At 46.2% G+C, this 140,735-nt stretch overlaps 7 protein-coding genes across 9 annotated transcripts in view; 2 read left to right on the top strand and 5 right to left on the bottom strand.

Moving 5' to 3' along the window:
• Positions 1-7,232: 7,232 nt before the first annotated feature.
• CD248 (CD248 molecule) lies at positions 7,233-9,769 on the bottom strand. The gene has a single exon (XM_014069668.2). The coding sequence runs from the start codon at positions 9,738-9,740 to the stop codon at positions 7,680-7,682; it is 2,061 nt and encodes a 686-aa protein (XP_013925143.2). The 5' UTR covers positions 9,741-9,769; the 3' UTR covers positions 7,233-7,679.
• A 24,768-nt stretch (positions 9,770-34,537) lies between these two features.
• On the bottom strand, positions 34,538-44,992 carry CFL1 (cofilin 1). The gene is made up of 4 exons (XM_014071621.2): positions 44,811-44,992; positions 39,979-40,286; positions 38,153-38,229; positions 34,538-35,493 (listed from the first exon to the last, which is right to left on the bottom strand). The coding sequence occupies exons 1-4, from the start codon at positions 44,811-44,813 to the stop codon at positions 35,381-35,383; spliced, it is 501 nt and encodes a 166-aa protein (XP_013927096.2). The 5' UTR covers positions 44,814-44,992; the 3' UTR covers positions 34,538-35,380.
• Positions 44,993-58,466: 13,474 nt separating this feature from the next.
• On the top strand, positions 58,467-78,860 carry MUS81 (MUS81 structure-specific endonuclease subunit). The gene is made up of 16 exons (XM_087703447.1): positions 58,467-58,808; positions 60,384-60,555; positions 63,289-63,419; positions 63,618-63,716; positions 64,492-64,572; positions 65,555-65,643; positions 66,861-67,052; positions 68,473-68,577; positions 70,098-70,225; positions 70,349-70,461; positions 72,416-72,532; positions 72,728-72,823; positions 74,040-74,162; positions 75,289-75,392; positions 77,320-77,403; positions 78,504-78,860. The coding sequence occupies exons 1-16, from the start codon at positions 58,695-58,697 to the stop codon at positions 78,568-78,570; spliced, it is 1,815 nt and encodes a 604-aa protein (XP_087559573.1). The 5' UTR covers positions 58,467-58,694; the 3' UTR covers positions 78,571-78,860.
• A 5,584-nt stretch (positions 78,861-84,444) lies between these two features.
• On the bottom strand, positions 84,445-102,765 carry EFEMP2 (EGF-like fibulin extracellular matrix protein 2). Its single transcript, XM_087705294.1, has 11 exons — positions 102,635-102,765; positions 97,467-97,552; positions 96,416-96,464; positions 94,225-94,458; positions 93,067-93,189; positions 91,977-92,093; positions 91,223-91,342; positions 90,121-90,240; positions 87,431-87,557; positions 85,688-85,883; positions 84,445-84,641 (listed from the first exon to the last, which is right to left on the bottom strand). Exons 2-11 carry the CDS (start codon positions 97,542-97,544, stop codon positions 84,480-84,482), a joined length of 1,326 nt encoding a protein of 441 aa, XP_087561420.1. The 5' UTR covers positions 97,545-97,552; positions 102,635-102,765; the 3' UTR covers positions 84,445-84,479.
• A 2,666-nt stretch (positions 102,766-105,431) lies between these two features.
• On the bottom strand, positions 105,432-121,946 carry FIBP (FGF1 intracellular binding protein). 2 transcript variants are annotated; one of them, XM_087705292.1, is made up of 11 exons: positions 121,895-121,946; positions 120,366-120,514; positions 118,162-118,360; positions 114,692-114,818; positions 114,313-114,413; positions 112,752-112,885; positions 111,897-112,005; positions 110,392-110,455; positions 109,045-109,131; positions 107,258-107,355; positions 105,432-105,770 (listed from the first exon to the last, which is right to left on the bottom strand). In XM_087705292.1, exons 2-11 carry the CDS (start codon positions 120,448-120,450, stop codon positions 105,701-105,703), a joined length of 1,074 nt encoding a protein of 357 aa, XP_087561418.1. In that variant the 5' UTR covers positions 120,451-120,514; positions 121,895-121,946; the 3' UTR covers positions 105,432-105,700. The 2 variants fall into 2 exon arrangements, with proteins under 2 accessions (XP_087561418.1, XP_087561417.1); XM_087705291.1 differs by lacking the exon at positions 121,895-121,946 and having other exon boundaries at positions 120,366-120,878.
• Positions 121,947-128,827: 6,881 nt separating this feature from the next.
• CCDC85B (coiled-coil domain containing 85B) lies at positions 128,828-131,760 on the top strand. Its single transcript, XM_014060546.2, has one exon. It carries the CDS (start codon positions 128,958-128,960, stop codon positions 129,612-129,614), a length of 657 nt encoding a protein of 218 aa, XP_013916021.2. The 5' UTR covers positions 128,828-128,957; the 3' UTR covers positions 129,615-131,760.
• A 6,764-nt stretch (positions 131,761-138,524) lies between these two features.
• The window catches only part of FOSL1 (FOS like 1, AP-1 transcription factor subunit), an 11,931-nt gene continuing 9,720 nt past the window's right edge, over positions 138,525-140,735 (bottom strand). For both annotated transcript variants that reach the window (XM_087705290.1, XM_087705289.1), the window contains one exon: positions 138,525-139,417. In XM_087705290.1, coding sequence (XP_087561416.1) covers positions 138,923-139,417 — 495 coding nt within the window. In that variant the 3' untranslated portion in view covers positions 138,525-138,922. The remainder of the gene's footprint in view (positions 139,418-140,735) is intronic.

The following is a 140,735-nucleotide window of genomic DNA, read 5'->3' as shown; positions in this document are numbered from 1 at the left end:
CTATTTCTTATTCTATTCTATTTCTATTTCTATTCCTATTTCTATTTCTTATTCTATTTCTATTTCTTATTCTATTTCTATTTCTTATTCTATTTCTATTTCTATTTCTATTTCTATTTCTATTTCTATTTCTATTTCTATTCTATTTCTATTTCTTATTCTATTCTATTTCATTTGAACTTCCCTGAGGCTGGTGATTGGAGCTGTTTTCTACAAGGGGGGAGTCAGAGAGAGAAAGATAGGGGCCCTTTAACTCCATTTCAATCACATTGAATCATATATCTCTTCGATATAATATATTGATCTAATGTGATGGGGAGGGCGGGTGGGGGGGCCGCAGAGCCAGGGTGGGGAGGGGGCTGTATTTTCTCATCCAGCATATGGTCTCTTCCATCTGGTCTTTATTAAAAGTCTCCACGAAAGGCACATTCCAGGGTTTAACACTTGCCTTGCCAAGGATGGGCAAAAAAAAAACAACCCATCGCCCCCTTCCCTTTCCATGTTCCCCCTTTTATAAAAATTCCCCCCTTTTTAAATAATAATAATAATAATAATAATAATAATAATAATAATAATAATAGTAATAGGAATTCTATTATATAATATGCCAAATAATAATAATCCAGGAATAAAACCCACTCCTAGGGCGTCTTCTCTTCAATACCTCCTTCTCCCCCTCCACCGATCTGTGCCTCCCCCACTCAAATCTGGGAAGGAGTCCCACCCCCTCACCGAAAAAATGGGGGGGAGGCAAATTTTGTGATCAAATGGGGTGGTTTTTTTTTAAAGCCAGGGAGGGAACGGCGCAGGAATGCTGTGAATGAAAGCAATAAATGGGGTGGGTGGGATGAGAATGACGTGCCCCCTACTCTTAAAATTCTCTTTTGAAATTGGGGGGGCGGGGGACAGGATCAGGAGGATCTGGGAAAGAACCACCTACCACCACCCCCTCAAGCTCATGGCACCCCAAATAAAGTTTGTTTGTTTTTTCTCCATGGGGAGCCGGCCAATTTTTTTCCCCACGGATTTCCTGAGATCTCGCCCAGCCACGTGCAAAGGGTTAACAATTTTGGGATTTGAGGGTGGGGGGGAGTTAGAAGCCCCAGTGTGAATTTAGAAGTTTCCCTTCCCCCCCACACACACAACCCACCAGCCCAAGGGGGCTGGATTGAGCTGGGCAAAGGCAGGAAACACCGAAATTTAAGACAATTGTGACTTCTCCCCCCTCCCCATTCCTCCCCCCTCCCCCCTTACAGAGGTGCAAACACAGGCCAGATGTTGTAGAGTACTTAGAAAAGGGATTAGTTGGATAACCAGCATCAGGGATGTTTCTGGAGGCTGAAAACAGCAGGCATCCTGGCTGGGGGAAAAGCAGAAAATTTGTGGGCAGGAAAAGCACAGAAAATTCTGTGAGAGAAAGAGAGAGGGGGAAACAGAAAGAGGAGAGAGAGAGTGACAGTGAGAGAGAGATAGACAGAGAGAAGAGAGACAGACAGTGTGTGACAGTGAGAGAGAGAGAATGAGAGGGCTAAAGAGAAAGAGGGAAGGGAGACAGAAAGAGGAGAGAGAAAGTGACAGTGCGAGAGAGAAAGAGAGAGAGGGAGGAACAGATAGAAAGAGGAGAGAGTGACAGTGAGAGAGAGGGAATGAGAGGGCTAGAGAGAAATAGAGAGAATGAGAGAGCTAGAGACAGAGAGAGAAAGAGAGAGGGAGAAAAAAGAGACAGAAAGAGAATGAGTGTGAGAAAGAAAGAGAGAGAAATAGAGAGAGAGAGAGAGAGAATGAGAGGGCTAGAGAGAAAGAGACAGAAAGACAGAGAGAGGAGGAAAAGACTGTGTGACAGTGAGAGAGAGAGAGAGAGAGAGAGAGAGAGGGAGGGAGGAACAGACAGAAAGAGGAGAGAGTGACAGTGAGAGAGATAGAGAATGAGAGGGCTAGAGAGAAAAAGAGAGAAATAGAGAGAGAGAGAATGAGAGGGCTAGAGAAAGAGAGAAAGAGAGAGAGAGAAAAGAGACAGAAAGAGAATGAGTGTGAGAAAGGGAGAGAGAGAAAGAAATAGAGAGAAAGAGAAAGGGAGAAAAAAGAGACAGAGAAAAACAGAGAGAGAGAGAGAGAGAGGAGGAAGAGAGAGTGTGTGACAGCGAGATCGAGAGAGAAAGAGAATGAGAGGACTAGAGAGAAATAAAGAGAGAAATAGAGGGGGGAAGAGACAGAGAGAAAGACAGGGAGAGAGAGACAGAAAGAAAGAGAATGAGTGTGAGAAAGAGAGATAGAGAAAGATAGTTGGGGGGAGGGATAAAAAAGAGACACAGAGAGAAAGACAGAGAAACAGAGAGACAGAAAGAGAATGAGAATGTGAGAAAGAGGGGGAGAGAGAAAGAGAAAGAGGAGAGAGAGTGTGATAGAGAGAGGGAGGGAGAGACAGAAAGAAGAGAGAAAGAGAGTGACAGTGAGAGAGAAAGAGAGAATGAGAGGGCTAGAGAGAAATAGAGAGAGAGAAATAGAGAGGGGGGAGGGAGAAAAAAAGAGACAGCGAGAGAAAGACAGAGACAGAAAAACAGAAAGAAAGAGAATGAGTATGAGAGCGATAGAGATAGAAAGAAAGAGAGAGAGAGAGAGAGAGGGAAAGGGAGAAAAAAGAGACACAGAGAGAAAGACAGAGAGAGACAAAGAGAGAATGAGAGTGTGAGAAAGAGAGAGAGAGAGATAAAAAGAAAGAGAGAGAGGCTGTGTGTATATGAACGGGTATTTGTGTTTTGCAAATTTCCCTGCTACTCTCAAAGGATTCAACCTTTGCACGCCTTTGCACGCAACCACACCAGCAAAAAATCCTCCTGGTGAAACTTCTGTAGCTTCCCCCCACTTACAAGTTATAGGGAAGGGGGGGTCCTAAGCCCTGCCCCCCCCCAGCCCTGATTTTGAAGAGTGGCAGGCCCTATAAACATAAGGAATATTCAAACCACCGAAACAAAGCCGAAGGACCACTTAAAGGTCGTCCTGGGAGGAAGAAAGGAAGAAAAGATTTGGAAGGGGAGGTCTGTCCCCAGCTGGAAGGTTCTGGAAACCTCAGAAACTGCTAATTATCTTAAAATTAAAGGCTTGGCGAAGAGAGAGCCTTGCATTTTCGCCGCGCTCTTCCAATCCCCTCTGGGCCCATATTCCTTTATTGCTCAAACCGCAAACTTTCCACGATATCTCTCTGTATCTCTCTTCCTGTCCTGTTTCAAGTTCTTTTTCCATTAACCTGTTATTTGTCTCCCTGCTTTTACAGTGCAAAAAATAAAAACTCTTTGCACTGTAAACTGGAGGCTAAAACCTACGATGAACGGTTGCAGGAATTGGGCCTGGCTAGTCTAATGGAGAGAAGGACCAGGGGAGACAGGAGAGCATCTTCCAATATTTGAGGGGCTGCCCCAGAGAGGAGGAAGGGGGTCAAGCTATTCTCCAAAGCACCAGGCAAGGAAGAATGGATGGAAACGGACCGAGGAGAGATTCAACCTGGAAATAAGGAGGAATTTCCTGACAAGGAGAACCATCAACCCATGGAACAGAAGTTGCCTTCAGAAGTTGTGGGAGCTTCATCTCTGGAGGCTTTCAAGAAGAGACTGGGCTGCCCTCTGTCAGAAATGGTGTAGGGTCTCCTGCTTGGGCAGAGGGGTTGGACTAGATGACCTCCAAGGCCCCTTCCAATTCTGTTAATAGCAATAGCAATAGCAGTTAGACTTATATACCGCTTCATAGGGCTTTCAGCCCTCTCTAAGCGGTTTACAGAGTCAGCATATCGCCCCCAACAACAATCTGGGTCCTCATTTCACCCACCTCGGAAGGATGGAAGGCTGAGTCAACCCTGAGCCGGTGAGATTAGAACCGCTGAACTGCAGATAGCAGTCAGCTGAAGTGGCCTGCAGTATTGCACCCTAACCACTGCGCCACCTCGGCTTTAATCAGTTAAAGTGAACGTTATAATTCCTTGATAAGGGCACACCTAGAATCCTTCATCCAATTTTGGTCACCATACTAGAAAAAAGAGGTTGAAATTCTAGAAAGAGTGCAGAGAAGAGCAACCAGGATGATTAGGGGACTGGAGGCTAAAACATATGAAGAACGGTTGCAGGCACTGGGGATGTCTAGTTTAATGAAGAGAAGGACCAGGGGAGACAGGAGAGCATCTTCCAATATTTGAGGGGCTGCCACAGAGAGGAAGAGGGTCAAACTATTTCCCAAGACCAGACAAGGAAGAATGGATGGAAACTGACCAAGGAGAGATTCAACTTAGAAATAAGGAGGAATTTCCTGACAGGGAGAACAATCAACCCATGGAAGAGAAGTTGCCTTCAGAAGTTGTGGGAGCTTCATCACTGGAGGCTTTCAAGAAGAGACTGGACTGCCCTCTGTCAGAAATGGTGTAGTGTCTCCTGCTTGGGCGGGGGGGGAGGGGTTGGACTAGATGACCTACAAGGTCCTTTCCAACTCTGTTAATCTCTACTTGCAAACCAGGTTTAATAGCAGCAACTGTGAGAGGTTCTTGGAGTCTTAGTGGACAGCCAGCTAAATATGAGCCAGCAGCCAAAAAAATGCAACCCTAGAGGCATTAACAGAGGGATTCAATCAAGATCAAGTGAATTACTAATACAGCTCTATAAACCCTTAGTAAGGCCACACCTAGAGTATTGCATCCAGTTTTGGTCACACGCTATAAAAAAAGATGTTGAGACTCTTGAAAGAGGGCAGAGAAGAGCAATAAAGAAGATTAGGGGACTGGAGGATAAAACATAACGATGAACGGTTGCAGGAACTGGGAATGGCTAGTTTGATGAAAAGAAGGCCTAGGGGAGACATGGTAGCAGCCTTCCGATATCTCAGGGGCTGCCCCAAAGAAGAGGGAGTCAAGCTATTCTCCAAAACACCTGAAGGCCAGAGAAGGAACAATGGATGAGAAGAGGGAGAACCATCAACCCATAGAACAGAAGTTCCCTTCGGAAGTTGTGGGAGCTTCATCCCTGGAGGCCTTCAAGAAGAGACTGGACTGCCACCTGTTAGAAATGGTGTAGGGTCTCCTGCTTGGTGGGTGGGTTGGACTAGATGACCTCCAAGGTCCCTTTCATCTCTGTTAAAGAGATGCAATACAATCCAAGGGGGGAGAGAATCAAGATTACATGAAGCATTCATTCCATTTTATAATGCCTTGCATCCAATTTTGGTTACCATATAATAAAAAAAGATGTGGAGACTCTGGAAAGAGTGCAGAGAAGAGCAAGAAAGAGGATTAGGGGACTGGAGGCTAAAACATAGGAAGAACGGTTGCAGGAACTGGGAATGTCTAGTTTCATGAAAAGAAGGACCAGGGGAGACATGATAGCGGTCTTCCAATATTTGAGGGGCTGCCCCAAAGAAGAGGCAGCCCACCTATTCTTCAAAGGACTAGAAGGCAGGACAAAAAGCAATGGAAACTTGTCAAAGGAGACCACCAACTCAGAAAAAAATGAGAGATTTTCTGATAATTAGAATAATTAACCAGTGGAACAGCTTGCCACTAGAAGTTGTGGGTGCTCCCATCACTGGAGGTTTTTAAGAAGAGACTGGACAGCCACTTGTCTGAAATGGTCTAGGGTCTTCTGTCTGAGCAGGGGGTTGGACTAGAAGACCTCTAAAGTCCCTTCCATCTTTGTCCTTCCTTCCTTCCTTCCTTCCTTCCTTCCTTCCTTCCTTCCTTCCTTCCTTCCTTCCTTCCTTCCTTCCTTCCTTCCTTCCTTCCTTCCTTCCTTCCTTCCTTCCTTCCAAAAAAGAAGGTTTTTAAAAAGAGACCAGACCACCATTTGTCTGAAATGGTCCAGGGTCTCCTCTCCTTCCTGAGCAGGGGGCTGGACTAGAAGACCTCCAAGGTCCCTTCCAGCTCCAATGTCCTAATGTTTTGCTTCTTCTACATTCGGTGGAAACCCCGGTTTCTCTTCTGAAATTTTAGCTGCTTCGGGCTGATTTTTAGCATTCCTCTAGGTGGCTAGTCCTCATGAATCTCTCTCTCTTATTTTCTTTCCCAACCCGGTGGGAATTTTGAAGCCACGTTGCCTTTTTCATCCGAGTGGCACTGCCCTCTTTAAATGGGGGGAGGGGGCGGCGGCGAGGGGGTCGTGATACCTTGGAAAGGATGATGGGGGGGGGCACCCTTTAACCATTTCAAGCTTTAAAAAAAAGACAGCGGTGAAAATCCACTTAATTTTGTTCCTTCCCCTTTTCTCGCCCCCTCCCCCCAACCCATTTACCCACCTTTGGCGTTTCTTCCCCAGCGAGACAAATTTTTGTCCGTTTGACTGCCAGCCCGTTTTAGAAAATCCACTCCGTTTATTTGACACGCAAAAATCGCACGCAACACAATATTCAGGGTTTTTTTTGGGGGGGGGGTTTGCTGCGACCTTCCGCCCCACCAAGGAGACCACATCAGCGGTCATAGTCAATGATTATCCCCCCCTCCCTCCGCCCCTCACCGCAGATCCAGAGGGTTTCCTCTCCCCCCCCCGCCCCCCACTCCGTTTTTGCAAGTGGGGGGCAAGCTCCCCCTGCCTTCTGCGCAGCCCCCACCCTCCTCCAGCGGGCCAGGCTTGGGATGGCCGCAGGGAGCCCCTTCCCTCTATTTCCTGCACAAATTGAACTGGGCTGGGGGGGGGGGCGGGATGAAGAGATATTTTACAAAAAAGTTTTTAAAAGTTCGTAGTGGATCCGTGATGGGACCCCAAATGCAACAGAAGCTGGAGGGGGGGCAGGGAAAATCTGGTTTCTTCCGAAGCCGTGAGGACTAGAAACTTAACTCGCCAATGACTCCCGATGCAAAGGAAGCTGGGGAGTGGGAGTGGGGGAGAAATCCGGTTTCTTCCGAAGTCATGAGGACTAGAAACTTAACTCGCCAATAACTCCCGATGCAAAGGAAGCTGGGGGGGGGAGTGGGGGAGAAATCCGGTTTCTTCCGAAGTCATGAGGACTAGAAACTTAACTCGGCAATGACTCCCGATGCAAAGGAAGCTGCGGGGTGGGGGAGTAGGGGAGAAATCCGGTTTCTTCCCAAGCCATGAGGACTAGAAACAGCTCGCCAATGATTCCAGATGCAAAAGAAGATGTGGGGAGGGGAGGGAATCCGATTTCTTCCGAAGCCATGAGGACTAGACACTTAACTCCCCCTGGTTGGAGGAGGGGGCGGAAAGACCCCTGTCCCTGGCACACAAATTCGTCTCGGGTTTTAACTTTTATCCCCCCCCCCGCCCCCACGTTTGAGAAAGCACCAACTCCTCCCTCCCCACCCCCCAGGTCAGAAAAGTCGCTCCAGATCTCCAGCAGCACCGGGTCGCACGCCAGGGGGCGCCAAGTTGCGTTGGGAGGGGGCTTCCGCGGCCCCCACCCCCAAAAAAGTCTCTTTACTCCAGCAACCAAGTTCCGAGTCGGTTTGGGGGATCTCACCCCCAGCCTGGGAGGGGTGGAAGGGGTGGAAAGCCAGCCTTGGGCGCCCCTCCAGCTGGGTCTCTGCATCCTGGCAGGCTGGCATATCCCAGAGGTGGCAAAAGGGAGGGGTGGCATTTGCCCCGCGGGTGAGCAGAGGGCCCTCTATTTTTTTGGGTCCTTGTGCCCACCTCTGGCACCGGAGCAGGGCCATTCACCATCACCCCTCCTTCCCCGGTGCTGGGGCGCGTAGTTCACACACTGGTCCGGCAGGTGGCCGGTTGGCAAGGCCGGGAGGAGGAAGAGGAGGAGGTGGTGGGGGCGGTTTTCTCGGACGTGTTGATCACCCACCGGTAACACTGGGTGACGCTCCTGCTTTTGACCTGAGCTCCGCATCGGGTACAGTAGACGATGCCCAGCGCCAGCATGATCACCAGGAAGACGGAAATGGGCACCAGTAAAGCCACCAAAAGCCAGCGGTCATCCTTCCTCGGCCGTCCCTCCCCAGAGGCCGGGCTGGGGGCGGCAGAGGTGGGCAGGAGGGGCGCCCGGACTCCCCCAACGACGGGGTCCTCCGCCTTCTCATCCGAGGGAGGGGTGGTGAGGGGCTCCGCCGGCACCTCCGAGGTGGGCAGGAGGGTCCCCGTGACGCCCAGAGGCAGGGACCCCACCTCGGGCGTCGCAGGAGGAGGAGAAGGAGGATCGGAAGCCTGGGGGGTGGGATGGAGGACCTCGGGGTGCCCCGGCGAGGAGAAACTCTGCTCCAAGGGAGAAACGCGCGAGTCCCAGGCGCTGTCAAACTCGGGGGCGGCCGTCGCTGGCACCGGAGGAGGGAAAACCAGCCTGTCGGGCACCGACAAGAAAGACGCGGCGGAATCCGACGACGAGCCGGCCTCCCCGTCGCGGAAGAGCGAGAAACGGACGGGGGGCTCGCTGAGGTCGTCGGCTTCCCTGGTGGTGAAGCGGATGTGGAAAGGGTCGTGCCAGGCCTCGGGCGGGGTGGCATCGGGCCCGTCCAGGGCATCCACGGGGCTGCAGCTGATGCCGTCGGCTTCCAGGTCAAAGCCCTCGGTGCAGTAACACTCAAAGCCGCCCACGTAGTTCACGCACATCTGTTGGCACACGCCGGGGATCTGGCACTCGTCGGTGTCCACGCACTGCCCGGGTTCCTCCTCGGAGGGGCTGAAGCCCAGGTGGCACCGGCAGAGGAAGGAGCCCTCCGTGTTCTCACACTGGTGTTCGCAGGGGGCATCCAGGCACTCGTCCAAGTCCTCGCACTGGTGCCCGTCTGAAGCCAGCTCGTACCCAGCTGGGCACCGGCAGCTGTAGCCGTCCGTGCCATCCTCCTCCGCCACGCAGTCGAACTGGCAGGGCCGCCGTCGGCAGGGGTCGTTGGCGGCGCAGGAGTGGCCGTCGGGGAGCAGCAGGTAGCCGGCGTGGCACTCGCAGGCGTAGCCCGAGCCCTCGTCCAGGCACAGCTGCTGGCACCCGCCGTTGTCGCCCTCGCACCAGCTGGCCGCCGAAGCCGAGGAAGCCACCGCGCTGCCCCCCGACGGCCCTGCCCGGCACAGCGGCGGGCTCTTGGACCAGCCCACGCGCCCGTCCTCCTTCTGCATGCACAGCAAGGACAGCGAGGCGCCGCCGGGGCAGCCCACGGAGGCCACGGTCCCGAAGGGCACGAAGCGCGGGGGAGCCCCGACGGCGGCTGGAGCGGCCAGTCGGCCGAAGGGAGCCGCGTAGCTGATGCTGATGCCACCGCCGCCGTCCTCGCCGCCTTCCTCTTCCAGCCCGGCGCACATCCCACGGAAGGTGAAGCGGCAGAGGTAGCCGTCCACGGGCCCCGCGCAGGAGCCTTCCAGCCACTGGAAATCGCGGTCGTCCAAGGCCACGCAGCGCGGAGCGGCGCAGCCGGCGGCTCCCGGGCCCCCGACGGCTGCGCTGGCCCCGGCCCAGTTGCTGTAAGCCGTCTCCTGCTCGCCGGTGACCCAGCTGAAGCCGCGCAAGGGCCGCTGCGGGAAACACTGGCGAGGCTGGCGCTGGAGCCCGATCCAGAACAGACGGGGCGGTCCCGGCTGGCCTCGGCTGCCGGCTAGCAGCTGGCTGACTTGGGCCGCTTCTTCGGCTCGCTTCAGCGTGGCCAGGTTGCCCCCCAGCTCCCGGCAGGCGCGCCAGGCCTCCAGGAAGCTGCGCGGCTGCGGGTAGAGCGCGTAGCAGCCGTCGGGATCGCAGCTGGCTTCAGGATCGGGCTGCGCGGGCAGCGGGAAGAGAAGCAGCAGCAGCCCCGCCGGGCCAAGCGGCAGCCGTGGGGCTAACATGGTTGTGCTGCGCGGTGGGCCTCCGGCGCTCTGACAGACCCACCGCCCACCCGCCCCCATCCTCAAGCACCATTCCCGGCCTTCTTTTCCCCCCCCGCCTCGTCCGGGGGAGGAGGAGGCTTTCCCCCGATCCCCGCCTTCGGACCTTGTAGGGCGAGGATTTGGATTCCTGCCACGCAGGGAGGGAAGGAGGGAAGGGGGAGGAAGGGGGCAGCCAGCCGGCGGTGGAGGGAGGGGAAGGGAAAGGCAAAGCAGGCAGGAGAAGAGGGGAGGGTCCGCCCCCTCCCCCCACTCGGGGGTCGTGGGGGGGGGAGTGGAAGCGTCTGCCATGCCTTTTGTGGTCTAACCACTAGCCCGCATTGTCGTTGCTGGAGGAGGCTTCCATCCTCTAATCCCAGTCCGTGTCCGTGGGATGCCAGGAGAACTTTAGGAGATAAAGTGGGGTGGGGGCTGCCCCAAAGAAGAGGGGAGGGTCGAGCTATTCTCCAAAGCACCAGAGGGCCGGATGAGGAAAGCCACGGATGGACACGAACCGAGGAGAGAAGCAAGCTGGGAAGGAGGAGGAATTTCCTGACAGCGAGAAAAATTCATCTGCGGAACGGCTTGCCACTGGAAGTGGGGGGGGGGCTTTAGCGAAGGAGGTTTTTAAGAAGAGACTGGACAGTCACTTGTCTGAAATGGTATAGGGTCTCCTGCTTGAGCAGGGGGTTGGACTAGAACACCTCCAAGGTCCCTTCCAACTCTATTCTGATTGATTGGTCTGATTGATTGATTGATTGACTATGAGGACAATTAACCAGTGGAACAGCTTGCCTTCAAAAGTTGTGGGTGCTCCCATCACTGGAGGTTTTTAAGAAGAGACTGGACAGCCACTTGTCTGAAATGGTCTAGGGTCTCCTGCATGAGCAGGGGGTTGGACTAGAAGACCTCTAAAGTCCCTTCCATCTCTGTCCGTCCTTCCTTCCTTCCTTCCTTCCTTCCTTCCTTCCTTCCTTCCTTCTTTTCCAAAAAAGAAGGTTTTTTTTAAAAGTCTGAAATGGTCCAGGGTCTCCTCTCCTACCTGAGCAGGGGGTTGGACTAGAAGACCTCCAAGGCCCCTTCTGACTCTGTTATTCTGTGTGGAGTTTTCTATCCATCCACTTTAAAACATGCTGGCTGGGGAATTCTGGGAGTTAAAGTCCACCCATCTTAAAAAATGCTGGCTGGGGAATTCTGGGAGTTGAAGTCCACCCATCTTAAATCATGCTGACTGTGGGATTCTGGGAGTTGAAGTCCACCCATCTTAAAGCATTCTGACTGGGGAATTCTGGGAGTTGAAGTCCACCCATCTTAAAGCATTCTGACTGGGGAATTCTGGGAGTTGAAGTCCACCCATCATAAAAAATGCTGGCTTGGGAATTCTGGGAGTTGAAGTCCTCCCGCTTAAAGTTGTCAAAAGTTGAGAAATCTTTCAAATCTGACTTGGCGCAAAGCTGTGGTTGCATTTCATCCCGGCCAGAATTCCTCCGCTACAAGCTACCGGCCTCGTGCCAAGGATTCCACTTTGCAAATTCCAACCCGCTGTTCCTGGTCCTTTGGCTCGAGGCCTTCCTATGTCGCATTCGTGCCATGTCTAACATACCTGGGCTTTCGGCTGGTGGCTCACAGGGACCAGAAACAGTGCAGAAAAAAACCCAAGCGATCCATCTGAAGAGCAACCGATTCTTTTAGCGCACACACAAACAAACACACAAACACACACACACACACACACACACACACACACAGAGTGTGCTTTGACCCAGAGACCCCAATTTGGCTCAGCCCGTGGCATCTCCAACGCCTAGGTAAACGATGAAGCATTTCTCGCGTAGAACTCTGGTTCGGAGACACGTCTGTGCATTTTCTTTTGGCCGGGCCGGTGGGGGGGGGGGGGCGGGGATTGGTTTGGGTCTCTGCCGGACAGACAAGATTTGGCTGGGTTTTAAACCGCACCACACAATCGCGGGGGCCTTGAGAGCAGGATGGGTGGGCCGGCTGAAAGAGAGCAGAATGAAGCAACGAAACAGCTTCCCATTCTAAAACCAGCATCTTACATTTCAAGGCGAATAATCCAGGATGATGCCGGCCTGGGAAACTGGGACTCTGTTTTGGATCTCCGGGAGAAAATCTCGACCTATTTTATCGCCAAGTTTTCCTAAACTTTCCTTGTCTTGACAAGATGGTGCCTTTCCACCCCGTGCCACCCCCCCATCCTGCTTAATTATTATTTTGTTCGAATGCCAAGCGGGATAAGTGAAAAACATGGATTGAAAGAAATCGCACAGGAAATTTTCCATCTTGCTGGAGATAAAGTAGAAAAGCAGAGGTCCCCTTTGCAGGAAAATTATTATTATTTTAACATCATTGTAAAGTTGAGGGTTTTTGTTTTTTTCACAGCGTGACCGCTGCTGACTAGATGTAGCTCGGCTACTGAATTTAATCACCGTCTGTAAAATCAGTTGAATGGGATCAGCGGAATTGGGGAGGCGGGTTGTTGTGGCCTGCCAGCAGCCAATGAAGCTGGCAGCAGAGTCAGACAGTGAGGAGGGTTGGGGAGGAACCTGGGCCAGTCCTGGAGTCTGGGGAAGGCTCTGAGGAGGGCTCGGTGTCGGACGCAGAGAGGGGGCCAGGGCCGTATGCCAGTTATCAGCTGCCTTCAGAGTCAGACATCAGTGAGGCAGAAGAACAGCTGGAGCCTGTTCCCAGTGTGTGCATGCGCAGAGCAGCCAGAAGACAAGAAATCAGAGTCGACTTGGGAGTATAAAGCCACACCTTGGAGGTGATTGGTCCCTCCCATAGGAAACAAAAGAGGAGCGAATGGGGAGGGGGCTTTTGCAGTAAACAATCCGTCCCTTCGGTTGTTTCAAGAGTGGAAAGTTCTGTTTGTGACTATAAGAGACTCTGTGCCAAGTTTTTGCCTTGCGTTGTGTTTTTGTAAACTAATTATCTGGCAGCTTTCCGAGCGAGATAAGGTGCGTGTGGATAAACATTCCTCGGAAAGACTCTTTGCCAAGCCTTGCGGGCTGTGAATGAAAACAATTCACAATTGTGTAAATAAAAGAGGGTTTTGCCAGAACCAAGACTCTGCTTCTTGCTTTTTACGGAACCTGGGTCAGAACCTCGATGCCCTAAATTGCAAAGCGGAGAACCAAGATTTAAACGAACTCAACGGTGCTCTGTTAATTCATTTTCTTTTCCTTTTTTGAAAGAGAAGGACTGGGAGTGACTGGTTTACTGTAACGCGCTCTACATGGGGCTGCCCCCTGAAGAGTGTTCGAAGACTACAGTTGGTCCAGAACGCAGCCGCGTGAGCGATAAGGGGTGTATCTAGATACACGCATGTTACACCGATCCTCCGCGAGCTGCACTGGCTCCCCATTGGTCTCCGGACGCGCTTCAATGTGCTAGTCGTTACTTTTAAAGCCCTACATGGTTTAGTATCTGGCTACCTGAGAGACCGCCTCCTGCCACTCACCTCCCAAGATCGCACAGGCGGGGGGATATGTGAACCAAGCGAATTTCTTCCTGTTGGCGGGTGGGCTGGTGGAGACTGAGGGCAGATTTGTGGGAAGGGGGCTGCAAGTGCCTTGTTGACACACGGAGGAAATAAGTGGAATTCCTTTGCCGTGGGAAGCCCTGCTCCCTGCCCGTCTGGGCCCGTTCAAATGTGCGTTTTTGGAGAGCGCGGCTGGGCCCGAACCAATTGGTGGAAAAAAACCGGGCTCTGGTTCCAGGGAAAAAGATGCACGCAGACTTCGTTCTATCTCTGCCCAGCCGTTTTTCTTTGTTTGAGTGGCTTTGTGGCTTGGTTATATTTCGAACGCCCCGTGGCTGCTCCGTCCAGCAGATGGGCCTAGTTTATTTCTATTTATTTCTTTGTCAAATTTCTGGCAAAGCCGTTCCAAGTTTACAGTGGAGATGCTGGGCTGGCGTACCATTAAAACAATAAAACGCTCCAGAGGCTGCTGGAGGGCTGGAGAGAACAATAAATATGTACTCTCAAAGGCCCTCTCCTCTTTCCCAAAGGAGTGCACGCTCTCCCCCTCCCCCCCATCTTGGGATCTTGGGGGAAAGGGGGAAGAGCCAGGTCTCCAAAGGACAGTCTTCTGGAACAGCTGCCCTCCCACCTCCTCTGAGAGTTGACCAGGATAGGGGCCGTTGGAATCTTAGGGAGGATGGCAGATGTTGCCATCACAATAGGGCAGCATCTCCTGGATTCAGTCAATGGGATTGAAACATGCCGAATCTGTTCTTTCTTTCTTCTTCTTTCTTTCTTTCTTTCTTCTTTCTTTCTTCCTTCCTTCCTTCCTTTTTCTCTTTCTTTCCCTTTCTCTTCTTCTTCCTTTCTTTCTCTTTCTTTCTTTCCATTTCCATTTCTCTTCCTCTTTCTTTTTTTTTCTTCATTCTCTCTCTCTCTGTGTGTCCCTTCCTTCCTTTCTTTCTCTTCCTCTTTCTTTCTTTCTTTCTTTCTTTTTCTTTCTTTCTCTCTTCCTTTCTCTTTATTTCTTTCTCCTTCCTCCCTTTCTTTTTCTCTTTCTTTCCCTTTCTCTCCTTCCTCCTCCTTTCTTTCTTTCTTTCTTTTCTTTCTTTCTCTTTCTTTCCCTTTCTCTTCTTCCTCCTTTTTTCCTCTTTCTCTTTTGTTCTCTTTCCATTTCCATTTCTCTTCCTCTTCTTTTCTCTTTCTTTTTTCTTCTTCATTCTCTCTCTATCTTTCTCTCTCCCTTCCTTCCTTTCTTTTTTCCTCTTTCTTTTTTCTTTTTCTTTCTTTCTTTCTTTCTTTCTTTTCTTTCTCTCTTTCTTCCTTTTTTCCTTTCTCTTTCTTTCTCCTACCTCCCTTTTCCTTTCTTCCTTCTTCTTTCCTGTTCATTCGTTCATTCGTTCATTTGTTCATTCATTCATTCATTCATTCATTCATTCATATCCCACCTTTATTATTTTGACAAATAACACCAGGTAGGTGAACATATCCCATTTTCTCCCTCAACAACAACCCTGTGAGGTGGGCTAGCTGAGAGAGAGTGACTTGCCAAGGCTTACCCAGCTGGTGATTCTCCTGGTGATAGGCTCAAAGTCACCCAAGCCGGCTTTCATGCCTAAGGCGGGACTAGAACTCCCCCTCTCCTGGTGATAGGCTCGAAGTCACCCCGCCGGCTTTCATCTCTAAGGCAGGATTTGAACTCACCACCCTACTTCCAACACAGACAGATTTAATCAGCCTGCCGTTTCGTTCACTGCTCCTTCTGGAGCGTCTTTTGACCGTCTGCCATTTTAGGCTGCGCCTATCTTTAGCTAAACAAGCAGTTGGCTGTGAAAGTTGGTCGACACAGTGAGAACCTGTTCTTTTTCAGGAGGGAAAAGAAAGTTAAGTTTAAGGGACTTCAAAATGCACTTTCAGTCCCACTTTGGGGGCTGGGTTGGAAGAAGAACCTCTCTCTGTGTTGTGGCGAATTTCGGCTTGGTTTCCTGAGTGACGTGTCCCTCCATCCTAGAATTGACTGAGAAATAACTGCGCAGAGAGGCCCCACCCCACCCCCACCCCGGAATGCTTTGGACCACAAAGCCCATAAGCCTCTAATGAGGGATGGGGTTTGGAAGTCCAAAAAGATCGCCGGGATCGGCTGGTTGCGGTTTACTTTGGGGAGTCCCAAGGAAGAGGTGAATTGGTTTCGTTTCCTTTCCGTCTGCTGCGTTATTTATTTTTATTTCGTTTGTCAAACATGTACGAGATAACAGGTATAAGTATAAACATGGACATGAACAAAGGAATTAAATAAATGGGGACAGTAGGACAGGGACGGAAGGCACGCTGGTGCGCTTATTCACGGCCCCGTTTACGGACCTCTTAGGAACGGGGTGAGGGCCACGGTGGACAGTTTGAGGTTGAAGATGTGGGGGGGTTGAGGATGTAACAACGGAGTCAGGTAGAGCATTCCAGGCGTTGACCTCTCTGTTGCTGAAGTCGTGTTTTCTGCAATCGAGTTTGGAGCAGTTAACCTTGAGTTTGTATCGATTGTTTTCCCGTGTGTTATTGTGGTTGAAGCCGAAGAAGTCGTTGACAGGTAGGATGTTGTAGCAGATAATTTTGTGTACTACGCATAAGTCAGCAATAGCAATAGCAGTTAGACTTATATACCGCTTCCTAGGGCTTTCAGCCCTCTCGAAGCGGTTTACAGAGTCAGCATATCGCCCCCACAGTCTGGGTCCTCATTTTACCCACCTTGGAAGGATGGAAGGCTGAGTCAACCTTGAGCCGGTGAGATTTGAACCGCCGAACTGCAGATAACAGTCAGCTGAAGTGGCCTGCAGTACTGCACTCTAACCACTGCGCCACCTCGGCTAGGATAAGTGATAGAAACCAGGGAATAGCAATAGCAATAGCAGTTAGACTTATATACCGCTTCATAGGGCTTTCAGCCCTCTCGAAGCAGTTTACAGAGTCGGCATATCGCCCCCACAATCCGGGTCCTCATTTCACCCACCTCGGAAGGATGGAAGGCTGAGTCAACCCTGAGCCGGTGAGATTAGAACCGCTGAGCTGCAGATAACAGTCAGCTGAAGTGGCCTGCAGTACTGCAACCTTACCACTGCGCCACCTCGGCTCTCACACCGCAGGTGGCGTAGTTCCAGGTTGTCCAAGCCCAACATTTTGTTCCTGGTGGCATAAGGGATTCTGTGGTGAGCGGAGGAGTGGAGGACTCTTCTCGTGAAATACCTCTATTAATGTCCGATATACAGTGTGGATTCCAGGCAGACGAGCTGTATTCGAGGATTGGTCTGGCAAAGGTTTCGTATGCCCTAGTTAGCAATGGCAGTGTTACCGGAGAAGAAGCTTTGCAAAATTTGTTCCATAGATTTGTCTCCGTTGTTTTTAGCCGAAGTCAAAGTCCCAGGACCAAAATAGGAGGGGACAGGCTGTGGCCGAGGGGTGGGGTGGGGGTGGGGATCAATATTTCAAGATTATATTTGATATGGTTTGTTTGAGAAGAGAGTATTGGCAGCTCAGGGTTGAAATGAGGGGGTCCTTGGTGCTCTCTGAGCTTGGTGGTTTCTTGAAGACGTTTCATGACCCAAGTAGGTAATATCATCAGTTGTAGCAGGGAATGGGGTTAGAGGAGGATGAGGAGGATTGTGATGTCCTTTGTCCCCTCTGAGCTCTCCTGCTTGAGCAGGAGGGGTTGAACTAGAAGACCTCCAAGGTCCCTTGTGTTATTCTGTGTTCTGTGTTTCCTTGCAGAGATTTTATTACACCATCATCAATGCTAGAAACAAACCCCCTCTCCCTCCTAGCACTGATGTTGTTACCTAGTTTGGTCATGAAACGTCTGGAAGAAAACCACCAAGTGTGGAGCGCACCAAGGACCCCACAGTTCTTCCCTTTTTCTTTCTCTTTCCCTTTCCTTTTCCCTATCTCCTCCTCTTCCTCCTCCTCCTCCTCCACTCTACAAACCTTACCTCCTTCTAGCACTGATGAGGTTACCTAGTTGGGTCACGAAACGTCTGCAAGAAAACCACCAAGCCCCACGCTTCTTCTTTTCTTTCTTTCTTTCTTTCTTTCTTTCTTTCTTTCTTTCTTTCTTTCTTTCTTTCAATCTTTCTTTCCTTCCTTCCTTCCTTCCTTCTTCTTTCTTTCTTTCAATCTTTCTTTCTTTCAATCTTTCTTTCCTTCTTTCTTTTTCTTTCTTTCCCTTCCTTCCTTCTTCTTTCTTTCCTTCCTTTCTTCTTTCTTTCTTTCTTTCAATCTTTCTTTCTTTCCTTCCTTCCTTCTTCTTTCTTTCTTTCTTTCAATCTTTCTTTCTTTCAATCTTTCTTCTCTTCTTTCCTTCTTTCTTCTTTCCTTCCTTCCTTCCTTCCTTCCTTCCTTCCTTCTTTCTTTCTTTCTTTCTTTCTTCCTTCCTTCCTTCCTTCCTTCCTTCCTTCCTTCCTTCCTTCCTTCCTTCCTTCCTTCCTTCTTTCTTTCTTTCTTTCTTTCTTTCTTTCTTTCTTTCTTTCTTTCTTTCTTTCTTTCTTCCCTTTTGCCTTAGCTTTCCTCCCCAGGACCAAGTGTCTTTTAATTTCTTGGCTGCAGACCCTCCTCTGCAGTGATCTTGGAGCCCAGGAATATAAAATCTCTCACTACCTCCATTTCTTCCCCATCTCTTTACCAGGAATCGAGAGGGCCGGATGCCATGATCTTAGTTTTCTTAATGTCAACTTTGGCACTCTCCTCCTTCACCCGCATCAAGAGGCTCTTTAGTGCCTCTTCACTTTCTGCCACTCGAGTGGTATCGTCTGCATAGCTGAGGCCATTGATATTTCTCCGGCAATCTTAATTCCAACTTCTGATTCGTCTTATGAATCATAGCCCAGCTATATATCATCAGATCATCCTAATAAGGCAGACTCCTGCACCGCTGGGACAGGGTGGGAAGCGAAAGGGAAGAAACAGTTTGTCCTTTCAGATTTAGGGCTTCAAGTCGGGGCAAAGATCCGGCAAAGTTTCACCTCGGCGTATGTAGCGTGTGCGGGAACATCCATGAATAAGCAGAAAAGCATCGTAGAAGTCCCTTAGCGGCAAGCCAAACCGATGAGGTTATATGAATTTTTTTTTTTTTAAGTCCTGGAATGGAGAAACACATGAAGTTTTGTCTCTATTTTTCATCATCCGCAGAGTTTCGGATTTCACAGAACGCGGGACGGAGGAGACTGGGACCTTCCCCCGTCCAGTTTCCAGCATCCCGAAAGGAGGTTTAAAGTTTCACAAGTTGACGGAGAGGGGAGAGAAAAGAAGAAAGTTTTGGCTCTCCAAAAAAAAAGGGAGAAGGCGAGGAGGCCAAACGGATCAAGATAAGGGGGGGGGAGTTTTCCTGGCTGGTCCTTCAACTTCTTTTTAAATGATCTAAAATGAAGATAAATGTTAATATTAGTATGCAAAATAGTAGTGGCCAAAATTGTGGAAACCTTTTGGGAAAAGTATATTTTTGAGGTTGATGGCTAATAACAACACTTTTTTTGGAGTAGTACCATAAAATTGGGACGCGGTGGCTGAGCTTGTCAATCAGAAAAGTCGGCAGTTCGGCGGTTCGAATCCCTAGCGCTGCATAACAGAGTGAGCCCCCGTGACTTGTCCCAGCTTCTGCCAACCTAGCCGTTCGAAAGCACGTAAAAAATGCAAGTAAAAAAATAGGAACCACCTTTGGTGGGAAGGGAACAGCATTTTGTGTGCCTACGGCGTTGAGTCATGCCGGCCACATGACCACGGAGACGTCTTCGGACAGCGCTGGCTCTTCGGCTTTGAAACGGGGATGAGCACCGCCCCCTAGAATCGGGAACGACTCGCAAATATGTGTGAGGGGGAACCTTTACCTTTACCGTAAAATCATATAATCAATGGAAAGATAATTTAATCAAGAATGTAACACAACAACGTTTGTTCAATTATCTGTATTCTACGAAAAGTTATAGCCAAATAACCAGGAAAAGGAAGCACAATTTGCTTAGTTTGATCTCAGGTAGCTTTTTTTCATTTTCGCATTATAACAGCTGCAGAACTAAAAGACTTGGTTCACTCCATGGGAAGACACTGTAAGGCCATAATTCATGCTACCCAAGGTTACCTGTTCTGACTCCCTCCTCCGTCCAGTAATGAATGCCGAGACAAGCTTAACTGGAATGTACTTTAATAGCAAGAAACCAAAACCTTGGTGGCTGAAAGCCAAGCAGAACAAACAGATAAGGACCTTGGCAGCAATCCAGCCTGCCAAGCTAGTTACAAAAGTTCTCCAACTTTTAGTCAATGTGTTGACTTCTGCAAGAGGGGCGTGTGCACAAGCAGTCATTTTATAGTCTGGAGAGGAGCCTAATGACCACCAGCTGAGTGCAATTACCTCCTGTACTTGCGCAACTGTTCCTGACGCCTATTAGCTCTTCGATGGCGTACATCCAGGAACAACTCACTACTGGCGTCCGGATCACTCTCCCTTGTCTCCTCCCCACTGGTCCAAGGCTCAGGCGCCTCCTGGTGGCCAACCAGCTTCTCTGCGCCCTGCTCGGAGTCGGAACCCTGTCCAGGGTCCTCCACATCCTCCAGGGCCGACTCCTAGGGCCCCTCGCTGTCGGAGTCTGGTGGCAGCTCCAACGGCTTCTGCTGGGCCACAACAGTTACCCAACTAAGTATTAACTAACATGGTGATAATTGTTGTATATCTCATTTTTCTATGGTGATAATTTTATGTGTTTCACTTTTCTTCTTTATAACTGCTATTCTGATAGCAAATCCTTCGTAAAAGCTATTCTTCATTAAATTATCTTTCAAGAAAGCCAACTCACTTACTCTGGGGACAGTCCCTCTCTCTCCCAGCGAAGGACGGTCGTTGTGGGGGGAAACCGAAGTGTATTGGATGAGTTCGCTACCTTGAATTATTGGTAAAAACCATAAAGGCGGGATACCAATAAATAAACAAAGACATTTTCAGCCGGCCTTGGAGAGCAGGGGGAAAAAACCCTGAATCTGAGATGCACTGGGGGGAAGGCCTCACGCCGGAGTGCAAGTTTGCATGGTGAGGTCGTACGGATGGAGGCACGATAGTGAGAAGTTTACACTAAAGCTCGATTTTTAAAAATTATTTATTTGAGAAGCCCGGGGGGGGGGGGGGAGTGAGATTTTTGCACACTGTTCCAGAGGAAAGTGGAAGCTGGGTTTTCTTTTTTCCTCTTAGAAAAATAAACACACTTCATTCCTTGGGGATGGTGAGGGCTGAGAGTTGCACGCTCAAACCTGGGACGTTTCCCAGTTCCACCCTTGGAAAAAAAAAAGCTGCAGCAAGCCAGGTCACAGGGTGTGTGTGTGTGTGTGTGTGTACGTATATGTATACATATATGCATACGTATATTTATATGTATATGCATTCATGCATGCATTCATGCGTGAATGCATACATATATTCATGCATGCATACATACATGCATGCATACATACATACATGAGTGGAGGAGAAAGGGTTATTGCTAGAAATTGCCGAATTTTATTCCTGGATTTATTTTATTATTATATTTTAAAGTGGTTTAATGCGCCCTCTGGTGGCCCAGGAGGCAAATTGCAACTCACCTATTTTTGACCTATTTTATTTTGATTTTTTTGTTCTTGTATTTTTAAATTAAATGGTAATATGTCCTAGCTGTTCCCGACTCTAGGGGGTGGTGCTCATCTCTGTTTCAAAGCCAAAGAGCCAGCGCTGTCTGAAGACGTCTCTGTGGTCATGTGGCCGGCGTGACTCAACGCCAAAGGCGTATGGAACTCCGTTCCCTTCCCGCCAAAGGTGGTTCCTATTTTTCTACTTGCATTTTTATGTGCTTTCGAACTGCTAGGTTGGCAGAAGCTGGGAAAGGAACGGGAGCTCACTCCATTATGCGGCGCTAGGGATTTGAACCGCTAAACTGCCGACCTTTCTAATCGACAATTTCAGGGTCTTAGCCACTGAGCCACCGCATCCCTAAGACTGAACATATTCAGCCCCAAATTTGGATATATTTTTTTAGCCCAGCCACATCCATTCTGGATGAAGGTCCCTTCCAAATCTGTTAATCTGAACTGGGCCTGGCTAGTATAGGGAAGAGAAGGACCAGGGGAGACAGGAGAGCATCTTCCAATATTTGAGGGGCTGCCACAGAGAGGAGGAGGGGGACAAGCTATTTTTCAAAGCACCTGGACGCCAGAGAAGGAAGAATGGATGGAAACTGGAGACAAGGAGAGATTCAACCTGGAAATAAGGAGGAATTTCCTGACAGGGAGAACAATCAACCCATGGAACAGAAGTTGAACCTTCGGAAGTTGTGGGAGCTTCATCCCTGGAGGCTTTCAAGAAGAGACTGGATTGTCATCTGTCAGAAATGGTGTACGGTCTCCTGCTTGGGGGGGTGGTGTTGGACTAGATGACCTCCAAGGTCCCTTCCAACTCTGTCCATCTGTTTTCTGTTAATATCTGGGTGGGCGGCTGGCTGGGTGACTTTTATCCTGAAATTTATTGTTTCAGATGGCAATAAATAATGATAACCTTTGTAGGAACTGATTCTTATCTTAAGCTATGTGACCTGTAACATATGAACGCATCCCACAAGAAATACGATTCTGCCTTGTTGTTTTCCTGGACCAGTTCATCACGGGGGGCAACGTCTGCTGAGCTCTTCTCTTTCAGCTACCATTATGAAATCATTATACAGATAGTCCTCGACTTATGACCACAGTGGGGAGCAGAATTTCCGTGGCTAAGGCACCCGGTCATTAAGTAAGTCGCGCCCCCCCCTAATTTGCTACTCTCTTTACAGGGTTTTTTTAAGTAAAACCCTGAAGCTGTTGAGCGAAACCCACGGTCGTTAAGCAAATCCAGTTTCCCCCATCGGTGGAACCCATCTGGGAAGGGACAAATGGAGATCATGACACACACACCCCCGGGACGCAGCTGCCATCATAAACACAGGTAGTGTTTATTCAGTGACCCTTCAAAGATATAACGGCACAGAAACAAAAGGGACTTAGGACCATGTTTCACACTTACGACCATTGCAGTATCCTCACGGTCACGTGATCAAAATTCTAGCCATCTTAAAGCAGTCTGGCTGTGGAATTCTGGGAGTTGAAGACCACCCGTGTTTCTCAGGCTTAGCAACTCTAACGTTTGTGAATTCCCCAGCCAGCATGTTTTAAGATGGGTGGACTTCCCACTCCCAGAATTTCCCCTACAGATGCTTTAAGATGGGTGGACCTCAACTCCCAGAATGTCCCCAGCCAGCATGCTTTAAGATAGATGGACTTCCACTCCCAGAATCCTCCAGCCAGCCTGCTTTAAGATAGATGGACTTCCACTCCCAGAATTCCCCAGCCAGCCTGCTTTAAGATAGATGGACTTCAACTCCCAGAATTCTCCAGCCAGCTTGCTTTAAGATAGATGGACTTCCACTCCCAGAATTCCCAAGCCAGCTTGCTTTAAGATAGATGGGACTTCCACTCCCAGAATCCTCCAGCCAGCCTGCTTTAAGATAGATGGACTTCCACTCCCAGAATTCCCCAGCCAGCCTGCTTTAAGATAGATGGACTTCAACTCCCAGAATTCTCCAGCCAGCTTGCTTTAAGATAGATGGACTTCCACTCCCAGAATTCCCAGTCAGCCTGCTTTAAGACAGATGGACTTCCACTCCCAGAATCCTCCAGCCAGCTTGCTTTAAGATAGATGGACTTCCACTCCCAGAATTCCACAGTCAGCCTGCTTTAAGACAGATGGACTTCAACTCCCAGAATTCCCCAGTCAGCCTGCTTTAAGACAGATGGACTTCAACTCCCAGAATTCCCCAGTCAGCCTGCTTTAAGACAGATGGACTTCAACTCCCAGAATTCCCCAGCCAGCTTGCTTTAAGATAGATGGACTTCCATTCCCAGAATTCCCCAGCCAGCCTGCTTTAAGATAGATGGACTTCCACTCCCAGAATTTCCCCAGCCAGATGCTTTAAGATAGATGGACTTCCACTCCCAGAATTCCCCAGCCAGATGCTTTAAGATGGATGTACTTCCACTCCCAGAATTCCCCAGCCAGCCTGCTTTAAGATGGATGGACTTCCACTCCCAGAATCCCCCATCAGATGCTTTAAGACGGATGGACTTCCATTCCCAGAATTCCCCAGTCAGCCTGCTTTAAGATAGATAGACTTCCACTCCCAGAAATTCCCCAGCAAGCATGCTTTAAGACAGATGGACTTCCACTCCCAGAATTCCCCAGCCAGATGCTTTAAGATGGATGTACTTCCACTCCCAGAATTCCCCAGTCAGCCTGCTTTAAGATGGATGGACTTCCACTCCCAGAATCCCCCATCCAGATGCTTTAAGACGGATGGACTTCCATTCCCAGAATTCCCCAGCAAGCATGCTTTAAGACAGATGGACTTCCACTCCCAGAATTCCCCAGCCAGCATGCTTTAAGATGGGTGGACTTCCACTCCCAGAATTCCCCAGCCAGGTTGCTTTAAGATACATGGACTTCAGCTCCCAGAATTCCCCAGCCAGCCTGCTTTAAGATAGATGGACTTCCACTCCCAGAATTCCCCAGCCAGCTTCCTTTAAGATAGATGGACTTCAACTCCCAGAATCTCCCCAGCCAGCCTGCTTTAAGGTAGATGGACTTCCACTCCAGAATTCCCCAGCCAGCCTGCTTTAAGACAGATGAACTTCCACTCCCAGAATCCCCCATCCAAATGCTTTAAGATGGGTGGACCTCACTCTCCAAGCTGCAAAGGCTCAGAAAGCCCCCTATACTACCCCAACCCACAAACCAGGGAGCCTAACCAAGCACTGGATTGTTGCTGAGCAGAATTGCCGTGGGTTTTCCCTAACCTGGTGAAGCTCCCATGCGAACTTTTTCGAACTGAAGGACAAGGAGGAGCTCAGGGCAATTGGGCGAACCCCATCTCTTTCCTACCGACACGAGAACTGCAGAGTCAGCTTTGCACGGGTAGAAAAACAGCCATAATTCTCATTTCTCGGCTTGGCCAAGCCAGCTGGTTATCCTTGACAAAGAGTGTCACGCTTGTTCTGTTTGCAATGGCGCAACTTTCCTTCTAATCTAGGCGTTGCCTCTAATTGCAGCAGAATCTTTTGGGGGTTGATCTAATTGTCCAGTTTTGCAACAAAAAAAATCTAGAAAATGTGCTTAAAAAAACAACAGCATCGAACAACCAACACAAAAACTGCCCACTTGGTTTAAAGGAAACCAAGGTAAAGGTAGAGGTTCCCCTTGCACATCTGTGCTAGTTGTTCCCAACTCTAGGGGGCGCGGCTGATCTCCGTTTCAAAGCCGAAGAGCCAGCGCTGTCCGAAGACGTCTCCGTGGTCATGTGGCTGGCGTGACTCAACGCCGAAGGCGCACGGAAGGCTGTTCCCTTCCCACCAAAGGAGGTTCCTATTTTTCTACTTGCATTTTTTACCTGCTTTCGAACTGCTAGGTTTGGCAGAAGCTGGGACAAGTCACGGGGGCTCACTCCGTTACAAGGCGCTGGGGATTCGAACTGCTGAAATGCCGACCTTTCTGATCGACAAGCTCAGTGTCTCAGCCACTGAGCCACTGTGTCGCTTGGTTTACTCCCTGTTTATTGCTGGTTTTTTTAAAAAAAATATTAATGCATAATGCATTAAACTTCCCATTGTTACCTTGTAGGGAAGAGGGACAACTTCAAAATGGAATAAATCATCATCCTTTTTTAATGACACCATAATCCCTTGCAGGGTGTAGTCCGGGCAACTGAATGGATCTGAACGTTTGGTGGCTGGATGCCATACCTGTCGCCAATGAGGAGTTTTGTTTAGCAGATAAATTCTCACGGAGCCCAGAGAGAGAAATATCTGCTTGACGACAGCTGTGGAAATCAGGGGAAGCAAGAAAGCGAGCTAAGCATGATTGGAATCAAACACTGGCTAATTTCACACATTTCGGGTGGTCATCGAACTGACGTCGGTGCGATTATCCATATCGTTGTGTCCCAGGACTTGGCGATTCTCTGGGCCAGGTCTGTCCCATTTTCCGATCTATTTTAAAAAAAAAAAAGATTTGGAAGGGACCTTGTAGGTCATCCAGTTGAACCCCAGTCCCAAGCAAGAGACCATATTGTTGTTGTTAGTTGCAAAGTTGTGTCTGACCCATCGCGACCCCATGGACCACATTCCTCCAGGCCTTTCTGTCCTCTACCGTCCTCTGGAGTCCCATTGAAGCTCAGGCCAACTGCTTCGGTGACTCCATCCAGCCCCCTCCTTCTCTGCCGTCCCCTTCTTCTTCTTTTGCCCTCCATCGTTCCCAGCATGAGGCTCTTCTCCAGGGAGTCCTTCTTCCTTCTCATCAGGTGGCCAAAGCATTTGAGTTTCCTCTTCAGGATCCGGCCTTCTAAAGAGCAGCCAGGGTGTATCTCCTCTAGGACTGACCGGTTGGATGGCCTTGCAGTCCAAGGACTCACAGGAGGTAGGTAGGTAGGTAGGTAGGTAGGTAGGTAGATGATAGATAGATAGATAGATAGATAGATAGGTAGGTAGGTAGGTAGGTAGGTAGGTAGGTAGGTAGGTAGGTTGATAGGTAGATTGGTAGATTGGTAGGTAGGTAGGTAGGTAGGTAGGTAGGTAGGTAGGTAGGTAGGTAGGTAGGTAGGTAGGTAGATGATAGATGATAGATAGATAAATATAGATAATATAGATAATATAGATAGATAGATAGATAGATAGATAGATAGATAGATAGATAGATAGATAGATAGATAGATAGATAGATAGGTAGGTAGGTAGGTAGGTAGGTAGGTAGATGGATAGATAGATAGATAGATAGATAGATAGATAGATAGATAGATAGATAGATAGATATATATAGATAATATAGATAGATAGATAGATAGATAGATGAATAGATAGATAGATAGATAGATAGATAGATAGATAGATAGATAGGTAGGTAGGTAGGTAGGTAGGTAGGTAGGTAGGTAGGTAGGTAGGTAGATGATAGATAGATAGATAGATAGATAGATAGATAGATAGATAGATGATAGATGAATAGATGATAGATGATAGATAGATAGATAGATAGATAGATAGATAGATAGATAGAAGATAGATAGATAGATAGATAGATAGATAGATAGATAGATAGATAGATAGATAGATAGATAGATAGATAGATAGATAGATAGATAGGATAGATAGATAGATAGATAGATAGAGCAGCAGGGTTGATCTCCTCTAGGAGTGACCGGTTGGATGGCCTTGCAGTCAAGGGACTCAATGCAGGAGTCTTCTCCAGCCACCAGAGTTCAAAGGCCTCCATTCTTTGGCACTCAGCCTTCCTTGTGGTCCAACCTTCACAGCCATCCATTGAAACTGGGGAAACCACAGCCTTGACTAGACGCACTTATGTTGGCAGGGTGATGTTTGCATTATTTGTATTTAAATAAAAATAAATAAACTTTTTAAAAAAGCAAATTTGGTGGTTGAATTTGGATAGGTAGCTCTTTTGCATATCCCACAAGAGGGCAGCAGAAGATAATTTTTGAGCCATGGATGACGTCACTTCCTCCAATTTCAAATAATTCCTACATTTTCCAGACCGGAGAACTGCCGTTCACTTCCAGGCTCCTGCTGGACACCCCTTCGATAAATATATTTTGCATCCAAAGGCTACAGATATTTGAGTCTCCGTTCGGGGGGGGGGGGGAGGCAGGGGAACAGAGGAGGGAAGAACTCTGTGCATGCTCTGATGCACCTTCTAAACATTTTTTTTTAATTTTATCTTTTTTTAAGGAACACCCCGGGTTTTTTCCGTGGGCCCATTGCGGTGCGTGACTCATTTGAGAAGCTCAGCTGCAGAGAACAGAATCTGGGCATGCAACGTCAAGAGAGAAACCAATTTAGGTTGTGGAGGCTTTGACCACGAGCTCAGGACAAAGCGAGGGGAAAGGAAGTGGATTCTTTCAACACCCCTTGTACTCCGAGCGAGCAGGGCCAGATGTCCTAAAATGGAGATTTGATTGAGGCGAAAGCCGATACATCCCTTTTTGCCCCCCCCCCCCGGTCACTTTAGCAAAGGAGTTAGCGTGGGAACGACAAAACACGAGGCCTGTGTCAACTCGCAGGCAGAATAACAAAGAGTTGGAAGGGAACCCAGGAGGTCTTCTAGTCCAACCCCCTGCTCAGAATACAGAGCAGAGTGCAGAAAGTACGACTTCAGCAACAGAATTGTCAATGCCTGGAATGGACTACCTGCCACTGTAATTTATTCCCCAAACCCCCAAAACTTCAACCTTAGACTGTCTGGTGCCGACCTCACCCCCATTCCTAAGGGGTCTGTAAGGGCATAAGAGCACCAGCGTGCCTTCTGTCCCTGTCCTGGTATTCCCTTCTATTCATATCCATTTCGTGTATTCATAATCACGTTGATACATATATCTGTTATCTAATCCATGCTTGACAAAATAAATAAAATAGCAAGACACAGTTAAGTTTCAACTAATAGGGGGGAAATGTTATAGAAATAGCAATAGCAGTTCGACTTATATACCGCTTCATAGGGCTTTCAGCCCTCTCTAAGCGGTTTACAGAGTCAGCATATTGCCCCCACAGTCTGGGTCCTCATTTCACCCACCTCGGAAAGATGGAAGGCTGAGTCAACCCTGAGCCGGTGAGATTTGAACCGCTGAACTGCAGATAGCAGTCAGCTGAAATGGCCTGCAGTACTGCACCCTAACCACTGCGCCACCTCGGCTCTTATGATATAGGATATAGTTAAATAAAGAAAGGATAATGATAATAAATTATATACATGGAGGATTAGAAAATTTTGGTATGAAATATTATGCATGTTTAGCCGAAACAGGATATGAGGATTTAATGTTAATGGAGGATTTTATAAATAAGTAAATGAAATGCCAGTATGTGGTTATGTATTAAATCTTGGTATATTTTATGATGAAGGACGTTTAAATAACTATAGTCAAATAAAAGTGGAGGTATGATGATGGTAATATAATAAATATCTGAGTTAAGATATTTGAATTAATATGAATTATATTTGATGACGGTGGAAGAGATGCACAAAAGCTTTTTGTAACCAACTGATACACTTTCTACAGTATGTAAAGAAGGGGGATTTGTATGTTTGTTTTGAAAATAAAAAAGATTTACAAAAAAAATAGCAAGAGTTGGAAGGGACCTTGGAGGTCTTCTAGTCCATCCCCCTGCTCAAGCAGGGGACCCCATGCCATTCCAGAATAAATGGTCGTCCAGTCTCTTCTTAAAATCCTCCAGTGATGTTCCACTGGTTAATTGTTCTATCAATCAATCAATCAATCAGATTGATCAATCAATCAGTGTAGAGTTGGAAGGCACCTTGGAGGTCTTCTAGTCCATCTCCCTGCTCAAGCAGGAGACCCCATGCCATTCCAGAATAAATGGTTGCCCAATCTCTTCTTAAAATCCTCCAGTGATGTTCCACTGGTTAATTGTTCTATCAATCAATCAATCAGATTGATCAATCAATCAGTGTAGAGTTGGAAGGGACCTTGGAGGTCTTCTAGTCCTTCCCCCTGCTCAAGCAGGAGACCCCATGCCATTCCAGAATAAATGGCTGTCCAATCTCTTCTTAAAATCCTCCAGTGATGTTCCACTGGTTAATTGTTCTATCAATCAATCAGATTGATCAATCAATCAGTGTAGAGTTGGAAGGGACCTTGGAGGTCTTCCAGTCCATCCCGCTGCTCAAGCAGGAGATCCCATGCCATTCCAGAATAAATGGCTGTCCAATCTCTTCTTAAAACCCTCCAGTGTTGGGGCATCCACAATTTCTGGTGGCAAGCTGTTCCACTGGTTAATTGTTCTCTCTGTCAGGAAATTTCTCCTTAATCCCTGGTTGCTTCTCCCCTTGATTAGTGTCCATCCCTTGTTTCTTGTCCTGCCTTCAGGGGTTTTGGAGAATAGCACATGATGCTAGATCTACCACATCAGGGTCTGCTTAATCCTGGTTTCCTGAAGAAGCTGCCATGAGTTCGAACAACGCACGAAACCCTGCAGCAAGTTATAGGAACTCGGGCGGTTAGGAACTGTTATGAAAGGATGATGTCAGCGTGAAACAGGAATTATTAATTCATTATTTTTTTTTGCAAAGCTGAATTCCAACGGGAATTTCCCGGCTGGCGAATGAGCGGCAGGAAAATAACCTTACTCATGAGAGTAAAATGATTATTATAGCTTTCCAAGGGCTAACTAGCCCTGCCCTGAAGGCTTGGTTAAGTCCCTTGAGCTAATTGGTTTAGCTAAAGAGGAAAAAGTGAGGTCATGTAGCCTACCCCGCAGGGCTGTGATGGGTTAAGAGTTGAGGGCCCTGAATAACAGAATGCAGAATAATAAAGAGTTGGGAGACTGGAGGTCTTCTAGTCCAACCCCCTGCTCAAGCAAGAGACCCCAGGCCCATTTCAGACAAGTGGATGTCCTGTCTTTTCTTAAAAACCTCCAGTGATGGAGTGTCCACAACTTCTGGTGGCAAGCTGTTCCACTGATTAATTGTACTCACTATCAGGAAGTTTCTCCTTAATTCTAAATTGCTTCTCTCCTGGATTAGAAGACACGCTATCATATCACCCCTAAATCTTTCCTTCCTTAGGCTAAACATACTGATAGATTCAAAATATGGCATCTTGTGCTATCTTGCAAAAGTCTGTATTTACCACACTTTTTTCCCCATACCAGATAAATTTGGATGCCATTTTATTTAGTTCTTCAAAAAAAAATATTCCTCTACTCAGTATTGTTTGGAAAAGATAAAGTAGTTTGGGTAGTATATTCATTTTGCTCTGTCTTATATTTTTAATTTTTAATATCTTCTTTTTTAAACTGTTTTTATGTAAGCCGCCCGGAGTCCCCCGGGATTGGGCGGCATACAAATCTATTAAGAATTGAAATTTGATCTTTGAAATTCTGCCAATTCGTGATATGTGTAGCTTAGTCCAATTGTCCAGATCTTTTTTGTTGCAATCTATTGTAATTGTCTCCTTTTATTGTAATACATTTTGCCAATGACCATATTCCCAAGTATTTAATTTTCTTGGCTCTTGAAATTCCCAATTTCTCCTCCAGCTCTTGGTTTTGTCTTTTGGTTAGATTCTTAGTTAATTATTCCTTCGTTAGGCTAAACATACGGATAGATTCAAGATAAGGCAGCTCTAGTAAATTGGTTGAACTCAATTCATGCCCATCCTGTGCACTGGATATCAAAGTGGGAAAATACAGGAATCCAAGGGGTTTTTTTTAACCAATAAATAAGCCACAAAATATTCACATTATTGGAGTAGTTGTTCTGCCTACAGTAATATATCAGAATGCAGCATGCCGATTTAGCTTGCCTATTTATCAAAGCTGTGTTTGCCTAATCAGTTTATTGAACAAACCAGGATTGGCTGGGGCTGCATGTTATGCCCACCCAAAACTTAAATCATCCACATTAAGCATTTAGTGCAATGTATAAGAATTCCTTTCTTTGTTGCTGTTAGTTGTGAAGTCGTGTCCGACCCATCGCAACCCCATGGACCACGTTCCTAGAGGCCTTCCTGTCCTCTCCCATCCTCTGGAGTCCATCGAAGCTCAGGCTGACTGCTTCAGTGACTCCATCCAGCCACCTCCTTCTCTGCTGTCCCCTTCTTCTTCTTTTGCCCTCCATCCTTCCCAGCATGAGGCTCTTCTCCAGGGAGTCCTTCTTCCTTCTCATCAGGTGGCCAAAGTCTTTGATTGATTGATTGATTGATTGATTGATTGATTGATTGATTGATTGATTTTATTATATTTATATGCCGCCCTTTTCCCCTGAAGGGGACTCAGGGCGGCTCACAATTCAAATCAGGGAAGGGGGGTACAGACAGAAAATAAAAGACGAAAACATAACAATACATAATTTAAAAACACACAACAGTCATACTATTCGAGACGGGGGCAACAGCTCTTTAGCCCCAGGCCTGTCGGAACAGCCAGGTTTTAAGGGCTTTGCGGAAGGCCTGGAGGGTGGTGAGGGTTCGAATCTCCACGGGGAGTGCGTTCCAGAGGGTCGGAGCAGCCACAGAGAAGGCTCTCCTCCAGGTAGTTGCCAGTCGGCACTCGCCGGTGGATGGAATTCGGAGGAGGCCTAATCTGTGGGATCTAATCGGTCTAGTGGAGGTGATTGGCAGCAGGCGGTCTCTCAAGTACCCAGGTCCAATACCATGAAGGGCTTTGAGTTTCCTCTTCAGGATCTGGCCTTCTAAAGAGCAGCCAGGGTTGATCTCCTCTAGGACTGACCGGTTGGATGGCCTTGCAGTCCGAGGGACTCAATGTAGGAGTCTTCTCCAGCACCAGAGTTCAAAGGCCTCCATTCCTTGGTGCTCAGCCTTCCTTGTGGTCCAAACTTCACAGCCATTTATTGCAACGGGGAAAACCAGAGCCTTGACTAGACACACTTTTGATTGGCAGGGTGATATCTCTGCTTTTTAGGATGCTGGCTAGATTCACCATCGCTTTCCTCCCCAGGAGCAAGCCTCTTTTGATTCCTTGGCTGCAGTCCCCATTTGCGGTGATCTTGGAGCCCAGGAAAATAAAATCTTGTTACTACCTTTCTTATCTTCCTTTTTAAAGTCACGTTGCGCTGTCCTAAATATATGTTTCCCATTTCATTTGTGTGCTCTAACTTCTTCCCATCAAACGCACAAACCTTTGCAATTTATAAAAGTCTAATGAAATAGCCAAGCGATAATTGCTAAGTGCTTCCAGACGTCCAGTCTCCTGATTTAAATGGGATTGTTTCCCCTAGGAATTATTCCACCTCATTAAAGGCAACTTATCCTTCAGACCAGCGGTCACCAATTGATGTGGTCCGTGGACCACGGATGGTCTGCGAGAAAATGGCGGTGGCCCGTAGAAAAATTATTTGCATTTTTTAATATTGCACTAAATACTGTTTATCTTTTTTAAAAAAAAAAAATCACGTTAGCGGCCCGCAGGATTTAAAAATTATGGATTTGGTGGTCCCTGAGGCCTGAAAGGTTGGTGACTCCTGCTTCAGACTATGGAAAGGACTGGTGAACCCTTAAGGCCTACCTCGCAGGATGGTTGAAAAGATACAACGGAGAAGAACATTTTGGAATAGTTCAGTGTTACGAACGCAAAGGTGGGCAGTTGAGAAAATACTGGATAGAGACTTCGGTCAATCCAGAGACATTTCATGACCCAACTAGGGAACATCATCAGTGCTAGAAGATTGGAGCTTGGGAAGGCAGGGGAGGAGGAAGAGGTAGTAGTGGAGAAGGAACATCTATGGGGTTCCTTGGTGCTCTCGAGGTTGATGGTTTTCTTGCAGGCGTTTCATGACCCAACCAGGTAACGTCATCAAGAAGGGAGAGGGTTGTGCAGGGAGGAGGAAGAGAGGGACTACAGGGTTCTTCATGCCCTCTGAGCTTAGTGGTTTTCTTGCAGACGTTTTCACGACCAAACTAGGTAACATCATCAGTGCTAGAAAGAAGGGGGGTTTGCTTATTCAATCACGGATGATGTCACCTAATTTGGTCGTGAAACGCCTGCGAGAAAACTCAAGAGCACGAAGGACCTCCCAGTTCAAACAGATTCCCTTCTGAAGGGAGATGTCCAGACCAGCCTTGAGAGGCGGGATTTCTTCCTGCAGGGATTGCCGGTAGTTTCCATTCCAAGGGCATCGTCAGGATGGCCGGACCCAGCTTCTCCTCTTCTGGTGCCTCGCTACCGTACCAGGTGGAACAGGGCTGCGCCAAGGTGATTCAGCTCCAGGCTGCCCGAGGCGCCATGAATGATCCCAGATTGCGGGGCCCCACCCAGGGAGGACTTTGGTCTCACCTGGGGAGGCTGCGAATTAGCCGCACCCAAAAGGAGACGAAAGCAGATAGGCTGAGAACTTGACGGCGTTCCCAGAACTGAAATTACTTCATCAGGACCAGGGTCGAATCAGGGTGTCCCTGGGAGACTGTGCCGTGAGTCACACCAGGCTAAGAAACCCTCCTTTCGCAAATAGAAAGGGTGGCTCTGACCAGCCACGATTCTGTTGTGGCCCGCCAGCGGATTCGGACAGTGAGGAGTGTTGGGGAGGAACCTGGGCCAGTCCTGGAGCCTGGGGAAGGCTCAGAGGAGGGCTCTGTGTCGGAGGCAGAGAGGGGGCCAGGGCTGTCTGACAGTTATCAGCTGCCTTCCGAGTCAGACATCAGTGAGGCAGAAGAACAGCTGGAGCCTGTTCCCAGTGTGCTCATGCGCAGAGTTGCCGGATGAAGGGAAGAGCTAAAGAACAGGGGTCGACTTGGGAGAAAGGCCACAGGTGGGTGATGAATGGCCCCTCCCAGAGGAAGTAAAAGAGGAGCGAAAGGGGAGTGGAGTTTGCAGGAGTCCATTAGTTCGCTTAATCGGTTCATAACTCTCCGAGACCCCTGGCCAAGTTTTGCAGAGATCGGCCTGGCAGCTCTCCAAGCCAGATAAGGTCTGTGACTGTAAATCCTCCCTCGAAGGACTTTGCTGGATATGAAGGAGCAGAATTCACCGTCAATTAATAAAAGGGTTTTGTGTTGGGACCAGGAATTTGCTTCAGGCTCTTGGGAAGCCTTGGTCGGAACAGACTCTTTGCAACATTTAGAAGTCCCCGGTCTCCTTTAGTGTCGATTTATGGCCATCCACTTTATGGGCCTCGACGTACGACTACAACAGAGCCCAACCTTGCTGTGGCTAAGCGACACAGGTTGTTTCGCCTCCCCCCCCCATTTTGCCACCTTCTTTGCCACTTAACCCTGTTAAGTTAGTTTAGTCTGTTCTGGGACACACTTGCCAGCAGCCCTGGTGTCACTGGGTCTGCCGCTGTCACTAAGAGAAGGGGCGCAGTAGCCAGGTCTGCGGGAGCGGTCTCCACAAGGCCATTCAACATGGATGGCAGGTGAATGCCAGGCATGTCGTCCCACAGGACGTCTGCCCATGTGTTTAAGTATTTTCGGGGGCTTATTTTAGCGCTCAAAAAACCCGATTGGGCTTATTATCCGGGGAGGTCTTATTTATCCGGGGAAACAGGGTAGCATTGATGACGTTCCCTAGTTGGGTCATGAAACCTCCCAAGCTCAGAGAGCCGCAACGACACCACCGTTCAACCCCGAGCTACAAGTTATTTCCCTCCATCGACACAGATTTCGACGGCGGCCTCTTCCCACCCACCCTTCCCCCCAAAAAAGCCCGAGCAAATAAAACCGGGTGAAGACACCAAAAGTTAGCATTTTTTTTTTATTACTGAATTCAGGTTCTTGGTGGTGCTGCTTCCATAAAGTTTTGTTAATTCCACCCCCAACGTAGAGATGGGTGCAACTGTTTTTCCACAATATTTTATTTGTACACAGTACTACAGACAAGCACAGAGCTACTATGGCAGTAGTAAGGGGAGGGAGAGGAAGAGGAGGAGGTCGTCACAGAGAGGAAAGGGGGGGGAGGGGACCGCAGTTGCCATTCCACACTTTCTTGAAAAAAACGAACACGCCTACAAAGACCCATCATTATTATTATTATTTTTTTTAAAAAAACACCTTTTGTTTTTGTACACTTGGAAAAAAACGGACCGATTCTGGAAATTAGGGTCCTTTGTTGATCCCAACCATTGGCTGCTTACCTCCATACGCCCCAGACCCTTTAGAGGAAGAGGTGGAGAACTGGAGGAAGCAGGTGGACCAAAGAAAACCAAGGAAGAGGATGAGGCATGGAGACCCACACCCCATCTTTAGGAATGTCGCCTCAAGGGTTTGAAAAGGGGGAGGAGGAGAGAGAAAGAGAGGGAAGGAAGGAAAGGGGGGGGGGGAAGAAATAAGCTGTAGCACGTTTGGCAAATTTGAACAGCAGGCTACAAGCCGGCTGCTGAGACAGGGAGAGAGAGACAGGGAGAGAGAGAAAGCACCAGGCTAGGGAAGATGGGAAGGCGGGGAAAAAATAATAATAATTGGAATGGAACTGAGAAAAGGAAGGAACCCCCCCCCAACCCCCAACAGTAGCATGGGGCCATTAACATGGAAGCTCCAGAGTCACTGGCACGACAGGGGACCCGGGAAGGGGAGGAGGGGGGGTCTCACACGGGCTTGCCCTCCAAGCTGATGACGCAGCTGCCTCCCAGCTTTTCCGCTAGACTCTGGCGGTCTTTAATGTCTTCTAGGCCGTTTGCTTGCCATTCGTGCTTGATCCCTGCGAGGGAGAGAGAGAGAGAGAGAGAGAGGAAGGTGAGATTTGAGGGGGTTGTCCCCACTCCGGCCCCTAAGGCTGGGTCTTAAGATTAGTTGGAATACAGCTGGAAGGGAGTTTGATCCTAGGTAGAGGCAGGTCTTTCTGTCTGGGCACGATGAGGATAGATCCGCAGAACAAAACTCCTCATCGGCGACAGGAAGGGCATCGGGCCATTCAAACACTCTGCTAGCTCCATTCAGCTGCCCAGACTCCACCCCCGATGCAAGGAATTATGATGATGATACAGCTGGAAGGGACCTCGGAGGTCTTCTAGTCCCACCCCCCTGCTGAAGGCAGGATACCAGGGACGGGCAATTTATTTTCCCAAGGGGCCGCGTGAGAAACTGGGACTGTGGCAGAGCGCCACACCAATAGGGCTGAGATGGTATGTAGGCATACATGTATGCACACATACTAAATTATTTTTAAAAAAATACCAGTGTCTTTCATAAAAGCAATCCATGCAGACCAGATATATTAAATTATTAAAAAAAACAATTAGCAGTGCCCTTCATAATAAAAGTCATCCATGCAGACCAGATAGGGGGAGCTGCAGGGCTGCATGTAGCCTGGGGCCATAAAAATTCTTTTTTTAAATTTATTTATTTTTAACTAAAAGTACTTTTAGTAAAAACTAAAAGTACAGGTAGTCAAACTTATGACAGTTCATTGAGTGACCGTTCAGTTAGAACAGCAGTTTTTTAAAAAAAGTGAGCAATGACCATATCTTTTTTAAATACTTCCCTGTGATCAAAATTGAGGCGCTTGGCACCCGACTCGTATTTATGACGGTGGCCATTTGACCCCGTTTCGTGAACCTCTGACAAACAGAGTCAATGGGGAAGCGATTCATTTAACAACCGAGTTGCTAACTGAACAATGGCAGTGATTCAGTTAACAGCTGGGGCAAGAGAGGTCGGAAAGAGAGAGCCAAAGTTAGTTCACCAATGTTACTTTGCTAACAGTTGGGCCCAATTGTGGTCGTAACTTGAGGAGTACCTGTGAACCATGCAAGTCAGCCAGTGACGGACGGAGACAAGCCAAAGGGGCGGATTTGACCAGGGAGGCGTAAAATACCCAGGTCTGCCTTATAATACTGTTATGTCCGATCCCTCACTGGCTGCTGACGGCTTCCTTCTGCCCCCACCCCCCCCAAATAGCAGAGAACAGAATCCTGGCTGCAGAAAATATTTAAATGCTGGAAAAACAAAACATTTTGACGTGCCCCCTTTTCCTACCACGTCACCCCCCCCCCCCCCGATATTTGCACTGGGAGATTGAACTGCTGGGGGAAAAAGAAAGACTGATGTACCCCAGAATCCCCCCCCCCACTAGAACTGGAGGAGCCAATCATAACTCATCTCCAACTTTTATAATTCCCGGCATCTTCTTGATGCTGGAAAAAAGGGGAAGTCCCTCTTTCAGACAGGTATAAAAGGGGGGGGGGTTTGAAAAGACCCAAATTTGCTGTACAGCTAGTCCCCGACTTACAACTAGGACCAGGAATTTTCATACCTAAGCAAGGCCGCTGCTAAACAAGCTGCGCCCGATTCTATGATTCTTGCCGCAGTGGTTAACCCCCCCATGGCTGCAAAGTGAATTGCGCAGTCGCTAAGCAAATCTGGCTTCAACCCACTTTGTCGGAATCCGCCGACAGCGATCCCTGCAGCCTTGGGCCCACGTAACACTTGTAAATCAATTATAAACGCAGTGTGTGCCAAGCACCCGAATTGCGCAATCGCATGATGGGATGAGAGGACTGGCATTTAAGTGACTTCAAGTGCCAGTGTCATTTCTGGACGGTCGCTAAGCGAATGGTTATAAGTCGAGGACTACTTGCAGTAGCAGTTCAACATAGGGTAGGGAGGAAAGTAAGACAGCTGAGGTGCTAGAAGACCCCTGAAGTTTTGGGAAGACAGCAGATTCAGAATTCGGTCGTCTTTCAGTTCTATCCAGAACCCTTTCTAAAATTAGGGGGTTTAAAAGTCCAGAGGGATCAGCCCAATTTGGGATATTACAGGTATTCCTCGACTTAGGACCACAATGGAGACCCCAAATTTATGACATTTATTGAGCAAGCTCTGCCCCATTTTACAACTTTTCTTGCCGCCGTTAAGGGAAACGTCGCATTTGTTAATAACACCAGTTGTTAAGTGAACTTTGGCTTCCCCTTTGATCCTTGTCCGAGGATCGCAAAAGGGGATCGCGGGACAAAGTAGGAGTTCCTTTGCCAAGGGTCCAAATTTTTGATCAGGTGACCAAGGGGAGGAAATGCAAATGTGTGAAAAAAAGGGTCCCAAGGCACTTTTTTTTCAGTGCCGTCGCAACTTCAAACGGTCACTAAATGAACTGTTGTAACTTGAAGGCGACCTATGTTTCATTCAACTTATTTCCTATTTCGAACGGCAGGTGTTGAGCCTCCCTCCAGCCAATGGGGAGCAGCAGAGAACTTTTCTCACACTGGGCATTCGTCAAGTAAGATGCCAACATGCCCAGGGAGAGATTGATTTGAGGGCAAGTCATGACTATGGGCACTCAGCTGGGTCATCCTGGGCCCCCAGCCAGAAGCCTGGTGGTACAAGCCCTGCCTCTACCTGTGCTGACACCTGCCAGCTCTCACCTGGGAATTTCTTCTTGAGGGCATCCTTGGAGCTGGCGTAAATCATCTTGCTCTTCAAAGGAGCGCTCTCGGGTGCCCTGCAGGGAGAGAGAGAGAGAGAGAGCAGGTTTCACACATCGGGTATGTTACTGGCCTCCTCCCCACCACCATTACACTGCCAGTTTGCCATTTATTTATGCTACCCGTATCTCCCTACACGAGAATCGTTCCTGTAGTGATGCCACGGAAAAAGCAGGGTTTTCAAAAAGAAGCAGAGGTCATTCATTAATAAATCCCCCAAACAGCAATAGCAATTAAGACTTATATGCCACTTCATAGTGCTTTACAGCCCTAGGTGGTTTACAGAGTCAGCCTCTTGCCCTCAACAATCTGGGCCCTCATTTTACCGACCTCGGAAGGACAGAAGGTTGAGTCAATCTTGAGCTGGTCAGATTCAAACTCCTGGCAGTGGGCAGAATTTGGTTGCAATATTGCATTCTAACCACTGGGAAGGAAGGAAGGGCAATAGCACATAGACTTATATACCACTTCACAGTGTTTTACAGCCCTCTCTAAACAGTTAAGTGTCAGCATCTTGCCCCCAGCAATCTGGGTCCTCATTTTACCCACCTCAGAAGGATGGAAGGCTGAATCAACCACAATTTGGTCAGGATCAAACTGCTGGCAGTCAGCAGAATTAGCCTGCCATGCTGCATTCTAAGAACTACACCACCATGGCTCAAACGGGGACAATTCTCAGGAGAAGGAACCCTTCACTATATCCTATATCACCCACTAACCCAGCATGAGCCTTGCTGCTTGGGAGATGGAACACGGGGAGTTGAGAATCTTCCCCACCAGGCCTCGTACCTGCTGTCAAGGTGACGGGAGGCGCACCTTTAAAATTAAATTGCTTATAGGAAGGCTGGAGGACAGCAGGATGTGGTTGAGGACCTTCCCCTGCTTTTCAGGGAGGGCCCAACTGCAATGGACAAGCTACAAGCCAAGCCAGCCCCAGACACCCCCTGTCTCCTGGTCCTCAATTATACAGATCATCCCAAGTTAATTATTGTTTTCTCGCCCCAGCTTAACACACTGGGAATGAAGCAGCCGTCTAGAAGTCTATTCCCCAGTTAGAGGTTGGGAGGGAGGGAGAGATCAGGCAGGATAAGGGGCTTCCTTCCTACAGTGATTGTTAAAGGGGGGGGAGCTCAATCTCTCACACACACACACACATTGAACCAATCTGGGAGGGGCCAGTCGTGGCCGTATCCCAACTCACTTGCTGATGGGAGGAAAATCACCTCCTTAATGGCACACAGCCAAGCAGCTTTGGTTACGGAAGGATGAAGCCAACAATTCAGACAAGAGGCTGGTAAAAAGGCGCCAGTCCTCACGCGCGCACACACCTCCAGCAAGGGGGCAGCCTAGGCAACTCATGCCTCTGAAAGCAGGCTTGGTTTAATGATCATCAGAAAAACTCCCGGAATAGTGGCAGAAAGAAGCTTGTTCTGATCAAGAGTAATTCAGCCTTTAGTCACCGAGAAAGGGGTCTTTAAAGGTGGAGGGGGGGGAGACATGGCAAGGAAGGAAGGACAAAGAGCAAGGAAGGGAGGAAAGAGGAAAGGGAAGAGAAAGGGAGAAAGGAAGGGAGTAGAGGAAGGAAGCCTAAAGAGCAAGGAAGGGGGGAGGAAGTAAAGGAGATGGAGGGAGGGAGGAAAAAGAGAGCAAGGAAAGAAAGAGAAGGAGGGAGGAGAAAGAGCAAGCAAGGAAGAAGAAACAGGAAGGAAGGAGAAAGATATAGAGGAAGGAAGAGAGCAAGGAAGGAGGAGGGAAGGGGGCCTCACCAGAAGAGGAAGACAAGGTCTTCCTTTTTGCTCTCCTTGGTTTCGTAGGTGGCGTCATAGAGGGCGTAGCGGCAGTCGCTGGGGGGCAGCATGGCGACGAAGTGCAGGTAAGGGTCATCGACGGTGTCTCCCAGGTCGCCCACCAGGATCTCCTTGCCGACCTCCAGGATGATCTTCTTCTTGTCCTCGCTCAGGCAGAAGATGACGGCCTTCTTGCGCTTCTTCTGCTCTTCCTGGGGGGCATGTTTGCGCACCTTCATGTCGTTGAACACTTGGATGACTTTGTCACAGACGGTGACCCCAGAGGCCTGAAAGGGGGGGGGAACAAGGGGAGAAACGCTCAGCAACGGCCCCCCAACGCGATTGCCACAACCACAGGAAGTCCTCAATTTTCAACAATAGAGCCCAAAATTTATGCTGCTAAGTGGAGGCATTTATTAAGTGACCTCTGCCCCATTTACAACGCCTGTTAAGTGAATCACTGCAAGTGTTAAATTAGTCAACCAACTCAGCTTTCCCTGTTGACTTTGCTCGTCAGGTCGCAAAAGGCGGTCACTGCAACAGTCACAAATGCAAGTCAAGAGTCAAGCATCCCAATGTAAATCACATGACAGTGAGGATGCTGCAACTGTCATTAGTGTGAACAAAAAGTCCAAAGTCACTTTTTCCACTGTCGTTTCTAACCACGGTCACTAAACCAATTGTTGTAAGTCGAGGACAACCTGTACTGAATGCCCTAGTGCTGCTTCTCAACCTGAGCAACGGGTGGACTTCGACTCCCAGAATTCCCCAGGTTAGCCCTTCTTCCACCATCCCCCATGACTTATGACTAGTACAACCAAGGTGGCATCCCACAAACCATGTGATCAAAACTCAGGCCCTTGGCAACTGACTTGTACTTATGACGGTTGTGGCATGGGGGGGGTAGGTGGGTGGTGTCACCTGATCGCCATTTGCAACCTTCCCGGCTGATTTCTGAGAAGCAATGGGGGAAGCCACATTCCCTTAAACACCTGTGGTGATTCACTTAATAACCACAGCAGAGAAAGGTTATAAAATCAGATGTGACCCGCTTAATAAACCATCTTTGTTTAACAATGGAAATTCTAGCCTTAACTGTGATCCCAAGTCGGTGACCCCTGTACAAGATTATGACAGGTAAGAAAGGAGTGGGAGATTCCAGGCACATGCTAAGTTTTATTAGTCATCGTTTGTTAAATCAGGTTTGCCAATCACCAGATTCACATAATATGCTAAACTAGAAAGCACAGCTAAACAAATGAGTTGCCGGGATGCTCTACCCTATTTTTGCATGATATTCCAATATATATATATTTGGGGGGGGGGGGGGGCTGCCACAAAGAAGAGAGGGTCCACCTATTCTCCAAAGCAGGCAGGACAAGAAGCAATGGATGGAAACTAATCAAGGCAGAGAAGCAACTCAAGACTAAGGAAAAATTTTCTGAAAGCGAGGACAATTAATCAGTGGAACAACTTGCCACCAGAAGTTGTGGGTGCTCCATCATTGGAGGTTTTTACAAAAAGATTGGCAGCCATTTGTCTGGAACTGTGTAGGATCTCCTGCTTGAGGAGGGGGTTGGACTAGAAAACCTCCGAGGTCCCTTCTGATTCTGGTATATCAAGACAAGGAATAGATTGCCATAAAAGGCTGTACCCGCCCATCTCTGCAACCTCAGAGTGCAAACGCTGGCTGCAAAAAGGGAACTGAGCGAAGTCTCTCTGTAGAAGACCCATTTTCACACAACGTGTTGTTGGGCTGGGCTTTTAAAGCAGGATTGGGTTATTCGTTGTTTGGGCCAGGAGCCCAGCCAATTGCGACAACCAAGAAGCAAGAAAATAGGGTTTGTGGGTTTCGGCATTGCATGTCATGGCAGCTCTCCATCCCAGGGGGAATAAAATCGTGATTACAGAGGCCAGGGAAAGTTTGACTAGTCTGTTGAGGGGGAAAAACCAGCAGGATGAAAGGGACACCTTCTCCTCCAGCTGGCTGCATCAAAAGTCTCCAAGCTTTTCATTAAAAAGGAGGCCTTTCAGAAGGACGCCGGCTGAAGAGGAAGCTCCCACCCTCGCGAGAAGAGCCATCCGGAGGCAAACTCAAGCTCTGACCAAAGAAGGCAGGAAAGCAAGGCGTGGCACCAGCCCAGAGAGGGAGAGAAAAGAAGGAAAGCAAGGACTGCCTTTGGCAACCCCCTCTTCCAGATTTCCCTGGGAGGAATCGGTAGCTTGCTGGGGAGGGGGGAAAAGTACAGGCCGAAAAGAGCAGGTGGCCTGAAGCTGCCAGATGGTGCTTGGGCTGCAGAAAGGGAAGTGGCGCCCTGCCGCAGAGAGAGGGGGAGGGAGGGGAGGCTGCCGAACGGGTGGCTGCAAAGGAGAAATGTCGAGATGGAAGAAAAGAATTCAGGATGGCAGAGTTGGAAGGGGGGGGGGGTTAACTAACCATAGAACAGAGGGTTGGAAGGGACTTCGGAGGTCTTCCAATCCAACCCCTTACTCAACCCAGAAGCATGGAAAGACAGCAAAATTGGGGGGGGGAGAGATCGAGCAAAGGGAAAAGCTGGGAACCACACTAAGGGGTCTTTGGGGGGGGGCTTTCTGAAACAATAGTACAGGTAGATGGCAATTCCACACTCTTTGTTTTCCTAAATATACCCCCAACACAGATGGATATTCTGTATTTATTGTCTCTTCCCATATATGGATGTTGCTCTGATTCCCCATCGCTCGCGGTGAACTGGGGAAGGACTCTGGCACTCACATCATACAGCGAAGGGCTACGTCCCTCAATTGTGACTGGGCCTACAGTTCCCATCATCCCCTGACCAGAAAGAAGTCCCGAACGCAGCGGCCCATGTTCCTCTCCTGCCCCTCCATTGTACCGCACACAGCCCTTTAGTGGCGCAGGCGTGCAAAGACACACAAGGGCCCATCCTTCTCAGCCATGTGTGGCCGGGGATAATGAGCCCCTTGTCTTCCACCAGCCATCTTGAGGAAGGAGGCCAGTGAATCCCAGGGATGGAAGTGGGAAATGACTGTTGGAAGAAAGCACACCCAGCATTTTGGGGGGGGACACCCCCAAAAGCCACCAGATTGCCCAAAAGCTGGCTAACGTACTGGCCAAGGCGACAAAACCAGGCAAAAGAGAGAGAGACAAATGGGGAGGGGGGTGAGAGAAATAGTAGACCCCTTTCTTCCCATTTGAAAAGACCAAGGGGATGGAGGGGGGAATGAAGCCATCAAGAAGGTACACTGGGGTTCACAGTTTTTCCTGCTAATTGTGGGAGGGGGGGCAAGGCAAAAAAGGGTAAAAAGAGGGTAACTTTGGGTCAGGAAATGAAAGTAAGCACTAAATATGATTTTTTTGGGGGGGGGGGGTTCAGGTTTAGGGGGACTTCCCCCCCCAGGGGAGGAGGGGAAAGATGATAGGGAAAGGTGGGGGAGAAAGATGGGGTTGCATTTTAGCTTCTCCCCATTGCCAGGAAGGCATTACCAAGAGCTGGGGGGGGGGGGGAGAGAGAAGGAATGGTTTTTCTAAGGTGGAGGGGGGGCACAGAGGAAGCCGTGGGGATGCTTCCTCTCTTACATTTGAGGGAGGGGAAGGAGACCCTCACCCCCAAATTGGAAAAAAAACATCTGAAACTGATCTGAGGGTGGGAGAGAAAAGGCACTAAAGAGGATGGAGGGGTGTGTGCACAAAGGCTATGAGGATACTCCTATAGCGCTATAGGAGGGGGGGAGAGGAGAAAGGAGACCCCCCACCTCCTAGAAACTGGGAGTCCTCAAAGGGGGGGGAGGAAAAATGTTCCTTTTAAAGTGGGGGGCACAGAAGATACTTTATGTCCCCTCATATTTGGGTGGAAGGAGACCCCCCCCAAAAAAAGCAATTGAGGAGAAAAAGGGACGGAGGAAGAAGATGGGAGGGGGAACAGAGACCCTTCAGCCCCTTGACTTGCAGGGGGGGGAAAGAAAGGAAGCCCCCCCCACAGAAACTGGGAGGAGTCCCCAATGGGGAGGGGGGAAGAAGGAATCGTTCCAAGGTGGGGGGGGGGGAACACACAGAGGATAACTTCATTTCCCCTCATATTTGGGGAGGAATCCCCCCAAAATTGGGGAGAAAGGGCACTGAGGAAGAAGATGGGGGGGGCATAGAGACCCTTCAGCCCCCTTACTTGCGGGGGGGGGAAACGAGACCCTCACACACACAAATTGGGAGGTGTCCTCAATGAGGGAGAGGGGGGAAGGACTCGTTCTTTCTAACGTGGGGGGGCACATAAAAGATAGCCATGTCCCCTCATATTTGGGGGAAGACTCCCCAAAATTGGGGAGAAAAGGAGGCGGGATAGAAATAGCACTGAGGAAGAAGATGGAGGGGAGGCACCGACACCCTTCAGCCCCCTGACTTGCGGAGGGCGGGGAAGGGAAAGAAATCTTAGCGTTGCTTAAAAAAAGATTTGACCCAGTCCACAAAATAGGCATAGCGTGAAAAGAACACTGTAAATAAAACATGAATTTAATTTTTTAAAACATTGGGAGAAGCAGCTCTTGGGGGGGGCAGAAAGGAGAGGGGAAAAAAGGGAATATTGGGGGTCTTGAGGAGAAAAAAAGCCCCGAGAATGAAACGAAGGAGAAATACCTCAGCAAAACCAAAATAGGGACCCCCCACCTCACAGTGGGGCTGCAACGGCCTCTCCCCCCTCCGCCTCCCTGAGGAAGCCCCCACAAAATGGCGGCCGGGAGACAAGATGGCGGCCTAACGTGTGAGGAGGGGGGGATGCGTGTGTGGAGAGGGGGGGGGGCGAAGCGGCGAGCCTTACCATGGCGCCGGGCGGTTGAGGCGGCGGAGAGAAGGAAGAAGAGGAGGAGGAGATGCTTTTCGGCGGTCCGGGCTGAGGCGGCAGGCGCGTCTCTGTCGCCTAGTCAGCTCCGCGGCGGCTTCGACTGGCGGTGCACGACTGGCGAGGCCCGAAAGGAACTGCGGCCCCGCCCCGCCTTGGCCCTTCCGCTTTAAGGCACCACCCGAGGAGGAGCCGCTTCCGGCCCGGCGCCGCGGAGCCTGTCGGGAAAGCGAGTCCAATTCCCCCCCCCACACACACACACAGAGTCCCCTCCGCCTTGCTTCTTGTTGAATGGAGTTTTGGGCGGGGCGAAGGGAGCGCGTGCGGCCGCTCGTTGCCATAGCAACGGGAAGCCATTCCCCCCCCCTCTCCCTCTGGCCTTGTCATTCTCTTCATTCCCAGTCACACACACAAAAAGGCCAATTATTATTATTTAAAAAATAAAATCAATCATTCTGTATTAGTTCCGCCGGAGATCACTAAAAAACAAAATATGTCTTTTGTCCCGCGCCTCGTGGGCGCTTGAAAAAGCTCATAGGAAGTCTCGGGGCTATATGGGAAATGTAGTTTTTTTTTAAAAGACACTGAAAAGGGAGGAAGAAGAGAAACTGGGGGAGAAAGCGATTTAATGAGATTTTTATTTTATTTTTTAAGGGGGGAAAGATGTCACTCGAGGCTTATTTTTGAAATTAGAAGACTTTCCCGATTATATGACAATTTAATTCCCAAATCTTCATGTAAGAGGCCCTGCTAAGCTTTTGCAGAACATAAGTGCTTCGTTTTCCCTTGCTAAATAATGCTTGATCTGATGCAAATCCAGCCTTACAGGAAAAAAAAAAGGGGGGGGGTGGAAATATTTTATTTTTCTCCCAGATCTTTGTTCACTTTTTCCCCCCCAACTTGATTTTGCAAGAATACTAGGAATTAGAACACAAAAGGGGGGGGGGGAGGCAGTTTCAAAAATCATTTTTTTAGCTTTAACAGATTAACAAGAGTTGGAAGGGACCTTCTAGGTCATCTAGTCCAACCCCCGGCTCAAGCAGGAGACCCTACACCATTTCTGACAGATGGCAGCCCAGTCTCTTCTTGAAAGCCTCCAGGGATAAAGCTCCCACAACTTCTGAAGGCAACTTCTGTTCCAGGTTGAGCTTCAGCACAGTGCAGGGTTTTTGTACATAAGAAAGTTACTTATAAGTTACTTATTCCTTTCTTTATTTCCGCCTGAAAATCATTTTCGTCAGGATTTGAGCCTAAAGCAATGTTTTCTCTGCTTCAAAAAGCGGAAGAGCCTTTTTTTTTTTTACATTAAATGTCAAAAGGATGTAAGCTTTTATTGATCGGCTGATTGATTATATTTCCACCAGCAACCTCAAGAGAGCAAAACAACCCACTTCACAATTTTTATCGCTACCACAACTCCCACACTGTAGCAGCACCCGAAAAAACCAGTTTCTGCACTGGCCCATCATTGCTTCAGAAGGAATGCGCTAAGCTAATACTTAATCCAAATTAAATAGTTTTCTAGGCTGCCTCGCAGCGTAAATGAAAGAAAACAGGCTGGGCTGGCAGAGGTGGGGGTGGTGGTGGGGAAACCTTGATCAAGATAACCGTAACCAAAAGCATGATTTACAAAAATGCATTTTGTAGGTCTTTAGCAGTGAATGTTTTGACTTACTCGGCCTTGAAATACAATTGAGCCAAAAATGTATGTTGTCATTTGTTAACTGGATTTCCCCCTGTTTTACGGAGCAAGAGAGGTAGAAGACCTGGCTGACATCCTATTTGATTGTTGCTTGTATAAGGGGCTAGGAGACGGGTACCTTGGTCTATATACCAAACGAAGGACCTTTTGGGATCCCCATATCAAAACAACATATTTTACATGCAGCCAGAACCTGAAAATAACATTTAACGCAGCACAGTTCTTAAACAAAATAGTTCGGTTGAGATCTGCATACATGGGACTGATTGGGGTAGATTGTATGGGTGACACAGTTATGTCATTTTATTCTATTTTACATATTCATGCATTAAATTATATTGTATCTTATCCTATAACTATTGTATTTTACCCTACTCTTGTTTTAAATTGTTTGTGTAGGATTTTATTGGTGATACGTGTTTGAACCTTGTGGTTTGATGTGGCCAACAAAGCTACAATCCAATCTAATCTGATCCCATTTTACAACCTTTCTTGCCATGGTTGCTAAGTGAATCACTGCAGGTGATCGGTTAAGTTGTTAAGTGAATCTGGCTTGCCTCATTGACTTTGTCCTAACTTAGTGACTGTTTGGAACGCCGTTGTAACTTTTGAACTGTCACTAAACGAACTGTCGGCGCACAAGGGCTCCTTGTACATTTTGGAGAGGGGGAGGACCAAAGCGGGAACTGGACTCTTAACAGCAACTGAGTATAATTCACCCTAAATTTGAAAAAATAAATAAAAATGAAAGGTCAATAAATGCTAAACTGGACTAGAGAGCAGAGCAAGTTCCACCAGATTTCCTAAAGATGAATAATGGGTGAAAAGCCAAGAAGATTGCCCCAATGACAAGCATTGATCAGAATCCAGTAGAGGCAACTAAACCAGCTCTCCAGCTCACTATTGCTGCAGAGGAGAAAGATATGGAAATAAAGACCGTAGCTTTGCAGTTTTAAACCCTTCTGCAAAATCCCCGCAGCCAGCCAAAAGAAGAGGGGGGAAAAAAACAGAGAGAGAGAAATAGAATTACTAGATTTTAACACACCCACAAAATCTGTTGTTACCCTAAGGTTGGCTTTTCCCAATCATAGAATAGGAAGAACAGACTACAGAAGAGTTGGAAGGGACCTTCTAGGTCATCTAGTCCAACCCCCTGCCCAATCAGGAGACCCTACACCATTTCTGACAGAGGGAAGTCCGGTCACTTCTTGAAAGCTTCCAGGGATGAAGCTCCCACAACTTCCGAAGGCAACTTCTGTTCCATGGGTTGATTGTTCTCCCTGTCAGGAAATTCCTCCTTATTTCCAGGTTGAATCTCTCCTTGTCTCCAGTTTCCATCCATTCTTCCTTCTCTGGCCTTCAGGTGCCTTGGAAAATAGCTTGACCCACTCTTCTCTGTGGCAGCCCCTCAAATGTTGGAAGATGCTCTCATGTCTCCTTTGGTCCTTCTCTTCCCTAGACCAGCCATGCCCAGTTCCTGCAACCATCATATTTTATTTTTGGAAAAAGAAAAGCAACAGGCATTCTTTGAGAGAGAGAGGGAGGGAGAGAGAGAGAGAGAGAGAGAGAGAGAGAGAGAGAGAGAGAGAGAGAGAGAGAGAGAGAGAAGGCACTCATAAATTATATGCCCTTTTTAGGGGGGGAAATTGACAGAGAAAAGAGTTCTAGTTTGCCAGCAGGAAAACTGCCCAGCTTAAAAAGAGCATGAAGCAGAAACAAGCATACCCTTAAATGTTTTGATTGTGGCTCTGCCCGAATTCACAAAAAAACCCTGCTTAACATCCAGCCAGCAGCATCCTTCTGTTGGAGTTTCCTTAGTTACTTCTTCTTTTTCCTCCTTTGACGCTCCACCATTCTTTGAACCAGGATAGAAGTGAGGGGGGGAGCATCGAAGATGGGGCTTTTGACCAAGATTTCCCTGTGCTTTTAACCTGGTTTGAGGCTCAGCCGGCCAAAGGAGCTAAAACCTTGCAGGGTTTCAATCCTGGGTCATTTCGAGCTGTTATTGCAAAGCTTGGTTCCTTGATGGTTCAGGCTGTACTGTGAAACCAGGAAGTGGGGTAATTCAGGAACCGAGTTAAGGTACTTGAGCTCTGCTGTGCAATCATTTATTTCCTAAGCGATGGCCTCTGCACAGTTTAGGAGTCTGGGGTTTTCCACTACGTTTTATGCCTTCTCTTCTCCCCTCTCCTTTCTGTTCTCTCTCTTCTCTACACTTTTCTCTCTTCTTTTCTTTCTCCTCTTCCTTTCCTTCCATTTCCTCCCACGATCTTTCCTTTCCTTCTCCCTTCTCTTCCCTTCCTCCTCTTTTTCTCTTCCCTCCTGTCTTTTCCCTTCCTCCTGTCCTTTTCCCTTCCTTTCCTCTTATCCTTTTCCCTTCCCTTTCTCCTGTCTTTTTCCTCCCCTTCCTCCTGTCTTTTCCCCTCCCCTTCCTCCTGTCTGTTGCTCTTCCCTTCCTGTCTTTTTCCCTTCCTTTCCTCCTGTCTTTTTTCCTTCCCTTCCTCCTATCCTTTTCCCTTCCCTTCCTCCTGTCTTTTCCCCTTCCTTTCCTCCTGTCTTTTTTCCTTCCCTTCCTCTTGTCTTTTCCCCTTCCTTTCCTCCTGTCCTTTGCTCTTCCCTTCCTGTATTTTTCCCTTCCTTTCCTCTTATCCTTTTCCCTTCCTTTCCTCCTGTCCTTTTCCCTTCACTTCCTCCTGTCTTTTTCCCTTCCTTTCCTCCTGTCCTTTCCTCTTCCCTTCCTGTCTTTTTCCCTTCCTTTCCTCCTGTCTTTTTTCCTTCCCTTCCTCCTATCCTTTTCCCTTCCCTTCCTTCTGTCTTTTTCCCTTCCTTTCCTCCTGTCTTTTTCCCTTCCCTTCCTCCTATCCTTTCCTCTTCCCTTCCTGTCTTTTTCCCTTCCTTTCCTCTTGTCTTTTTCCCTTCTTTTCCTCCTGTTTTTTCCCTTCCCACATTTCATTCAACCTGCTCCTATTCTCCCTTCCCCCCATGCTTCCTTTGTTTCAGCAGCCTGTATTTTCAAGGGGAAGCATTTAGAGGTTGGGGATTTTGCCACAGGTAAACAATTTGCAACTCTTCTGGAAGAGGAGAAAATCAACCTTTCCCCCATCTTCTTGCACACTTCCCCAAGGTTGAGCACAAAGGAGAGGGGGGGGGGAGAGGGAGAGGGAGGGAGAGAGAGGGATGCATCCTGCAATTAATTTTTAATTTGCTACTGCACAAAGAAAAGAAGGGAGGGGGGCAGAGTGGGTGGAAAGAAACCCTGATCCCCTTCCCCTTTCTTAACCATCACTGCAGTCTTCCCCATGGAGAAATTAGTTAGCATCCCTGTCCTTCCCACGTTGGCTCACGGAATTCGAACACAGAATAGAAATCAAATACTGTATGTTTTTCTTTTTAAAAAGCAGAATTCTGACTGTCCAAGCAAAGATGGGAGAAATAGTACCGCTTTATACCAGGCCAGGCGTGGAATGCTGCGTCCAGTTCTGGTCACCATGATAGGAGGACAGTTTTCCCCCCAAACGCCATCCCTCTGCTAAACAACGAATCCCCACAACACTGTCAAATTATCTACTAAGACTGTATTACTATTCTTCTTCTCTTCCTTCCTAGTACCTCTCTCTTCCCACTTATGACTATAACCGTGTTGCTTCTATCTTTCCATTTTATATTGCTTTATTTGTTTCCTAGTATAATTTGATTGCTTATTAGCAACCTATGAATATCACGGTTGTATCTCATGATTCTTGATGAATATATTTTATTTTTCTTTATGCACACTGAGAGCATCTGCACCAAAGACAAATTCCTTGTGTGTCCAATCACGCTTGGCCAATAAATAATTCTATTCTATTCTATTTTCATTCCATTCCTCTTTGACTCTGTATCTCTTCTCTTCTCCTCTTCTATCTCTCCTCTATTCCATCCCATTATCTATTATCATCTGTTTGTGTTCTATTCTATTCTAGTATTATATTGTATTGTATTCTACCTTCTATTTATATTGATACTGATAGTTCCCTGATTGCTAATTTGTACCCTATGACTATCATTAAGTATTGTACCTTATGATTCTTGATGAATGTATTGTATTTTATTTTTCTTTTACGTACACTGAGAGCATCTGCACCAAAGACAAATTCCTTGTGTGTCCAGTCACACTTGGCCAATAAAGAATTCTATTTTCTTTTCTATTCTATTCTATTCTATTTTATTTCATTCCATTCCTCTTCGACTCTGTATCTCTTTTCTTCTCCTTTTCTATCTCTCCTCTATTCCATTCCATTATCTAGTATCGTCTGTTCTGCTCTATTCTATTCTAGTATTGTATTCTACCTTCTATTCTATTTATATTGATACTGATAGTTTCCTGATTGCTAATTTGTACTCTATGACTATCATTAAGTATTATACCTTATGATTCTTGATGAATGTATTTTTTTTCTTTTATGTACATGAGAGCATCTGCACCAAAGACAAATTCCTTGTGTGTCCAATCACACTTGCCAATGAAGAATTCTATTCTATTCTATATTCTGTTCTGTTCTATTCTACCTATTCTATTTCTATTTTCTATTCTATAGAATAGAAATAGAATATTCTACCTATTCTATATTATTCTGTTCTATTCTATTCTATTCTATTCTACAAAAAAGATGTTGAGACTCTGGAAAGAGTGCAGAGAAGATCAACCAAGATGATTAGGGGGCTGGAAGCTAAAATATAAATAAAATAAAAGAATGAGGGGGTCCTTGGTGCTCTCTGAGCTTGCTGGTTTTCTTTCATTATCCTAACCAGGTAAAACCATCACCGCACTTATGATATTACTTAGTTAGGGGGGGCACTGATAATGCTACCAAGTTGGGTCAAGAGATGTCCTCAATAAAACAAGCAAGCTCAGAGAGCGCCAAGGACCCCCTCATTCCAACCCTGAGCTACAAATCTCAGAAGAAGTTGCCTTCGGAAGTTGCGGGAGCTTCATCCCTGGAGGCTTTCAAGAAGAGACTGGACTGCCATCGAAGAGCAGCCGAGATGGGGCACGAGGGGGAGAGGGGTCAGATTAGGAGAACCTCCATTGCTAGGAGCAGTGGACGTTAGAAGAAAGAGCTTGTTGCTCCATAAAATTTGGAGGGGGTGGGGAGTTCGATCCTAGGTAGAGGCAGATGTAGGGTCTCCTGCCTGGGCGGGGGGTTGGACTAGATGACCTACAAGGTCCCTTCCAACTCTGCTAATCTGTTAAAGAGGACTAGCCGTATGAAGTTCCTTATTTCTCTGACTGACAGCTGGAGGGCGTGTTCGGCCTCCCCATCGTGCCCGTAGCAACTCTGCCCAACTGGCCAAGCATCCAAAGGTGTCCCATGCGCAAACCTTGGGCATGTGGGGTGAAGCCAGCCCCTGTTGTGGGCCGATGAATTGCCCCATTGTGCGACCGCAGCGAAACGGAGGCGTTCGGCGAGCTGCCTTGTGCCTTTTGAGAGAAAGGGTACTTTTGTGCGGAGAAAGGCAGAAGGAACTTTTTAATTTCTCCTTCCATTCATTCCTTGATTCGGGCACCCCCATCGCGCATGCCCGCGAAGGTGTTTCTCAGTGAGAATCTTGCGGCTCGCTCAGCCTTTTCCTTCCCGAAACACCGCTAAAAATAAAAATAGAACAAACAGACGCCACCGACGAAGGAGCTGAACAAAAATAAGAAAATCAAAACACACGCCCAGCACTTTTCGGTTAAAAGTGTGTTGGGTTTCCTGGTGGTGCTGGATTATTTCATACGGATCTCTTCCACCAGCCCTCTCTCTCTCTCTCTCTCTCTCTGTTTCTCTCTCTCTGTCTCTCTGTTTCTCTCTCTCTCTCTCTCTCTCTCTGTGTCTCTCTCTCTGTCTCTGTTTCTCTCTCTGTCTCTCTGTTTCTCTCCGCTTCTCTCTGTTTCTCTCTCTGTCTCTCTCTCTTTCTCTCTGTCTCTGTGTTTCTCTCTCTATCTCTGTGTGTCTGTTTCTCTCTCTGTGTCTCTGTTTCTATCTGTTTCTACCTCTCTGTCTCTGTTTCTATCTCTCTGTTTCTATCTCTGTCTCTCTCTGTGTCTCTCTCTGTTTCTCTCTCTCTGTTTCTTTCTCTGTCTCTCTCTGTCTCTCTCTCTCTCTCTGTTGCAAAAATGCAAGTTTTCCCCGCACTCCTGCCGAGCCATAAAGAAGGAGGGTATCTCTTTGGTAAGTTTCTAGCCCCCTCCTGCAAAATGGGAATTCAGTTTCCATTCTTGTACAAAAGCAACACAACTCTTTTGAGTTGTGAGTCTCAAGCATTACACACACACACAAACACAAACCTCACACACCCCAGGCTGCCCCATCCTAACTCCCTAAATTGTAGGCGCCCCATCACTGGAAGTTTATTAAGAATAGACTAGACAGCATAGGGTTTCCTGCTTGAGCAGGGGGCTGGACTAGAAGACCTCCAAGGTGCCTTCCAGCTCTATTCTGATTCCTTGGATGCTCAATAGGCAGGAAGGTGTTGTGCAAAGTCGCAAAGCGAGGAGGCTGGGTTCACACAATATGCTCAACTCTTAACTTGCTCTTTCTCTGTTCAAATGCTCTTATTGACACAGCCAGCCGGATTTCCATTCCCCACCCCCCACTTCTTCGCACTCTTCCTCAATGCAGTTGTGCAAAAGCAGGCTTGGAGAGAAGTGTGTGGAAGGTTGAAAGGAAGGGGGGCAGAAAAAAAGAGAGGGGATGGAGAAAAAGAGTGAGTGAGTAAGTGAGGGAGAAAGAGAGAGGGAAAAGAGAAAAAGAAAGACAGAGAGAGTGCGAGAGACAGAGAGAGGGGGGACACACAGAGAATGAGAGAAAAAGAGAGACACAGACAAAAAGGAAGGGAACGAGAAAGAGACAATGAGAAAGAGAGGAAAAGAGAGACAGGCAGAAAAGGAATGAGAGAGAGAAACAGAAAAAGAAAGAAAGAGAATGAGAGTGTGAGAAAGAGAAAAAAGAGAGAGAATAAGAAAGAGAAAAAGAGAAAGAGACGGTGAAAGAGAGGGAGAGACAGAATGAGAAAGAGAGTGGCAGAGTAATAGAGAGAACGAGAGAGAGAGAAAGAAAGGGAATGAGAGAAAAAGAGAGGCAGAGACAGAAAGGGAATGAGAGAGAGAAAGAATGAGAGACAGAAAGAATGAGTGAGTGAGTGAAAAAGAGAGAGAGGAGAGGAGAAAGAGACAGAGAGGAAAAGGAGGGGGAGAGAGTCAGAAAGAGAAAAAGAAAGGGAATGAGAAAGAGAGAAAAAGAGAGGCAGAGACAGAAAGGGAATGAGAGACAGAAAAAGAATGAGAGAGTGAGTGAAAAAGAGAGAGAAAAGAGAGGGGAGAAAGAGAAAGAAAGAGACAGAGAGAAAAAGAGGGAGAGAGACCGAATGAGAGAAACAGAAAGGGAATGAGAGAGAGAAAGAGAGAGACAGAAAGAGAAAAAAGAAAGGGAATGAGAAAGAGAGAAAAAGAGAGACAGAATGAGAAAGTCAGAAAGAGAAGGAGAGACAGGAGAAAGAGAAGGAGAAAGAGAGATAGGGTGGGGAGAGGGGGCTTGTGCAACGGGCACGCGGCTGCTTGTGCAACGCGGAGAGCGGGCAGGCGAAGCGGGGAACCGCTCAGCCCAGCCCGGGCCAAGGCGGCTGAAGCGCCGGGCGAAGCGCCGGAGCGGAAAACAAAGCGGGGCCGGGCGAGGAAGAGCCGCGCGCCCGCCTCCCCCTCCTTCCTTTCCGCGAGGCTGCGAAGCGAGTCCAAATAAGGTGTGATCGAGCCCCGTCAGCGACTCCTTTCCCGCAGCCCGATTTGCCCTTATATGGGCATTTGGAGCGAGGGCGCGGAGGAGGCGCAGCGCCTGGCACACGGGCGCCCTCCGGCCGCCTCGCCCGGGTACCGCAGTCGGGAGGGCGGGCAGCGCACGGGGCGGAGCGGGCTGCAAAAGGAAGGGAGAGTGGTGGAGGGAGAAAGATGGATGGATGGATGGACAGAGAGGGATGAAGGAGGAATGAATGGATGGAGAGAGGGAGGGAGATGGAGGGAGGGAGAGAAGGATGAAGGGAGGGAGAAATGGATGGATGGAGAGAGAGAGGGAGATGGATGGATGGATGGACAGAGAGGGATGGAGGGATGGAGAGAGGAATGAAGGGCGGAGAAATGGATGGATGGAGAGAGGGAGGAAGATGATGGATGGATGGGTGGGTGGGTGGATGGGTGGACAGAGAGGGATGGAGATTGGGATGAAGGGAAGGAGAAATGGATGGATGGGGAGAGGGAGGAGATGGATGGATGGACAGGGAGGGAGAGAGGGATGAAGGGAAGAAGAAATGAATGGATGGAGAGGGAAGGAGATGGATGGATGGATGGGTGGATAGAGAGGGATGGAGGGATGGAGAGGGGATGAAGGGAAGGAGAAATGGATGGATGGAGAGAGGGAGGGAGATGGATGGATGGATGTACAGGGAGGGAGAGAGGGATGAAGGGAAGGAGAAATGAAGATGGAGAGGGAGGGAGATGGATGGATGGATGGATGGACAGAGAGGAAGGGAGATGGATGGATGGACAGATGGAGGGATGGACAGAGGGATGAAGGGAAGAAATGGATTGGAGAGAGGGATTGATGGAGAGATGGAGGGTGATGGATGGATGGATGGACAGAGAGAGAGGGATGGATGGATGGAGACGGAGGGAGGGATGGAGAGGGAGAGGGAGGGAGGGATGCCAACTTTAAGTGGGCAGGACTTCAACTCCCAGAATTCCCTAGCCATGCTTTAAGATGGGTGGAGTTCAAACTGCTTAACCTGATTCACTTAACAATTGCTGGGAACCGAGGCACAAAAAGTTGTAAAATGGGGCACGACTTACTTAACAACTGCCTTGCAAAAGATTCCCTTAGACACACACACCCAATGACACTGGAGGTTTCTAAGAAGAGATCGGACAGCCATTTGTATGGAACAATTTAGGGTTTCCTGTGCTTGAGCAGGGGGCTGGACTAGAAGACCTCTGAGGTCCCTTCCAACTCTATTATTCTGATCCCCAGCCACAGGCCATGTGGGGCCCAGGCTGATAAAACTCCAAAACTTGAAAGGGAAACCTGCAGAAGTTAAAAACCTGTCCCCCCATGAAATCATCTTTCCAAGCAGCCTCCATGTTTCCTGTGTTTTTCCCCCCACCTGGAATTGAACTCAGAAGGACGTGTCTTCTAACACTACATAACGAAGGTCTCCCGCCTTCAGGTAGAGCCACAACAGGAATCCCAAAGCTCTTTCATGACATCATCACCCAGCAAGAATCAACCAAGCCTGGGACTCAGGACATTGCCCCTGCAATGACCCCGTGGGAGCCCGACAACCAATCAGAATGCAAGCTGAAATTCAAAAGCCCGGAAAGGGCATAAAACTGAGCCACTCTCAGCATCTTTCCCCGTTTTTTTCTCTCTCTCTCCACCCAACACCTTCAAGATGTATGATCCTGTCCACCATTAAACCATCTTTCCAAGCAGCCTCCATGTTTCCCGTGTCGAACTGAACCCAGAAGGGCATTTCTTCCATTCTTCGCTTCCATAAACCCGTCCATCTTTTCAAGCAGATTTTCATTCTTTATCCTTTGGGGAGTTTTCATTTTCCTCTTTGCTCGATGAAACCCTTTCCCCCCACCACCCCCCAAAAAATCATTTCCAGGGTTAAGCAGATTAAACACCACGGAAGCAAGGATGCCAGGAGACCACGATAAACGTGATTTCTGGCAACGCCCTCCAACAAAACCTTTAAACCTGCCCAAACCGATGAAAAGGTGTTTTTTTTTTTTAAACAAGACAGATTCAAATCAAAACAGGGCGAGAAGGCCAAATATGGGGAAATTCTACAAATGTTGGGCGTGGCTGTGAAAGAGTTAAAAGCATCATTGCTGGAAGGAGGGGGGGGGAAAAACAGGGGGTGCCCCTACTTTCCTTGTGCCAGTCAACAAGGGCTTAGTTTTCTTAACGTTAATTCCAGGCTGTGGCTTTAAATGCCAGCCTTTTCTCCCAAAGTACAAATTGGCAGAGCTTAAGGCATTAAATCAGATCAAAGGCAGAAGACTAACATGCGGCTTCGGTAAATAGTGGGAGAATTAGTTTAAAAAGCTGGTTAAAGCATAACTAATCCGAAAGCCGGAAGAGTGAAAATGCTTGGAATAATATTTCTTTCTAACTGGATACCTGTGCTCTGCTACAAAATTATGTGATCGGGCTTGATAAATCAACACTTAACAGCTTGAAAATTAATGAGTAGTTACGATCTGCCTCTCCTCTCCCCTTTTCTCCCTCAGGCTGGTCCCATTGATCCTCTCCTCTCCACTTCTCTCCCTCAGGCTGGCCCCATTGATCCTCTCCTCTCCACTTCTCTCCCTCAGGCTGGCCCCATTGATCCTCTCCTCTCCACTTCTCTCCCTCAGGCTTGCCCCATAGAGGCTTCTCCTATCTTATCCCCTTCTCTCCCTCAGGCTGGTCCCATTGATTCTCTCATCTCCCCTTCTCTTCCTCAGGCTTGCCCCACAGAGGCCTCTCCTATCTTATCCCCTTCTCTCCCTCAGTCTGACTCCTTATCATCAGAATGTTTTTCAGGTGGGAAGGGGGAGTAGAGTGTTTAAATTGTCAGGCTGGTTGAGTCACGAACTGGCCATGCCAATTCAAGTGGCAGTTGGAACAGAGTTCCTTTCAGGTGGGGAGGGGGAGTAGAATGTCTTAACTCCTTAGCATCAGAGCGTGTTAATCATAACATAAGAAATGCAAATGATCTGGTGGTCATTTTGAAAAATCCTTTCTTAGCGAGAAGCTGCTACGTGCCAAATTTCACATTTGTAGGCTTTACGGTTCTGGAGATTTCGTGATGATGTGTGAGTGGTATTTGGCTTTTATATATATATGGATTTGTGATTTCTTCAGTGAAAAGGACCTTTCAGCAGGTGATGGGAAAGAGACCTCTGTGCTGAAAAGCAGGGTATAAATAGATTTGCTATTATTATAAACAGGAACAAGCAGCTACGCTTTTAAGCAGGGTAAGAAGCTTAGCTAGAGACCAAGCCACCTCTCCAAAAAACTTCTGATTCTATCGAACAGTTACTACTTGTTGTCCAGAATATGGCTAACTCTCTACATAGTATTTTGAAAATATATGAGCAATATTTAATGCAATCTTAGCATTTGAAATAATACAAAGTAGCTCGGGTATTAGATTTTGGCAGTGGATTGTTTAGTTTATGAACGTTTCGTTACCAGATTGGATAAGACAAATTCCTTGTGTGTCCAATCACACTGGCTAATAAATTCTATTCTATTCTATTCCATTCTAAATCCATTAATCCTACTCTATTCTCTCTATTCTATTTTATTCTATTTTCTCTTCTCTTCTACTCCATTCCATTCCTTATTCTATTCATTCTCTTCTAATTCTATTTATTCTATTCTCTCTATTCTAGTTTATTCTCTATTCTATTCTATTCTATTCTATTCTATTCTATATATTCTACTCTATTCCCTATTCTATTCAGAATTCTGGGAGTCAAAACCCATCAATTCTGGCTTGGGAATTCTGGGAGTCAAAACCCATCATAAAAGTTGCAGAGGTTCAGAAACACTGACTGAAGAACCTGAAATAATTACCAAGTGTCTGTTTTCCCAGAATGCCCTGCTTTAGTGTGACATGCTGGATTGGGAATTATTGGGAATTCTAGGAATTAAAGTCTTATAACATCCTAAAGTTTGAAAAACACTGATTTAAAATATTCCAGGTAAGGCTGGAGAGGACAGAGGGATTTGTGATGCTTTTATATTTAGAGTTTGCTTTATATACAGCGTAAGATGGGCCAAGTGCAGTAAAATACTGATTTTTTTAGTATATTCACTGCAAAGAGCAATTTGGAGCATGGGTGAAATCAGCAAGGACCTCTCTATTTTTTCTATCTCTATAGCTTCCTCCAAAGAGGAACCAAGAGGACGAATTGCGCCTGCGCCGCCCAATCGGCGGACAAACTGCGCCTGCGCCGCTGCTTCAGCGGACATCCGCTCTACCCGCCTGCAACTCTTTGGTGCAAAAAAACTCGATGGTTTCCCGTTTTTAAAAGAACGAGAGCGCGAAAAGAAAAGAAAGCGGGGGAAAAAAGCCGCCGCCGCCCTTTGAAAAAAATGCCGAAACCGCCGCAGGAAGGCCCGAATCCTTTATTTACGCGATGGCTGGAGGAATGGCGCAACCAGGCTGCGGAGAACGGACGCCTCAAGAGCCAACGCGCTTATGAACGCGTAAGCCCCGCCCACCGCGGCAAGCCCCGCCCACCGCGGCAAGCCCCGCCTCCAATGAGTGTCTTGGGACCAAATTTCCTATTGTCTGTAGAGTAATGAAGAAAACTCTTAATATAGCAATTAGAATAATTACTAGGAAATTAATTATAATAAAAATGCAATAATTAGCCCAACTTTTGGTACAAGGCCCTTTACAATAGTTGTTAGTATAGAAATCAATGTAATTATGCAGGAATTAGCATATCTATTAGTACAATTCGCTTAATAAGAGCAGAATTTTGAGTGTAAGTGAGATTAGCGTAACTATTTGTTTTTTTTTAATTAGTATATTAATTAGATCGGTCAGAATGGGTCATCGTGGCTATATTAACGCCGTTAAGCCAATAATTTATAATGTCTTCATGTTCATCATTCATCATACCAATGTCAGTGTGGATCGGAAAGGCGGGGCTAATGTAATAATAGTGATACCTTGATGACTGCTAATGAATCATGAAATTAAAATTTTCATGTATTAAGGGGCGTAGGGTTTACTGCCTAACCAGGGGTTAGACCAGAAGACCTCCAAGGTTCCTTCTAACTATTCTATTCTATCCTATTCTATTCTATATTCTATTATATTTTATTCTATTCTCTATTCTGTTCTATTCTATAGTCTATATTCTCTATTCTATTCCATTTTATTCTCTATTTATTCTCTATTATATACTTTCTATATTTATTCTATTCTCTATTCTATTTATCTATATTCTATTCTATCCTCTATTCTATTCTCATATTCTATTCTTTTATTCTATATTCTGTTCTGTATTCTGTTCTTTCTATATTTATTCTATTCTATATTCTATTCTGTTCTATCCTATATTCTATTCTATTCCATTCCATTCTATTCTATATTCTATTTTATTCTATATTCTATTCTATATTCTGTTCTATTCTCTATTCTATAGTCTATATTCTCTATTCTATTCCATTTTATTCTCTATTCTATTCTCTATTATATGCTATTCTATATGTATTCTATTCTCTATTCTATTTATATATATTCTATTCTCTATTTTATTCTCATATTCTATCCTTTTATTCTATATTCTATTCTGTATTATGTTCTTTCTATATTTATTCTATTCTATATTCTATTATGTTCTATCCTATATTCTATTCTATATTCTATTATATTTTATTCTATATTCTATTCTATTCTCAATTCTATTCTATTCTATAGTCTATATTCTCTATTCTATTCCATTTTATTCTCTATTTATTCTCTATTCTATTCTCTATTATATGCTATCCTATCCTCTATTCTATTCTCATATTCTATTCTTTTATTCTATATTCTATTCTGTATTATGTTCTTTCTATATTTATTCTATTTTATATTCTACTCTATTCTTTTCTGTTCTATCCTATCCTCTATTCTATTCTATTCTATTCTATTCTATTCTATTCTCTCTTCTCTTCTTACACCTTATTGATGGTTTAAGGAAGCCAGCTCCTTCAATCCACTCACTAGGAACAATTTCAGTGATCCTTAACTGATCACAATTATCTGTCTCTCTTTGTCCTTTGCAGGCCCTAAGCTCCCTCCGCAAATATCCCCTTCCTCTGCACAGTGGCCGTGAGGCTCGGATCCTCATGTATTTCGGGGAGAAGATCTGCCGTCAGCTGGATGAACAGCTGGAGAGACACCGCAGCACCCAGGACGGTACAGCACTAGAAGGGGAGAGGCCTGTGCTCCCTGCAGGTAGTTCTCAAACTTACGACCGTTTGCTTAGCGACCGTTCGCTAGGACCCACCCCAGGCTACTTATGACCCAGGTTCAGATAGGAGGGTCCCATACCCATGTTCACACCAGTGGTGGGTTCCGGACCCCAGTGCAGACAAAAGAAACCCCAACTCCCCCCTTAGTTTGCTTTATTGTCATTGCACCTCGTACCATGAAATTAAACGCTATCTTCAGTGTACATTATAACCATCAAAATAAAAACACAAGCACACCTCCTTCACATGATATAGAATTGAAATGGAAAACTCCGATATTGCATTAATATTGCACTGTACCGTAGAATTCAATATAGTTACTGCCCAGTGGTGGGTTTCAAAAACTGTTCGAACCTACTCTGTGGGTGTGGCCTCCTTTGTGGGAGTGGCTTGCCGCCCATGTGACCGGATGGGAGTGGCTTGCCGCCCATGTGACCGGATATGAAGATGCCGATGACACTTGTCAGAACCACCTTAAATTACCTCCCACACAGCACTGGCGTGCATAAGAATATGATGTAAACTTGTTTTTTTTAAAGGCATCTTTGGTTTGCGTTAAAACAACTTCAACACACGCAATGTTCTGATTGCACCACAAACGCAGGAGTCATCCTTACCTTTCACAGAGGCACTGAGTTTTATAAATAGGAGCATGATAGTGTAGAATAATCATTTCCAAGGACCAGTGGTGGGTTTCAAAAAACTTTGGAACCTCTTCTGTAGGTGTGGCCTGCTTTCCGGGTCCACTGGTGGAACCTCTTCTAACCGGTTCGGTAGATTTGACGAAGCGGTTGTAGCGAATAGGTGCGAACTGGTAGGAACCCACCTCTGTTAATGCCCCTGGGAGAGAAGCTGTTTTTCAGCCTGTTTGTCCTGGTTTTTATTGTCCTATACCGGCTGCCAGATGGTAATAGTTAAAAAAAAAAGGATGCCCAGGATGAGATGGATCTTTAAGGATGTTTTGAACTTTCTTAAGGCACGGGGGCTATAAAGCTCTTCCAAAGAGGGGAGAGGGCAACCCGTGATCCTCTGGGCCATGACGTTGAATCTCTGGAGCGCTGGAGAGCCGAGGTGGCGCAGTGGTTAGGGTGCAGTACTGCAGGCCACTTCAGCTGACTGTTATCTGCAGTTCAGCGGTTCTAATCTCACCGACTCAGGGTTGACTCAGCCTTCCATCCTTCCGAGGTGGGTGAAATGAGGACCCAGACTGTGGGGGCGATATGCTGACTCTGTAAACCGCTTAGAGAGGGCTGAAAGCCCTATGAAGCGGTATATAAGTCTAACTGCTATTGCTATTGCTATTGCTCTCCTATCTGCTCTTGTGCAATTGGCAAACAAGACACAGTTGCAATGCTGAAATTATGAAGAATTATGAAGAAGAAACACCTGACGAAGAATGGCTTCGCTTAATGACGGTTGCAAAAACAAAAAGTTTTTAAAAATCAGGGTGACTTGGAGACACGATGAATGACCAGGAACAATTGAGGCTGTAAATCTGGGCTCAATGACAGTTTTAACGTGAAGGATTACCTTATTTAGGTAGGCATCAATTATATACAGGACTTGTGAAACATTATTTCAAGGAGTACAAGTAGTCCTCGGCTTACGGCCGTCAGAGTTACGATGGCACTGAAAAATGGGACTTTTGAGCGTTATGACCGGTGTGGGATTCCCCATAGTCACATGATCAAAATTTAAATACTTGGCTACTGACTCGTATTTCCAACGGTCACAGTGTCCCGGGGTCACACGATCCCCCGTTGTGACTTTCGGACAAGCCAAGGCAATGGGGAAGCCAGATTCACTTAACAACCATGTGACTAACTCAGCAACCGCAATGATTCACTTAACAACCGTGCAGCTAACTCAGCAACCGCTTTGATTCATTTAACAACCGTGTGACTAACTCAGCAACTGCAATGATTCATTTAACAACCAAGCAACTAACTCAGCAACTACAGTGATTCATTTAACAACCATGTGACTAATTTAGCCAACCGCAATGATTCATATAACTGTGTGGCTAACTCAGCAACCGCAACGATTCAGTTAACAACCATGCAACTAACTCAGCAACCGCAACGATTCATTTAGCAACCGTGCGACTAACTCAGCAACCGCAATTATTTGTTTAACAACCAGACGACTAACTCAACAACCGCAACGATTCATTTAACAACCTTGGAACTAACTCAGCAACCGCAATGATTCCTTTGACAACCAGGGCGAGAAAGGCCAGAAAATGGGGCAAAGCTCCCTTAACCAATGTCTCTCTTAGTGACAGAACCTTTAGTAAGTCGAGGACTACCTGAATTAGTTTGTGTTAATTTTTTAATTTTCCTTTTAAAAAGCTGGAATAAAAATTGACATACCTCAATAGCAATAGCAATAGCAGTTAGACTTATATACCGCTTCATAGGGCTTTCAGCCCTCTCTAAGCGGTTTACAGAGTCAGCATATCGCCCCCCACAGTCTGGGTCCTCATTTCACCCACCTCGGAAAGATGGAAGGCTGAGTCAATCCTGAGCCGGTGAGATTAGAAGCGCTGAACTGCAGATAACAGTCAGCTGAAGTGGCCTGCAGTACTGCACCCTAACCACTGCGCCACCTCAAGGCTCAGTTGAAGGCTCGGTTGAAAGAGTATGGAGGAGAAGACCTCCACGGTCCCTTCCAACTCCGATATTCTATTCTGAAGGCTTTGTAACACCCATTCCAGGTGGGGCCGTCCTGCAATCTTCTTGCAAAAGCTGGGAAGGCATTGACGATCCAATGTCCAGCGATAGGCCAGTGCTGCCACCTGCCCTGTCTTCCCGGGAGCCAGTCCAATCTCAAGAGCAATGCTCAAAGGTGAGAACGTCGCGACGTCGGTTCAGCCATTCGGGTATTTTTTTGGGGGGGGGGGGGGGCGTGGCGTTGTAACATTTGGTGCCTGCAGGTGATTCGTGATGGACAGGGGAGAGGAGGGAACTTGGAGTCGCCTGGAGCCCGAGATGGGCAGCAAAAGAGACACACCTGATTTTTTATTTTTGTTTTTTTCATTTGCAGAAAAAGCAGACTGTGCCACGGCATCGGCCCCGGGGTTACATGCCCACTCGGCGATCTCCAGCGTATGCTGTACTGTTGGCACTCTATCACAACACCAAGGTAAGATACAGCTGATCGGATAGGATAGGACAATGAAGAATAAAATAAAATAGAACAGAACAGAATATTGAAGGATAGGATAGCAATAGTAGCAATAGCAATAGTTAGACTTATATACCGCTTCATAGGGCTTTCAGCCCTCTCTAAGCGGTTTACAGAGTCGGCATATTGCCCCCAACAACAATCCGGGTCCTCATTTTACCCACCTCGGAAGGATGGAAGGCTGAGTCAACCCTGAGCCGGTGAGATTTGAACAGCCGAACGGCAGAACTGCAGTCAGCTGAAGTAGCCTGCAGTGCTGCATTTAACCACTGCGCCACCTCGGCTCGGATAGGATAGGATAGATTAGAATAGAATAATGAATAGAATAGAATAGAATAGAATGAAATAATGAATAGAATAATGTAGGATAGAATAGAATAATATAGGATAGGATAAATAGAATAGAATAGAATAATGAAGAATAGGATAGGATAGAATAGAATAGAATAATGAAGAATAGAATAGAATAATGAATAGAATGGAATAGAATAGAATAACGAAGAATAGGATAGGATAGAATAATATAGGATAGGATAGGATAGAATAATGAAGGATAGGATAGAATTGAATAGAATAATGAATAGAATAGAATAATATAGGATAGGATAGAATAATTGTGCACCGGCTCTTAGCTCAAGAAGTTTAAACGGGGTGAATTCAGGCTCGAATATAGAAACAAGGACGCAGCGCTGGAGGTTGTGTTGAGTGTTTGTTTTTGGGATTCCTTTCTTAGAAACCTGAGTCCCGGGGCTATCTGAGCAAACCAGAACTGCAAAAAACTGCACAGCCTCTGTGTGATAGATCTTTTTTTCTGGTAAGCTGATTCCCTCCCTGCTTGTTATTGCACCAATTAATGAATGATTAATTGATTCAATTTATTGAAGAGTGTGTGTGTGTATGTATGTGTGTGTTTTCAAATCAGTTTTGGTCTCCTGGTCCCTGTAACTTTCTTGGCAAAGTTTTCTGCCATTGCCTGCCTCCTAGGGCTGAGAGAGAGTGACTGGCTCAAAGAGAGTGTTCTTGCTTAAGGCGGGACTAGAACTCACCATCTCCTGCTGATTGGCCCAAAGTTACCTAGTCAGTTTTCATGCTTAAGGTGGGACTAGAACTCACTGTCTCTTGCTGATTGGCCCAAAGTTACCCGGTCAGTTTTCATGCTTAAGGTGGGACTAGAACTCACCGTCTCCTGCTGATTGGCCCAAAGTTACCCGGTCAGTTTTCATGCTTAAGGTGGGACTAGAACTCACCGTCTCCTGCTGATTGGCCCAAAGTTACCCAGTCAGTTTTCATGCTTAAGGCGGGACTAGAACTCACCGTCTCCTGCTGATTGGCCCAAAGTTACCTAGTCAGTTTTCATGCTTAAGGCGGGACTAGAACTCACTGTCTCTTGCTGATTGGCCCAAAGTCACCCAGTCAGTTTTCATGCTTAAGGCGGGACTAGAACTCACCGTCTCCTGCTGATTGGCCCAAAGTCACCCAGTCAGTTTTCATGCTTAAGGCGGGACTAGAACTCACCGTCTCCTGCTGATTGGCCCAAAGTTACCCAATCAGTTTTCATGCTTAAGGCAGGACTAGAACTCACCGTCTCCTGCTGATTGGCCCAAAGTCACCTAGTTGGTTTTCATGCTTAAGGCGGGACTAGAACTCACCGTCTCCCAGTTTCTAACCTAATGCCTTAATCTGACTTAACCAAACTGACTTGATTGATGGCAGCAATAGCATTATTGTATGATATTGTATTAATAATTCTATTGCTATTTAGGCTAACAATTCTCCTGCTGATTCCTCCATTATAGGCCGATCCTGGAAGTAAGAACAGCGCCTGGTCGGCTGTCAGCACTCTGATTCGCAAGGAGCTAGTCCTCAAGACTAACATTCCAGCCAGGTTGATTATGTTGTACTAAAGAGTTGGGAGGGGGGAGAATCTGCCTGCACTCGATTGGTTTTCTTGAACTTGGAGAGAGGTCCTGTTTTAAGAGCGTTGGCCCAGATGTTGACAATCTATGCTTGTACGTCCAAGAGAGAATGGGGAGATGGGTGGATAGGTGGGTGGATGGATGGAAGAAAGGAAGGATGGAAGGAAGGATGGAGGGATGGATGGAAAGAAGGAAGGAAGGAAAGATGGAACTAAGGATGGAAGGAAGGAAGGATGATTGGATGGTTGGAAGGATGGATGGATGGAAGGAAGGATGGATGGATAGATGGATGAATGGAAGGAAGGAAGGAAGGAAAGATGGAGGGATGGATGGAAAGAAGGAAGGATGGATGGAAAGAAGGAAGGAAGGATGGATGGAAAGAAAGAAAGGAAAGATGGAACTAAGGATGGAAGGAAGGAAGGATGATTGGATGGGTGGAAGGATGGATGGATGGTTGGAAGAATGGATGGAAGGAAGGAAGGAAGGAAGGATGGAGGGAGGGAGGGAGGGATGAATGGAAGGATGGATGGATGGATGGAAAGAATGAAGGATGGATGGATGGAAAGAAGATAGGAAGGAAAGATGGAACTAAGGAAGGATGGATGGAAGGATGGATGGGTGGGTGGAAGGATGAATGGAAGGATGAATGGATGGAAGGAAGGATGAATGGATGGATGGATGGATGGATGGATAGATGGATGGATGGATGGATGGAAAGAAGGAAGGAAGGATGGATGGAAAGACAGAAGAAAGGAAAGATGGATGGATGGAAGGAAGGAAGGACCAATGGATGGGTGGAAGGATGAATAGATGGAAGGAAGGGTGGATGGATGGATAGAAGGATGGAGCTTTTCAAATCCCCAAGAAGTTATTTAAAAGGTTTCATCATGAGAGAAGCACCAATCTAGGGTTAAATTTGCTTTAGGATTATGTTTATTCCCCCTTTTTATTTAACTATTTATTGATTAAAGTTTTAATGGAACACGTAAAATCTCGCAAGCCCACGGTTAAAAGCATACTTAAAATCAGAATTAAGAACAAAAGTACCAATGTAACACGTTAGAAGCGAAAACCAAAGTTTAAACGTTCAGAAGGGCTACCATTGCTAGTGGGGGTTGAGAGAAGGGATTTCAAGAGAACTGGGCCCCAAAAACTAATTTGGACTTGCAAACTTTTCCCAACTCAGATATTCTCTGACCGAAGCGGGACTGACTGTAGCCCGGGAGTTGTGGGCCTCCGAAGAACCAAAGGAAAACAATTCCAGCACCCCAAAAGCCACAGCGCCCCAAAGTGGAGAAACCGTCGTGCTTTTGGAGGAAAACGACGGAAGCTCATCGGAGTGTGAAAATTCGGACAGCAGCCTCGCCAACAAATACAGGTCATTCCTCGACTTAACGCCCACAAACGACACCGGAATTTCCACGGCAAACAATTTCCATATTAGGATTGTTTAAAAATGCCATTCCAAAAATTTCCACAGTTTATCGGCACCCCCCCCCCCGCAACGCGTTTGCTTTAATGTCCGTGGCGTTCGCTTAACGACGGCAGATTCACCTCGTCATGGTAGCGATTTGCTGAAAAATAATGACCAAAAAAAGCCGTAACGTTGGGCCAGCAATGCAATGAGCCATTTTACCATCGTCACGACTGACAGAAGGAAGGATGTATGTATGTATGTATGTATGTATGTATGTATGTATGTATGTATGTATGTATGTATGTATGGAAGGATGGAAGGATGGAAGGATGGAAGGATGGATGTATGGAAGGATGGATGGAAGGAAGGATGGATGGATGGATGGATGGATGGATGGATGGAAGGAAGGATGGAAGGAAGGAAGGATGGATGGATGGATGGATGGATGGATGGATGGATGGATGGAAGGATGGATGGATGGATGGATGGATGGATGGATGGATGGATGGAAGGAGGATGGATGGATGGATAGATGGATGGATGGAGGGAAGGAGGATGGATGGAAGGATGGAAGGATGGATGGAAGGATGGATAGATGGATGGATGGATGGATGGAAGGATGGATGGAAGGAGGATGGATGGATGGATGGATGGATGGAAGGAGGATGGATGGATGGATGGATGGATGGAAGGAAGGATGGATGGATGGATGGATAGAAGAATGGATGGATGGAAGCGAATGGATGGATGGATGGATGGATGGATGGATGGATGGATGGAAGCAAAGATGAATGGATGGATAGAAGAATGGATGGAAGGATGAATGAAATAATGGATGGAAGGATGGGAGGAAGGAAGAACGAATGGATTGAAGGAAGGATGGATGGAAGAAAGGAAGGAAGGAAGAATGGATGGAAGAAAGGAAGGAAGGATGAATGGATGGATGGAAAGATGAATGGAATATTGGATTGAAGGAAGGAAGGATGAATGAATGGCTTGAAGGAAGGATGGAAAGAAGGAAGGAAGGAAGGATGGAAGAAACCGAAATTTCCACTGCAAACAATTTCCATATTAGGATTGTTAAAAAAAGCCGTTCCAAAAATTTCCACAGTTTATCGGCAAAAACCCCCGCAACGCGTTTGCTTTAACGTCCGTGGCGTTCACTTAACGACGGCAGATTCACCTCACTGTGGTAGCAATTTGCTGAACAACGACCACAAAAAAGACCCATAATATTGGGCCAGCGATGCAAGGAGCCATTTTGCCGTTGTCCCGACTGAACGACCCTAGTGGGCAGGCTCCATTGCGGTCGTAAGACGAGGACTACTTAAAATTTCACCTGGCCCAGCTGTCATCTCTGCTGTTTTCTTTTTCTTCTTAGATCGCGCTGCGAAGGGCCTGACCCTGAGTTGTCGAAACCCCAGTTTGTTCTGCACCCTGGGCACTTTGAGGTGATCCTCTGCGTGGATTTCATCGAGACCACGGGGTGAGCAGCTGTGACGCTACAACCACATCATATGGTGGTTTTAGGAACTGGGCCTGGCTGATGTGGAGAAGAGAAGGACTAAGGGAGACAGGAGAGCATCTTCCAATATTTGAGGGGCTGCCCCAGAGTGGAGGAAAGGGGTCAAGCTATTCTCCAAAGCACCCGAAGGCCAGAGAAGGAAGAATGGATGGAAACTGAACAAGGAGAGATTCAACCTGGAAATAAGGAGGAATTTTCTGACAATGAGAACAATCAACCCGTGGAACAGAAGTTGCCTTTGAAGGTTGTGGGAGCTTCATCCATGGAAACTTTCAAGAAGAGATTGGACTGCCATTGGTCAGAAATGGTGTAAGGTCTCCTGCTTGGGCGGGGGGCTGGACTAGATGACCTACAGGGTCCCTTCCATCTCTGTTAATCTGAATCTAACTAAGAGGATGAGGGGACTGGAGGCTCAAACATACAAAAAACGGTTGAGGAACTGGGCATGGCTGGTCTAGGGAAGAGAAGGACCAGGGGAGACAGGAGAGCATCTTCCAATCTTTGAGGGGCTGCCACAGAGAGGAGTTAGGGGGTCAAGCTATTCTCCAAAGCACCTTTGAGGGTCAGACAAGGAAGAATGGATGGAAATGGAACAAGGAGAGATTCAATCTGGAAATAAGGAGGAATTTCCTGACAGTGAGAACCATCCACCCAAGGAAGAGAAGAGCTTCATCCCTGGAAACTTTCAAGAAGAGATTGGACTGCTATTGGTCAGAAATGGTGTAAGGTCTCCTGCTTGGGCGGGGGCTGGACTAGATGACCTACAGGGTCCCTTCCATCTGTTAATCTGAATCTAACTAAGAGGATGAGGGGACTGGAGGCTAAAACATACGATGAACGGTTGCAGGAACTGGGCCTGGCTAGTCTAGGGAAGAGAAGGACCAGGGGAGACAGGAGAACAGCCTTCTAATATTTGAGGGGCTGCCCCAGAGAGGAGGAAGGGGGTCAAGCTATTCTCCAAAGCACCCGAAGGCCAGAGAAGGAAGAATGGGTGGAAACTGACCAATTCAACCTGGAAATAAGGAGGAATTTCCTGACAGGGAGAACAATCCACTCATGGGACAGAAGATGCCTTCGGAAGTTGTGGGAGCTTCATCCCTGGACGCTTTCAAGAGGAGACTGGGCTGCCCTCTGTCAAAAATGGTGTAGGATCTCCTGCTCGGGCAGGGGGGGTTGGACTAGATGACCTCCAAGGTCCCTCCCAACTGTGAACCTGATTACCTATATGTAACATGTACGGGTTATGTTGGGTAAAACGTTGGGTAATGAAACCCCTGCAAGAAAAGCACCAAGCTCCGAGAGCACCAGGGACCCCCCACTGTCGTCCTCCTCCTCTTCCTCCTCCTCCTCCTCCCTTTTAGCACTGATGACGTTCTCTAGATCGGTCGTGAAATGTCTGCAAGAAAAGAAGGGAAAGTAAAAAGTATTTCCCCTTTAAAATAGATTGTGAAAAGCGTTTTCCCTCCCCTTCTCGCCTTCAGCGGCCCCGCGTCCCGTAAACAGGAGCTGGTGCGCGAACTTCAACGTCACAACGTCCCGTTTAGCATCCGGAAGCTCCACGTCGGTGATTTCCTCTGGGTGGCCAGAGAGAGGGGTCCCCGCGGAGCAGGTGGGTGAGAATTCCTGGCGGGGAGGGTAGGTGGACCCTAAACATTTCTTCCTGAATGGAAGAACTCCGCTCTCGGCTTCCCTTAAGATTAAAACTCCCGTTCGAATCTCCCTTTTTCTTCAGAGGAGCTGCCGCCAACCACGGTTCGCGAGCTGGTTTTGGACTACGTGGTCGAACGGAAACGGATGCCGGATTTATGTGGTAGCATCATTGACGGTCGCTTTCGGGAACAAAAGGTAGCGGCCTCCTAATTCCGGGTTTTACAAAGCAAGGGGAGAATGTTAAATTTAACCTAGAATTCAATTGTAACTGGAAACCCATTCCAAAAATCTATAGCTCAGTTTTATCAAAAAATGAGATTTCCAGTACAGGTAGTCCTTGACGTAGGACCACAATGGAGCTCAAAATTTATGTTGTTAAGCGAGACACTTAAGTGAATTTTGCTCCCTGTTCTGACCGAGGCTTCCCAAGAGCCTGAAACCAACTCCTTGTCCTGACGAAAACTCCTTTTATTAATCTGCAGTGAATTCTGCTCATTCATAGCTGGCAAAGTCTTTAAAAGGAGGATTTACGGTCACAGACCTTATCTGACTTGGAGAGCTGCCAGGCCGAGATCTGCAGAACTTGGCCAGCAGTCTCCGAGAGTCCCGAACCAATGAAGCGAACTCATGGTCTCCTGCAAACTCCACTCCCCTTTCGCTCCTCTTTTATTTCCTCTGGGAGGGGCCATTCACCGTCCACCTGTGGCCTTCCTCCCAAGTCGATCCTTGTTCTTTAGCTCTTCCCTTCGTGTCTGGCAGCTCTGCGCATGCGCACACTGGGAACAGGCTCCAGTCAATTCCATTTATTGCAGCGATTTGCTTAACAACCATATATATATGTATGTGTATGTATGTATGCATATATATATGTGTGTGTGTGCGTGTAGGTCTTTGGTTATTCGGGTTTTCTCCCGCGTAAATTGGAAGTGTCTTGGTGACGTTTCGACGAAGTCTCATTCGTCATCTTCAGGCTTGTTTGCTCGGCTTCGTGCTTCCAGGCCAGAGAAGGATTGCTCCTGGAAGCACGAAGCCAAGCAAACAAGCCTGAAGATGACAAATGAGACTTTGTCGAAACGTCGCCAAGACACTTCCAATTTTACGCGGGAGGAAACCCGAATAACCAAAGACCTACATACTAACCTAGAGCCAAGGTGGCGCAGTGGTTAAATGCAGCACTGCAGGCTACTGCTAGATCAGCAGGTCAGCGGTTCAAATCTCACCGGCTCAGGGTTGACTCAGCCTTCCATCCTTCCGAGGTGGGTAAAATGAGGACCCGGATTGTTGGGGGCAATATGCTGACTCTCTGTAAACCGCTTAGAGAGGCCTGAAAAGGCCTATGAAGCGGTATATAAGTCTACTGCTATTGCTAAGTCTACTGCTATAACCACCCGCGAAAACCTCAGAAAACACACACACACACACACACACACACACATATATAAGAGCCAAGGTGGCGCAGTGGTTAAATGCAGCACTGCAGGCTACTGCTAGATCAGCAGGTCAGCGGTTCAAATCTCACCGGCTCAGGGTTGACTCAGCCTTCCATCCTTCCGAGGTGGGTAAAATGAGGACCCAGATTGTTGGGGGCAATATGCTGACTCTCTGTAAACCGCTTAGAGAGGCCTGAAAGGCCTATGAAGCGGTATATAAGTCTACTGCTATAAGATTTTTTTTACAACCCCTGGTATGCCCAAATATGGGAGGAAGATCACTACTTCCATTCTCTGTCCTTCGGCTCGTCACAAGAGACCATCCAGGCAGAAACCCAATATTTTTTACTGTTGCCTTTTTGTTACATTTTGTTGTATTTGTGCTGATAAATAAATAAAGGGAGACTAGTATAGATCTATTTCAAGCTATTTAGCTCTCATCAGCTAGCCATACCCTTACTGGGATTGGAACCTGGGCTATATTACATACTAGGCAGAGATCTTAGCCATTAGGCCACAGGCTCTTATCATATATATATATATATATATATGCAGGCACAGTCACATTATAACTGTCTTAACATGTCTTAGTAATAGATCTTCCAGTGCCAAGTCAGGTTGGGAGGGTTACCTGTTCGTCTTCCCTTTGTGATTTGATCTCTGGTTCCTAACCATCTCTCCACCCCTCCCTCCTTCCTTGGTCACGATCCCGAATTCAGTTCCGCCTGCGACAGTGCGGCCTTTCCCATCCCATCTACCTGGTAGAAGATGCGAATTCCGCGCAGCACCTGAGCCTCCCCGAAAAGACTCTGCAACAAGCCATTGTCAATACTCAGGTGAGAGGCTCCCCTGCGGAGGGGATTCCTTGGGTCTCAAACTCCAGAGGCAACGAAGAGGATTAGGGGCCTGGCCCCAGATTTTGCTTCTCCTTTTAACTTGTTCCTTTTAGCTGCATTAGTGGCGTCTCCGGAAGGGTTTTGAGGGACATCAAGGAGATGCCCAGGATCATCAATCATCTTCATTTCTCACAGGTGATAGACGGCTTCTTTGTCAAACGTACCGGTGACGTTCGGGAATCTGCTGCCTATCTGACCATCATGACCCGTCATTTGAGCAGACAGTACGGGGTGAGTTTGGAGCAATATGAATTCCTTGACCTTCATGAGGACTAGCCTCTTTCCTTTTTTTTTAAAGCTTAATATTACATTGATTAAAGCAATATTTAAAATATGAGATCATTTTAACGGAATGGAATTGGAATAGAATAGAATTCAGAATGGAGTAGAATTCAGAATAGAATAGAATAGAATTCAGAATAGAATAGAATTCAGAATAGAATAGAATTCAGAATAGAATAGAATTCAGAATAGAATTCAGAATAGAATTCAGAATAGAATTCAGAATAGAATTCAGAATAGAATTCAGAATAGAATTCAGAATAAAATAGAATTCAGAATAGAATAGAATAGAATAAAATAGAATTTAGAATAGAATAGAATTCAGAATAGAATTCAGAATAGAATAGAATTCAGAATAGAATAGAATACAATAGAATTGAGAATAGAATAAAATAGAATAAAATAAAATAGAATTTAGAATAGAATAGAATTCAGAATAGAATTCAGAATAGAATTCAGAATAGAATAGAATTCAGAATAGAATTCAGAATAGAATTCAGAATAGAATAGAATTCAGAATAGAATTCAGAATAGAATTCAGAATAGAATAGAATTCAGAATAGAATTCAGAATAGAATTCAGAATAGAATAGAATTCAGAATAGAATTCAGAATAGAATTCAGAATAGAATAGAATTCAGAATAGAATTCAGAATAGAATTCAGAATAGAATTCAGAATAGAATAGAATTCAGAATAGAATTCAGAATAGAATTCAGAATAGAATTCAGAATAGAATTCAGAATAGAATAGAATTCAGAATAGAATAGAATTTAGAATAGAATAGAATTCAGAATAGAATAAAATAGAATAGAATAGAATAGTAGAATCAGAAGAGACCTTCGAGGTCTTCTAGTCCAACCCCCTGCTTAAGCAGAAGACCCTATACTTAACCCTAACCCTATATACTATATTTTATTTTCTTCCATCCCCATCTCAATTATCAATTGCTTTTAATATAAATGCAAAATTCAGAGAAAGGAGGGGATAGACCCCTGAAGTTAAGCTATTTTTCTGTATAAAACAATATTTCTCAACTGCTTGTAAAGACACAGAGCAAAGGGTGGGGGACAAGACAAGTTAAAGATAGGAGCTTCCCTCTAAGAATTATCATTATCATTAATATCGTTAATATCAATATCAATATTAACTTTTTTTCCGCTGAAGGACAAAACGCTTTTGAGCTGTACCAAGCAGGAACTGGAGGACAAGCGCCCCCTGCAGCCCAGGGAGGGTACCTGCAGGCTTCTGACATTTGCTGAATTTAACGAAGGAGCTATAAAGAACAAGGTGAGGAATCTGGAAAACAAACAAGTAATCAGGTTAACAGAGTTGGAAGGGGGCTTGTAGGTCATCTAGTCCAACCCCCCCTGCCCAAGCAGGAGACCCTACACCATTGCTGACAGAGGGCAGTCCAGTCTCTTCTTGAAAGCTTCCAGGGATGAAGCTCCCACAACTTCCGAAGGCAACTTCTGTTCCATGGGTTGATTGTTCTCACTGTCAGGAAATTCCTCCTTATTTCCAGGTTGAATCTCTCCTTGGTCAGTTTCCATCCATTATTCCTTCTCTGGTGCTTTGGAGAATAGCTTGACCCCCCTTCCTCCTCTCTGTGGCAGCCCCTCAAATTTTGGAAGGTTGCTATCCTGTCTCCCCTGGTCCTTCTCTTCCGTAGACTAGCCAGGCCCAGTTCCTGCAACCATTCATCAGATGTTTTAGCCTCCAGGCCTTTGGTCATCTTAGATAGATTCAGATGAGCAGAGTTGGAAGGGACTTGTAGGTCATCTAGTCCAACCCTCTGCCCAAGCAGGAGACCCTACAGCATTTCTGACAGAGGGCAGTCCAGTCTCTTCTTGAAAGCTTCCAGGGATGAAGCTCCCACAACTTCCGAAGGCAACTTCTGTTCCATGGGTTGATGGTTCTCATTGTCAGGAAATTCCTCCTTATTTCCAGATTGAATCTCTCCTTGTTCCGTTTCCATCCATTTTTTCCTAGTGCTTTGGAGAATAGCTTGACCCCCTTCTTCTTTCTGGGGCAGCCCCTCAAATATTGGAAGATGCTATCCTGCCTCCCCTGGTCCTTCTCTTCACTAGTCAGAATCTGGCCTAGGAGTAGCAAAATTGCAAATAGCAAAACCGATTCTCTGCCTGCTCTTCCAATTCGCGCTATGTACAGAGCTAGTGAGAGCAACAAACCCAGTCAGACATTTCCAACTTTTCCAGGGTACCTATATTTATTTTTATTTTATTTTCTTTCACTAGGCACAGGTCTGGTGGCCTGATTAAGCCCCTTGCACAATTTAGTCCAGATATTTCACTAAAAAGCAAGGGAAGAAAGGTTCCCTCTTGCCGAACCAGGCTGCGAGCTGCGTTCACACAATCTTTTGAATCCCGTTCCCGCTTCTATTCCTTTTTCCCAGGCCCAGACGGTGTACGAAGTCTTCGCGAGGCAGTTAATGCAGATCAGCGGCCTCAGCGGAGAAAAGGCGGCTGCCATTTTGGAAAAATACAATACGCCCGACAGGTATGAAGATTGGGAAGAAGGCAGCGGGGGCTGGTTAGTTTTGTTAACCCGGATTTCACAATAATGTGGGAACTAAGGCCATACCTGCAATTTCCCACCCTGCAAGGAGTAGTGAAAATAGCTTGCTTCCGTTCTTAACTTCTCGAAGGTTAAGATTTGGATGATAGGAAAGATGAGTTTGTGATGACGAATTTAGATCAGTGTTTCTCAAGCTTAGCAACTTTAAGAGGGGTGGACTTCAACTCCCAGAATTCCCCAGCCAGCATGCTTTAAGATGGGTGGACTTCAACTCCCAGAATTCCCCAGCCAACATACTTTATGAGGGATGGACTTCCGCTCCCAGAATTCCCCAGCCGGCATGCTTTAAAATGGGTGGACTTCAATTCCCAGAATTCCCTAGTCTGCATGTTTTAAGATGGGTGGACTTCAACTCCCAGAATTCCCTAGTCTGCATGTTTTAAGAGGGATGGACTTCAACTCCCAAAATTCCCTAGTCTGCATGTTTTAAGAGGGATGGACTTCCACACCCAGAATTCCCCAGCCAGCATGCTTTAAGATGGGTGGACTTCAACTCCCAGAATTCCCTAGTCTGCATGTTTTAAGAGGGATGGACTTCCACACCCAGAATTCCCCAGCCGGCATGCTTTAAAATGGGTGGACTTCAACTCCCAGAATTCCCTAGTCTGCATGTTTTAAGAGGGATGGACTTCCACACCCAGAATTCCCCAGCCGGCATGCTTTAAAATGGGTGGACTTCAACTCCCAGAATTCCCTAGTCTGCATGTTTTAAGAGGGATGGACTTCCGCTCCCAGAATTCCCCAGCCAGCATGCTTTAAGAGGTGTGGACTTCAACTCCCAGAATTCCCCAGCCAGCATGCTTTAAGATGGGTGGACTTCAACTCCCAGAATTCCTCTGCTAGCCAATTCAAGGTGATTTAATCCGCAACCCTCAATACGGTATAAACCTGGCTAACTAATTTAACACTTCAACACTAACTAAATACGTGTGGATGTCAACATTGTGTTAGTTTAACCAACTTCTCCCTTAGAATGGTAGTTCCATTGTATATTTTTGTGTTCTATTGTTTTATTCATTCCAGGGAAGGAATAATAGAATAATATAACATAAGCAGGATATGGTATGAGCGATAACGTTCTGTATTATTCCTTTATTTATTCTGGATGGTGTGATGGCCTAGAGGTGGTGTTCTCGCCTCACAATCAGGAGGCTGTGAGTTCGGTCCTAGCTAGAGGCAAATATTTCTCTCTCTGGGTGCAAAGAGGATATAATCTGCTGAATATAACTCCTCATTGGCGACAGGATGGGCATCCGGCCACTCTGCAAGCTGCATTCAGGGGCCCAGACTCCAACCTGATGCAAGGGATTATGGGCTTGTCAAATGAAGACGATGTGGAGATCACCATAGAAATCTTCAAGCTGCCCAGGTTGAGGGACACGACCCCCCCCCACTCCCCCGTTCAATTTTGGAGCCAACCGGAAGTCCGGTTTCCCCACCATAGAGTCTCCTCCTAGCGCAGCGTCCTTTTTCCTCTACCTGTCCTAAACGAAAGTCCTATCAATTGTGGAGCTGACTGTAAAACTTGCCATAGTCCCTCCTCCTGGCGTGTCCTGCTTCTTCCGCCCCCCCACCCCACCCAAACCGGAAGCTCCTCTCAAAATTGTGGTGCCGACTGGTGGCAGGGAGCTGCTGCAGAGGAATGAAGAGCCCCACGCGGCTCCAGAGCCGCACATGGCCAATCCCTGTCTTAGAGGCTGGTTGCCGGCGGAACAGACCATGATGTAACCTAGTTTAAAGCCGCATCCTACATGGTGAAGAGAAAGATTCACATGTATGATGAAACGTGGAGGGATTTTTCAGCGGTTGGGGGCTGATGACTTCCCCTGGTGTTCTTCTTCCTTCTCAGCCTGATGGGGGCTTACGCTGCGTGTCCAGATGCAGAAACCCAAGAGCATCTTCTGAGTACCATCAAGTGTGGCCAGCTGCAGAGGTGAGGATCGGAGCTGGTGGTCTTTCCTCTCTTCTCCCCCTCCCCCTCTTTACACAAGCTCCCTCAGCCCCCGCCCCTAAATATGGGTGGTCCTTGACTTACGACCACAAATTGGTCGCTTCGGTGACAAATGTATGTTAAGGGAGTTTTGCTCCATTTCACCACCTTTCTTGCCACCATCGTTAAATGAACCACTGCGGTTGTCACGTTAGGGACACCGTTGTTAAGTGCATCTGCCCCCCCTGACTGCCAGAAGGCCACCAAAGGGGAATCACATGACCCCGGGAAGCTGACACCGTCATAAATGTGAGACCGAGGTGGCCGAGCGCCCGGATTTTGATCACCCGACTGCAGGGACGCCACAATGGTCATTAAGGGTGAAAAATGGTCCTAACAAATTCCATTTTTTTCAGTGCTGTTGTAAATTCAAACGGTTGCTAAGCAAACCGTTGTTAAGGCGAGGACTACCTGAACTAAGCAAGGGGCATATTAAGTGAGCCCCTTGATTTTTACGATTTGTTTTTTTGCCCTGGTTGTTAAGCGAATCACTGCAGTTGTTAAGCGAATCACTGCAGTTGCTATTAAGAGAATCCAGTTTCCCCCATTGGCTTTGATTGTCGGAACCTGGCGGGGAAGGTGGCAATTGTGTAATAAATAACTGGAGGTTTCAACTGTCACGAGGACATGCCAGTTTCCAAGTGTTGATCATGGGACTTCTGGTTTCCAGCCAAATCATGAACATGGTTTGCTTAACGACCGCCCCACTTAACGACCGCTGCAAAAAAACAAGTCATAAAATGCCCTGCCCGAGCAGGGGGTTGGCTAGAAGGCCTCCAAGGTCCCTTCCAACTCTGTTATTCTATTCTATTCTATTCTATTCTATAATCGGGCCGCGTTTGTGTCCGACCCCTTGTGCAACCATCCTGACTTACGACCACGATGCATCAACTCCACCGTGGTTATAAATCAAGGACTAGCCATCAGCCGATGGGGGATCGTTAAGGAGAATTGCGCCCTGTAAATTGGACTGATTAATGAATACTTGAATTATTGCCTTTTGCAAACATCCTTAAGTCTTGTTCTTCTTGTTTTTCCTACAGAAATCTGGGCCCTTCCCTTAGCAAGACCTTGGCTCAGCTGTACTGCACCCCTGGACCGCTGCCTTGAACATTGGAGAGGCTGTGAGAAGTGTGCATTGTGCATTGTGTGTGTGTCAGGGTGTGTTTGGGAGAGAAATAAAATTATGGCTGTGCTGTCGATGAAGAGAAAGATTTCCCACAATTTGTCACCTTCTGATAAAACAGGAAAGGCGCGTGATTCCACAATCACTTGGCAAGTTGTTTTTCCCAGCTTGCACTTTCTTGCACAACCAGGGAGGGAAGAGTTTTTCCATCTCACACACACACACACACACACACACACACACACACGGCTGCCTACCTCTGTCCTGTTGGATTGAAGAAAATATATGACCTCACACACTAACAAAATCCTAATTGTCTTAATACTCCAATAAAGTTTCTAATGGTTTTTAACAACAAGACTTGTCACTTTTCTCCCTTCCATCCTCCTTCCTTCCTTCCTTCCTCTCTCCCTCTTCTTCACACAATGCCTCCCTCCTTCTTTGCTCCTTTCCTTCCTTCCTTCCTTCCTTCCTCCCTCTCTCCGTGTCTTCCTTCCTTCCCATGCCTCCTTCCTTCTTTTGCTCTCTTCCTCTCTTCCTTCCCAATCTTCCTCCTTTCCTTCCCAATGTCTCCTTCCTTCTTTCCGTTCCTCTCTTCCTTCCCAGTGTTCCTCCTTCTCTTCCTTCCCACAATCTTCCTTCCTCCTTCCCACAATGTCAATTTCCTTCCTACTTTCCTTCCCTCCATTCCTCTCTTCCCAGAATATCTTCCTCCCTCCCTCCCCACAATATCTTCCTTACTTCCCACAATGTCTCCTTCCTTCATCCCCTCGGTCCCTCTTTCTTCCCACAGTCTTCCTCCCTCCCTCCGTCACAATCCTTCCTTCCTCCCTTCCTTTCCACAATGTCTCCTTCCTCCTTCCTGTCCGTTCCTCTCTTCCTTCCCACAAATTCTTCCTCCCTTCCTTCCCACAATATCTTTCCTTCCTTCCCTCCCTCCCAATTGCAAATTTTGGTCATAAATCAAGGATTACCTACAGTTGACAAATGCAGGAAAAGAGAATTCCTGGTCTAATACAGGTGGGCCCTTTTCCAATTTCTTATACTCTCCCAAGCCATCATAGGTGATGCCAGTCAACTACGGTTTCTTTAATAAACCATCATTTCCCGAACCATGTTTTAGGATTCCACATAAGCCAATATTTTTTTAACAAACCCTCTTTGATTGGAATTGGGGCTTAAAAGAACATTAGGAAGGAGCTGGATGATTATTATTCTTTTGAAAAAACAAACAAACCGAAATTACTGTTTTAGGATCCCCAATAAAATTCAGATTTAAGGATGAGTTCATTTGTTTGTTTGAGGCTTTCAAATATTTACAGGCGGGACGAGAGAAAAATAAACAGTTCGCAATCCTCCTTTAGCCCCATGACAACGGCAAGAATTTGTAATATTCGAATGGCAAATATTATTTCTTAATCTCGAGAGTCCAAATTAATGTCTGTTTTTAGTCGTGATGCTTTAATTCCACCCGGGATTTTTCATACTTGGGGAGAACAAATTAAGCTAAGCTCTTGAGGCTATTTTCAGTCACCTCATGAAGTAACTACTCAACCCTGATTCATTCCGAAATAGTAGGTTAGGTATATATAGGGAGTCCTTGATTTACGGCCACGATCGAGACCAGGTTTTTTGTTGCTGTGAAGGGAGCTGTGCCCAATTTTATGACTTTTCTCACTCTGGTTGCGAAGTGAATTTCTGCGGTTGTTAAGTGAATCGTTAAGGGAATCCAGTGGGACCGTGTCGCCCTGGGAGGCTACATGCCAATTGCCAAGCAGTCATATTCGGATCACATGACCACGGGGGATGCAGGGATGGACACAAGTCCGAGGATCAGTCGTACGTCACTTTCGTCAATGCTGTTGGACTTTTGAACGGCTGGAAGACGAAGGCGACCTGATAGGATTCTCAACCTGGGCAAGTTGAAAATTGGTGGACTTCAACTCCCAGATTTCCCCAGCCATCATGGTGTGTGGAAGCCCAGCCCTCGTAAAGCATGCTGGTTGGGGAATTCTGGGAGTTGGAGTCCACCCATCTTAAAGCATGCTGGCTGAGGAATTCTGGGAGTTGAAGTCCACCCATCTTAAAGCACGCCGGCTGAGGAATTCTGGGAGTTGAAGTCCATCCATCTTAAAACAAGCTGGCTGGAGGATTCTGGGAATTGAAGTCCACCCATCTTAAAACAAGCTGGCTGGAGGATTCTGGGAGTTGAAGTCCACCCATCTTAAAACAAGCTGGCTGAGGAATTCTGGGAGTTGGAGTTCACCCATCTTAAAACAAGCTGGCTGGGGAATTCTGGGAGTTGAAGTCCACCCATCTTAAAGCACGCTGGCTGGAGGATTCTGGGAACTGAAGTCCATCCATCTTAAAACAAGCTGGCTGGGGAATTCTGGGAGTTGAAGTCCACCCATCTTAAAGCATGCTGGCTGAGGAATTCTGGGAACTGAAGTCCACCCATCTTAAAACAAGCTGGCTGGGGAATTCTGGGAATTGAAGTCCACCCCTTAAAACAAGCTGGCTGGAGGATTGTGGGAATGGAAGTCCATCCCTCTTAAAGCTGCCATGCTTGAGAAACATAGGTTGCTAAGAAGGCAACCTATAAGCCTTGTAGACTTCAACTCCCAGAATTCCTCAGCCAGTTGTGAATTCCACAAGGCGTAAAATTGCCATAGTTGCAGACCCTGTGAACTAAGGAGCCTCTTTCTGATCGTCTGCCATACGAACAGAAGCCTCATCCTACTCAGCTCCCACACCGAGCAAGATTGACCTCGTAGGTCCCCCTTCTGTTTGTTCTTCTACTCTCCCCTTCCCTAAAACCCTGCTAACTTTACCCAAACTTCTCCAAAAGCCACCCGATTGTTGTGGCCCACCAGCAGAGCTGGCAGCGGATTCGGACAGTGAGGAGGTTGGAGAGGAACCTGGGCCAGTCCTGGAGTCTGGGGAAGGCTCGGAGGAGGGCTCTGTGTCGGAGGCAGAGAGGGGGCCAGGGCCGTCTGACAGTTATCAGCTGCCTTCGTAGTGACACATCAGTGAGGCAGAAGAACAGCTGGAGCCTGTTCCCAGTGTGCGCATGCGCAGAGTTGCCAGACGAAGGGAACAGCTAAAGAACAGGGGTCGACTTGGGAGGAAGGCCACAGGTGGATGGTGAATGGCCCCTCCCAGAGGAAATAAAAGAGGAGCGACAGGGGAGTGGAGTTTGCAGGAGATCATTAGTTCGCTTAATTGGTTCGTGACTCCGAGACTCCTGGCCAAGTTTTGCAGATATCAGCCTGGCAGCTCTCCAAGCCAGAGAAGGTCTGTGACTGTAAATCCCCCCCTTGAAAGGCTGGATAAAGTAAATAATAAAGTAAATTAATAAAAGGGGTGTTTTTGTCGGGACAAGGAGTTTGCTTCATGCTCTTGGGAAGACTCGGTCAGAACACTGGTTCTACAATTGCTCTTTTGAGTAAAGCTACTCTTCCCACGGCTGACAACTAAACCCGAGCCATTTTTTCCCAAGGGGAACATTTACCAGACCTGCGGTCCCATTTCAAGCCCTCCCCAAACCAGCCAGACCCCAAAAATTCCCTTGTTTGCTGTCTCTCTTTTTTCCAGAAAACAAACTTTTTACTAAACCACAGTCTTTTTTTCTCTCTCTCTCTCATTTCTCTCTTCCAACCAGAGAAATTTAAAAAAAAAATGGAATTCTGCTGAAATGTTCACAAGGTCCTCCCTCCATCCCAAGGACAGGGGAGGGTTATTCTATCCCACTTCCAAGTTGTTCTCTCCCCCGGGGGAATAAGGAGATAAGGTGGAGTCATCGGCCTGGCGTTACGGGTCAAGGAACTGATGCTAAGAAAGGGTGGGTTTCATCCAGGATGAGCTACGGATCCGGTTGTGCGGGACCTGTCCAGATCTGGCAATTGGCGATTCTTGGTGGACCGTTGGCTGGGGAAGTCCATGAGAGCATCGGACTCCATTTTTCATATTCGATTGTTTCTCCATCATGGGACAGGCGTTTCTGCAACGGAGAAGGGGGGAAAAAAAGAGACCAATGGGATTTTCACGCTCTGAACTAAATTTATTTTGTCGTTGTAGAACCTGACATACAGGTACAACAGTTTGCCTCCCGAAGTCACAGTGGCTCTGTCACTGGAGGGTTTAAAGAAGAGACTGGACAGCCAGTATAGAATAACAGAGTTGGAAGGGGCCTTGGAGGTCTTCTAGTCCAACCCCCTGCTTAGGCAGGAAACCCTACACCACTTCAGACAAATGGTTATCCAACACCACCTTTAAAACTTCCAGTGTTGGAGCATTTACAACTTCTGGAGGCATTGATCAATTGTTCTTATTGACAGGAAATTTCCCCTTAGTTCTAGATTGTTTCTCTTCTGGATTAGTTTCCACCCATTGCTTCTTGTCCTTCCCTCAGGTGCTTTGGAGAATAGCTTGACTCCCAAATCTTCTTTGGGGCAGCCCCTGAGATATTGGAAGACTGCTATCATGTCTCCCCTGGTCCTTCTTTTCATGAAACTAGACATTCCCAGTTCCTGCAACCATTCTTCATATGTTTTAGTCTCCAGTCCCCTAATCCTCTTTGATGCTCTTCTCTGAACTCTGAACTCTTTCTAGAGTCTCCACATCTTTTCTACATGTGGCGACCAAAACTGGATGCCATATTCCAAGTGTGGCCTTACCAAGGCCTTATAAAGTGGTATTAACCCTTCACATGATCTTGATTCTATGTTAATGCTGCCTAGAACAGTGTTGGCTTTTTTGGCAGCTGCTGCACATTGCCAACTGCTGAATGCCTAACTCGGTATGCCTTTCCTGCCTAAGCAGGGGGTTGGACTAGAAGACCTCCAAGGTCCCTCCCAACTCTTCTATTCTATTCTATTCTCTATTCTATTCTCTATTCTATTCTCTTCTATTTTCTATGCTATGCTTATGCTATTCTATGATATTCTATTCTGTTGTATTCTTTTCTTCATTCTCTTCTCTTCTCTGCTATTATCCATTCTCCTCTCTTCTCTTTTCTTCTATTTTCTATGCTATGCTATGCTATTCTCTATTCTATTCTATTCCCTCTTCTAATTTCTATGCTATGCTATTCTATTCTATTTTCTATGCTATTCTATTCTCTGTTCTACTCTATTATATTCTATGCTATGCTATTCTGTTCTATTCTCCATTTTCTTCTCTTTTCTCTTCTCTCTCTTTTCTCTTCTATTTTCTATGCTATTCTATTTTCTATGCTATGTTATTCTATTCTATTTTCTATGCTATTGTATTCTCTATTTTACTCTATTATATTGTTTGCTATGCTATTCTGTTCTGTTCTCCATTCTCTTCTTCCCTATTCCATTCTCTTCTTTTCTCTTCTATTTTCTATGCTATGCTATGCTATGCTATGCTATTTTCTATGCTATTCTATTCTATTCTATTTTCTATGCTATGCTATTCTATTCCCTCTTCTCTTCTATTTCCTATGCTATTCTATTATTCTATTTTCTATGCTATGCTATTCTATTCCCTCTTCTCTTCTATTTTCTATGCTATTCTATTTTCTACTATTCTATTTTCTATGCTATGCTATTCTATTCTATTTTCTATGCTATGCTATTCTATTCCCTCTTCTCTTCTATTTCCTATGCTATGCTATTCTATTCTATTTTCTATGCTATGCTATTCTATTTTCTATGCTATGCTATGCTATTCTATTCTCTATTCTATGTTATTCTATGCTATGCTATGCTACTCTCTCTGCTCTTCTATTCAGCACAGACTCTAACCTCAGCGCTGTGCATCTTTTCCACTCCACCGGACACCCACAATCCCCTTTCCATCCTATTCCCAAAGCCAACGTACCCTCTTTCCTTGCCACGCCAGGTAAGGGGGAGGAGATGTGCCACCCCTAAAACGGATGAGCGCCCACGAAGACGGTGAGGCGGAGCACCGAGCTGGCCTGGTAGCTCATCAAGTTATTGACGGTCACCATCTCTAAATCTAGCACAAACTCACGGGGACCCACGACAGCCCGAGAGAGGACCAACATGGCGCTGATGTTGCTGATTTGCTGTGGAGGAAAAGAAATGGGAAAAGCTTTTTGTGATTTCCAGGAACAGAAATTTATGTTTCAATGATCCAACCAACTGAAGCTCACAGACGTCGGTTCAACCCTCTAAGTCAGTGGTTCCCAAACTTGGAAACTTTAAGACTTCAACTCCCAGAATTCTCCAGCCAGCAGAGCTCCCAGAATTCTGGGAGTTGAAGTCCACAAGTCTTAAAGTTGCCAAGTTTGGGAACCACTGCTCTAAGTCAGCAGTGTCGAACTCAAGGCCCGCGGACCGGATTCAGCGAGAAACGAGCAAATATTGGACTAAAATACACAGGTGGCTTGAAAAGACGATACAATAACACATAAGTCTTAAAACCGGAAATATTCCTGTTGGGGATTTTACCAGAAACTTATTGTAAGTTTCTGGTAAAATCCCCAACAGGAATATTTCCGGTTTACTATGAAGAAAATGGTAGATATACTGTAGATAGATAGATGATAGATGTTAGATAGACAGATAGATATACTGTAGATAGATGATACATAAGATAGATATACTGTAGATAGATAGATAGATAGATAGATAGATAGATAGATAGATAGATATACTGTAGATACATAGATAGATAGATAGATAGATAGATAGATAGATAGATAGATAGATAGATAGATATAGATAAATAGATGATAGATATACTGTAGAAAGATAGATGATAGATATACTGTAGATAGATAGATATAGATATATAGATATAAGAATATGGATATCTAAAAGATATTCATATGCAAGATGATATAAATGTATTGTATGTATGTATGTATGTATGTTTGTGTGTGTGAGCATACTACTATATATATAAAAAAACTGGAAATATTCCTGCTATGCTACCAGAAACTTATTGTAAAGAAAATGTACATTTGATTATTGAAGTATTTTATTCCATCTCCAAACTCCATATTTAGAGACCCCCTGACCTGAAAGCATCAGTGTTAGGAAGCCCGGTGCCAGAGTAAACTTTATAGAAAAATGGCTGCGATTGGCTGTTGCTAGGATACGGACTTACCCGGATGTAAAATTCTCCATCCTCGTTGCCTGAACGGATCTGGAAGGTGTTAAAGGATCCTGGGTAGAAGGTGGTGGCTTGAATTTGGAAAATGTCCGAGGGCACCGTCCGATCGGCCAAGATGCTCATATACCGGTAGATGACAGAGGAAGGCTTCTCATGACAAAGGGGGTTTGAGGTCGGGCACAGACAGCGGCTGCAATAGGAATGAAGGAGGTTGGTTGTGGTCCAGCTGCGCTGTGAGCACCATTTCGTCACAGCTGGTTGTTAAACCAGGGTTTCATCTACCATGGCTGTCTTAAGATGAATGAACTTCAACTCCCAGAACTCCCCAGCCAGCAGGCTTTAAGATGGGTGGACTTCAACTCCCAGAATTCCCCAGCTCGCTTGCTTTAAGATGGGTGGACTTCAACTCCCAGAATCCCCAAGCCAGCTTAAATTTAAGATGGGTGGACTTCAACTCCCAGAATCCCCCAGCCAGCATGCTTTAAGATGGGTGGGCTTCAACTCCCAGAATCCCTGAGCCAGCTTAAGATGGGTGGACTTCAACTCCCAGAATCCCCCAGCCAGCTTGTTTTACAATGGGTGGATTTCAACTCCCAGAATCCCCCATCCAGCATGCTTTAAGATGGGTGGACTTCAACTCCCAGAATCCCCCAGCCAGCATGCTTTAAGATGGGTGGATTTCAACTCCCAGAATCCCCCAGCCATCTAGCCTGCTGCCTCTGGTATTCTGGGAGTGGAAGTCTCGTTATCTTAAAAGTTTGCTGGTGGGGGAATTCTGGGAATTGAAGTCCGTCCATCTTACGATTGCGGAGGATGAGAAAGAGTGGCTTAAAGCAGCCCACGTGATTTCATTCTAACTGTGGTGCTTCATATGAACATATCAGATTATTACGCAAGTGCCCGGTTTTCTGAACCTGGGTTTAGAACGCTGTGTGAACCCATTTTATGGGATGTATGAGTTATTTCTTGTGGTTAGCCAGACTCGGACAATGAGGAGGTTGGGGAGGGATTTGGGCCAGTCCTGGAGTCTGGGGAAAGCTCTAATGGATGCTCTGCGTCGGACGCAGAGATAGACCCCAGGCCATCTGACATTTCCCAGCCAGAGGCAGCTGCCTTTGGAGGCTGAGATAAGTGGGGGGGGAGAACAGCTGGGGCCTGTGCCAGATGCACGTATGCGCAGAGCGGTTAGGAGAGGCGAACAACGGAGGACAAGGAGTTGACTCAGGGAAGCAAGGCACACGTGGACGCTGAATGGCTCTTCCCTGGCTGAGGAATAAATAGAAGGAAAAGGGGAGTGGTGATCGTAGGAGACAACAGTTCGTATTTCTGAAGATTTTGCTCATTGTGTTTTGTGCCACAGAGACTGCTTGCCAGAACTTAATTTACACCCGGCCTTGCAATTATCACAAGGAACATCATAAAGTCTGCTAGTGCGGTTATTTGAAGGACTCTTGCCTGGACTTTTTGGTTTGTGAATGCTTTTAATTCACGGGAGAGAAATAAAGGTTTTTTTCGGGACAAGGAGTCTGTTTCTTGTTTCTGCTAAGGCTGGGTCAGAAGATTCTTCTTCCTCATTCTGCAGGTTAGTTAAGGACTGAACGGCGTTTACAAATTGCTGCATCAGATCGACTCCGGGTGGCATAAAGGAGCCTTTGTGCCTCAATCCAAGCCCAACGTGGTCTGTTTACAATGCCCTTCCTCCTTTCCTCTCAACCCTCCGGACCTGTCCCCACTCACTTTTCAGAGACGTGGACGTAAGGTTCTTGGCACAGCTTCTTCTCCACACACCGATACCCTCCGTGAAAGTTCACGCAGTTCTGGGCTTCGGTGCACTGATTGCTGTCTAATTCGCATTCGTTAATATCTGTGGGTACCGGAGATAGAAGGAAGGAAAGAAGGAGAAAAAGGGAGAGAGGATGAAGGAAGGCAAGGGAAGGAAGGAAGGAAGAAAGAAAAGAAGTGAGGAAAAGAGAAGAAAAAGGGAGGGTGGGAAGGAGGAGGAGGGAAGGGAAGGAAGAAAGGAAGAAGTTAGGAAAAGAGAAGAAAAGGTTAGGAAAAGAGAAGAAAAAGGGAGGAAGGAAGAAAAGTTAGGAAAAGAGAAGAAAAGGAAGGAAGGAAGAAACGTTAGGAAAAGAGAAGAAAAAGGGAGGAAGGAAGGAAGGAAGAAAAGGGAGGAAGGAAGAAAAGTTAGGAAAAGAGAAGAAAAAGGAAGGAAGGAAGAAAGGAGGAAAAGAGAAGAAAAAGGGAGGAAGGAAGGAAGAAAAGGGAGGAAGGAAGAAAAGTTAGGAAAAGAGAAGAAAAAGGGAGGAAGGAAGGAAGAAAAGTTAGGAAAAGAGAAGAAAAGGGGAGGAAGAAAGGAAGGAAGAAAAGAAGTTAGGAAAAGAGAAGAAAAAGGGAGGGTGGGAGGGAGGAGGAGGGAAGGGAAGGAAGAAAAGAAATTAGGAAAAGAGAATAAAGGCAGGGAGAGAGGATGAAGGAAGGGAAGGAAGAAAGAAAGAAGAAACAGGGAGAGAGGAAGAAGGAAGAGAAGAAATTAGAAAAAGAGAAGAAAAAGGGAGGGTGGGAGGACGAAGGAAGGGAAGGGAAGGAAGGAAGGAGGGAAGGAAGGAAAAGAAGAAACAAGGAGGGATGAGGGAGAAAGGAAGGAAGGGAAAGAAATGGAGGGAGGGATGAAGGGTGAAGAAATAGAGGAAAGGAAGGAAAGGAATTGAAGAGAGGGAGGGAAGAAAGACAGAAAGCAAGAATTGGGAAGGAAGGAAATTGAAAGAGAGGGAGAGGGGAGGAAGGAAGGAAGGAGAAGGAAGGAAGGAAAGGGAACAAGAAAAGAGGCCAAGGGAAGAAGAGGAGGAGAGAAAAGAAGGAAGGAATGTTAAAAACCCAGCCTCAGAACGATGCCAAAATTATTCTGGCCCTGCCTTTGCTTGGCCTTTGCTCAACAAATATTCCCCATTCTGGGATTTTTCTCTTGAGCTTCCCTAAGTGGTTCCGATCCAGCTGAGCGCTCAGGCAGAACGGATCACGAAGGTCTCTCTATGCAGCAGAAAGCGTTTTTCCCTTGCAAAAACCAAGAGGCGCCATTCACATCTCAGACCCCAGCCAGGCTGGGCAACGTCCCCAAATAAAAACGAGGGTGGATTTGGCTCAAAGGGGGCATTCTCTGCCCCGCCCCAAATTCCTTTTTCTTGCTTTGGCACCCCAAACTGCCAGCAACCCCCGCCAGCCAGAATCCTTCCCTCCTCCCCGACCCACACAAGAATCCCCTTCGAATGGGTTTTTGCCAACTTCAGGCACTGCTTCCCAAAAATGTAATGGTATATATAGGTTCTCTTGCTTGAGCAGGGGATGTACTAGAGGACCTCCAAGGTCCTATCCTGTCCTGTCCTATTCCATTCTATAGTCTATATTCTCTTCTATTCAATTCTATTTTCTATTTTATTCTATTCTATATTCTGTTCTGTTATCTATTCTATATTTTCTATTATTTTCTATATTCTGTTCTGCTCTGTTCTATTCTTATTCCATTCCATTCTATATTCTATATATTATATCCTATTCTATATTCTAGTCGTCTATTCTAGTCTATATTCTATTATTCTATTATTCTATTATTCTATTATTCTATTATTCTATTATTCTATTATTCTATTATTCTATTATTCTATTATTCTATTATTCTATTATTCTATTATTCTATTATTCTATTATTCTATTATTCTATTATTCTATTATTCTATTATTCTATTATTCTATTATTCTATTATTCTATTATTCTATTCTCTATTTTCTATTATTTTCTATGTTCTGTTCTTATTCCATTCTATATTCTATATTCTATATTCTATATTCTATATTCTATATTCTATATTCTATATTCTATATTCTATATTCTATATTCTATATTCTATATTCTATATTCTACATTCTACATTCTACATTCTATTCTATATTCTATACTATTCTATTCTTTATTTCTATTATTTTCTATATTCTGTTCTGTTCTGATCTGTTCTTATTCCATTCCATTCTATATTCTATATTCTATATTCTATATTCTATATTCTATATTCTATATTCTATATTCTATATTCTATATTCTATATTCTATATTCTATATTCTATATTCTATATTCTATATTCTATATTCTATATTCTATATTCTATATTCTATATTCTATATTCTATATTCTATTATTCTGTTCTATTGTTCTATTCTATATTCTATTCTCTATTTTCTATATTCTGTTCTGTTCTTATTCCATTCCATTCTATTTTCTGTTCTTTCTGCTCTTATTTTCTGTTCACTATCTCCCATTCCATTCCACTTTCTTCTTCTTCTATTCTTCCAACCTGACTTGGTACCTGGGTTTTGGGTTTTTTTTTCAACCACCCCTGTTTCCTGGTGCCAACCCAGAATTCCCGCCGGTTACCTTGGCAAAGCCGGGTGCTCACGAGGTTGTAACCTTGAGGACAAACGCAGGAGAAGCGGCCGGGTTCGTTCACACACTGGTATTGGCACAAGTAAGTCGAATAGCTGCATTCATCCACGTCTGAGCAGGAGAAGGGAAAAAAAACAGGATCATTACAGGTCATCCTCAAATTATGACCACAACTGAGAAAAGAATTCCGGTTGCTAAGCAAGGCGGTCGTTCTATTCTATTCTATTCTGTTCTATTTTCCCTATTCAGTTCTGTTCTATTTTCCCTATTCTGTTCTGTTCTATTCTGTTCTATTTTCCCTGTTCTGTTCTATTTTCCCTATTCTGTTGTTCTATTTTCCCTGTTCTGTTCTGTTCTATTTTCCCTATTCTGTTCTGTTCTATTTTCCCTGTTCTGTTCTGTTCTATTCTGTTCTATTTTCCCTGTTCTGTTCTATTTTCCCTATTCTGTTGTTCTATTTTCCCTGTTCTGTTCTATTTTCCCTGTTCTGTTCTATTTTCCCTATTCTGTTATGTTCTATTTTCCCTGTTCTGTTCTATTTTCCCTATTCTGCTCTGTTCTATTTTCCCTATTCTGCTCTGTTCTATTTTCCCTGTTCTGTTCTATTTTCCCTGTTCTGTTCTATTTTCCCTATTATGTTCTGTTCTATTTTCCCTGTTCTGTTCTATTTTCCCTATTCTGTTCTGTTCTATTTTCCCTATTATGTTCTATTTTCCCTGTTCTGTTCTATTTTCCCCATTCTTTCTGTTCTATTCTGTTCTGTTCTATTTTCCCTGTTCTGTTCTGTTCTATTTTCCCTATTCTGTTCTGTTCCATTCTGTTTTGTTCTATTTTCCCTGTTCTGTTCTATTCTATTTTCCCTGTTCTATTCTATTCTATTCTATTCTATTTCTATATTATTCTATTTTGTTCAATTATTCTATTCTATTTTGTTCAATTATTCTATTCTATTCTATTCTATTCTATTCTATTCTATTCTCCTCCTGTTTTCCCCACAACGGCAGCCAGCAAAGAGCAAAGAAGCAGAGGAGAGGAGAGGTTCCCACAAGGGGTGGGAAGGATAAGGGGGTGGGGCTGAGCTAGCCCTGCCTACCTTTGCAGGTAAAGCCGGTGTGGTCCAGCTCGTATCCTTGATTGCAACGGCAGATGAAAGTGCCATAGGTGTTGAAACAGCGTTGCTTGCAAGGGGCTCCCATCTCGCACTCGTTCACATCTGGCGGCGGCGGGGGCGGGGGGGGGGTTGACAAAAAAAAGTCAGGCTTTGAATACTTCACCCCGAGGGTTTGTACGCTGCTAAAATACTTTTTTTTTTGCCTTTAAAGGCCTGCCTTCCTGCCTTTTGCCCCAGCCTGAACTTCTGGATACCGCCCCCATGTCCTGTAGTACATTGATTCCTCTTTGTCCTTTATTCTCAATGTCAACCTGTTCGTTTCTGCACAGTCTAATATCTTCTTTGTTACCTCCCCTTCCGATGGGATTTTCTCTGCTTTCCAGTTTTGTGCAAATACAATTCTAGCTGCTGTTATTATTTGTACAATCAAATACGAATCTGATCTACTGTATTTCTCTGGCAGAATACCCAATAAAAATATCTCTGGCTTAAACTCCAGGGGTTTGATGTATCATTTTCTCTAACCACGTTTAACCCATGCTTTTTGCATCCCAACGGGGTGACTGATTGAATGCCCGCAGGGATTCGCTTAACGACAGGGACAGGAAAGCTCGTAAGATGGAGCAAAGCTCCTTGAACCACTGTCTCACTTTTGAAACAGGAAAATCTGGGCTCGATTGCGGTCGTAAGTCGAGGACTACCTGTTTAGGATTTACGGGGGTGGGTTTTCTCTTACCTACACACGAGCGGTTGTTACTTGAGAGCTGGAATCCAGATTCACACTGACAGGTGAAAGATCCTGGGGAATTGACGCAACGGTGTTGACAGTAACGGTAATGGCATTCGTCGATGTCTGTAGCAGAAAAAGGGGGGATAAACGAGAAGGAATTACTGAATTATAAAAGCATATCCACCTTGCTCTGCCTCTGGGCATGCACAGAAGGCTTTGTCACCTTCTCTGAGAAACTGACCTGATCCTTTTCAGATTTGGGTTTGTTTTTTTTAAACTGGTGAATATACACACAGGTTTATGCTGAAAACAAGCAAGGTTTAGGCCTGCACAACATACGAAGGAATCAGGAATGAAGCTAGTTTAAAATCTAACTACGTTTCCTAGTTTTTTGTACATGCGGTAAAATGTGTGGTAAAATGTGATGGTACACTAAACAACGTTACAGTAGCATAATGACAGAGTTGGAAGGGACCTTGGAGGTCTTCTAGTCCAACCCCATCAGAATTGAGAATAACAGAGCTGCAAGGGACCTTGGAGGTCTTCTAGTCCAACCCCATGTATGAATCAAGAATGACAGAGTTGGAAGGGACCTTGGAGGTCTTCTACTCCAACCCCCCCCTCAGAGTCCAGAATGACAGAGTTGGAAGGGACTTTAGAGGTCTTCTAGTCCAACCCCATGTATGAATACAGAATGACATATTGGAAGGGACCTTGGAGGTCTTCTAGTCCAACCGCCCCCCTCAGAATCCAGAATGACAGAGTTGGAAGGGACTTTAGAGGTCTTCCAGTCCAACCCCATGTATGAATACAGAATGACATATTGGAAGGGATCTTGGAGGTCTTCTAGTCCAAACCCCTGTCAGAATCCAGAATGACAGAGCTGGAAGGGACCTTGGAGGTCTTCTAGTCCAACCCCTCTGCTCAAGCAGGAGACCCTATACCATTGCAGACATTCCGGTAGCGGGCCACAGCCAAGGTTGGAGACCCCAGCTGTAGTTTATATAGGCGACACCTGAGGTCCAACAACGCACTAAGCGCTGAATGACACCACCCCATTTCAGGCAGGGACAGTGTGTTTGTGCGACTCCCTTACCTACACACTCCGTCCCGATCTTCCGGTAGCCCTCCGGGCACTGACAGTGAAAACTCCCGATGGTGTTGATACACTGCTGGCTTGGCTGGCAGTCGTGCAAATCGTATTCACACTCATCCATGTCTACACGGGACACAAAAGGCGGGGGGGGGGGTGTATTTGTATTAGAATATTACTTATTTGTATTAAAATATTACTTTTATTTGTATTGGATTAATTTTATTTTTATTAGAATTAGTTTTATTTGTATTAGAATATTAGTTTTATTTGTGTTAGAATATTACTTTTATTTATATTAGAATATTACTTTTATTTGTATTGGATTAATTTTATTTTTATTAGAATTAGTTTTATTTGTATTAGAATATTAGTTTTCTTTGTGTTAAAATATTACTTTTATTTGTATTGGATTAATTTTATTTTTATTAGAATTAGTTTTATTTGTATTAGAATATTACTTTTGTTTGTATTAGAATATTACTTTTATTTATATTAGAATATTACTTTTTTGTAATAAAATATTACTTTTATTTGTATTAAAATATTACTTTTCTTGTATTAAAAATCCTTTCTTTGTATTAAAAAATTATTTTTATTTGCATTGGATTAATTTTATTTTTATTAGAATTAGTTTTATTTGTATTAGAATATTACTTTTATTTGCATTGGATTAATTTTATTTTTATTAGAATATTACTTTTAGAATATTACTTTTATTTGTATTGGAGTAATTTTATTTTTATTAGAATTAGTTTTATTTGTGTTAGAATATTACTTTTATTTGTATTAGAATATTACTTTTATTTGTATTAAAATATTACTTTTATTTGTATTAAAATGTTACTTTTACTTGTATTAGATTAATTTTATTTTTATTAGAATTAGTTTTATTTGTATTAGAATATTACTTTTATTTGTATTAGTATATTAGTTTTATTTGTATTAGAATATTACTTTTATTTGTATTAAAATATTACTTTTATTTGTATTAAAATATTACTTTTATTTGTATTAGAAAATATGACACCTTGGTGCCACACTGTTCACGCATTGATATGTTTGTAAATAAATAAATAAATAAATAAACAAATAAACTTTTTTTTTTTAAAGGTTATTAAACTTTTTATTCTTGGAATTCAGGCCAAGCCACCAACTCACCCACGCAGGATCCGTAGTGGTCAGGCTCGTAGCCCTGGGAGCAAGTGTGAGGTCGGCCGGAGGGCTGGTCCGGCGGGCGAACCGACCTGTCGGGATTGCCAGGAGGCGGACGTTCAGCATTCACGTCGTTGATGACCGAGGCGGAACGCGGAAGGCAGAGGTATCCCCCGTAATGGTTGATACATTTCATCTCCCCTTTGCAGGCATGGTGGATGGTCTCGCATTCGTTGATATCTAGAGAGGAAGAAAGAGATCTGAAATTAAAAAGTAAAAATGTGTCCAGTTGCAATGATTCCGCCTTTGAGGGAGGGGGCGCAGTGGTTGGAATGCAGTATTGCAGGCTGACTCTGCCGACTGCCAAAAGTTCGATCCTGACCAGTTCAAGGTTGAATCAGCCTTCTGAACTCGGTGGTATATAAGTCTAAATGCTGTTGCTATTGCCCTTCCTTCCTTCCTTCCTTCCTTCCTTCCTTCCTTCCTTCCTTCCTTCCTTCCTTCCTTCCTTGTGATTAGAATGCAATACTGCAGGCTAACTCTGCCCATAATCCGCAGTTTGATCCTGACTGGCTCAAGGCTGACTCAGCCTTCTGTCCTTCCGAGGTCGGTTAAATGAGGACCCGGATTGTTGGGGGCAAGAGGCTGACTCTGCAAACTGCTTAGAAAGGGCTGTAAAATTCCGAGGTTGGTAAAATGCGGACCTGATCTCCAAGATATCACAGGTAGGTTCACCCAACTGGCTAAACCTAGTTCCTGATTTCTAAGGTCACGGAACGCCATATACCCCAAAGAGCCAACTGACTTCAAATCTCCTTGTCCAATCCGGCCTTAAAAACCTCCATTGATGAGTTTACACAAGCCCAAAATTTGAGAGAAAACTTGTATAAGATGTTTTATAGATGGCATTTAGATTCTAAGAAACTGGCCTCTATGTATCCGAACTTACAACCTAAATGCTAGAGATGTGATTGTGCTGATGCTACTTACTTTCATATATGGTGGACTTGCAAAAAGGTTAAAGCATTTTGGATAAAAATATGGTGGATTATGCAAAATGTTCTTTAAAAAAAGGATAAAGTTTACCCCTGAGTTATTTTTGTTAGGTATAACTACTGATTGTACAGTTGTAGAGATTAACCTGATTTTGCATTTAATAACCGCAGCTAGACTGTTGGTGGCGCAATACTGGAAGAAGGAAGACTTGGCTACTATTCAAGAATGGACACTGAAAGTAACAAACCTAGCTGAGATGGCTAAAATATCTGCATATCCCAAGGACCATTCAAACGAGAGATATAAACTGGAGTGGAGAAGATGGATTGGCTATACTCAAAATAAATATGGGACTAAGAAATTCCAGATAGTTTATGACTGAAGAAACAAGGAATGATATAATCTGTTTAGAGTTAGCCTAGCAAAGAGGAGTTAAAGCTCAAATGAAAGATGATATTAACTTTTTTTAAAGTTTATTTTAGAATGTTTTTGTTAAAGATTTATACCCTGTATTGGTTCTGGGAAGTCGTGGGGGGGGAGGTTGGGGGGGTTGGGGGGGAGGGTCGGGGGAGGGAAGCAAATATTTGTAAAAGTTTTTGTTTTTCAAAATTCTCAATTTAAAAAAAAGAAAACCTCCATTGATGGAGCAACAACTTCTGGTGGCAAGCAGTTCCACTGGTTAATTGTTAATTCTCTGTCGGGAAACTCCTCCCCTAGTTCTGGGTCGCCTCTCTCTTTGATTAGTTTCCATCCAGGCAGATTGGAAATCTTGAAAAACCCAACTCTTTTCCATTGTTTCCCTACCTCCGCCCCGCCGTGGATTCGCAAGTCTCATTCATACAACCGCTTAACCCAATCATTGAAAGTGGGGGGGGGGGGAGTGGAACGTAGGCTGAATGCTGTGATAATGGATGGAAATAAAAGGATGGAAACTGACCAAGGAGAGATTCAACCTAGAAATAAGGAGGAATTTCCTGACAGGGAGAACAACCAACCCATGGGACAGAAGTTGCCTTTGGAAGTTGTGGGAGCTTCATCCCTGGAGGCTTTCAAGAAGAGACGGGACTGCCATCTGTCAGAAATGGTGTCCGGTCTCCTGTTTGGGCGGGGGGTGGTGGACTAGATGACCTCCAAGGTCCCTTCCAACTCTGTTAATCTGTTTTTGCATCTGCTTTTCATTGGTTTGAGGGCTGTGTTTTACCTTTGCAGTGCTGGGTTTCGGCGTCCCACTGATAGCCGTCGGTGCATTCCTACGACGGGGAGAAATTGGAAAAGTTTGAAAGAAACTGGTCAGATTACCGGATCTAGGATGGGATTGCAGCCATTTTTATCCTTTAAAACAAAAGCATTTTTAAACTTCTATATATATAAAAATGTCTCTCTCTTTCGCTTTCTCTCTCTTTCTTTCTGACTCTGTCTCTCTCTGTCTCTGTGTCTGTCTCTCTGTCTCTCTTTCTCTTTCTCTCTCTTTCTGTTTCTGTGTCTCTCTTTCTCTCTCTCTCTCTGACTCTCTTTCGCTTTCTCTCTCTGTCTTTCTATCTCTGTCTCTGAGTGTGTGTCTGTCTGTCTCTCTTTCTTTCTCTGTCTCTCTCTCTCGCTTTCTCTTTCTGTCTCTCTGTCTCTGTCTCTCTCTGACTCTCTCTTTCGCTTTCTCTCTCTGTCTCTCTTTCTCTCTGACTCTGTCTCTCTGTCTCTGTCTCTCTCTCGCTTTCTTTCTCTGTCTCTCTCTGTCTCTGTCTCTCTCTGACTCTCTTGTTTTCTCTCTCTGTCTTTCTGTCTCTGTCTCTGAGTCTCTCTGTGTCTGTCTGTCTGTCTCTCTCTCTCTCTCTGTCTCTCTCTGTGTTGTATGTTCCAGCATACCTCTGGAACACCTCTTGCAATTTCAACCGAACTTGGTACCCAGATGACTTACTCTCTGGAAACAAATACTGTGCGGGTAAGACACCCCTAACAACCCTTAGGGTATGTGTTCAGCTGAGATACAGCCTGTTGTGCCTTAAAATGGCTTCTACCGTACTGCCGTAAAATGGCTTCTACTGTACAGCGCAGTGGAGTTGCCTTGGTAACGGCTTCACAGTACTCCACAAGGGGGCTCCCTCTGGTAAGGGGGAAAATCCAACATTAGAAATTATGTTTGGTCCAGAGATTTTCCCCCTGTAAATAAATATCCAGGCAACAGCAGGTTATCAGTTAGTTCTAAATAAATGACTCGAAGAGGCACCCTCTGAGCTTTGATTCAGCCCCTTTATTACCGTGTAAGCATTGGGGTCCTCTTGTGCGAATGCAGCTTTCAGCAGGGTGGCCAGGAAGATGCAGGAAACCACCTTCATTTTCACACCTGGGAGAGGAAGAACAAAGAATTAAAAATGTATTTAAAAACTAGCTGATAACCCGGCGTTGCCTGGTTATCAGCATTGTATTAGACAGGAAAAGGAATGAATTGTATCTATAGCGTCAAGTTAAAGTAATTCTCTATAGATCAGTGGTGGGATTCAAATAATTTAACAACCGGTTCTCTGCCATAATGACCAGCTGGGTAGGCATAACTCGGTGGTCATGTGACAGTGTGGCTGTGGCCAACTCATGTCGATGGGCGCTTCGCCTTAGCTGTTACAATGTAATAAGGGTTAACTGCGGAGAGGCAGTTTCTGTAAGCAGGGCAATAAAGATGAAACAACACCAGAATTTTTCCTTCCTGCCTTCCTTACAGGATTAGCCCTGTAAAGTGGGGAAAAAAATAAAATAAGATTTCTTCCAACAACCGGTTCTCCGAACTGCTTAGAAAGTTACGAACCGGTTCTCCCGAATAGGTGCAAACCGGCTGAATCCCATCACTGCTATAGATATAATTCATTCCTTTTTTACTTCAGCGGCCCAGGCGTTCCAGAGTTATGCTGGAACACACACACACAGAGACACAGACACATGAACTTGAATCCAAAAAGCACTATCACTGTCAAAAGGTATTGTGATTGGACACTATAAATATAATTCATTCCTTTTTATTTCAGCGGCCCAGGCATTCCAGAGTTATGCTGGAACACACACACAGAGACACACACACACACACCGAGGGGTGTTGGCTTTGGCCAAAGAGATAAAGGTGGAGCAACTTTCTTCCAAAACGCTGGGATTTATTTTGTTTTAAATCTGTTTCCCATGCCTGGTTGAATCTGAGGACTTTTTTTTTTTTGCATAGAAAATTTTTATTTTCCCTTTTCATAGCATATAATCACATGTATTCTATTACATAGTCAATATCATGTTGTATTATTAAGTAATTACATCAATTCATCTTACCATCAACTACCCCCCCCCCAAAAAAAAACCAGTTATTGGCTCTTCTGCTCTCCATACACCATATTTATACCTTATCCGACTCTTTCTTCCCTCTCTCTCCTCCCCCTCTCTACATCCTTTCTTCCCTCCATCATTTTCTCCTCTACTTCCCCTTCCTTTCTCCTTCTCCTCTCTCCCCTTACCACTCCTCCTTATACACCTCATCTCCCCCCCCTTGCCCTCTCTCCTATCCCTCTCTTCCTATCTTTCTTCTCTCCTCTGCTTCCCACTCTTCCTCTCATTCTCTTGGTGTATTTCAGCTTCTGAGCAAACTCTCTTTTGTGTTGATGGTATTTATAATTCCATTTCAATATACATAAAAAAGAAAAAAATAGCAGTATACATGTACAATCATCCAACACCCCTCCTCCAACTTAGTAAACTCCACTCCCTCCCCCCCTCCCCCCAACCTTCCCCACCCCTTGACTTCCCAGAACCAAAACAAGGTATAAATCTTTAACAAAAACAGTTTAAAATATACTTAAAGAGAAAGTAGAAAATTAATAACGTCTTTAAATTGAGCTTAGTTTCCGAATCTGAGGACTTTTTTTAAAAAAGTGTTTTTATTTATTTTTCCAAATTTTAAATATAAACATCCCATCTCTCCTTAAGCAGCGTGTCGTCGGAGTGCAAATATTTCTGTGCTTCCACAAATTATAATGCATTGGACAATTAAACATTGTACTGCTTTTCCTTTCCTTCCTTAACGTATTTTCTAATAAAAGTACCATAGTAACAGTAAACAGTTATTCTCTTCATGCTAATACTAACAATTATCATTTTATTCTCATTTCTCTCTTAATATATTTTCTGTTCTTCTTTTAACCTTCTTCTTTTTCTCCTTTCTTTTTATTTCCCATTTCCTTTTTTATTCTCTAACCCCATGATGGCACGGGTGACATAGGTGGCACGAAGGGCCCTCTCTGTGGGCACACGGGTTGTCGCCCCAGCTCAGCTCCACCGCACATGCGCGTGCGCCTCCCGCCAGCCAGTTGATTTCCAGGTCTCAGCCGTACATGCCCAGGGGCGGGGCGCATGTGGGAGGCATGCACACATGTTTGGGGGAGGTGGAGGGTCACATGTGCATGCACGGGGCAGAGAGATCACACACGCATGTATGGGGAGGCGATGGGGAGTGGGGGGGAAGCACGCCACCTACGGCCTGGTTTTGGTCCTAGGAGGCTGCAGGGAGGCTTACTAGGCCCAAAACGGGGGCGCAGGGGTCGTGTGCGCATGCACGGGAGACAACGGGAGAAGCAGGGGGGGGTCCCACGCGCATGTGCAGGAGTGGGGCACAGGGTGTGTGTGTCACACACGTTTTGCATTATGAGTGGCACACAACAACAAAAACGTTAGCCATTCCTGCTCTAACCATTGACAAAACGCTTCCCGTATCATATAATAATCAGTTTGTTCTTTCTCCTTCATTGCTAATGTTAATCTATTCATCTCTGCACATTCTACTCTTTTCCTAATCGCCTTCTCGTCAGTAGGGATCTCTTCGTTTTTCCGAACCTGAGGATTTTGACGGCAAGAAAACACCTCCGGGGGACGGATGAAGCTGTGTGTTTGTGTGTATACTTACACAAATGAGCTACTGTCTCCCAGGAAGGCTAAATACAGCCTTTTGTTAGACAAACGTACACAATTATATGTCAAAGTCACACCTGCTACTTAAGTTTATCCAAGGTTTTTATTATTTTTATTTTTAAATCCCTGCCATCCAATCCTCCCTGCCTCAAAGCAGCTGGACCATGCCAAAGGTGAAGCTAGGCAGGCAGTCCTTGAGTTATGACTATTTGTTTAGCAACCGTTCAAAGGCGCAACCGCATTGAAAAGGCGTACATGTGACCGGTCCTCGTATTTACAATCTTTGCAGTGTCCCCATGATAAAGGGATCGCCATTTACTTAACATAACAACTGCAGTCATTTGTTTAATCATTGCGTTGCTTAACAACAGAAATACTGGTTCCAATTGTCATAAGTTGAGGACTACACACACACACACACACGACAGGCATCACAATTTCCAGAACTTAAAATATATTAGCCACTTAGCTTTCGTTAGCCTCTGCTAACATCGTCAAGAGTGTAAAAGCTACCATTGAAGAGATATCTGCCTTTATACGTCATTGATCAAATCTGGCTTCCCCATTGACTTTGTTTCCCAGAAGGCTGCAAAAGGGGACACACACCCCCCCCCGGGGCACTGCGACTGTCATAAATATGAGCCAGTTGCCAAGCATCTGAATTTTGATCACGTGAACGCTGAAATGGTCATAAGTGTGAAAAATGGTCATTAAGCCACTTTTTTCAGTGCCATTGTAACGTCCAATGGTCACTAAACATAGTATGTATGTTGAGCTCACTCTCCCTCCCTCTCTTTCGCCCTTTCTCTCTTTCTGTCTTTTTTTCTTTCTCTCTCTTTCGCTTTCTCTCTCTTTCGCTCTTTCTGTCTGTCTCTTTCTCGCTTTCTCTCTGTCTCTTTCGCTTTCTCTCTTTCACTCTTTCTCTCTTTCTTTCTATCTCTTTCGCGTTCTCTGTCTCTTTTTTCTTTCTTTCGCTCTTTCTCTCTCCCTCCCTCTTCCTTTCTCTCTCTTTCTCTTTCTTCTTCCCTCGCTTTCTCTCTTTTGCTCTTTTTCTTTCTCTCTTTTTCTTTCTCTCTTTCGGTTTCTCTCTCTCTCCCTCCCTCCCTCTTCCTCTCTTCTTCCCTCGCTTTCTCTCTTTTGCTTTCTCTCTTGCTGTCTCTTTTTCTTTCTCTTTCGCTCTCTCTCCCTCCTTCTTCCTTTCTCTTTCTTTCTCTCTTCTTCCCTTTCTCTCTTTTGCTCTTTCTTTCTGTTACTTTTTTTCTGTTTCTCTCTCTGTCTCTTTGTCTCTCTTTCTCTTTCTGTGTCTTTCTCTCTCTTTCGCTGTCTCTTTCTCTATCTCTCTTTTGCGTTTTTTCTTTCCTTTGCTCTCTTTCTCTCTCCCTCCCACTTCCTTTCTCTCTCTTTCTCTTTCTTCTTCCTTCACTTTCTCTCTTTTGCTCTTTTTTTCTGTCTCTTTTTCTTTCTCTCTTTCGGTTTCTCTCTCTCTGTCTCTCTCTCTCTCTTTCTGTGTGTCTGTCTTTCGCTTTCTTTCACTTTCTATCTCTCTTTCGCGTTCTTTTTCTCTCTTTTTCTCTCTCTCTCTCCCCCTCTTCCTTTCTCTCTCTTTCTCTTTCTCTCTCTTCTTCCCTCACTTTCTCTCTTTCTCCCTCCCTCCCTCCATGTATGCATTTATATATTGCCCATGTATGACTAAAAGCTTGAATAATCTGGAAAGGGTCTCTGAGGTGCAGATGAGGTGAACTGAAACAGTGTTGGGATATAAACCCAAAGTAACATGAATATCCTGTTCTTTATGGCAGAGATGAGTAAACTTTTGATAGCCGTCAAATTATCTAGGTTTTTGAACCAACATGCCTGCGAGAAGGAAAAAGTGGCCCGGAGCAGAGTCAGAACGAACATCCATTGCAGATTTATAAACATTTTCTTGCAACGACATACATTCCATTTTGCTGGCGGGTTTTAGAGGTTCTTGAGGGGGGGCGGTGTACCCAGCACCCAAGGATTCTTTTGTAGGACTATCTACTAAATTCCCCCCCCCCAAAAAAAAAACTTTAAGAGAGCCTTGGGGGAAACCAGGTCAGTTCTCCGTTGACTGAGCTGGAGTGTTTGAGGAGCAGAACAAACCAAGATTGGCAAAGATCATGGCTTAGAACGGCTGGGCACAAAATTAAGGGGCACCGGAAATAAAATTGCTTAACTCTCTCTGGTGCAAACAACCCCCCCCTCCCTTGAATTGAGCAGGGGCACCCCTAGATTTTTTTCGGGGCCTGGAACAACCCCCCCCCCCACGGGATGGAGCAAACTCCCTTTGGAGCAACATTGCGCTGCTTTCGAAAAATGGCACCCCTTTTCGTGTCACTTATGCCCAACTTTCCTTCCTCCCCTCCCCTGCTCCTTCTCCCAGGCCTGGCCTGTTCCTCTATCCCCCCTCTCAGCCCCTTTTCCCAGCCCCCCCCAGACCTACCCCAGAAAGAAAGCTCCCATCACTCACCCCTTGACAAGCGCTTGGCGCCGTCTCTGGCACCCCTTCTTAACACGTCTCTCCCCCAATTCTGGCCGGGGGCGCGGAGCAAGAGAGAGAGAGAGAGAGAGAAGTGACGGGCGGGTGTGCCCTGGCAGAGTGCGCTGGCTGGTTCCCCCCCCCCCCCACGCACACACACACACTCAGCCCCCCCCCACCCTGAATTCTTGGCCCCGGGACAAGCAGATGTTGTTAAAGGCTGGCTGCCAACATCTGTTTTCACTTAGCTCGCAAGTCAACACCCTTTACGGACCAGCCAGCTGTTTGTATCCGTTGAGCGGGCTTGGCCCCTCGCCAAATCAGCCTTTCTCCCCTTTCCATTGGCTGCAGCCCCCCCACCCCATTTGCTGCCCCCTCTCTGGGAGGGGAAGACAGAGGGTTAAAATGATTTAAGAGAATAAAAGCGTAGCAGAGTACGAAGGGACCTTAGAGGTCTTGTAGTCCAGTGGTTCCCATAATTTTGGACACCAGGGCCGGTTTCCGTGGAGAGGAGTTTCTCTACGGGGCGGAGGGAACGTGGCCTGCGTCCCGTGGATGGGTCTTCGCTTCTTTGCGTGGGTCTGGTTTCTGGCATGCTGCAGATCAGTGCTGAAGCAGGGTTGCAGAGCCCGGCAATCTAGACCAACCCTCTTGCTCAAGCAGGAGATCCTGTACTATTATAACAGTAAAGGTTCCCCGCACACACGTGGGCTAGCCGTTCCCGACTCTAGGGGGCGGTGCCCATCTCCGTTTCAAAGCCGAAGAGCCAGCGCTGTCCGAAGACATCTCCGTGGTCATGTGGCCAGCATGACTCAACACCGAAGGCACACAGAACGCTGTTCCCTTCCCACCAAAGGTGGTTCCTGTTTTTCTACTTGCATTTTTTACCTGCTTTCGAACTGCTAGGTTGGCAGAAGCTGGGACAAGTCACAGGAGCTCACTCCGTTACGTGGCGCTAGGGATTCGAACTGCCGACCTTTCTGATCGACAAGCTCAGCTTCTTAGCCACTGAGCCACCGCGTCCCTTGCACTGTCCTGAATTTTGATCATGTGACTGGGCATGCTGCGGTAGTCGTAAGTGCAAAGACCAGTCGTAAGTCCATTTTTTCATTGTGGGGGACTTTGAACGGCCACTCAATGAATGGTTGTAAAACGAGGAATACCTGTTTTGTTCTGTTCCAACTGTCTTCGCTCTCTTTTGATTATCCAACACAATTTTTCCTCCATTCTTCCATGCTGGATCAATCAGGGGCACTCCGCCTTACGTCTGAAATCTGCATTCCCGGGTTTCTGGCGCAAACTCCTATCCCGCCATTATAATTTTTAGGAAAGCAAAGCACCGCCTCTCCCACCCACCCAGCTTTCAGACCCAAAACCCTCTTTTTATTTCAACGGCTGTGAATTATCTTCATTCACAGCCCGTAATGAGTCACAAATAGTTTGTAAAGAGTCCGACAGAAGTCTGCCAAAGTCTTTCGGGATAAGGCTGATAAGCACCCACCTTTATCTCCTTTGAAACGTTGCCAAAGACCTAATTGGCGATTAGTTTTGAAAGGACACACGGAGCGCAGAGTTAAAACAGAGCTTCAGAATGTAAGCCGACCAGCATGAACAAAGTTGCTTCCTGCAAAAGCTCACGTCCGTTTGCTCCTCTTTTATGTCTTATGGGAGGGGCCAATCAACTCCAAGCCTTACTCCCGAGTCACCCCTTTGTCTGTTCTTGCCTTCTGGCAGCTCTGCACATGCGTGCACTGGGAACAGGCTCCCCCTGTTCCTCTGCCTCGTTGATGTCCAACTCTGGAGGCGCCGGAGGCAGCGCGTAACTCCCAGGCGGCCCTGGCCCCCTCTCTGCCTCCGACGCAGAGCCCTCGTCCGAGCCTTCCCCAGCCTCCAGGACTGGCCCATGTTCCTCCCCAACCGAATCTGCTGCCAGCTCGGCAGGCCGCCGGCTGACCACAACCACCTCACACCACCAAGAACCAAAAAACAACACCATCAACGAGCGATAAACCCAATTTTAATTCTGACACTTCACAGTTCCTGTTTCCTTGCCAGTTGTACTGTATTTCCCTGAAAATAAGACTGGGTCTTATATTAATTTTTGTTTCAAAAGAAGCCTTAGGGCTTATTTTCCAGTTAGGTCTCATTTTTCAGGGAAATACGTTACTAAATCTGTCCGTCTGGCTGATGATCTTAACTGGGTCTTATATTTGGGGTAGGGCTCATATTGGGAGCATCCTGAAAAAATCACGCCAGGGCTTATTTTCCAGTTGAGTCTGAAACAGGGTATTGGATGACAACTCCCATAATCCCCCACCTTCTCCCCATTAAACCACTGAGCCAAGGTGGCACAGTGGTTAAATGCTGAACAGTTCAGCAGTTCGGCTGTTCAAATCCCACCAGGCTCAAGGTTGACTCAGCCTTCCATCCTTCCGAGGTGGGTAAAATGAGGACCCGGATTGTTGTTGGGGGCAATATGCTGACTCTGTAAACCGCTTAGAGAGGGCTGAAAGCCCTATGAAGCGGTATATAAGTCTAACTATTGCTATTGCTATTGCTCTAATTCAATCAACGGACCAGCCAAATCGAACCGGTGCCTTCCTGCGGACAGAGATTTTCAGCAAAAACACCCCCCAAAAGACAGCCAGTCGCCCCAGTTTTAATTCAGACAGCTGAAATCCCTCTTCCCTTGCTGGATCGGCTGGACAACAACCCCCATAATCCCCTGCCTTTGGTCTTTTAAGACTCCTAATTCAGACAGGCAGCCAAAATCAAGCCACGCTCCAGCTTGGGACGAAACGGATTCTTTATTTCATCCGAGCAAAACAAAAAACAAAAAAGGCAAAACAACTACTCAAACTAATTGACTAGTCCTCAGTGTCAAAATGAAGGGGAATAAAAAAAGGTAAAGGGGAGGTGAAGGATGAGCTTTGGGTCACAAATGAGAGGAGATCTGTCCCGGAGGAACAGGCACTTTGGCCTTGAGGGAGTCTCTCCCGAAATAAATTATTAACATCTGTTTTTTTTTTTTAAATTAAAAACAGAAATTGTGGGGGTTTAATCATGGTATATCTTCAGCAGGCAGGCCTTGAGAGTACCCATGTATCGTTCCCAAAGTACTTGATGCCTGCAAGAGGAGAAAGCCAGAGGTCTGAAAAAGTCACGAGGATTGAAAATAAACACAGGCAGTCCTCGACTTACGACCATTCGTTTAGTGACTGTTCAGAGTTGCAATGGCGTTGGGGAAAAAGTGGTCTTAAGACCGTTGCAGCATCTCTGTGGTCACGTGATCAAAATTCAGACGCTTGGCCCCTGGCTCGTATTTATGACGGTCACAGAATCCCGGGGTCACGCGATCCTCTTTTTGCGACCTTCTGACAGGTCCATGGGAAAAGCCAGATTCACTTAACGACCGTGTCACTAATTTAACAATGGCAATAATTCACTCCACAACGAACAGTGGTACTGCAGTGGCCAAAGATTCGGGCAGTGAGGAGGTTGGGGAGGAACCTGGGCCAGTCCTGGAGTCTGGGGAAGGCTCTGAGGGGGGCTCTGTGTCAGAGGCAGAGAGAGGGCCAGGGCCGTCGGACAGTTATCAGCTGCCTTCGGAGTCGGACATCAGTGAGGCAGAAGAACAGCTGGAGCCTGTTCCCAGTGTGCGCATGCGCAGAGTTGCCAGACGAAGGGCACAGCTAAAGAACAGGGGTCGACTTGGGAGTAAGGCCACAGGTGAACGGTGAATGGCCCCTCCCAGAGGGAATAAAAGAGGAGCGAGAGGGGAGTGGAGTTTGCAGGAGACACTTAGTTTGCTTAATTGGTTCGTGACTCTCCTGGCCAGGTTTTGCAGAGATCGGCCTGGCAGCTCTCCAAGCCAGATAAAGTCTGTGACTGTAAATCCTCCCTTGAAAGACTTGGCTGGATAAAGTAAATAACAAAGTAAATTAAAGGTTTTTTTTGTTGGGATACAAGGAGTTTGTTTCTTGCAGGAGACTATTAGTTCAATTCATTAGCGTGAAGATCTCTTCCTGACTTCTTGCCAAGTAATTGCTGCTACAGCGTGGCGTTTAGAAGATATCGGCAGCTCTCCAAGCCTGATTAAAGTCCGTAGTTGTGAAATCTCTCGGAAAGACTGTCGGCCAGGACTTGGCTGGAGAGGATAGCAATAGCAATAGCAGTTAGACTTATATACCGCTTCATAGGGCTTTCAGCCCTCTCTAAGCGGTTTACAGAGTCAGCATATCGCCCCCAACAACAATCCGGGTCCTCATTTTACCCACCTCGGAAGGATGGAAGGCTGAGTCAACCCTGAGCCGGTGAGATTTGAACCGCTGAACTGCAGAACTGCAGTCAGCTGAAGTAGCCTGCAGTGCTGCATTTAACCACTGCGCCACCTCGGCTCTTGGAATTCCCTTTCACCTAAATAAAAGGGGTTTTATCGGGACAAGGAGTCGGCTTCGTGCTTTTCGGAAGCCTAGGTCAGCTCACGTACAACAGGGCAAGACTCACTTAAACCAAGGTCTCACTCAGCAACGGAAATTTCGGGCGCAATGGAGGTCGTAAGTCGAGGACTACCCATACTGCAGGCAAGCTGTGTGCGAAAGGCTTTTTACTCACCTGAACACTTCCAACGAGTGTGCGCTGGCCGTGTAGTGGGTCAGGAAAAGCTGCACATCGTTGGAGCTCCATTTGTCGGAACGGAACGGCTCCACAAACTTCGGAAAAATAAAAGAGAGCAAATATTTTTTTAAAAATCAAGTTCTCCTGGTAGGAAAAGTGATAATTTACTGTTGTGGCCCAGCAGGAGCCGTTGGAGCTGCCACCAGACTCCGACAGCGAGGAGCCCTATGAGTCGGCCCTGGAGGATGTGGAGGACCCTGGACAAGGTTCCGACTCCGAGCCGGGAGCAGAGAGACTGGTTGGCCACTAGGTGGCGCCTGAGCCTTGGATCAGTGGGGAGGAGGGAAGGGAGAGTGATCCGGACGCCAACAGTGAGTTGTTCCTGGATGCACGCCATCGAAGAGCTACTCGGCGTCAAGAACAACTACGTAATTACAGGAGGTAATTACGCTCAGCTGATGGTCATTAGGCTCCTCTCCAGACTATAAAAAAGACTGCTTGTGCCACGCCTTTCTTGCAGAAGTCAACGCTTTGACTAAAGAGAAACTAACTTGGCAGGCTGGATTGCTGCCAGAGTTAGTCTGAATTGCTGCTAAGGTTTGTCGGACTTGCTGCCAAGGTCCTTATCTGTTTGTTTACTTGGCTTTCAGCCACCGAGATTCTGGTCTTGTTATTAAAGGACATTCCATTTTACTCTTCTCTCGGCTTTCGTTACTGGACGGAGGAGGGGGTCAGAACAATTTACAAGGCTTGGAAAAGAGTGATTGGGCTTAGGACCACCACCACCACTCTGGTGAGCTTTGGAAAAAGGGCAGAGGCTGCATTCCCAGAAGGAGGAGGGGGGCTGGAGAAAGATCCCAGATCCCACAAAATCAGAGGTGGATCGAATAAATCTGAGCGGACACCACGCAGGGCCTAACGGGGCCTTCCGTTGGGTTAACCTTGTTCTCTTGCTTTAATATTAATATTTAATTCCTGGATGAATTTGAGGGAGCCTCGGTTTTGTGGTACTCCAGGATAATATTTCTCAATCTTGGCAACTTTTAGGATGGGTGGACTTCAATTCCCACAATTCCCTAGCCAACAGTCCTGGTTGGAGAATTCTGGGAGTTGAAGCCCACCCATCTTAAAGCATGCTGGCTTGGGAATTCTGGGAGTTGAAGTTCTCCCATCTTAAAACCTGTTGGCTGGGGAATTCTGGGAGTTGAAGTCCATCCATTTTAAAGCATGCTAGCTGGGGATTTCTGGGAGTTGAAGTCCATCCATCTTAAAGCACGCTGGCTGGGGAATTCTGGGAGTTGGAGTTCACCCATCTTAAAGGGCGCTGGCTGGGGAATTCTGGGAGTTGAAGTCCATCCATCTTAAAGCACGCAGGCTGGGGAATCCTGGGAGTTGGAGTTCACCCATCTTAAATCAAGCTGCCTGGGGAATTCTAGGAGTTGAATTTGATTTTAAAGTATGCCGGCTGGGGAATTCTGGGAGTTGAAGTCCACCCATCTTAAATCAAGCTGCTTGGGGAATTCTAGGAGTTGAATTTGATTTTAAAGTATGCCGGCTGGGGAATTTTGGGAGTTGAAGTCCACCCATCTTAAATCAAGCTGCCTGGGGAATTCTAGGAGTTGAATTTGATTTTAAAGTATGCCGGCTGGGGAATTCTGGGAGTTGAAGTCCACCCATCTTAAAGCATGCTGGCTGGGGAATTCTGGGAGCTGTAGTTTTAAAAAGTATAAATGTTAGGCAGCTGAAAACCCACATTCCCAGGGCCGGGAAATGGCTCACACTACCTTTTCCACTAGATCAATGAAAAAATCCCGCACGTCTTTGTTGTGGGTGAGCTTCGAGGCGATGTTGATCAAAGCCCGACTGAGATTCTGCAAGAGAGACAGGCGGCTATATAAATTTGATTAAAATAATCAAACAACAGAAAGTAAAGTCAAATAAAAATAAAACCTATAAAATAAAGACATGAAATAAAGTAAAACGTCAACAAGGAACACTATTCCCCAACCGTAGCAATTTTAAAAGATCTGTGGACTTCCAACACCCAGATTGCCAATCACAGCAATCACAAGGTAGCGTTTCCCAACGGCAGCCGTTTTTGAGATGTGTGGACTTCAGTTCCCAGAATTCCCCAGCCAGCAACATCTCAAAATGGCTGCCGTTGGGAAACACTGCTTTAAATTGAAGGGTCAAGAAATGCTATGTTGGATGAAGTGTTGCTGGCTGGGGGAATTCTGGGAGTTGAAGTCCACTCATCTTGACACATTACACCTTGAAAACCCTTTTAATCCTTAAAAAAACAAACACTTTTTTACAAAATCCACATTTTGCAGTTTAACTGGTGTTTCCCCCTCCCCCCCAAAAAGGCACAATGGCTCCTCCGTGTGGCCAGCCAGTAAATAACAGCTCACAAACACTTCCCGATTTATAATGATTTTGGAGAACAATTCAGATCCTGCTCAATTTTTTTTCTCTATTACCTAACAAGGAGGTTGTGGGAACAAAAGGAGGTGTGTGTCAGGATTCAAACTCTGTGTTCTGACCTAGGCCTCTCAAGAGCATGAAACAAACTCCTTGTTGTCCCGAAAAAAAACCCTTCTATTAATTGACTGTGAATTCTGCTCATTCACATCCAGCAAAGTCTTTCAAGGGAGGATTTATGGTCACAGACCTCATCTGGCTTGGAGAGCTGCCAGGCCGATCTCTGCAAAACTTGGCCAGGGGTTTCGGAGAGTCACGAGCCAATGAAGCGAAATAATGGTCTCCTGCAAACTCCACTCCCCTTTCGCTCCTCTTTTATTTCCTCTGGGAGGGGCCATTCATCGTCCACCTGTGGCCTTCCTCCCAAGTCGATCCCTGTTCTTTAGCTGTTCCCTTCGTCTGGCAGCTCTGCGCATGCGCACACTGGGAACAGGCTCCAGCTGTTCTTCTGCCCCACTGATGTCCGACTCCGAAGGCAGCTGATAACTGTCAGACGGCCCTGGCCCCCTCTCTGCCTCCGACACAGAGCCCTCATCAGAGCCTTCCCCAGACTCCAGGACTGGCCCAGGTTCCTCCCCAACCTCCTCACTGCCCGAATCTGCTGCCAGCTTCCCAGGCCGCTGATGGGCCTGAGTCCCAGTAGGACCCACCTTAAAATTGGCTTCCATCTCACTGAAGACCGAGATTTTCCCCCGCAGTGCTGTGCACACCAGGCTGTGGAGTTAAGTATAAAAAAGGAAGAAGTAGGAAGAATGCGGGAAATTTTTAGAGAAAGCCCCCCCCTCAAGTGCCTATTCCAAGCTTCTAGTGCAACCCCCTGCTCAAGCAGGAGACCCTATACCATTCCAGACAAATGGCTGTCCAATCTCTTCTTAAAAACCTCCAGTGATGGAGCACCCGCAACTTCTGGTGGCGAGCCGTTCCACTGGCTCATGATTTTAAAAAGATTTTAAAGTGTGACACGCTTCCTCCCGAAACGTGTAACCCTCTGAGATGGCAATTCTCCCCCGAAGTGAAACAAAATAGGGAATTCTCAAGTTACGACTGTTAACGGAGGCTGTCCACTTCGGATGGAAGTCGAAACAGTCGCAAAACGGGGCTGGCCGTAGGTACAGCCGGCCCCGATTTTACAATGTGTTTGTGACAGTCTTTTGAGTGAAGCCACTGTTCCCTGCAGCGTGGTTTTGCCAAAAATTTGGAAATGGATTCTGATTTTTGGCAAAAACGGTGATAAAACACAGTGGCGCAAATACCGGAGGAAGCAAATGTCTATAAAAACAGACTTTGTTGCTCAGGATTTAAAGGGTAAGTGTGTGAAATGTCAAGATCCCAAGTTGTAAGTCCCTTGGTCATAACTCCAAAACGGGTGTCAGGCCTGCAGCCATCTTTTCTTTTGGATCTTTGGCCTGCCACACCATTATTCTACTAGGCATTTTCTGCTGTGGGAAAATGGGAGGTGGGGATTGTATGGAGTTAGATGCGATGTAGCCATAACAACATTCCTTCCAGAAATCCAAGGTCATCCTTTGTTCTTTGCACTTCTGCACCTGACCGGAAGTGGATGGGTGGAAGCTGCCAGCGTGGCAGTGGGAGATTGGACCATGGGATGGACTTGTGGGTGGGGGTGGGGGGCAAGATCTAGAACTTTCAACTGGGTGGGGAAAACCGGGAAGCTTTTTCCAGCTGTGCCAACATGGCTCTCTTGATAAATTGGAACTTTGAGGAATCCTTTCCCTTGGACTCTGATTTACTTTTCGATGCTATTTGGAACCCTGACGACGGGTTGCTAAAAGGACCAGTTGTTAAGTTGAGGAGTTCAACCCGGCGTTCTGCTCTCTCTCTCTCTCTCTCAAACTTAGGGACAAGGAGCTAGTCCTCAGCGTTCTCCGAGGAATGAGACTGCCCTGAAGTTTGCTGTACCTCACCCAAAGGAGTTTTGTTGACTTCCTCTATGGTTGTGATTAACCACTCAAAAAAGTCTTGGGACAGAGTGAAAAAATTGTAAAATTAATATTTAATTCATAGCTGCCTCCAGCCGGCTCCTTATTCATCTGCTTTTTTACAGGACAAGCGCAAAACTCTAATATGTCTTGTGCCTAACCAAAGCTTGGATTCTGGCAAGCCCCCTCCCCTCCCAGGACCCCTGTCGGTATACCTCTTGTGCAGGTCTAGTAGATCTTTGTCGGCAATCAGAACTTTTAACTCCTTCAGGCCCTGTAAAAATTCTTTATCCAAATCGACGTCCATGTCATCTACGTTGGTATCTGCCGGGACAAATGAAGTGAGTCATTTTGTTGCACACCTGAGCTTCGAAGTTTTTGTTGTTGTTGTTTTACTTTTTAAGCATTTTTTTTTATTACAGATTCTCTGGAAACACAGGGGTGGGGGCCCATTTTGCTCCCCAGGCCAAAAATGGGTGGGGGGGGTGTAGAGAAAGAAAGAAAGAAAGAAAGAAAGAAAGAAAGAAAGAAAGAAAGAAAGAAAGAAAGAAAGAAAGAAAGAAAGAAAGAAAGAAAGAAAGAAAGAAAGGATGGAATGAGGGAGGGAGGGAGGGAAGGAAGGAAGGAAGGAAGGAAGGAAGGAAGGAAGGAAGAAGGGAGAAAGGAAGAAAAAGAAAGAAAGGGAGGGAGGGAAAAAGGAGAGGAAGGAAGGACAACAAACCTGGCACTAGACTCAGCTTCAGAGGATAATCCAGGGCTGGAAGGGACCTGGAGGTCATCTAGTCCAACCCCCTGCTCCAGAAGGACAGTTAAAGTGACTGTCTTTTGATCCCCCAGTCACATGGCTACATAGCCACGCCCAACCAGTCACATGACCACCGCCACCAAGCCACGCCCACAGAACTGGTAGTTTAAAAAAATTAGATTTCACCATTGGGTCAGCGCTGCTGTTAAGCCTACAACAAACCATCCCTGCGGGTGCAACAGTCCCTGAATTCCCGCTGGAGAAGGGCCTGGTCTCCTCCGGGGGGCCTGCCCCACCCCATATCCTGAAGGATCTGCCCTCTTACCCATCGCCCCCAAAGTCCAATTCTCGATCATCTGTTCAGCACAGTAGGCGAAATCCTCGAAGCTCAAATACTGCAGTTTCTTCTTCCCGGTTTCAAAGCGGCTGTTGGCGAAGAATACAATGGCGGCGTAGTCCCTAAAGGGGTGGGGGAGAAGATTTGGGGGTTTAAGCCAGGACAGCTTAACCACTAGGACAGCTGGTCAGCAAAGGAAGGGCCTCTACATCAGCATGTCTCAACCTTCGCAATGTTAAGATACGTGGGACTGAGATTCCCAGAATTCCCCAGCCAGCAAGGCTAGCGCTGGGATTCTGGGAGTTGGAAGTCCGTGTATCTTAAGAGTTGCTAAGGTTGAGAAACATTATGCTGACACATTTTAAGAAAGGTGGGCCTCAACTCACGTGCTGGCTGGGGAATTCTGGGAGTTTGTCTGCATATCTTAAGGTTGAGGGATACTGCTGTACGTGTGTGTGTGAGAGGGGGGGAGAGTGAGCAGGAGGGGGAGAGACAGAGAGAGAGAGATGGAGTGGAGAGAAGATGGAGAGAAGACAGGGAGGGGGGGAAAGAGAGACAGAGAGAGAGAGACAGAGAAAGATACACACACACAGAGAGAGACATAGACAGAGAAAGACAGAGAGACAGAGAGACAGAGAGAGAGAGAGAAACTGAGACAGAGAAAGAGAGAGAGAGACAGAGAAACAGAGAGAGACAGACAGAGAAACAGAGACAGAGACAGAGAGAAACAGAGAGACAGAGACACAGAGAGTGAGACAGAGACACAGAAAGACACAGAGAGAGAGAGAGAGAGACAGAGACAGAGAAAGAGAGAGACACAGAGAGAAACAGAGAGAAACAGAGAGAGAGAGAGAGAGAGACAGAGAGAAACAGAGAGAGACAGAGACACACAGAGAGAGACAGAGACACACAGAGAGAGACAGAGAAACAGAGAGAGACACAGAGAGAGACACAGAGAGAAACAGAGAGACAGAGACACACAGAGAGAGACAGAGACACACAGAGAGAGACAGAGACACACAGAGAGACAGAGAGAGAGACAGAGAAACAGAGAGAGACACAGAGAGAGACACAGAGAGAAACAGAGAGAGACAGAGACAGACAGAGAGTGAGACAGAGAAACAGAGAGAAAGAGACACACACAGAGACACAGAGAGACAGAGAAAGAGAGACACAGAGAGAAACAGAGAGAGACAGAGACAGAGAGAGACAGAGACACACACAGAGAGTGAGACAGAGAGACAGAGAGAAAGAGACACACAGAGAGACAGAGAGAGGGAGAGAAAGAAGGAGAGAGAGAGAGAGATAGAGGTATCTTGAATTGCACAAAATTCTGCAGGTAAACTTGAGGGAGGGAAGGAGGGAGAACGTGCAAGAAACAGAGAATTCTCTGGTGGACTGGTTGCCCAGAATCTGGGACTCATAGAATCATAGGGCTGGAAGGGACCTTGGAGATCTTCTAGTCCAACCCCACTCCACCCCAGCCAAAGTTAAGAATCCTAATAACTCTACCTTGAGCACATTACATCCCCCATGCTTATTTCCGTACCTGGCTAACCGATCGGAAAGCAAGAAATGCTGTTGAATATTTTCTACCAGCGACCCGCGTAATTCTTCCACGGCTTTGAAAACCCGCTTGAAATTGTCAAACTGAAACGGAAGGGGAAAAAACCAACACTTGACGCAATCGTGGGAGGCAAACCATACTTGTCTGGGGTTGCAAAATAATAATAATAATTATCATCATCATCAGGGGTGTGGTTGCACCTTGTCCGACTAACCAATTTAATTTTATTTCCATCCCATCTTTAGTACAAACGAACTGTATTTACAAGATTCTGGATCATCAAGCACCTGGAAAATATATTTGCTTTTCACGCCAGTCTGTCAAAGAGTTACTGAAAGCTAGTTTTTTTTTTTCAACTCACCTGTCGGCGGCAACTTTTAAGGGTCACCCCAGTTTTGGCACTGATATCATCCAGATCTTTCTTGGTTCCTTTTGATAGCTTTTTCCCCAGCACCTCACGGACGAAAGCAGCATTGAAGGCATAATACCTGGGAAGGAATAAAACATTACTACCATTTATTTAATTACTTCCTTCTAAATTAACAAAGAAATAGAATCCTAGGGCTTGAAGGAACCTGGGAGGTCTCCTAGTCTAAAACTTTCCACCATCTTGGTCAAATGGCTGTCCAATCTCTCTCTCTCTCTTTTAATAGTTTTTATTAAATGTTTTAAAAAGAACAGGAAAAACAATACAAAGACAAAACAAATAAAATCACAACCAATATAATATACTTCTAAAGCTTCTCGTATCGGCATGTATGTTCTGCTTTTGTAGTTTACTACTCAATTTTTACCTTCTTGTACTTTTTAACAATTCTAATAGTACTGAATATAGCTATATTATAGTCTGAAAGTACGGAGCATAGGATCAAATTTTACATCTATACGTATATACATTTTTCTTCATACTGTATAATCCATAGTTTTCAAAACTTTTATTTCTTGTTTTGGCTTCTATTCTCTAGCCGTTTGTACAGTCCATTCCAAATTTTATAATAGTCCAACTCTTTTCTTCATTCCATGGTCATCCTGTTCATTTCAGCACATTTGAGTATCTTCCTAATTACCATATCGTGTGTGGCAGTGGTGGGTTTCAAAAATTGTTCGAACCTACTCTGTGGGTGTGGCCTCCTTTGTGGGAGTGGCTTGCCACCCCATGTGACTGGATGGGAGTGGCTTGCCGCCCATGTGACCCGATATGAAGATGCCGACGACACTTGTCAGAATCACCTAAAATTACCTGACACGCAGCACTGGCATAAATAAGGATATGATGTAAACTTGTTTTTTAAAAGGCATCTTTGGTTTGCGTTAAAACAACTTCCACACACGCAATGTTCTGATTGCACCACAAACGCAGTAGTCATCCTTACCTTTCACAGAGGCACTGAGTTTTATAAATATGGGCATGATAGTGTAGAATAATCATATCCAAGGACCAGTGGTGGGTTTAAAAAAATTTAGGAACCTCTTCTGTGGGTGTGACCTGCTTTCCGGGTCCACTGGTGGAACCTCTTCTAACCGGATCGGTAGATTTGACGAACTGGTTCTGCCGAATAGGTGCGAATTGGTAGGAACCCACCTCTGGTGTGTGGGGAGGAGGTAGTGTTTTGTTTCCAATCTTGCACAAAGGCAATTCTAGCAGCGGTTAGTGATATATTGTTATATATATAATGCAGTGGTGGGATTCAAATAGTTTAACAACCGGTTCTCTGTCCTAATAACCAGGTGGGTAGGCGGGGCTTAGTGGTCATGTGACCGTGTGGGCATGGCCAACTCAATATTACTCAGGTCGATGGGCACTTCGCCTTAGCTGTTTACAATGTAATAAGGGTTAACCGGAGAGGCAGTTTCTATAAGCAGGGCAATGAAGATTAGGCTAGAAACAACACCAGAATGTTTCCTTCCTGCCTTCCTTACAGGATTAGCCCTGTAAAGCGGGAAAAAACCAAAAGAAGATTTCTTCCAACAACCGGTTCTCTGAACCTCTTAGAAAGTTAAGAACCGGTTCTCCCGAATAGGTGCGGACTGGCTGAATCCCACCACTGATATAATGTTATATATATATTGATATTTCTTATCCATCTCTGGGTATAATATACCTAGTAAACATCATTTCAATGATATCCTTTGTTCTATAATTCCTTCCAGCCAATCCTTAATTTTAAACCAATATTTCCTGGCATGGGGGGGACATGTCCACCACATATGATAAAATGTTCCAGATTCACGTCCAATCTCTTTTTAAAAACCTACAGTGATGAAGCACCTACAACTTTTGAAGGCAAGCTGTCCCACTGGTTAACTGTTCTTATTTTCAAGAATTTTCTCCTTAGTTCTAGATTGCTTCTCGCCTTGATTAGTTGCCATCTGTTGCTTTTGGTGCTTTGGAGAATAGCTTGAGCCCCCCTGTAAGATCGCACCGGTTGGGCCTCCTCCAGGTGCCGTCAACCGGACAATGCCGGCTGGTGGTCCCCCGGGGGAGGGCCTTCTCTGTAGCTGCGCCGTCCCTGTGGAACGATCTACCCGTAGAGATCTGGACCTTTACCACTCTCCCGGCCTTCCATAAAGCCACCAAGACCTGGCTGTTCCAGCAGGCCTGGGGCTGTTGATTAATATCCAGCCCCACTTAGACAGAATGGATGATGTGTTAATTTTAATAATTGTATCTCTTATCTTAAATTTTTAAATGCTTTTTTATCTTGCCTGTGAGCCGCCCAGAGTCCCAATGGGAGTGGGCGGCATACAAATTTTATTAAACTGAAACTGAAACTGTTCTTTGGGCAGCCCCTCAAATATTGGAAGACAGCGATCATATCCCCCATGGTCCTTCTTTTCATTAGACTAGACATACCCAGTTCCTGCAACCGTTCTTCTTATGATAGAACCTTCGGATCCCTTAGCCTTCTCAAATAAACAAATCCTGATTTTACTTTTCAAACCTGAGTTATATTATTCTGTAGTAAAGCAACTATATTTACATAGGGTTTTTTTTGCCCCAGGTTATTGCAGCAAGACTTAATCTCCAAGTTTTATTCTTACAACTGTCCTGTGAGGTAGACTATCTATAGGGTGTATATGTAAAAGAGCCGTGGTGACGCAGTGGTCCACAGCCAGGAGTTCGATCCTGACCAGCTCCAGGTTGACTCAGCCTTCCGTCCTTCTGAGGTCATTAAAATGAGGACCCAGATTGTTGGGGGCAAGAGGCTGACTCTGTAAACTGCTTAGACAGGGCTGGAAAGCACTGTGAAGCGGTATATAAGACTTATTGCTATTCCCCTTCCTTCCTTTCTCCCTCATCTCCCCTCCCTCCCAGTGGTTAGAATGCAATATTGTAGGCTAACTCTGCCCACTGCCAGGCGTTCAATTCTGACCAGCTCAAGGTTGAGACTCAGCCTTCCGTCCTCTGAGGTTGGTAAAATGAGGTCCCAGGGGCCATTTTATCCACTACCGATGACCTAGCGTTGCCTGGGTATTTATAGGGGGAAAATGTCCATAATTTCTCATGTTGGATTTTCCCCCTTACCAGAGGGAGCCCCCTTGTGGAGTACTGTGAAGCTGGCAAGTCCAGTGCGCTGTACAGTAGAAGCCATTTTACGTCAGTATGGTAGAAGCTGTTTTGAGGCACAACAGGCTGTCTCTTAACAGAACACACACACACACACGAGGAGTGTTAGGGAGGATCTTACCCCCACAGTATTTGTTTCCAGAGAGTAAGTTATCTGTGTACCAAGTTTGGTTGAAATTGCTCCAGGCGTTCCAGAGTTATGCTGGTACACACATACACAGACACACATACACATTTTTATAGATATAGATTCGCCAGCTCACCTTTCGATTAGCATTGTCTGCCGGCAAGGCGGGATCTGGAAAAGCAGCTGGTTCAGCAGCTTGGGGGGAGAATGGAGGAGCCGTTCGAGCATGTAAAAGGTGCGGTAGTGATCCATGGTGTCGCTCTGGAGGACGTCAACCGTGGCGCCCGTCTGCTCCAAGATGCCAGAACGCAGCCTAAGGGAGACGGCATCGTCGACTGGGGAAAACCAAGAGGGGAAGGTTTGTCTCAAGAAATGAGATTTCACATGGTGGGAAGATTCCTGGAGCGTAAACATCTGTGCCTGGCTTTAAGACTCATGTCACCAATCGCAGCCAAGAAAAAGCATGCACAGAGCCACAGTGAAGCACGTTAATTTCGCGAAACTTTCTTCCTGGAAACATTGCACTGCTAATTAGAGCTTTTAAAACTTATGCTAGACCGATGTTAGAGTACTGTTCAACTGTTTGGAATCCCCGCCACATATCTGACATTTATTTGTATTTGTATTTTGTATTTTATTAATATTTCAAACAATCGGGCAGGTTCAGAAGTATTTCATGAGAAAAATCTTGCACTCTTCTGGGCACAATAGAATTTCTTATGTTACTAGGCTCAAAATTCTCCGTTTGGATAATTTAAGAGCTTGCGGTCAGACCCACCGTATTTTTCGGAGTATAAGACGCACCTTTTCCTCCCATAAAAAGAGGGTGAAAATCTGGGCGCGTCTTATACACGGAATACCGCATTTTTGGCCTCCTGAAACCCCGCCCCCTTCACAAAAGTGGCCGTGGAGGGTTTGGGAAGCCTGCAAAGTGCTCCTGAGGGCTGGGGTGGGCAAAAAGAGTGAAAAACGAGCCGTTTTTTGCTCGTTCCTCCCCCCCCCAGCCCCCAGTAGCATTTTGCAGGCATCTCAAAGTCTCTGCATGCCCCATTTTTCACAAAAAAATGAGGCGTGCAAGAGGGTTTGGGAGGTCTGCAGAGTGCAAAACCTTTTTCTTTTAAAATTTACCTCTTCAAAATCTTGGTGCATCTTATACTCCGGTGCATCTTATACGCCAAAAAATATGGTATGTATTGCATGCAAAATTATATGTAGTAATGTTTTACCTGTAAATGACTTTTTCTGTTTTAATTGCAATAATACGTGTGCAAATAACTGCTTTAAACGCAGCGTAAATCACTTTAAACTTGACTGTAAGAAATACGATTTCTGTAATAGAGTTGTCAAAGTCCGGAATGCTGTACCTGATTCAGTTGTCTCAGCTACAAATTTTCACAGTTTCAATCACAAATGGACTTTCGTGGGCCTTACTTCATACTTAAGAGATCAGTAGAAGGTATGTGTGTGTGCATATGTGCACTAATGTGCCTATGATCCCTGTCATTGTATTTTTATTCTCTTACTCTTGCTATCATTTTTGTTTGACAAATGCCAATAAATAAATAAACATGTAAGAATTCAGTTCATGTTCTCCTAGGTTGCTAGTAAAGATCATCTACTTCAGAGTTTCTCAAATGTGGGGTGGACTTCAAACACACCCACCCACCCAGAAGTCCCTACCCAGCATGCTCACCAGAGCCGAGGTGGCGCAGTGGTTAAATGCAGCACTGCAGGCTACTTCAGCTGACTGCAGTTCGGCTGTTCAAATCTCACCGGCTCAGGGTTGACTCAGCCTTCCATCCTTCCGAGGTGGGTAAAATGAGGACCCGGATTGTTGTTGGGGGCAATATGCTGACTCTGTAAACCGCTTAGAGAGGGCTGAAAGCCCTATGAAGCGGTATATAAGTCCAACTGCTATTGCTATTGCTGCTATTTAAGATAGGAAGACTGGATGGGGAATTCTGAGAGATAAACTCCGCCCATCTTAAAGCATGATGGTTGGGGGATTCTGGGAGTTGAAGTCAACACGTCTTCAAATTGCCAAGGTTGGGGACCCCTGTCTTAGATCAGGATTACTCAACCCCTGCAGCTTTAAAATGGGTGGACTTCAACTCCCAGAATCCCCCAGCCAGCATGCTTTAAGATAGATGGACTTCAACTCCCCAAAAATCCACAGCTAAGGTATTTTAAGATGGGTGGATTTAAACTCCCAGAGCTCCCCCAACCAACTGAAGAATTCTGGGAGCTAAAGTCCTTCTTATCTTCAAGTTGCCAAGGCTGAGAAACATCGTTGCATATTGTCTTTTTCACGAGAAACAGACATGAAGGACCGAGACTTACCAGAATATCCATCTAGCCACAGTTGATAGACTTCTTCGTCGATCAAGGTGGTGTTCCCCACAAAAATGTCCAGATTGCTGGTCATGATTAATGGAGTCCCACTCTTCAGGCACAGAATCTCTTGCTGGCATCAAGGTGCACCTCACAGCCTGCAAGGTAAGCAGAGAAATTAAGTTTCTAGTCCACAAGCTCTTTTTTCCCCACTTCAGAGACCTTCCCAGCCACAGCACCCAAGAATTCTTCCCACATTTGGAGTTTTCTCAGCCTGGTTGTTAAGTTCTTGTGTTTTATGGAATTCAACGGGCCAAATGCCCCAAAAAATATTGAACTGAAGGAAGGAATTTTTTTCAAATAAAACCACTCTAGGTCTCCACAGAAAGGAAGAGGATGGTTTGAACACGCGCCCGAAAGCAAGCATAAGTGGTGTCGAAATGTATTAAATTTATTATTAGTATTATTTCTTTTATTCATTAAAAATGAAACTCAGTCAAGTGAACATTTAAAGATGCGTCACAAATACTGGTGCTAATGGTTGATAGAGGTTGCTACCAGCGTCCTAGGTATCAACCAAGTACCTATCTTCTTAAAATATATGATATTCCTAGTAGCGCAATTTTTTGCAGTGCCGCTGGTGTTATTCCAGGATGCTGCAAATTATTATTATTATTTATATAAAATAAATATTATATAATTATTATATTATTATATTATTATAATATATATATATATTATTCATGAAGCACAAAATTATGCCAACTGACTGATGCTAATGGTTGATATGGGTTGCTGCCAGCGTCCTAGGTATCAACCAAGTACCTTCTTAAAATATACTATTAATAATAATAATTATTATTATTATACGACGTCCTAAGCCCCTGGGTGGGGCCCGACTAGTAATCAATGCCAAATCCGGCGAAACAACTGGCCGCTGTGATACAATTCTGTTGTTGCAAATAATAATAATATTTATATTTAATATATTAATATTAATTTAAAATTGTGCATTTTCACAGCCGAGAATGAGAGTCATCAAAATCCTGCTAGATTTTTACACACTTGGGGGGAATGGACCCTTTTAAAAAAACACCTTTTTCCAAAGAAAGGGATGGGGATTCAATCATATATGAAAGAATACCCTCTAGGAAAGGTGCAGATCTTAGTTTTTAAATGCTATTTTATAGGAGGAGTTAAAAATCTGATTAATATTTATAATTTTATCATATTTATAATTCCCCCCCTCTTTTTCTTGAACGCCCTTCTTGAGCTTTTATTATTATTCCCCTCCTCGCTTTACAGACTTTGTCCAGCCATTTTGCTCCAGGGACGGGGCGAGGCACTCTGTGCATGCTCAGAGGCACCCAAGCCTTGGAAGACAGGAACCCTCCCCTCATGCTGGATAGAGCCTCCCCGTCTCTTCCCGGCTCGTTCAGCGGCCCATCTCCGCAGAAAAAGCCCGGCCCCCCAAGCCCCAAACGGCCTCCCTCGATATCCATCCATTTCTCCCCTTTCCAGCTGCAAAAAAATCCCACCAGCGGCCATTTTCACGTGACCCGCTCCAGGCAGAATCTCTTCCGGGTTGCCGCCTGCCTGGATGGGATTTGCGCATGCGCTACCTTTTCTTTTTTTTTTTTCTCCCCCCGCCGTGTTCTCTGTTTCCATCTTTACCACTGGCATGGGCGGCGGGTTGACGAAAGCCTGTCAGGCGGCCCTTGCCAGGGGTAAAGATGAAAGCCGAGACTACGGCGGGGAAAAGGCAGCGCATGCGCAAACCCCGTCCCTATGTATAGTTCATATATGGGTCATGTTAATACGCCTATGATGGGGCTTATGGGAGTTGTGATCCGATGCATTTCAGAGGAGGCTTCCCTAGGGTGATTAAGTCTTTTGGAAGGAGTAGTATAAAATAAAATTTAAAAAGTATACACACACATTTTGAGCCCTAAAATGGGACTGGAAAATAACAAGAATAGAATAGAATAGAATAGAGCAGAACAGAACTAAGGACTAATAACATGATTAATGAGTTTTGTGCACTTTTAAAAAATTGATTCCTCTGGGCTTTGGGCCTGGAAACAGTGCTGAAGCTGAGGACTAGAAGCATGATTAATTCATTGTTTTGTGGATATTAAAAGGCAGATCCCTTTGGGCTTTGGGACTCCACTTTGGGCCTGGAAATAGTGCGGAAGCTGAGGACTAGAAGGAAGATTAATTCATTGTTTTGTGGATATTAAAAGGCAGGTCCCTTTGGGCTTTGGGACTGCGCTTTGGGCCTGGAAATAGTGCGGAAGCTGAGGACTAGAAGGATGATTAATTCATTGTTTTGTGGATATTAAAAGGCAGGTCCCTTTGGGCTTTGGGACTGCACTTTGGGCCTGGAAATAGTGCGGAAGCTGAGGACTAGAAGCATGATTAATTCATTGTTTTGTGGATATGAAAAGGCAGGTCCCTTTGGGCTTTGGGACTGCACTTTGGGCCTGGAAATAGTGTGGAAGCTGAGGACTAGAAGGATGATTAATTCATTGTTTTGTGGATATTAAAAGGCAGATCCCTTTGGGCTTTGGCACTGCGCTTTGGGACTGGAAATAGTGCAGAAGCTGAGGACTAGAAGGATGATTAATTCATTGTGCATATAAAAGAGTGGGTCCATTTGGGCTTTGGGGCTAGAAACTGAGGACTAGAAGCATGATTAATTCACTGTTTTGAGCATTGAAGAATATCAATCCCTTTGTGCTTTTAAATAAAATCTCATTTATTCATCAGTTATTCTGCCACCTCTCAGCATGGGGCACATCCAGAGTTTTGGCTCCTCACATTATAACCAAGTATTGCATTTGTGTTTTTGTAAATCCACAAAATAAGCACCTTTCTTTCCAAATAGGGATTTCTTTAACTACCACACCACTCATCCCCAGCGGCCGGCATAAAAGAATGGGAGATGCCACTCAACATGCTGGGTGGACCCGGATGGAGAAAGGCTGAAACAGAAGGGTTAACTTTCAAAGCAGGAGTGTTATAACTGAACTCTATTATCATCCAGGTAAGGAGTGCAACGACCATCATCCTCAGCCAATGTACACCGTGTACAATGACAGTGCCACCATCATCAATAGGAGGCAGTTGCCAAGTCTCTCCATTTTGATTGGGGGGAGGGGGGCTTGGCATTCTTGCAATGGTCTTAAGTGTGAACAATGGCCATCACTTTTTTTTCAGTGCTGTTATAACTCCGGTCATTAAGTGAATTGCCATAAGTCGACGGCTATCTGTATTTATGCGGTGCCTGGTTGTGTGTGGCTTTTAGTTGTCAATTGAGGGGGTTGATGGAGTGGGAAGGGGCATGTTAAATAAACACAGACCAAGCCTTCCACTGGTAGAACCATCTGGTGCCTTCTCTCTTCCGCAGCAAAATTGGAGTCTCCCTGCTTTGAGCCCCCCAGGGTCTCTGCCTGCAGACTCCATCCATCCAGGAATTCCTTTCTGTTTTCCTTTTAATACCAGAACTGTCAAAAAAAACCCAAAACCCCAAGCAGCCAGGAAGACACCGAGTTCTACTTGGCAAGGCACAGTCATGTCAAAAATAAAAATATTTGGATTTCTCTCTCTCTCTCTCTCAATCTTTTAAGGTTCCTGGCCTGGCTCGCATCCTTTTGAATCTTGCCAACTCTGGAGGAAAAACAATTGAAAGGCGTCTTGGCTTAAACATCTTGCTGATCTGTCTTTTTCCCTGACAAGGGGTGGGGTGGGGTGGGAATTGGGAAATTTGAAAAGAGGGTTGAAGGCGTGCTAAGAATCAGTGCCACATTTTGGAGGATCATGGACAAAACCTCAAGGGAGCCAGCCCAGGGCAGAGTTCAGGTTTCAGCGTGTGGCAGAAAACTCCAACTCACAACCACAATGGACGTTTCCGACGTTTCTGTTGTTAAACAAGACCTTTGAGAAGTGAGTTTTGTTGTCCCACTTTATGACCTTGACTCAACCTTTCATTCTTTCAAGGTCAATAAAATGAGGACCCGGATTGTTGGGGACAAGAGGCTGATTCTGTAAACCGCTTAGAGAGCGCTGTAAAAGCACTATGAAGTGGTATATAAGTCTAAGCTACTTCTATGGCCCTTCCTTCCTTCCTTCCTTCCTTCCTCCCTCCCTCCCTCCCTCCTTCCCTCGCAGTGGTTAAAATGCATTTTTGAAAACTAATTCTGCCCACTGCCAGCGGTTCGATCCTGACAGGCTCAAGATTGACTCAGCCTTCCATCCTTCTGAGGTCATTAAAATGAGGACCCAGATTGTTGGGGGACAAGAGGCTGACTTTGCAAACTGCTTAGAGAGGGCTGAAAAGCACTGTGAAGCTTTTAAGTCTAAATGCTATTGCTATCTCCCTTCCTTCCTTCCTTCCTTCCTTCCTTCCTTCCTTCCTTCCTTCCTTCCTTCCTTCCTTTCCTTCCTTCCTTTCCTTCCTTCCTTCCTTCCTTCCTTCCTTCCTTCCTTCCCAGTGGTTTGAATGTAGCATTGCAGGCTAATTCTGCCACTGCCAGCAGTTTGATCCTGACCGGCTCAAGGTCAACTCAGCCTTTTGTCCTTCCGAGGTCAATAACCCAGACTGTAACCCACCCGAATGGTATGAATGTTGTGTTTTTTTAATGACGTACTGTCCTACGTGTTAAATGTTTGTTCCCCCCCCCCCTTTTCGAGTTGTAAGCCGCCCTGAGTCCCCCCAGGGAAAAGGGCGGCATATAAATAAACTTCTCAAATTCTCTCTCAAATCTCAATAAAATGAGGACCCAGATTGTTGGGGGGGCAAGAGGCTGACTCTGTAAACCGCTTAGAGAGGGCTGTAAAAGCACTATGAAGTGGTATATAAGTGCTATTGCCCTTCCTTCCTTCCTTCCTTCCTTCCTTCCTTCCTTCCTTCCTTCCTTCCTTTCCTTCCTTCCTTCCCAGTGGTTTGAACTCAGCCTTTTGTCCTTCCGAGATGGGTAAAATGAGGACCCAGATTGTTGGGGGGCAAGAGGCTGACTCTGTAAACTGTTTAGAGAGGGCTGTAAATCACTATGAAGTGGTATAAGTATATAAGTATATAAGCGGTATATATATTGCTATTGCTCCTCCAAACAGATCCATAGAAAATTGGGTTTAAGGGGAAATTTATTTCTGACCGACTGGCCCATCAATCTAAACCTGGTTTGTGATGGTCCCTGGCTTTTAAGAAGTCAAGATCTGGGATCGAATCCTGCAAAGCAAGACAAGGCTCACTTAACACAAAGGTTGATAGGCAGGAAGTGTGAGAGCCAGCCAAATGTGGCGCCAATGATTCGGAGCCCACGAAATGCAAAGGAAATTACTCCTCCTTGGAGCCAGACGAAGGCGGAGGGCCTTGATTCTCACAACCTCCTTCCTGAACAGAGTTCACACGACCCAAAGCTACAGGGGCCAAGCCACAAACAGCAGAAGGTGGCAACCTTCTCCAGCCTCTTTCGGAGACCAAGCCCAGAAGCCATGACCCCTCGATGTTTCACCACCCCACCCCGTTGTGCCCATCCAGAAGACCCCGGTGTCTTCAAGCAAACTCGCTTGCCCGCAACCACAGGCAGGCCACTGTTGCCAGTCCTTCCTTCCATCGCAAACGGAATCCTAACCCTCGGATTGTCCTTTTCGCACTCCCCATCCGGGCAACCGTTCTACAGCATCCCCCATGACACCCCCTCCCACTCCGTCCCCACCCCACGCCCCCTGCCCCAATCCCGCATCCTTGCGCAGAAACCACAGCAGTGGTGGACTGAATCCGCTTAGATTCAGAGCCGAGGTGGCGCAGTGGTTAAATGCAGCACTGCAGGCCACTTCAGCTGACTGTTATCTGCAGTTCAGCAGTTCAAATCTCTCCGGCTCAAGGTTGACTCAGCCTTCCATCCTTCCGAGGTGGGTAAAATGAGGACCCGGATTGTTGTTGGGGGCGATATGCTGACTCTGTAAACCGCTTAGAGAGGGCTGAAAGCCCTATGAAGCGGTATATAAGTCTAAACTGCTTGCCAGGCTGCGGAAGGCGCGCAGACCCCGGAGTGGGTGGGTGGGCACCGAAGAAACCCCTAATCCGGCGTGCAAACCCAAGGGAAAGGGTGCCAGCTAGCTCCGTTTCCAGCTTACCCACGCGTCCCCTGCCCCAACTCCGCATCCCTGCGCAGAAGCCACGGCGGGGGCGGAGGGAATCCGCTTGCCAAGCTGATGGGAGGAAGTCAAGGGGGTCCCAGACCCCGGAGTGGGTGGGTGGGTGGCGGGAGAACCCTTAACCCGGATTGCAACCGGGGGGGAGGTTGCAAGCCAGCTCCGTTTCCCTCCACCCGCCCACTCCCCAATTTTCCCAGCTGGCGATGCTTTTTCCTCCCGCCGTCCTTTGCATGCAAGGCAGCTCCGTTTTCCCCCACCTACCCACGCCCCTTGCCCCAACCCCGCATCCCTGCGTGGAAACCACGGGGGGGGGCGTTGGTGGTGGAATCCATTTGCCCGGCTCTTGCCAAGCTGCTGGAGGCTGGCAGGGGGGGGTCCCAGGGGGTCTCAGTCCCCAGAGTGTGCGGGAGAACCGTCAATCTGCATTGCAACCGGGGAAAGAGCGCAAGGCAGCTCCGTTTCCCACCCACCCACGCACCCACTCCCCAATTTTCTCCAGCTTGGAGAAGCCGGCGATGCTTTCCCCGCATCCCGCCCGCCCCTCTTTCCATGCACGCCCCCCCCCACCTTGCCAAGCTGCAGAAGGTTGCTCGGGGGTCCCAGACCCCGGAGTGGGTGGGTGGGTGGGTGCAGGAGAAACTTTAATCAGGATTGCAACTGGGGAAAGGGCACAAGGTCCCTTCCAACTCTGTTATTCTATTCTATTCATATCCTAACCTATCCTATCCTATTTCTCCTATTTCTATTCTATTCTCCTATTCTATTCTATTTCTATTCTATTCTATCCTATTTCTCCTATTTCTATTCTATTTCTATTCTTCTAGACTATTCTATTTCTATTCTATCCTATCCTATTTCTCCTATTTCTATTCTATTCTCCTATTCTATTCTATTCTGAAATCTATTCTATTCTCCTATTCTATTCTATCCTATTTCTCCTATTTCTATTCTATTCTATTCTCCTATTCTATTCTATTCCTATTCTTCTAGTCTATTCTATTTCTATTCTATCCTAACCTATTTCTCCTATTTCTATTCTCTTCTACTCTGAAATCTATTCTCTTCTATTCTCCTATTCTCTTATTCCTATTCTATCCTAACCTATTTCTATTCTATTCTACTCGAAAATCTATTCTATTCTCCTATTCTATTCTATTTCTATTCTATCCTATCCTATTTCTCCTATTTCTATTCTATTTCTATTCTTCTAGTCTATTCTATTTCTACTCTATCCTATCCTATTTCTCCTATTTCTATTCTATTCTCCTATTCTATTCTATTCTGAAATCTATTCTATTCTCCTATTCTATTCTATCCTATTTCTCCTATTTCTATTCTATTCTATTCTCCTATTCTATTCTATTTCTATTCTTCTAGTCTATTCTATTTCTATTCTATCCTAACCTATTTCTCCTATTTCTATTCTCTTCTACTCTGAAATCTATTCTCTTCTATTCTCCTATTCTCTTATTCCTATTCTATCCTAACCTATTTCTATTCTATTCTACTCTAAAATCTATTCTATTCTCCTATTCTCCTATTCTATTTCTATTCTATCCTATCCTATTTCTCCTATTTCTATTCTATTTCTATTCTTCTAGTCTATTCTATTTCTACTCTATCCTATCCTATTTCTCCTATTTCTATTCTATTCTCCTATTCTATTCTATTCTGAAATCTATTCTATTCTCCTATTCTATTCTATTATTCTATTCTATTAAGAGCCAAGGTGGCGCAGTGGTTAAATGCAGCACTGCAGGCTACTGCTAGATCAGCAGGTCAGCGGTTCAAATCTCACAGGCTCAGGGTTGACTCAGCCTTCCATCCTTCCGAGGTGGGTAAAATGAGGACCCAGATTGTTGGGGGCAATATGCTGACTCTCTGTAAACCGCTTAGAGAGGCCTGAAAGGCCTATGAAGCGGTATATAAGTCTACTGCTATTGCTATTTCTATCCTATCCTATTTCTCCTATTTCTATTCTATTGTTTTCCTTATTCTATTCTATTCCCCTTATTCTGTTCTGTTCTATGCTAAGCTGTGCCATTCCGTTCCCTCCCACCCACCCACTCCCCAATTTCCCCCAGCTTGGAGAAGCCCAGCGATGCTACCCCACCCCGTCACCCCCGCCGCCGTCGTCCTCCCCCTCCACTCCCCCACCCACCCACCCACAGGGCATCCTCCCCCCCCCCAAATCCCCCAATCCCCTCCTCCTTCCTCCCTCTTTCCCCCTCCTCCGCCGCGCAGGCGCCCTTCTCCCTCCGCTGCACCTGCCTCTGGCCGGCGGAGGCGCAGCGCCCGGTGCCGGCGGAGGAAGAGGAGGCTGGCGAGAGATCCCGACGCTCCTCCGCCCGCGCCGCCTTTGCAAAGATGCCGCTGCCCGGCCGGGCTGAGCGCTCGGCTTCCCCTCCGCTTTGCACCGGCCGGGGCTGAAGCCCAGCGATGCTCCCGGCTGCCCCGCCGCCTCCTCCGCCCTCCGACGCCGCTGCCCCGGAGGAGGAGGCGGAGGACCTAACCGGCTGCAGCAAGGAAGAGCTGGTGCGGCGGCTGCGGCGGGAGGAGGCGGAGAAGCTGGCGGCGCTGGTGCAGCGCGGCCGGCTGATCCAGGGCGTCAACCGGCAGCTGCAGGAGCACCTGCGCGAGATCCGCGAGCTCAAAGCCGTCAACGGGCGGCTGCAGGGCGAGAACCGGGAGCTGCGCGACCTCTGTTGCTTCCTGGACGAGGACCGGCTGAAAGCCAAGCGCCTGGCCCGCCACTGGCAGCTCTTCGGGCACCAGGCGGCGCAGGGGCTCCGCGACGAGGTGGCCGGTTGTCTCCGCAAGCTGGCAGGCCTGGAAGGGCTGCAGGAGCGGCTGGCGCAGGATAACCTGGAGCTGAAGGAGCTCTGCTTGGCCCTGGAGGACTGCGCCGCCTCGGCCGCCTCCTCTTCCTCCTCCTCTGCCAACGCCGCCCGGCCCGATGCCAGCCCCAGCCCCGGAGGAGGCTCGTCGGAGCTCAGCTTGCCTTGCGGACCCCGAGATCTGGGCGACGGCAGCTCCAGCACGGGCAGCGTGGGCAGCCCCGATCAGCCTCACCCCGCTTGCTCGCCCGACGAGTGAAGCCGGGGCTGCCCCGGACGGATGGCAGCCTGGAGGGAGCGTGGGAAGAAGCAGAGGGAGAAAGATGGAAGGCAGAAGATGGGGGTGGCCAGCCAGCCAACTCACCGACCCCAATTTCCCCGGATTTAATCCCCATCCCAAGGCGGCATTGCTGCCAACGCAGCCAGCTTCAGGATCACACAGGACTCCTGGACGGGGATGATTTTTTGAATGTAGAAGGCATAGCATAAGCGAGGCCGTTTGGGGGAGGCTGGCACCCGCAGGCTGGTTAACCTCTACGGTTTCTGATCTTCCCCCACCCCCAAAAAAGGGGATCATTCAAATGATCTGGGGATCATTCGAACCCGCGCTTGGATGGGGTGAAGGCGGCTGGGCAGAAAAAGCAGAGAAGGAAATCAGTCCTCCTTCACTCATCTACAGGTGGATAAATCCCCTTTGAATAAGAAAAGTAGCAAGGTTTGGGGTCTCGCAGGAGTCTTTGGAAAAGCACCCCTTGGCTTAAACGTGGCCTGCTAGTGGCCTTTTGCCCCCCCAACTCCTCATCCGAATGGAAACACAAGCGGTTTGGATTGTGACATTTCCGCCACGCCTTCCCCGACTTCCTCCGTCGAGATCGGAAATGCCGTTGCACATCCTCCGGATGGCCTACCCTGCAGGGCGGTCGTTGGGGGTGGGGGAAAGGCGAAACCGACGAGGAGAAATCGGCCTGCACTCTGCATTTTTCCTGCCGGGGAAAAACCGAGCTCGACATCCGACGACCGAACAAGCTTGCAAATTTGGGGGGGAGAGGTTTTGCAAAAGGAAGGAACCGCTATTTTGTAGTTTGATTCCCGCTGTCCCGAGTTGGGCGTTTCAACGAATGTAGTTCTTTCCTGAATTTGGACAGGATTGGTGGAGAGGGGGGGGGAGGAGGAACGGGGAAAAAAGGGGTGTCCGATTCCCTTGGGACGATTCTCCCTGCCGTTTTAGGATTCCGCGTTTTAATTCCCGCAAGAACAAGATCCCAGGAACCCCGCCAAGAGATCCCGGACTCCAAAAAGGACTTGTTAAAGGCGACTGAAGGGGGCAGAAAAATTGCCAAAAAAAAAAAACTTATTTCAAAATGTAATTCCGTGGCTTAAAAGATTTGAGCCAGTTTCTTTCTGACAATGCCGAGGTTTGAACGTCAAACGGGGTGGAGGGAAATGGGAATTTTATGGGTGCCTTTTGTGATGCAAAGATACCCCCCCCAGTTTTAAGAATTTGTGGGGTGGCTGGGGCCTTCTCTTAAACCGAATTTTGCAGGCCGTGAAATGGATCGCTAGCGTTTCAAATCTTCCTTGTTTTTCTTGCCCTTCCTACCCAGGGAAACCTAAGAGAGGAGTAAGGGGGGGGGCTTTGGATTTCGATAGAATATATGCAGAGAGGGGGTCCCACCCTTTTTCCTTCTTTCCGATGAGCAATATTTCAAAAATAATAATAATAATAATCCAGCTTTGGGAACCTCAAAGGTGGAGCTTTAAAGGAAGGTGGTCTGAGGAACTCCTTGCCACTTGGTTGGTGTGCCAAAATGGATTTTTTTTTTAATGCAGATGATGGTATGGGGTTTATTATTCCGGTCGCAGATGCTGAGTGACATCCCCCCCTTCCTTTCACATGACTCCCTCCCGGCAACCGTCGTAAATATGAGTTTTACCAAGGCTCTGAATTTTGACCCGTGAACGCAGAGGTGCTGGAATGGTTATAAGTGTGAAAAACGATCGTAAGTCACTTGGTACAGTGCCGTCGTAACTTTGAACGGTTGCTAAATGAGCCTGTAATCACAGAACGTTGGTGTCCGCGAAAGAGGCCTGAGTGGGGTTTTTTTCCCCCCCTTTTAAAACCGAAATTAAATAATAGGATGAGAAAGGCCGATTGCCAAAATTCCTCTTGTTGTATTGCCAATTTTTTCCCCCCACAAGCCCCAAGCGAAGCCGGGTGGCAGGATTTATTTTCTTTTAAAGAGGAAACAACATCTGGTTGAATTGATAACGCCTGGAATCCCGAGCTGGGGCAAAGGAAAAAGAGGCCCCTTAAATCTTTTTGGGAAAAAAAACAAAAAAACAAAGGAAGGTCCCAATTCTTCCCCTTGAAAACTGAGAATGTTAATAAATCTCTTAAAAACTGACCGGCTGGAAGGGAGAATTTCTGTGCGGGCGGATTCGCATTATTCCCCCTGGAATGGACACAGATAATGGGGGATGGTCGCTGTGTAGCATTTAGACAAGAAAAAAGCCAAACGCACAGGTACGGTATAGGAGAGGTGGTACTTGGCTCAGCGGCGGTAACGTGGAGATGGGTTTTGGAGTCCTAGTGAGCTCCCCAAAAAGCCAACAAAATCGTAGGCTGCGTCAACAGATGGAGAGAATCAAGATCACGTAAAGGGTTAATACCACTTTATAATGACTTGGTAAGGCCACACTTGGAATACGGCATCCAGTTTTGGTCACCACGATGTAAAAAAGATGCGGAGACTCTAGAAAGAGTGCAGAGAAGAGCAACGAAGAGGATTAGGGGACTGGAGGCTAAAACATATGAAAAACGGTTGCAGGAACTGGGTAGGTCTAGTTTAATGAAAAGAAGGACTAGGGGAGACAGGATAGCAGTCTTCCAATATCTCAGGGGTTGCCCCAAAGAAGAGGGAGTCAAGCTATTCTCCAAAGCACCTGAGGGCAGGACAAGAAGCAATGGGTGGAAACTAATCAAGGAGAGAAGCAACTTAGAACTAAGGACAAATTTCCTGACAGTTAGAACAATGAATCAGTGGAACAGAAGTTGCTTCCTGAAGTTGTGAATGCCCCAACACTAGAGGTCTTTAAGAAGATATGGGATAGCCATTTGTTTGAAATGATATAGGGTTTCCTGCTTCAGCAGGGGGTTGAACTAGAAGACCTCCAAGGTCCCTTCCAACTCTGCTATTGTATTCTTGTAAGTGTTTAATATCTCTTGATAAGGCCACACTTGGAATCCTGCATCCAGTTTTGGTCACCATGATGTAAAAAAGATGTTGAGACTCTAGAAAGAGTGCAGAGAAGAGCAACGAAGAGGATTAGGGGACTGGAGGCTAAAACATGAACGGTTGCAGGAACTGGGGATGTCTAGTTTAATGAAAAGAAGGACTAGGGGAGACAGGATAGCAGTCTTCCAATATCTCAGGGGCTGCCCCAAATAGCAGTAGACTTATATACCGCTTCATAGGCCTTTCAGGCCTCTCTAAGCGGTTTACAGAGAGTCAGCATATTGCCCCCAACAATCTGGGTCCTCATTTTACCCACCTCGGAAGGATGGAAGGCTGAGTCAACCCTGAGCCGGTGAGATTTGAACCGCTGACCTGCTGATCTAGCAGTAGCCTGCAGTGCTGCATTTAACCACTGCGCCACCTTGGCTCTAAGAAGAGGGGAGGGTCTAAGAAGAAGAGGGGAGGGTCAAAGTATTCTCCAAAGCACCAGAAGGCAGAAAAAGGAGCAATGGATGGAAACTAATCAAGGAGAGAAGCAACTTAGAGCTGAGGAGAAATTTCCTGACAGTTAGAACAATGAATCATTGGAACAGAAGTTGCCTCCAGAAGTTGTAAATGCTCCAACACTGGAAGTTTTAAAGGTGGTGTTGGATAACCATTTGTCTGAAGTGATGCAGGGTTTCCTGCCTAAGCAGGGGGTTGGACTAGAAGACCTCTAGGGTCCCTTCCAACTCTGTTATTCTATACTGGCTGTCCAGTCTCTTCTTTAAACCCTCCAGTGACGGAGCCACTGCGACTCCTGGAGGCAAACTGTTGTACCTGTATGTCGGGTTCTACAACGACAGAATAAATTTAGTTCAGAGCGTGAAAATCCCATTGGTCTCTTTTTCCCCCCCTTCTCCGTTACAGAAAGACCTGTCCCATGATGGAGAAACAATCGAATATAAAAAACTCTACAGATATGAAAAATGGAGTCCGATGCTCTCATTGGACTAGAAGACCTCCAAGGTCCCTTCCAACTCTGCTCTTATATTCTTGTATTCTTGTAAGTGTTGAATATCTCTTGATAAGGCCACAATTGGCATACGGCATCCAGTTTTGGTCTCCACAATATTAAAAAAAAAATGTGGGACTCTAGAAAGAGTGCAGAGAAGAGCAACAAAGAGGATTAGGGGACTGGAGGCTAAAACATATTAAAAAGTTGCAGGAAGTGGGTATGGCTAGATTGATGAAAAGAAGGACTAGGGGGGGACATGAGAGCATCTTCCAATATTTGAGGGGCTGCCCCAAAGAAGAGGGGAGGGTCAAAGTATTCTCCAAAGCACCAGAAGGCAGAAAAAGGAGCAATGGATGGAAACTAATCAAGGAGAGAAGCAACTTGGAATTAAGGAGAAATTCCCTGACAGTGAGAACTATTAATCGGTGAAACAGCTTGCCACTAGGAGTTGTGAATACTCCAACACTAAGAAGAGATTGGACGGCCATTGGTCTGAAATGGTGTAGGGTTTCCTGCTTCTGCAGGGGGTTGGACTAGAGGACCTCCAAGGTCCCTTCCAACTCTATTATTCCGAGCGAAGAACAGGGTTGGAAGGGACCTTGGAGGTCTTCTAGTCCAGCCCCCTGCTCAAGCAGGAGACCCTGTATCACATATGTCCAACCTTAGCAGATTGAGGAAGAGGAGATGTTATCAGTTCAGTTGTGTCCGACACCTGGCAATTCTATGGGCCAGGTGGGTTTCCCCATATCTTCCGAATGCCGGCCCCATGACTACGGCTTTGAAATGGAGAAGAGCACCGCCCCCTAGAGTCGGGAACGACTAGCACATATGTGCGAGAGGAACCTTAAGGTCCCTTCCCACTTCATTTTTAGCCAGTACGAATTGAAATGGGGGTTCGGTTTGGGCACCCCGCATTTAACGAACACAACAGGGTTTACGAGTGGTTTGTTCAGAATCTTGGTTCAGCCCAAGATGTGTTGTTCGCCACCAGAGCGATCACCAACTGAGGGTCTGTGAGAAAATTTTGGTGGTCCACCCAAAAATTATTTGCATTTTTTGATATTGCACTCAATCAGGGGTCCTCAAACTATGGCCCCTGGGATGGATACGTGCAATGAACGCTTGTGTTGCTGCAGAGAGTCTCCCCCTTCGGGGTCTTTTTGGGTGGGTCGGAGGGGGGCAGAAATTCTAACGGGGTCTGCTTCAGCCTCCTGGTGGGGGGCTTTGGGCGAAGGCTGGAGGGAAGCTTCGCTGGTGGTGAAGAGCCGGAGGGCCTCGTTCCAGTGGGACTGCATCATGGCCTGGAACTGGCTGACCATCTCAGCCCGCTGAGCCTCCAGGCGCCGGCACCTGGCCTTGCACTCCCGCAGGTCTTCCCTCTGCTTGGAAAGCATATGCTCCTAGTCCTCAGTGAGGTGCTTCTGCTGAGCCTCCTTCTCGGCCAGATCCAATTTGAACTGAGCTGTTTTGCCAACTCTTTCTCCTCGTGGCTGCTTAGCTCCAGTGGGGGCCCTAAGGAGCCCGGGCGGGGGGGCAAGGAGGGGCTGGGAGGGGAGGGGCAAGTAGAGGCTGGCGAGGTACCCCTCGACGTGAGTGACATGAATTTGGCCACACCCACCCAGTCACATGACCACCTAGCCACGCCCACCCAGCCGCTCATTAGGCAGATCATATTAGTGGTCCGCGGGATTTAAAATTACAAATTTAGTGGTCCCTGAGGTCCGAACGGTTGGTGACCCCTGCTCTGGGGGATGGCAAAAGCGGGAACCACGGCTGTTTGCAAAATCGCAACTGAGCAGGGTTACAAACAGGCCTTCCTGACATTTCCTGCCCAGCCTGGATGGAGACAAAGGGTCTCCCAGCCAGGAAACAGGTGGCCGGATCCTAGTTTCGGATAAAGGAAATCTTGACCGTCAACAACGTGACCGGATGGAGAGATTCCTTGGTCTGCCCTTTGGGATTCCTGACATAGTTAGATCGAAACGAAAGCGGTTAATCTGAGTTGGAAAAGGAGAAGTGGCAGATTAAAGGCAGCAGAAAGTGTGTTTGTGTGTGTGTGTGTTTTTCCCCCCTCGACCTGTGAGAGTCCGCATTCACACAACCTGTTCGACCCAGGGATCATCGTTGCAAAACAACACACAAATTGTAATCTAGGCCAACGGGTTGGATTCTCGCCCCCAATCTGAACTATTCTTTATTTCATTTCTTTAGTTTGTCAACCATGTAGGGGAGAACAGGTATATATAGAAACACGGATATGAACGAAAGAAATGGGTACAAATAAATGGGGACAGTAGGACAGGGACGGAAGGCATGCTGGTGCAGCTTATGCACGCCCCGTTTACGGACCTCTCAGGAACGGGGTGAGGTCCATGGTGGACAGTTTGAGGTTGAAGCTGTGGGGGGTTTGAGGATGCAACAACGGAGTCAGGTAGAGCATTCCAGGCGTTGACCACTCTGTTGCAGAAGTCGTATTTTCTGCAATCGAGTTTGGAGCGGTTTACCTTGAGTTTGTATCGATTGTTTGCCCGTGTGTTATTTGCAGTTGAAGCTGAAGTGGTCGTTGACAGGTAGGACGTTGTAGCAGACAATTTTGTGTACTACACTTAAGTCACACCATAGGCGGCGTAGTTCCAGATTGTCCAAGCCCAAAATTTGGAGCCTGGTGGCCTAAGGGTGAGCAGAGGAGTGGAGGACTCTTCTTGTCAAATACTCGCTCGATTGTGTTAATGTCCGATATACAGTGTAGATTCCAGGCAGACGAGCTGTATTCGAGGATTGGTCTGGCAAAGGTTTTGTATGCCCTAGTTAGCAATGCAATGTTACCGGAGAAGAAGCTTTGCAAAATTAGGTTAACAACTCTTAATGCCTTTTGGGAAATGCTGTTATAGTGAGTTCTGGGGCTTAGTTAATTTGAGATGAGGACTCTTAAGTCCTTGACAGAGTGAGTTTACCAGGTCGTATCTTCCCAGCTTATATCTGGTGTAATTTTTATTGCCAGTGGTTAGGACAGAGCATTTGTTACATTTTCTACTTACTCGGGGAAACTGGTTGTGCGAATGCGGCCAGAAACAGGGAACGTTGAGCGGATAAAGTTTCTGAAAAGTTTCTGCAAAATGTCTGGCTTTTATCCATCACTTTGTTTCCTCGGCTGGCCCCCACAAGAAATCCATTCCCTCTGCTTGATCGCCCTGAGCTGAAAACGCTCACAGAAGCTGAAAAACCACACACAACACACTCCTGCTGCAATAGTGTTTGTTTTTAATGAGTCCCGTTTTTCCAAATAAACATTTAATCCTAAAGCGCCTTGTACAGATTTTTTTTTAATTTAAAAAAAAAAAGGTTTCCCAACAGAGACAAGGGAAAAGGCATGCAAGAGATGGGAAACGTGCTATTTTTTTATTTTTTGGCAATGCTGGAAACCTAACCCGGATTGTAAACAAAAGTTTTCGACTCAGCTGGGATTACGGCATTGGTTCCTGGCTGTGATTTTCCTTGGAAAAAAAGATTATTTCTATCATGGACATTGGACAAATGAGTCAAAATGCTCTTTTTTTGTTTTCGCTTCTCTGGTCCGTTTGAAATTTCCTTTTACAGCTTCGGGAAGCGAGGCTGAAATGGGTTACGCAAGACGGAATATTGTTTAGCCTGCTTGGGCATTAAAGTGTCACCAATTTATGGCAGCCAGCTCTGCGGGCAGCTAGTCCTCGTGAGGTTGTAGGCTCAAATTGGCAGAGGCAAAGCGCCGATCGGATTGGACTTGGCGGTTAATCAGATAGTCCTCGGTTTGCAGCCATCCTTTCGGCAAGTCTTCGAAGCTACGACGGCCCTGAAAAGAGGGACTGGTTCTCGTAGTTAACGACCGTGGCAATGTTCCCGTCGTCCCCGTGATCTGAATTCAGGTGCTTGGCGCAATTGGCGTGTATTTATGATGGTTGTAGCATTTCCAGAGTCACAGGATCGCCGGAGAATTCCTTGTGGGTCGAATCACATTTGGCCATATTTAAAGTTCGGTTCAATTTAATTCATTTCCTGGGCGGTTTTTCACTGGCGAAATCGACGGGGAAGCTGGGTTCACTTAATGACCGTATGATTCATTTAACAATGGCAGCAATTGGCTTATCAACCCCATCAGGTATGACTTACTTAACCGCTGCCTTCCTTAGCCATGAAGACTGCGGTCGTAAGTTGAAAAACTACCGTTTTTAGATGCAATTCTCCGTGGAATCTTTACGTCTTTCCATTTTCCAAAACGACCGTCCTACGCTTAAGATAGTATCCCTGGCCAAACCGATAGAGTTCATGAGGTCTAGCAGCAATATTTGGTTTATTTTCAAGAAAAAGTTAAGCCAAAAATGGGGGGGGATTCCCAACCCATCTAAAACAACACATCTGGGATTGTTTCCAGCGCTGTGAATCACTGCAGCATATGTTTAAAAAAAATAAAGTTTGCAGAATTAAAAAACAGATGAATTTATCCCTCACTGATCTCTGATGGTTAAGTTCTGTGCTTTGCCGTTTTTTATTTATTTTTAAATGTCAACCCTAAACTCCAATTAATTCCCATGAGGTTTGAAGACACCAAGAAACGACAATATGTATTTTTGTATCAAAAATCAAGCAGCAGCATTTAAAACGGCACGAAGCAATCACGGCTTCGTCCAAACGTCCCTTGTAATGTAACTTTCATGAGGCATCAGGGAGAAATAAAAGAAAAGAAAATGTGTATGTTTATAACAATATACAGTATATCCAACCAGCTTCAGTTCTGGACAATCTACGTCCCACGTCATCCCGGCGGTCATTGTAGAAAAATAAATCTATATTCGTCTTAAATTTCTCTTCTTGGTTTTAAAAATACAGGCCATTTAAAGTGAAAAATGACTTTAAAACGGTGATATATATATATATAATTTTGTTTCTTGAACATGATCAAAGGACCTGAAAACTCCCACTTGTTTTCCAGAAAGAGAATGTCAAAAGAAAAAAAGGTCAGTCTTGAGGACTAGCCACTTGGCCCTTATAAAGGCGAGGGCAAGGACAAGAGTAAGAGATATTTTAGTGTTTCGCGAAAGAACACAACCCTGGTTGGAATGCGGGGCTTTTCCAGACCAAAGGAAAAAGAGGCCCCCCGCTGGTCTTGAGGACTAGAAACCTGATGCCTGCGTCTGGGCGGGGAAAGCAGGAGTCCGGTGACTTCGGTTGGAAACCGGGGTCGCAAAGGGAATCCAAAGGGAATTGGGGGTAGCCAGGAAGGACGGTTAATCCTTTGACAACACCCCCCTCCCCAAAACGGGGACAAGATTCGAGACAGCCCAACCCAAGGCCGTTTCCTCAAAGTGCCAGCAGAGTGGGGGAATTGAGGGAATCTGAGGAGTGGTCTCCACTGCTGCTCCGTCGGTGGGCAGAGGAGCAGGGCTCGGAGGGGAAGCCGGACCCCGAGGGCCCGTCGGGGTCTCCCGGTGCTGGGTAGGTGAAGACCAAACTTGGGGTGAAGGGAGTGAATGATGGGGTGGACATGAGTGTAGGGGTATGCAAAGACTCCGGCTCCAGCAGGCCCATCGGGGGCAGGATGATGCTAGGGGGCACCGGGGCCGCCCGGCGAGAGCCACACTGGGGCCCTGGGGCTGGCGCCTGCTTCTCCGGCGATTGGGAACGGGTGTCCGGGCGGCGGTAGCAGCCCCCATCCTCATCTCTGGAGGATTCTTCCGGGATCTTGCAGATGGGACGGTGGGCTTCCAGAACTAACTCCAAACGATCTCTCTCTTTCTGTAATTCAGCAATTTCTTTCCGGAGACATGATTGCTCAGCTTCCAGCTGGTCCGTTTCCTGGGGAGGGGGGGAAATAAAGAAAAGAGGGGAAGGGGCTTAGATTTGGATCCGGAAGGAGATCCGATCCTTTTGGATGTTTTTTTGGGGGGGAGCCTTTCTAGCGAAGAGGGTTTTTTTTAAAAAAAAAAGGCCGGATAATTGTTGGACCTGGATGTACCTGTATTCTTGGACTTCATTGAGTGAGTGTTTTCAAAGGTGCTATGGAGAATAAGAAAACAATACGATAGTAAAATTAGAATAGAATAGAATAGAATAGAATAGAATAGAATAGAGAAAATAATATAGAATAGAAAAAAAATAGAATAGAGAATATGGAATGGAATAGAAATAGAATAGAATTGAGAATATGGAATAGAATTGAATAGAACAGAATTCAAGGGAATAGAACAGAATTCAATAGAATAGAATAGAATAGAATAGAATAGAATAGAATTCGATAGAAATAGAATAGAATTGAGAATATGGAATAGAATTGAATAGAACAGAATTCAAGGGAATAGAACAGAATTCAATAGAAATAGAGTAGAATAGAATAGAATAGAATAGAATTCGATAGAAATAGAATAGAATTGAGAATATGGAATAGAATTGAATAGAACAGAATTCAAGGGAATAGAACAGAATTCAATAGAAATAGAGTAGAATAGAATAGAAATAGAATAGAATAAAAATAGAATAGAATAGAAATTGATAGAAATAGAATAGAACAGAAATAGAATAGAAATAGAATAGAAATAGAATAAATAGAAATAGAATATGGTTTATGGTTTATGGTTTTATTATTATAGAATTCGATAGAGATAGAATAGAATAGAAATAGAATAGAATAGAATAGAAATAGAATAGAGTAGAGTAGAATAGAATAGAATTCAATAGAAAGAACAGAATAGAAATAGAGTAGAATAGAAATAGAATAGAACAGAATAGAATAGAGCTGGGAGGGACCTTGGAGGTCTTCTAGTCCAACCCCCTGCTTAGGCAGGAAAGTCTATATTATTTTTTAGGTTCAGATTACTTAGTTTGGAGTTTAGGGTTAGGGTGCCATTGGAAGAAAGACGACATTCATAAGAAGAATGGCTACTGCTCACTTGTTGCCTGTCCTAGATTAACCTGGTTACCAAAGGAACCCGTTTCGCAAACCGGGACTGCAAACCAGAATTATACCAGCCCCCTCCCAACCCCAGGAACTGACTCAGGGCCCCCTTCCCCAAATCCCCCATATGAAAACAAAGCCCTTCCTTGGGACGACCCCCGCCCACCCTTTGTAAGCCCAGGCTGCCAGGCCCGGAAAGGAACCTCAGAAGTCATCCAGACT

The sequence above is a fragment of the Thamnophis sirtalis genome, unplaced genomic scaffold (assembly GCF_051295495.1).
Source record: "Thamnophis sirtalis isolate CommonGarterSnake01/CBP01778 unplaced genomic scaffold, rThaSir2_p1.2 scaffold_2, whole genome shotgun sequence".
In the NCBI taxonomy this organism is placed as follows: domain Eukaryota; kingdom Metazoa; phylum Chordata; class Lepidosauria; order Squamata; family Natricidae; genus Thamnophis; species Thamnophis sirtalis.
The sequence above is the reverse complement of the archived record's forward strand: the minus strand, read 5'-3'. Positions and strand labels throughout refer to the sequence as shown.

Bases quoted from the DNA above. Each gene is read 5' to 3' on its own strand.
- EFEMP2 (XM_087705294.1), bottom strand. From the start codon at position 97,544: ATGAAGGTGGTTTCCTGCATCTTCCTGGCCACCCTGCTGAAAGCTGCA. The intron at 93,190-94,224 runs GTGAGTTGGTGG...TGTCCCGTGTAG, and splicing joins CCACTACGGATCCTGCGTGG to ACATGGATGAGTGTGAATAC. The intron at 91,343-91,976 runs GTAAGAGAAAAC...CGCCGCCGCCAG, and splicing joins TAACAACCGCTCGTGTGTAG to ATGTGAACGAGTGCGAGATG.
- CD248 (XM_014069668.2), bottom strand. From the start codon at position 9,740: ATGTTAGCCCCACGGCTGCCGCTTGGCCCGGCGGGGCTGCTGCTGCTT.
- CFL1 (XM_014071621.2), bottom strand. The intron at 38,230-39,978 runs GTGAGGCCCCCT...CTCTCCCTGCAG, and splicing joins GACCTTGTCTTCCTCTTCTG to GGCACCCGAGAGCGCTCCTT. The intron at 35,494-38,152 runs GTGAGAGCTGGC...TCTCCCTCGCAG, and splicing joins CCTCAAGAAGAAATTCCCAG to GGATCAAGCACGAATGGCAA.
- MUS81 (XM_087703447.1), top strand. From the start codon at position 58,695: ATGCCGAAACCGCCGCAGGAAGGCCCGAATCCTTTATTTACGCGATGG. The intron at 58,809-60,383 runs GTAAGCCCCGCC...TGTCCTTTGCAG, and splicing joins GCCAACGCGCTTATGAACGC to GCCCTAAGCTCCCTCCGCAA. The intron at 77,404-78,503 runs GTGAGGATCGGA...TTTTTCCTACAG, and splicing joins AAGTGTGGCCAGCTGCAGAG to AAATCTGGGCCCTTCCCTTA.
- FIBP (XM_087705292.1), bottom strand. From the start codon at position 120,450: ATGACCAGCAATCTGGACATTTTTGTGGGGAACACCACCTTGATCGAC. The intron at 112,886-114,312 runs GTACGGAAATAA...CCACCCCTTTAG, and splicing joins CTTTCCGATCGGTTAGCCAG to GGACTACGCCGCCATTGTAT. The intron at 105,771-107,257 runs GTGAGTAAAAAG...CTCCTCTTGCAG, and splicing joins CACTCGTTGGAAGTGTTCAG to GCATCAAGTACTTTGGGAAC.
- CCDC85B (XM_014060546.2), top strand. From the start codon at position 128,958: ATGCTCCCGGCTGCCCCGCCGCCTCCTCCGCCCTCCGACGCCGCTGCC.